This window comes from Leptodactylus fuscus, chromosome 1 (assembly GCF_031893055.1).
Source record: "Leptodactylus fuscus isolate aLepFus1 chromosome 1, aLepFus1.hap2, whole genome shotgun sequence".
NCBI lineage: Eukaryota > Metazoa > Chordata > Amphibia > Anura > Leptodactylidae > Leptodactylus > Leptodactylus fuscus.
The window spans coordinates 332,117,800-332,261,978 of NC_134265.1; the positions used below are offsets into that span (position 1 = coordinate 332,117,800).

Below are 144,179 nucleotides of genomic sequence, written 5' to 3' on the forward strand. Positions count from 1 at the left end.
CCGCCATAGGTATTCATGTAAGCAGCCGAACACCAAGGGGTTAAGCGCATCGAATATTCAATGTTAAAAAAAACGGACACTTGTTGTCTGTTTTTTCAAACGGACAGAAAAGTCCTGCATGTAGGATTTTTTTGTCCGCTTGAAAAAATGGACTTGGGTGTAAACGGACACTAAAGGACAACAGATACAATCCCACTGAAATGAATGGAAATTGTAACGGACACAGCTAGTGTCCGTTGCCAAAATCTTGAACGGACAGTAGCTACAGACACTGCTGTCGGATACCAATGGTAGTGTGAACGCCCCCTTACTGTCAGTGAATGAGAACACTGTTGGTTTACATTCAGAGACAGTAACCCTGCACAGAGCTAGTCCTGCTCTCAACTGAGTTGCAGTTACAATTGTATCCAGTCTAGACAATGCTCTGTGAGCTAAACACATCAGCAGCTGCAGAGATCTGATACTTTGCTGCAGTGTATCAGTCTGGAGTCCACAGAGCATTACCAGAGATTTACAGAGGATTATGCCCAGATGGTGCCAGTACTGTATATTTATGCCACATGGTGCAATATCTGTGTAGTCGTATTGGATACTGACAAGAAAGCCTGAGACTGTGTTGTCAAGTCTAGGGAGAGAAAAAGTAAATTAAGACAGTGGCATTAGCCGCCATGGGAAATCTGCAGCAGAAATCTTCCAGTCAGGTCCGGTCTTCTGTTTGCAGGTAACCTTTTTGCATGTGACGCCCTGTTTGTGAACTGGCTGCCTCTAAGGCTAGTCACTTGACACAAACGGGATATCACTGACAGACATCAACTGGGGGGAACTGTAAATGGGATATCTGACCTGTCACAGCTGAAATCGGAAAACTTGGGGACATAAGTAATTCTGGCCCCATTAGCAGCACTGGTAATTCTTAAAAAACAAGTCGGAGAAGCCCTTTAAAAATATTACATTTATTTTGAGAGATTCTTGTATTATTTTGTATTTTTTTTTTATTTTTTTAGAATGACTCAAAAGCAGAGTATTTTTCAGTACAGCAATTGCATTTGTGAAGAACTTTCTGTTTTGACAGGTAGCTCAGAGGGTCACAGCCGTAACACATTTTCCACAGGATATTATGATGAGGCAAGTTCTATGAAAATAATGTGCAGCTCTTTTGTGTATTTAGGACATTTACAAATTTTTACTTATGAACTCGTATTGCCATTTATTATGTTAATTTAGCACCTGCTATCACTAATGGTTGATCCCATTATATAATAAATAGTCATTCTGATATATAAGCACTGTTGTCACATTTTTATTTTTTAGTATGTATTCTCTGCTATTTATGTACTTTTTCCATTTATTTTCACCATAGAATTTAAGCTTATGCATATTTTTAGGAGATTTTTAGAATCATTTTATTAGATTAGATATTTTTATCTAGTGTGAGGAGGGGGCAGTGGGCAGAGGAACAACACAACACAGAGTTCTAAGAAAAGATACTCTAGAATTATTTCTTAGGGAATACAAGTATTCAGTAAAACAGACATATCAGGACTAGAGATCGGCAGACCTCACAAGAGTACGTGAGGTTTCGCCCTTCGGTCCAGTTATTGTATTATTTATTTAGCTTAGGGCTTGTTCACATCTGCGCCCAGGGTCTCCGCTTACAGGTTTCCGTTTCCTGCCTGAAACTGGGCAGGAAACAGAGACCTGCAGGCATTTTTCAGGCATTTTCAGGCATTTCATTTGAATGAGTTTGAAAAGTGCATAAAACGCTCACGGGCGCTCACGGCCGGACATTGTCTGACAGGTTTCCGTCTTCTGTCGGCAGAAACCTGATATGGAGACCCGAATGCTGGTGTGAACCCAGCGTCACTTGTATAGCGCCATCATATTCCGACGCGCTTATACAGACATATCAATCACTGTCCCATATAGGGCTCATAATCTACATTTCCTATCAGTATGTCTTTGGAGTGTGGGAGGAAACCAGAGTACTGGAGAGAACATACAAACTCCTTGCAGATGTTGTCCTTGGTTGCATTCGACCCTAGGATTCCAGCATTGCAAGGCTGCCATGCTAACCACTGAGCCAGAACTGTATGTTCTATCTTTTCAGACTTTAGAGTAAAATAAGTGGAGGCCCAGCTATCTTACCTCTACTTCACCTCTCCTGGGCAACCTTGTGATATCCCTCAAGGCCCTGCAGTCCCTCTTCCAGCCTCCGAGTAATGTCCCTGGCATCACAGCATCCTAATGTCAGTGAGGCCCTCATGACCCTGTGGAGTGTGACCTCAACCAGAGGCTGGAACACGACTGGTGGACCCTGCTGGTTTGCCGTGAGGATGTTTTGAAGAAGTGAGGCAAAGTGAGTATAAGTGTTTGTTATTTTTACTCACCTCTTTTGAGCCGCCACTTATTGTACTCTGGGGTCCGAATGTCAAAACTTTTGGGTTCAAATCTGTACATTCATTCCAAGTCAGGACAGGTGAGAGGCCTCTAACTTTACAGGAGTATCTTTAACCTGACAGCTAGGGTGTTACTGTAGAATTTATAGCATATTACACAATAAAGACACATTGTGTCTGAAAACATTACATGACATGGATTTAGTAAAATATTTGGAAATGCATAGCAGCTTGTCCATAATGATGTATGTGTATTGTTCCTAGTCTGCCAATACTGAGTTACCTGTGAAGCTTCAAGTCATTTCACCATCTCTGCCACTAAGCTCTATGAGCGAGACTAACAGTGATCAAGATGACGTCCAGCCGTTCATGAATACTCCCTCAAATATAGATGAAGAGGACGGAGACATTGAGAGGCCAAAGAAGAAACTCTTAGTATTAGATACAGATGCAAAACATCTGTCATTTCCTTCACATGAGATGAAAAGATTGTCATCTGAGCAGCCAGAGATGAATTCTCCAGAATATGAGGTTAAGAGACCTGGTATAAGTGATGGCGTAAAGTTGTGGAACATCTGGTCCATGACTGAGGAGGAGCAGCTTAGGGTACTGGATGACATCAGGCAGGCTCAGGCCATTGTGCTGACCATGCTGTTTCACAATGGATCATCACAGCTTTGTCCACCCAAGGTCAGTGTTCCTCCATATTCCTGATGATCGGATACATCGAGGTGATTGGGTATATTCCAAGCAAAGGCTCCTGCTGCAGCTAGTTGTCTTAAAACCTGGCACAGGACAATAAATAGGAGGAGGGGGCATGGCTGAGCTTCTGGGACGCATAGTTTTCTTTATATATTTTTATATTTTTCACATTTAATTGTAAAATAGGATCGAGGAAGAGAAGAAGGGCTGATATATTTTTTATTTACTTTTTGTTTTTATTTTTCAGGTTTTTTTTTTAACTGGCCAGACAGGAACTTGCAAATTTGCCTCTCTCTTCGGACCCCTGTGAGCCAGCTAACATGCTGGGTCTGCTGCTCTGGCTATTGCCATATTGACTTTTCACCAAACGATAGGGGGCAACTTGTTGATCAGTGTGGGACAGACCACACTGTCAGAACTGTGTTCAGCTATCTCTGAGAGTCTCCTTGAAATGAACAGAATGGGACACAGAGCACAGCCTGTCTCTCCAAAAACACTGGGGTGCAAAACACCCCTGTCCTTCTGATTAGTTGGTCCCAGTGGTCAAGTGCTCACCAATCAACATGTTACCCCATATCCTTTGGATAACAGTTAAGGGGGCGTTCACACTACCGTCGGTGTCCGACAGGTAGTGTCCGCTCCTAGTGTCTGTTCAAAATCTGGCACGGACATTAGGAGCGGACACTAGCTGTGTCCGTGACACCTGTCATTTATTTAAATGGGCATCGGGCGTGTTCTTTTGCACTCCGTGCCCTTCCTTCACTGTCCGCATGTAAAGATGTCCGAGTTTTCAAGCGGACAGAAAAACCCGACATGTCGGGTTTTTTTGTCCGCTTGAGAAGTCGGACATCTTCACTTGCGGACAGGGAAGGAAGGGCACGGAGTGCAAAAGAACGCACCCGATGCCCATTTAAATAAATGACAGGTGTCACGGACACAGCTAGTGTCCGCTCCTAATGTCCGTGCCAGATTTTGAGCGGACACTAGGAGCAGACACTACCTCTCGGACACCGACGGTAGTGTAAACGCCCCTAATTTATATCACTGAAATACCCTTTCAATGGAAGGAATCCTCTGAACTGTTTTTACATAAATATTGTCTCACAGGATGAAAATACATTAATGAATGGCATTCTTGTATTAATTATAAAGAACATCAATCTTGTGTCTACGAATACTGAAATATATCATGCCGACAATACTTACATTCATATGACGATGACAGACAATGCCTTGTGGGCAAAAGATCACAGAAAACATAACTATTTAAGGTGGGTGTACATGTTATTAATAACTGATTGATTACATTCTTTACCTTTGAATATTATTTTACAGGTTACATATAGATAACTTTATACATACAATACACTACTTATCATGAGTTACGTCCTGCATTTGACTTCAGCAGCAGAATAATGAGTGCAGCTCTGGAGTATCTGTGTACATACATTACATTACTTATCCTGTACTGATCCTGAGTTACATCCTGTATTATACTCCAGAGCTGCGCTCACTATTCTGCTGGTACAGTCACTGTGTACATACATTACATTACTTATCCTGTACTGATCCTGAGTTACATCCTGTATTATACTCCAGAGCTGCACTCACTATTCTGCTGGTGCAGTCACTGTGTACATACATTACATTACTTATCCTGTACTGATCCTGAGTTACATCCTGTATTATACTCCAGAGCTGCGCTCACTATTCTGCTGGTACAGTCACTGTGTACATACATTACATTACTTATCCTGTACTGATCCTGAGTTACATCCTGTATTATACTCCAGAGCTGCGCTCACTATTCTGCTGGTACAGTCACTGTGTACATACATTACATTACTTATCCTGTACTGATCCTTAATTACATCCTGTATTATACTCCAGAGCTGTGCTCACTATTCTGCTGGTACAGTCACAGTGTACATACATTACATTACTTATCCTGTACTGATCCTTAATTACATCCTGTATTATATACTACCCTTATATGAATGATATATATTCTGATATATTGTTACAGAAGTGTGCTACTCCACATCTTACAAAGCAGAATTCCGGTTATTTGCTTCAATGCAAAGGATTTTCTCCGAACTATTTATGGGAGATTTATGAACTACAGAAATGGTAAGCTAACAATAGCAGGCGCAGCTAGCAATTGCATCCCGGCCCTGAAGCTCATGGGGTCCAATGGTATGTTCACACATGTTGAATTTGACACAAATTTTGTTCTGTGTTCTTGGATGTGGCACATCTCACACATCTGCATCTATTGCATGTAAACAGGGTGACCCCAATCTTGTTGACATGCAATAGGTAGCGCATCATGGAAATAATCCGCCATAATTGGCCTGATACTTTTAGGCATAAACCCTTCTGAATAACAGTGTGTCTGATCCCCCTGCAGACCCGCACAATGCCACTTCATGTCTGCTGTGAACCATGAAATAAAATACATGATGGATTTTGAATATGCAAATCTGATGCATGAAAATACCCTATAGTGAAATAACAGTAATTCCCAGTAACTAGTAGTCTGCATGCTGATGGTTTCCATGGCTCAGGTGTACTGTGGTATAATAATAATAATAATAATTTTTTTTTATTTATATAGCGCCAACATATTCCGCAGCGCTGTACAATTTGTAGGGTTCAAATACAGACAGAAAGATATATTACAAAGAAAATCATTTCACACAATGGGACTGAGGGTCCTGCTCGCAAGTGCTTACAATCTATGAGGTAGAGGGGGTGACACAAGAGGTAGCAGGGTTCAGGGCTGTTGCATTGAGTCATGACAGGTTAAGCTTTTCTTCATTTAGCGAGTATTTCTCAATATATGGTTTACCATACATTGTTTTTATTTTATTTTTTTTAAAATCTGTGATATTTTTGCAATTTCTTTTTTATTTTTAGCGGCACAAAGTGTTATCCTAGATCCAAGAATAGCAGCGTGGCTTTTAGATCCGGCTGACAGTAGTTCTTCCTTTGAAGATTTAGTGAAAAAACACTGCAAGACTTTGGCCGTGGGTGCTATAGGTTACGCTCCAGATACCCGGGTTTGTATAAGAAGTATTTCTGCTATTATAAGACATACCAGGGCAGATGTGCACGTATATGAGCTGACATATACGGATACTATAGGGTAAAGGACGGCTCCACCTTTCAGATATTTCCTTTGTAGTTATTAACAGAAGTCCGCTCTTGCTTCTTGCTAACCCTTTGGACACGTGGTTACTACTGTGCATACAAGCACCATTCAACTCTATGGATAATGGCTTGGGATCAGTCAGGCATGAAACAGATTCACCTTCTCGTGTCAGATCCAGACACCTCATGGGAGTTTTATATCTCATCATCAATAGATTCTTTTCAGTCAGAAAGAGTTTAAAGAGAGTGAAAAGATGTGTCTGAATAAGGGTAAAAAGTTTTTGAAGCTCAAGTTTGTCTTTAAATGCTCTTTTACAGATTGCATGCACTAAAAGGTTTAGGTAGGCGTGGAAAAAATGCTGTAAAGTAAGAATGCATTCAGAAATAGAAGGGTTAATCGTTTATTTTTGTAGATTAACAAAATGCAGTGAGTGAAGAAAAGAGAAATGTAAATCCCATCAATATTTTGGGTGACCTTTGCCTTCCATCAGTTCTTATTGGTACTTGCAGACAGTTTTTGGCAGGGAGGTTGTTCCCGCCATCTTGGAGAACTAAGCACAGACCTTCTGTGGATGTAGGCTTGCTCCAATCCGTCTATCTCTTCACGTCATCCCAGACAGACTGGATGATGCTGAGATCAGGGCTATATCTGTGGCGGCCATATCATCACCTCCAGGACTCCTCCTCCAAGGGGTAAAGGTCACACCAAATATTGATGGGATTTACATTTCCCTTTTCTTTATTAACTTCATTTTAATTGACAAAAATAAAGTATTAACAATTTTATGTGAAAATATGAGCTGTTAAAGGTGTGTCTGTCGACGAGCTTGGCGACTGTTTCCAATAACAACCTGTGCAATTGTGAATACAGCTCTGGGCCATATAGGGATCACACATTAGGTAATGCAATGTATTTACCTTCTTAATCCAATACTATTAATAAAATACAACCGTGTGCAAAAGTTTTAGGCAAGTGTGAAAGAAGGGACAACTAGTTCTTACATCAGATTACTCTACAGTGGTAGGAGGAAAGATAACACTTCCAATAATGGGAATCGACAAAGCAAGCTCTATGGCAACATTAAAGACATTTTCCAGTAGATTTTCCATCCATTGCATTTCTTTTTTTTTTTTTTTACATTGCGAGCCCCATATAGGGCTCACAATGTACATTTTTCCCTATCCGTATGTCTTTGGAGTATGGGAGGAAATCCACGCAAACACAGGAAGAACATATAAACTCCTTGCAGATGTTCAAGGCGGGATTCAAATCCAGGACTCCAGCACTGCAAGGCTGCAGTGCTAACCACTGAGCCACCACCTTGACCCCCATTGCATTTCTGTCTCCATTTGGGGCTGGCCAAAAGCTACTGTCCAAATGGCATGGTGTGAGCAAACCCTAACACACTGTCCTTGTGATGTCATTTCAAAGCAGCCAGATTTTTTGAAAAAAACCCTGTGCACCAGCAAGAAATGCTGAAAGATTTTCACTGCTGTTTTTTGTCTCTGAATCTGCGACAAGATAGGTCAGGGCCTTTTTTTTCCTGTGTTGCTGATGATATATTAGTGTGCAGAAAAGTTCTGAGTTTTCCGCTGCAATTCCGAAACATAAATTACATACCAAAAGCACTGTATGAATATTTAAGGCGCCAGGGTCAGACATGACATGTGTCATTACACCAGCCTTCTTAAATGGGGAGTTCAGAGAATCTGACTCTCCACAGCTCCAGTGCTTCTCTGTAAGTTATGGCTGAAAACGCAGACAAAGACATGCAGATCACAGTTTCATTGGGCACGTTACTAGAGATAAGTTTTGGGTAGGGGGAAGTTATCATAGTATGCCAGTCAGGTGCACTGTGAATATTTCCCAGGCAAAGATTCAGTAGTTTCAGATTGCTTTATTATGAAGAAATTTCACATCTAAACTACTAGATTGTCCGTCCAACGATTTTAGTCTTACAAGTCTGTGTTGTATGTTATAGCTCCAGACCACAAGCAAGAAATTGTCTGTTTTATACCATCTGATGATGAGCCTACAGCAAAAGGTCCAGGTAAGTCCAGGTTCTATAGTGTATATTGTATATTATAGGACACACCATTTTTTCATGTTGCAACAGGTAAAATACATACATAGTGCAACTAATAAATTAATCCTATCCTACTAATATTATAAATGTGAAAGTTTGTGTGTTTGGATGTTTGTTACTTTTTCATGCAAAAACGGATGAACGGATTTGGATGAAATTTGGCACATAGATAGTTTGAAACCTCGATTAACACATAGGCTACTTTTTATCCCGGTAAATGACATGGCTTCACAACTGTTATAAATTTATGTTCACATACTATATTACACTGCTCTTGGCAACAGTTAATTGGTTTGCTGATAAAACCAGGTCTGTTATCTCTCTTTGTGAACACACAGTCCATTCTGTACACACATTTGCATATTATCTGATCTGCTCCAGGTAGTGCTGACACACTGGATGGGAAAATGCCTTTAATCCAAATTGCCAGTTTGTCAATATTAAACATGCTGGGAAAAAGAAAATCTAATTTGTTGCAAAATTCGAAAACAACGATAGCTATGAAGGTAGCCGGAAGTTAACACAGATCTCCTCAAGTGGAGCTGAGGGGAATCATCGACGCCAACGACACACTCATTATATGGCGTCCCAGCGAGCTGCTGAGATGCCGGAACAATCACAGGCACAGCATGAGGAACAATTTCAGCAGCAGGCCAACTTGACAGCTGCCGGAACAATCACAAGCATGGTGCGTCGAAAAAGTTCAGCGGCAGGCCATCTTGAGAACTGCTGAAATGTTGGAGCATGCGGATCATCAACACCAACAATATGCTCATTATATGGCATCCCAGTGAGCTGCTGGAATGCCAAAACAATCACAGGCACGGTGCGAGGAGCAAGTTTAGCAGTAGGACAGCTTGAGAGCTGCTGAAATGCTGGAGCAGGCGAACCATCGATGGCATTAATTTGCTGAATATAGGCGGATCATCGACGCCAACAACATGCAGACGAAGTCACGGGCAGAGGCTAGTAGTGTTCATATATGTATCACTAGCTGGTACCCGCGACTTCTGTGTACTACTGTGTATAAGGTATGGAATATGAAATGTAACTTTGTATCTTGTTTTTGCTGTAATTCAGAGAATACGTGAGACTTTTGTGTTGAAGTTAATCTGTATTTGAGCTGCTATATATATGGTGTTGTGAGAAACTTTACATAGTGACTTTGGGACAGAAGTATTTGAAGTTAACCCTTTCCCGCCTATGGCATTTTTTTGATTTTCGTTTTTAGTTATTGACTCCCCTCCTTCTAAACCCCATAATTTTTTTTATTTCTCCACTCCCAGAGCCATATGAGGTCTTAATTTTTCCTGGGACAAATTTTTCTTCATGATGCCACCATTATTTATTCTATATAATGTACTGGGAAGCAGGGAAAAAATTCAGAATGGGGTGGATTTGAAGAAAAAATGCATTTCTGCGACTTTCTTACGGGCTTTGGTTTTACGTCGTTCACTGTGCAACCAAAATGACATGTCCCCTGTATTCTGTTTTGTTACGATTCCGGAGATACCAAATTTATATGGTTTTATTTACATTTTGACCCCTTAAAAAAAATCCAAAACTGTGTTAAAAATTTTTTTTTTGAAAAGTCGCCATATTCTGACAGCCGTAACTTTTTTATACGTGCGTGTACGGGGATGTATAGGGCGTCTTTTTTTGCGGGACCGGGTGTACTTTGTAGTTCTACCATTTTCGGGAAATGTTATTGCTTTGATCACTTTTTATTCAAATTTTTATCAGAATCAAAACAGTGAAAAAACGGCGGTTTGGCACTTTTGACCATTTTTTCCGCTACGGCGTTTACCAAACAGGAAAAATATTTGTATAGCTTTGTAGAGCGGGCGATTTCGGACGCGGGGATACCTAACATGTATGTGTGTCACAGTTTTTAACTACTTTTATATGTGTTCTAGGGAAAGGGGGGGTGATTTGAATTTTTAATCCTTTTTATTTATTTTTTTATTTTTTTTTTACTTTTTTTAAACTTTTTTTTTTTGCATTTATTAGATCGCCTAGGGGTATTGACATGGGTGGGGGGTGTCGCGGATTGTCAGAGCGGTGGGGGTCGGCAAACATGGCTGCTCCGGAGCGTTAAAGAGAGCCTCCTGGAGTATCGGTAAGGTGAGGGGCAAAGTGGTAAAGTATATGTATATGTGATTGTGTGGGGTTAGGGGCGAGGCTGTAGAGGGCAATATGAATTTTGTGGCTTGCTATGGTCCAAAGTGTGTGAGATTGTAGAGATGGTGGTGTGAGTTTGGGTTTTGTGGGGTCCTGGCACAAACGTATGTGTGCTATTGTGACGAAAAGTAGCCTATTGCGCAATCGGGTGTATTAACTATGTTTGTGGAAAATTTCAGCCAAATCGGTCGAGCGGGTTTTGCGTGATTGACTAACAAACATCCAAACATCCAAACACACAAACCCACAAACTCACAAACTTTCACATTTATAATATTAATAGGATGATAGGGGTGTAACTAGCAAAGATTAAGACCCATAAACTTTTGACTTGCACCCCCCTCCCCCTTTGGTGTCCCCCACATGGCATTATGCCCCATTTACACACAGTATAATGTCCCATAGTGGTCCTTTCACTAAGTCTAATTTCCCAGAGTTGCCGCTCCATACAGTATAATGTCCCATAGTGGTCCCCCCACACAGTATAATGTCCCATATTGGCCCCTGCACACAGTATTATGTCCCATATTGGCCCCTCCACACAGTATAATGTCCCATATTGGCACTTTAACACAGTATAATGCCCATAGTGGCCATTTCACCCAGTATAATGTCCCATCCCATAGTACCCCTATGCTGATTGTTGCAAATATTGCAAAAATGTTGGGGATTCATCACCCACAAACTATTATTATACAGAGTATAATGATTTGAGGCCCAACAAAAATTAAAAAAACATTGTTACTCACCTCTTCTGGGCTCCGTTGCTGGTCTTTGGGCCTCTTCAATGACGTCACAGACCACTGATGCCTGTAATTGGAAGTGGGGTAGTGGAGATGGCCTTCAGCAAGATCAGGGACTGGTAAGTAAATTGGGGCTGTTACCTGCTCAAGTAACTCCAGGCAATGGCTCATTTGAAAAAAAAAAAAGGAAAAACACAGTAGTAGCCAACTGGGCCCCTAAAGTTATGTTCCCTGTAGTACCGCCATTGCATTTCTATTTCCCTCATGCGACAGGCACTATGGAAGCCTGACACACCCCACTGATTTTTTTTATCGGGTGGTGCTGTGGTGCCCATCATTTTGATGTGATGGAACATGCTCCATGCTTACCGGTCTCTTCTTGCAATTAGATGCGAACGAATCTATGACGGGGCCTCTGACATTCATATGAACATAAGCTAACATGTTTAGGTTTTTTTTTTTTCTTAGATCTTGATCACACAGTGCTGTACTTACCAACTGTGTTTATAGACATTTTCATTTGTGGTAATCCATCCAGAATATTTCTGTATACATTGCTCATATGACATTGATTCATTGGATACCGCACCTGGAGCTTTTCAGAAATTCTGTGAAAAACACAACATGCTATATAAACAGTAATAAAATCACATGAAAACTATAAAAGGTGTGAACATGAATGTTATAAAGTCCTACATGTCTAGCTGCTATGGTATTTGTAAAACAAACAAGAAACCCCGGCTTTACAAGACCCAAGAAATCATTGACTAGAGGTTTTAGAAAAGGTTTTTGTTTTTTACGTTTACTTGTACAGCACTGCGGAATATGTTGGCGCTAGATAAACAAAATGTATTATTTATTATTATTATTTACTTTTGCATTTCTTTTTCTTATTGTATAAAAATCCAGCAGGCCCTATGCATGCGACAGTTCATTTTTTTCATGAACCCAATGTCAAGGCTTGTTGGTCTATTTTTGCCTTATCTCATGACAGTGAAAAAAGTCCATGTGATGGTTGTTCTAAAGTCCATGGAAGTCTCTGGGTGTATTCACATGTCTATATATGTATCTGTCAAAATGGTAACAGCATTTCCAGCAGGTAGCAGGGCCTATTTATTTACCGGTCCCTGTTCCTGGCCACGGCTGCATCCACTTTCCCTTCAGCCCTCCATTGGACTCTGTGCGTCTCATATCACGTTGCTGATGTCGATCAGTGTCAAGACATTGCTGTCAGCAACGTAGTATGCGATGCATGGGGCCACCAGTGGGCTGAGGTGGAAACGAAAACGGCCATGGCCAGGAGCGGGGGATCAGTAAATAGGGTCATGGGTTAGGGACCCCATGAGATTCATCTCGCGAGAATCGCCTGGCGGTCTTGTTTGGAATCGAAACTGCTACTATACTCTGGGGTCTCTTTAAACAGAATGGATTATTCCCCTTTCTGTATTGGGATTAAATGCACATTTTGCCTAACTGAGCATGCAAGTGTATTGGGGACTTTGGAGAAGAAACTGAAGGAACAGTTGACTCCATGCATGTTGTGATCCCATACCAGGAGCCTTCAGGTGAGGGAAATATTCTTCAGAAGCAATGCCTTTAAATTAGGATACCATTATGCTACAGGATGGCGAAAGATAACAAACTCTGTGTATCTCCATGACATCGAGGGCGTATGGCAGCATAGTAAAAAAAAGAAATAAACAGGTATACCTATTTTATACATATGTGTATAGATGTCATTTTTCATATCATGACATTAAAAAGAATAGTTATTATATGAAGAATTGTCTCATAAAATTACATTTCAGATGATTTACCTTGGACACATTTGAACCCAAATCAAGTGATTATGATGATGATTATTGTTTTCCAGGCTGAAGGATTGTGGGATTTGTTTTACAACATTGAGCTTCCACTTATTACTATTCTGGCAGGTAACACTGGATTGTTTTTATTTCATGTATTTGCTTATTTTATATTGAGATTTTAAACATGACAGAATAAGTATCAAAACATACACAGGGAACATACATTGTACAGTATAAGGGTATGTTCACACAGAGGAAGAGGTCGCGGAAAGCTTTACCGCTGTGTGAACATTCCGCGGGGCTCGCTGCGACTGAATGCTTATGTAGCATCCGCGTTCCATCGCGGCACCCCACTTCTATGTAGGCCAGAATGAATGGGCCTACACTGGAGCGTGTCTCGCACCACAGATGCCACGGCTGAGTCAGCCACAGAATCCACGGCAAGAAGGGACATCTAGCTTCTTTTTTCCGCTACTAGCTAGCGGAAAAAAGAAGCAAACGGCTCCCATTGAAGTCAAAGGGAGCCATTTTTGGCAGTGGATTTTGAGGCGGATTCCGCTGCCAAAAACTCTGTGTGAACATACCCTAAGGATCTTACTATTAGGAAAAGGGCTTATCTAGAGGTTTTAAATTGATGCGCTATTCTTAAAAAAGGCCATCAAGTTTATATCACTGGGGGACTGCAGGGACCCATGCTGACCAGCCGTGTGGAAGGGGCCAGAACGCTCGTTCACTTACAGTCCTATGAAAAAGTTTGGGCACCCCTATTAATCTTAATCATTTTTAGTTCTAAATATTTTGGTGTTTGCAACAGCCATTTCAGTTTGATATATCTAATAACTGATGGACACAGTAATATTTCAGGATTGAAATGAGGTTTATTGTACTAACAGAAAATGTGCAATATGCATTAAACCAAAATTTGACCGGTGCAAGAGTATGGGCACCTCAACAGAAAAGTGACATTAATATTTAGTAGATCTTCCTTTTGCAAAGATAACAGCCTCTAGTCGCTTCCTGCAGCTTTTAATCAGTTCCTGGATCCTGGATGAAGGTATTTTGGACCATTCCTCTTTACAAAACAGTTCAAGTTCAGTTAAGTTTGATGGTGGCCGAGCATGGACAGCCCGCTTCAAATCATCCCACAGATGTTCAATGATATCCAGGTCTGGGGACTGGGATGGCCATTCCAGAACATTGTAATTGTCGATTTGGAGCGTTGTTTTGGATTATTGTCTTGCTGACATATCCATCTCCGGCGTAACTTCAACTTCGTCACTGATTCTTGAACATTATTCTCAAGAATCTGCTGATACTGAGTGGAATCCATGTGACCCTCAACTTTAACAAGATTCCCGGTGCCGGCATTGGCCACACAGCCCCAAAGCATGATGGAACCTCCACCAAATCTTACAGTGGGTAGCAAGTGTTTTTCGTGTAATGCTGTTTTTTTTGGACGCCATGCATAACGCCTTTTTTGTATGACCAAACAACTCAATCTTTGTTTCATCAGTCCACAGGACCTTCTTTCAAAATGAAGCTGGCTTGTCCAAATGTGCATTTGCATACCTCAGGTGACTCTGTTTGTGGCGTGCTTGCAGAAACGGCTTCTTTCTCATCACTCTCCCATACAGCTTCTATTTGTGCAAAGTGCGCTGTATAGTTGACCGATGCACAGTGACACCATCTGCAGCAAGATGATGCTGCAGCTCTTTGGAGGTGGTCTGTGGATTGTCCTTGACTGTTCTCTCCATTCTTCTTCTCTGCCTTTCTGATATTTTTCTTGGCCTGCCACTTCTGGGCTTAACAAGAACTGTCCCTGTGGTCTTCCATTTCCTTACTATGTTCCTCACAGTGGAAACTGACAGGTTAAATCTCTGAGACAACTTTTTGTATCCTTCCCCTGAACAACTATGTTGAACAATCTTTGTTTTCAGATCATTTGAGAGTTGTTTTGAGTAGCCCATGATGCCACTCTTCAGAGGAGATTCAAATAGGAGAACAACTTGCAATTGGCCACCTTAAATACCTTTTCTCATGATTGGATACACCTGGCTATGAAGTTCAAAGCTCACTGAGGTTACAAAAACAATTTTGTGCTTCAGTAAGTCAGTAAAAAGTAGTTAGGAGTATTCAAATCAATAAAATGATAAGGGTGCCCATACTTTTGCACCGGTCAAATTTTGGTTTAATGCATGTTGCACATTTTCTGTTAGTACAATAAACCTCATTTCACTCCTGAAATATTACTGTGTCCATCAGTTACTAGATATATCAAACTGAAATGGCTGTTGCAAACACCAAAATATTTAGAACTAAAAATGATTAAGATTAATAGGGGTGCCCAAACTTTTTCATAGGACTGTAAATGGCACATTACTGCATCATTGGGGACAGCTTATGGTAAGTTCGCACATTTTTTTTTGCCAGCAGATGTTTGAGATGGAATCTGCCTTAAAGGGGTATTCCCATGTACATAATTATTTTTAAATTTGTAGATAATTAAAAGTTAAACATTTTTTGCAAATATAAGTAATTAAATATTTTGCAGAGTTTTAAAGATATTCTCTAGTATCTTGTGGTCACAGTCTTTTAGTCTTGATCAGTTGCCATTGGATACGACCATGAATGCAGGACCTTTCTAAGGTCCCAAAATCAGCCATGATTTCCTTATTGTGGCCGGGATATCTTCTGCTACATGTAGTGTCCCTGCCTGATAACACAGCTACAATAAGAAAATCATAGCTGGGTTCCTGACGAGTGCCAGACCATAGAAAGTTTCTGTATTTGTGGTCGTATCCATTTGCAACCGATCAAGACAACAGACTGTCACCACTAAGATGGTTAGAGGAAATCTTTAAAACTCTGCAGAATTTTTAATTACTTATATTGGCAAAACTGTTTAACTTTTAATTCTCTACAAATATAGATATGATTATGTACATGGGAATACCCCTTTAAGAAACACCTCTCAATTCACCCATTCACTTCAATGGGAATGTGTCATGCAACAGATACAAAGGAAGCCTGACACCCCCTTCTGACTCATAGGGCGGTGCTGTGGTGTCCATCATTTTGACGGGAGGAAACATGCTGCATGCTGTGCTTTTCTTGTTGTCAAATATAACCAAATTGTGGAAGGAGAGGGTAGACCACCAAGTCGCGACCAATTTTTGTGGTTTTCCCCAGTATTGTTCTTAATCTAATTGCTGCTGATGGCAGATCTGCCACAATCATTAGAAGGGGTAGACTTTAGAGATGAGCGAACACTAAAATGTTCGAGGTTCGAAATTCGATTCGAACAGCCGCTCAATGTTCGTGTGTTCGAACGGGTTTCGAACCCCATTATAGTCTATGGGGAACAGATACTCGTTAAGGGGGAAACCCAAATCCGTGTCTGGAGGGTCACCAAGTCCACTATGACACCCCAGGAAATGATGCCAACACCTCTGGAATGACACTGGGACAGCAGGGGAAGCATGTCTGGGGGCATCTAACACACCAAAGACCCTCTATTACCCCAACATCACAGCCTAACAACTACACACTTTACACACTCAATACCACCTCTCTGACAGTAGGAAAACACCTTGAAACATGTGTATTTGGCACTTGCAGTGAGGAGAGCTTGTCACCAGCAGTGAATTTGGCCCTTGTAGTAAGTTGAGGTTGGCACCAACATTTGTTTTGAAAATCAGGGTGGATTGAGCCTCTAACCAGCAGAGTTTGGGCAAATTCATGGTGGAGGGAGCCTCTAAAAACCCCAGTTTGGACCAATTCATGGTGGAGGGAGCCTCTAACCAGCCCAGTTTGGGCAAATTCATGGTGGAGGGAGCCTCTAAAAAACCCAGTTTGGACCAATTCATGGTGGAGGGAGCCTCTAACCAGCCCAGTTTGGGCAAATTCATGGTGGAGGGAGCCTCTAACCAGCCCAGTTTGGACCAATTAATGGTGGAGGGAGCCTCTAACCAGCCCAGTTTGGACCAATTAATGGTGGAGGGAGCCTCTAACCACCCCAGTTTGGACCAATTCATGGTGGAGGGAGCCTCTAAACAGCCCAGTTTGGGCAAATTCATGGTGGAGGGAGCCTCTAAAAAACCCAGTTTGGACCAATTCATGGTGGAGGGAGCCTCTAACCAGCCCAGTTTGGACCAATTAATGGTGGAGGGAGCCTCTAAACAGCCAAGTTTGGACCAATTCATGGTGGAGGGAGCCTCTAAAAACCCCAGTTTGGACCAATTCATGGTGGAGGGAGCCTCTAACCAGCCCAGTTTGGGCAAATTCATGGTGGAGGGAGCCTCTAAACAGCCCAGTTTGGGCAAATTCATGGTGGAGGGAGCCTCTAACCAGCCCAGTTTGGACCAATTAATGGTGGAGGGAGCCTCTAACCAGCCCAGTTTGGACCAATTAATGGTGGAGGGAGCCTCTAACCACCCCAGTTTGGACCAATTCATGGTGGAGGGAGCCTCTAACCAGCCCAGTTTGGACCAATTCATGGTGGAGGGAGCCTCTAAAAAACCCAGTTTGGACCAATTCATGGTGGAGGGAGCCTCTAAACAGCCCAGTTTGGGCAAATTCATGGTGGAGGGAGCCTCTAAACAGCCCAGTTTGGGCAAATTCATGGTGGAGGGAGCCTCTAACCAGCCCAGTTTGGACCAATTAATGGTGGAGGGAGCCTCTAACCAGCCCAGTTTGGACCAATTAATGGTGGAGGGAGCCTCTAACCACCCCAGTTTGGACCAATTCATGGTGGAGGGAGCCTCTAAACAGCCAAGTTTGGACCAATTCATGGTGGAGGGAGCCTCTAAAAACCCCAGTTTGGACCAATTCATGGTGGAGGGAGCCTCTAACCAGCCCAGTTTGGGCAAATTCATGGTGGAGGGAGCCTCTAAACAGCCCAGTTTGGGCAAATTCATGGTGGAGGGAGCCTCTAAAAAACCCAGTTTGGACCAATTCATGGTGGAGGGAGCCTCTAAACAGCCAAGTTTGGACCAATTCATGGTGGAGGGAGCCTCTAAACAGCCAAGTTTGGACCAATTCATGGTGAAGGGAGCCTCTAAAAACCCGTTTGGACCAATTCATGGTGGAGGGAGCCTCTAACCAGCCCAGTTTGGGCAAATTCATGGTGGAGGGAGCCTCTAAACAGCCCAGTTTGGGCAAATTCATGGTGGAGGGAGCCTCTAACCAGCCCAGTTTGGACCAATTAATGGTGGAGGGAGCCTCTAACCAGCCCAGTTTGGACCAATTAATGGTGGAGGGAGCCTCTAACCAGCCCAGTTTGGACCAATTAATGGTGGAGGGAGCCTCTAACCACCCCAGTTTGGACCAATTCATGGTGGAGGGAGCCTCTAACCAGCCCAGTTTGGGCAAATTCATGGTGGAGGGAGCCTCTAACCAGCCCAGTTTGGACCAATTAATGGTGGAGGGAGCCTCTAACCAGCCCAGTTTGGACCAATTAATGGTGGAGGGAGCCTCTAACCACCCCAGTTTGGACCAATTCATGGTGGAGGGAGCCTCTAAACAGCCAAGTTTGGACCAATTCATGGTGGAGGGAGCCTCTAAAAACCCCAGTTTGGACCAATTCATGGTGGAGGGAGCCTCTAACCAGCCCAGTTTGGGCAAATTCATGGTGGAGGGAGCCTCTAAACAGCCCAGTTTGGGCAAATTCATGGTGGAGGGAGCCTCTAACCAGCCCAGTTTGGACCAATTAATGGTGGAGGGAGCCTCTAACCAGCCCAGTTTGGACCAATTAATGGTGGAGGGAGCCTCTAACCACCCCAGTTTGGACCAATTCATGGTGGAGGGAGCCTCTAACCAGCCCAGTTTGGACCAATTCATGGTGGAGGGAGCCTCTAAAAAACCCAGTTTGGACCAATTCATGGTGGAGGGAGCCTCTAAACAGCCCAGTTTGGGCAAATTCATGGTGGAGGGAGCCTCTAAACAGCCCAGTTTGGGCAAATTCATGGTGGAGGGAGCCTCTAACCAGCCCAGTTTGGACCAATTAATGGTGGAGGGAGCCTCTAACCAGCCCAGTTTGGACCAATTCATGGTGGAGGGAGCCTCTAACCACCCCAGTTTGGACCAATTCATGGTGGAGGGAGCCTCTAAACAGCCAAGTTTGGACCAATTCATGGTGGAGGGAGCCTCTAAAAACCCCAGTTTGGACCAATTCATGGTGGAGGGAGCCTCTAACCAGCCCAGTTTGGGCAAATTCATGGTGGAGGGAGCCTCTAACCAGCCCAGTTTGGGCAAATTCATGGTGGAGGGAGCCTCTAAACAGCCCAGTTTGGGCAAATTCATGGTGGAGGGAGCCTCTAACCAGCCCAGTTTGGACCAATTAATGGTGGAGGGAGCCTCTAACCAGCCCAGTTTGGACCAATTAATGGTGGAGGGAGCCTCTAACCAGCCCAGTTTGGACCAATTAATGGTGGAGGGAGCCTCTAACCACCCCAGTTTGGACCAATTCATGGTGGAGGGAGCCTCTAACCAGCCCAGTTTGGGCAAATTCATGGTGGAGGGAGCCTCTAACCAGCCCAGTTTGGACCAATTAATGGTGGAGGGAGCCTCTAACCAGCCCAGTTTGGACCAATTAATGGTGGAGGGAGCCTCTAACCACCCCAGTTTGGACCAATTCATGGTGGAGGGAGCCTCTAAACAGCCAAGTTTGGACCAATTCATGGTGGAGGGAGCCTCTAAAAACTCCAGTTTGGACCAATTCATGGTGGAGGGAGCCTCTAACCAGCCCAGTTTGGGCAAATTCATGGTGGAGGGAGCCTCTAAACAGCCCAGTTTGGGCAAATTCATGGTGGAGGGAGCCTCTAACCAGCCCAGTTTGGACCAATTAATGGTGGAGGGAGCCTCTAACCAGCCCAGTTTGGACCAATTAATGGTGGAGGGAGCCTCTAACCACCCCAGTTTGGACCAATTCATGGTGGAGGGAGCCTCTAACCAGCCCAGTTTGGACCAATTCATGGTGGAGGGAGCCTCTAAAAAACCCAGTTTGGACCAATTCATGGTGGAGGGAGCCTCTAAACAGCCCAGTTTGGGCAAATTCATGGTGGAGGGAGCCTCTAAACAGCCCAGTTTGGGCAAATTCATGGTGGAGGGAGCCTCTAACCAGCCCAGTTTGGACCAATTAATGGTGGAGGGAGCCTCTAACCAGCCCAGTTTGGACCAATTAATGGTGGAGGGAGCCTCTAACCACCCCAGTTTGGACCAATTCATGGTGGAGGGAGCCTCTAAACTGCCAAGTTTGGACCAATTCATGGTGGAGGGAGCCTCTAAAAACCCCAGTTTGGACCAATTCATGGTGGAGGGAGCCTCTAACCAGCCCAGTTTGGGCAAATTCATGGTGGAGGGAGCCTCTAAACAGCCCAGTTTGGGCAAATTCATGGTGGAGGGAGCCTCTAAAAAACCCAGTTTGGACCAATTCATGGTGGAGGGAGCCTCTAAACAGCCAAGTTTGGACCAATTCATGGTGGAGGGAGCCTCTAAACAGCCAAGTTTGGACCAATTCATGGTGAAGGGAGCCTCTAAAAACCCGTTTGGACCAATTCATGGTGGAGGGAGCCTCTAACCAGCCCAGTTTGGACCAATTAATGGTGGAGGGAGCCTCTAACCACCCCGGTTTGGACCAATTCATGGTGGAGGGAGCCTCTAACCAGCCCAGTTTGGACCAATTCATGGTGGAGGGAGCCTCTAACCAGCCCAGTTTGGGCAAATTCATGGTGGAGGGAGCCTCTAAACAGCCCAGTTTGGGCAAATTCATGGTGGAGGGAGCCTCTAACCAGCCCAGTTTGGACCAATTAATGGTGGAGGGAGCCTCTAAAAAACCCAGTTTGGACCAATTCATGGTGGAGGGAGCCTCTAAACAGCCCAGTTTGGGCAAATTCATGGTGGAGGGAGCCTCTAAACAGCCCAGTTTGGACCAATTCATGGTGGAGGGAGCCTCTAAACAGCCCAGTTTGGGCAAATTCATGGTGGAAGGAGCCTCTAACCAGCAGAGTTGTGGGAAAGCAGGGTGGAGGGAGCCTCTAACCAGCAGAGTTGGTGGAAATCAGGGTGGAGGGAGCCTCTAACCAGCAGAGTTGGGGGAAATCATGTTGGAGGGAGCCTAGTATTAGCAGAATTGTGCAACGCTTATGGTGGATGAGTATGAGGATGCGGAGGAATTGGAGAGGTTGAGTACAGACATGGAGTTTCATGTTGGGGTGCTTTACACAGGTGGGCACAAAAATGACGGCTCTACCCAGTGGTGGTTCATTTTTATCAAAGTGAGCCGGTCGGCACTCTCAGCTGACAGACGGGTGCGCTTGTCAGTGATGATGCCACCGGCTGCACTGAACACCCTCTCAGATAGGACGCTGGCGGCAGGACAGGACAGCACCTCCAAGGCATATAGGGCAAGTTCAAGCCACAGGTCCAACTTCGACACCCAATACGTGTAGGGCGCAGAGGGGTCGGAGAGGACAGGGCTGTGGTCGGAAAGGTATTCCCGCAACATGCGCCTATACTTCTCACGCCTGGTGACACTAGGACCCTCCGTGGCGGCACTTTGGCGAGGGGGTGCCATCAAGGTGTCCCAGACCTTAGACAGTGTGCCCCTCGTTTGTGTGGACCGGTGAGAACTTGGTTGCCTACTGGAGGAACTGCCCTCCCTGCCGCCAACGTCACATGCTGGAAACATCTCCATCATATTCTGCACCAATTGCCTGTGGCAAGCATTGATGCGATTGGCCCTCCCCTCTACCGGAATAAAAGACGAGATGTTGTTTTTATACCGGGGGTCAAGGATAGCAAAGATCCAGTACTGGTTGTCCTCCATGATTTTGACAATACGCTTGTCGGTTGTAAAGCACCCCAACATGAACTCAGCCATGTCTGCCACAGTGTTAGTTGGCATGACTCCTCTGGCCCCACCGGAAAGTTCAATCTCCATTTCCTCCTCATCCTCCATGTCTACCCATCCGCGCTGCAACAATGGGACGATTCGAAGTTGCCCGGAAGCCTCCTGTATCACCATCACATCATCGGACAACTCTTCTTCCTCCTCCTCCTCCTCCTCCTCCTCCATTAAACGCAGTGAAGCGGACAGATGTGTGGACCTACTCTCCAGCTGTGACGGATCGGATGCTATCCCTAACTCCTCTGTGTGATCTGAGTTATCCCTGATGTCAATCAGGGATTCTCTCAGAACACACAAGAGCGGGATTGTAAGGCTCACCATCGCATCCTCAGAGCTCACCCTCCTTGTGGACTCCTCAAAGACCCGTAGGATGTCACAAAGGTCTCTCATCCATGGCCACTCATGGATGTGAAACTGAGGCAGCTGACTTTGTGGCACCCTAGTGTTTTGTAGCTGGTATTCCATCAAAGGTCTCTGCTGCTCAACCACTCTATTCAACATCTGAAACGTTGAGTTCCAGCGTGTGGGGACGTCGCACAAAAGCCGGTGTTGTGGCACATGCAGGCGTTGCTGGAGAGATTTTAAGCTAGCAGCGGCTACTGTCGACTTGCGAAAGTGGGCGCACATGCGCCGCACTTTCACCAGTAGCTCTGGAACATTGGGGTAGCTCTTTAGGAAACGTTGCACCACTAGGTTGAAGACGTGGGCCAGGCATGGAACATGTTGGAGTCCGGCAAGCTCCAGAGCTGCTACCAGGTTCCGGCCGTTATCACAAACGACCATGCCTGGGCCCAGGTGCAGCGGCTCAAACCATATTGCCGTCTCATCGAGGAGGGCATCCCTCACCTCGGAGGCAGTGTGCTGTCTGTCCCCCAAGCTGATCAGCTTCAGCACAGCCTGCTGACGTCTACCAACGCCAGTGCTGCAACGTTTCCAACTCGTAGCTGGGGTCAATCTAACAGCGGAGGAGGAGGCGGTGGCGGAGGAGGAGGCGGTGGCGGAGGAGGAGGCGGTAGAGGAGGAGGAGGAGGGGGGTGTTCTTCTCGTGTCCCTGCCAGGAATGTTAGGCGGGGAGACGAGGTACACCGGGCCAGTTTGGGAAGCAGTCCCAGCCTCAACTACATTCACCCAGTGTGCCGTCAGTGAAATGTAGCGTCCCTGTCCGCATGCACTTGTCCACGCGTCGGTGGTCAAGTGGACCTTTGTGCAAAGCGCGGAACTAAGGGCCCGCCTGATGTTGAGTGACACGTGCTGGTGCAAGGCGGGGACGGCACACCGGGAGAAGTAGTGACGGCTAGGGACGGCATAGCGAGGTGCCGCAGTTGCCATCAGGTCCAGGAAGGCGGGAGTTTCAACAAGCCGGAACGCCAACATCTCCTGGGCCAGCAGTTTAGCGATGTTGGCGTTCAAGGCTTGCGCGTGTGGGTGGTTAGCAGTGTATTTCTGCCGCCGCTCCAATGTCTGAGAGATGGTGGGTTGTTGTAAAGAAACGCCTGATGGTGCCTTTGATGGTGCAGGAGAAGGAGATAAGACAGGACCAGGGGAGGATGAGGTAGAAGTCAACAAAGTGGCGGAGGCAGATGAAGTGGTGTCCTGGCTCGTCCTCTGGAGTGCATCGCCAGCACAGTCAGCAGTGGCAGTGGCAGAGGCAGAGGCAGTGGCAGAGGCAGTGGCAGTGGCGTGAACGGCAGGCGGCCTTTTTCCTGCCGTTGCTGCCTGCCACTGATTCCAGTGCTTGGATTCCAAATGACGGCGCATTGAAGTGGTGGACAGGTTGCTCTTCTCAGAGCCCCTAATCAATTTCGAGAGGCAAATTGTGCAGACAACACTATATCTGTCCTCGGCGCATTCCTTGAAAAAACTCCACACCTTCGAGAAACGTGCCCTCGAGGTGGGAGTTTTTCGGGGCTGGGTACGAACTGGAACATCTTGGGAGATTCCGGGTGTGGCCTGGCTTCGCCTAAGCTGCTGACCTCTGCCTCTGCCTCTAGCTACCCTTTTTGGTGCTGCACCTGCCTCAACATCCACACTACTTTTCCCGCTTGACATCCCCCCTGTCCAGGTCGGGTCAGTGTCCTCATCATCCACCACTTCCTCTTCCAACTCCTGTCTCATCTCCTCCTCCCGCACAATGCGCCGGTCAACTGGATGCCCTGACGGCAACTGCGTCACATCATCGTCGATGAGGGTGGGTTGCTGGTCATCCACCACCAAATCGAACGGAGATGGAGGAGACTCTAGTGTTTGAGCATCTGGACACAGATGCTCCTCTGTTAGGTTCGTGGAATCGTGACGTGGAGAGGCAGGTTGAGGGACAATGAAAGGAGCGGAGAACAGCTCTGGGGAGCAGGGACAGTTTGGGTTATTGTTCTGTAAAGCTTCGGAATTTTGGGAGGAAGGAAGACAAGACTGTTGGGTAATAGGAGGAGAGGAGGCAGAGTCTGACTGGCTGCTGGACAATGTGCTGTAAGCGTTCTCTGACAGCCATTGCAAGACCTGTTCCTGGTTCTCGGGCCTACTAAGGTTTGTACCCTGCAGTTTAGTTAATGTGGCAAGCAACCCTGGCACTGTGGAGTGGCGCAATGCTTGCTGCCCCACAGGAGTAGGCACGGGACGCCCTGTGGCTTCACTTCTACCTTGCTCCCCAGAACCATTCCCCCTTCCTAGTTAGAAATTGGCACTGTATACCAGTAGTAAAAATTGTGGGTGCACGTAACCCCAATATATTCTTTGAATTCCCAGTCAGACACTGGCACTATATGGCAGTAGCAAGAAATGAGGGTATTTGTATTCCCAATATACTCTTTGAATTCCCAGTCAGACAATGGCACTGTATACCAGTAGTAAAAATTGTGGGTGCACGTAACCCCAATATATTCTTTGAATTACCAGTCAGACACTGGCACTATATGGCAGTAGCAAGAAATGAGGGTATTTATAACCCCAATATATTCTTTGAATTCCCAGTCAGACAATGGCACTGTATACCAGTAGTAAAAATTGTGGGTGCACGTAACCCCAATATATTCTTTGAATTACCAGTCAGAAACTGGCACTATATGGCAGTAGCAAGAAATGAGGGTATTTGTATTCCCAATATACTCTTTGAATTCCCAGTCAGACAATGGCACTGTATACCAGTAGTAAAAATTGTGGGTGCACGTAACCCCAATATATTCTTTGAATTACCAGTCAGAAACTGGCACTATATGGCAGTAGCAAGAAATGAGGGTATTTATAACCCCAATATATTCTTTGAATTCCCAGTCAGACAATGGCACTGTATACCAGTAGTAAAAATTGTGGGTGCACGTAACCCCAATATATTCTTTGAATTACCAGTCAGAAACTGGCACTATATGGCAGTAGCAAGAAATGAGGGTATTTGTATTCCCAATATACTCTTTGAATTCCCAGTCAGACAATGGCACTGTATACCAGTAGTAAAAATTTTGGGTGCACGTAACCCCAATATATTCTTTGAATTACCAGTCAGAAACTGGCACTATATGGCAGTAGCAAGAAATGAGGGTATTTGTATTCCCAATATACTCTTTGAATTCCCAGTCAGACAATGGCACTGTATACCAGTAGTAAAAATTGTGGGTGCACGTAACCCCAATATATTCTTTGAATTACCAGTCAGAAACTGGCACTATATGGCAGTAGCAAGAAATGAGGGTATTTGTATTCCCAATATACTCTTTGAATTCCCAGTCAGACAATGGCACTGTATACCAGTAGTAAAAATTGTGGGTGCACGTAACCCCAATATATTCTTTGAATTCCCAGTCAGACACTGGCACTATATGGCAGTAGCAAGAAATGAGGGTATTTATAACCCCAATATATTCTTTGAATTCCCAGTCAGACAATGGCACTGTATACCAGTAGTAAAAATTGTGGGTGCACGTAACCCCAATATATTCTTTGAATTCCCAGTCAGAAACTGGCACTATATGGCAGTAGCAAGAAATGAGGGTATTTGTATTCCCAATATACTCTTTGAATTCCCAGTCAGACAATGGCACTGTATACCAGTAGTAAAAATTGTGGGTGCACGTAACCCCAATATATTCTTTGAATTACCAGTCAGAAACTGGCACTATATGGCAGTAGCAAGAAATGAGGGTATTTATAACCCCAATATATTCTTTGAATTCCCAGTCAGACAATGGCACTGTATACCAGTAGTAAAAATTGTGGGTGCACGTAACCCCAATATATTCTTTGAATTCCCAGTCAGAAACTGGCACTATATGGCAGTAGCAAGAAATGAGGGTATTTGTATTCCCAATATACTCTTTGAATTCCCAGTCAGACAATGGCACTGTATACCAGTAGTAAAAATTGTGGGTGCACGTAACCCCAATATATTCTTTGAATTCCCAGTCAGAAACTGGCACTATATGGCAGTAGCAAGAAATGAGGGTATTTGTATTCCCAATATACTCTTTGAATTCCCAGTCAGACAATGGCACTGTATACCAGTAGTAAAAATTGTGGGTGCACGTAACCCCAATATATTCTTTGAATTCCCAGTCAGACACTGGCACTATATGGCAGTAGCAAGAAATGAGGGTATTTGTATTCCCAATATATTCTTTGAATTCCCAGTCAGACAATGGCACTGTATACCAGTAGTAAAAATTGTGGGTGCACGTAACCCCAATATATTCTTTGAATTACCAGTCAGACACTGGCACTATATGGCAGTAGCAAGAAATGAGGGTATTTGTATTCCCAATATATTCTTTGAATTCCCAGTCAGACAATGGCACTGTATACCAGTAGTAAAAATTGTGGGTGCACGTAACCCCAATATATTCTTTGAATTCCCAGTCAGACACTGGCACTATATGGTAGTAGCAAGAAATGAGGGTATTTGTATTCCCAATATATTCTTTGAATTCCCAGTCAGACAATGGCACTGTATACCAGTAGTAAAAATTGTGGGTGCACGTAACCCCAATATATTCTTTGAATTACCAGTCAGAAACTGGCACTATATGGCAGTAGCAAGAAATGAGGGTATTTATAACCCCAATATATTCTTTGAATTCCCAGTCAGACAATGGCACTGTATACCAGTAGTAAAAATTGTGGGTGCACGTAACCCCAATATATTCTTTGAATTACCAGTCAGAAACTGGCACTATATGGCAGTAGCAAGAAATGAGGGTATTTATAACCCCAATATATTCTTTGAATTCCCAGTCAGACAATGGCACTGTATACCAGTAGTAAAAATTGTGGGTGCACGTAACCCCAATATATTCTTTGAATTCCCAGTCAGACACTGGCACTATATGGCAGTAGCAAGAAATGAGGGTATTTGTATTCCCAATATATTCTTTGAATTCCCAGTCAGACAATGGCACTGTATACCAGTAGTAAAAATTGTGGGTGCACGTAACCCCAATATATTCTTTGAATTACCAGTCAGAAACTGGCACTATATGGCAGTAGCAAGAAATGAGGGTATTTGTATTCCCAATATATTCTTTGAATTCCCAGTCAGACAATGGCACTGTATACCAGTAGTAAAAATTGTGGGTGTATATAGCCCCAATTCTATTGCTAGGGGACTTGCAGGGTATTTCTGGGGTGAAGGTGGGGGGGCACACCGTTGGAACGGGTATCGGGGTATATATCGGGTATACGGGAATACACTGACAGTGTATTCCATTCAGGATCCTGGGAAAGCTGGGTTGCGGCGATTGAGCCCGTCAGTGCCACGTTACACTGACAAGCTTCTCCCTGGAGTTTAGCTCTTACAAGAGCTGTTGGTTGTCTTCTCCTTCCTATCCTAGCCTGTCCCTGCCTACCCAGAATCTAAGCCCTAGCTAGCTGGATGGAAACCTCCGTCCTCGGTGAATTGCAAGCTCAGAATGACGCGAACCTGGGCGGCGCTGTTATTTTAAATTAGAGGTCACATGTTTTCGGCAGCCAATGGGTTTTGCCTACTTTTTTCAACGTCACCGGTGTCGTAGTTCCTGTCCCACCTACCCTGCGCTGTTATTGGAGCAAAAAAGGCGCCAGGGAAGGTGGGAGGGGAATCGAGTAATGGCGCACTTTACCACGCGGTGTTCGATTCGATTCGAACATGCCGAACAGCCTAATATCCGATCGAACATGAGTTCGATAGAACACTGTTCGCTCATCTCTAGTAGACTTCTTAAAAATTTTAGCATCCAGACCTGTCCATGAACCAAAATGGAAATCTATGCCTGCTGGTATGCTGCCATAAATGATAATTCCCTCTGGCTCATGTGACCCACACCTCTGGAAAAGTTGCAATTTCTGGTGCACCAACTATGTGGTAGAAATTGGGACTTTTTTAATACCGGGCATAAAAACCTCAGTACATGGGGATCTGTTGATTTTAGTGGACACTTCAGAACTGAATATGGTTACATGTATCAGCATAGTCTGAAGCAAACTTTCTGAGCAGAAACATTTATTAGACGTACAGCAGAAATCCACAGATTCTTCAAACAACAGATATCAACAAACATATCGTGCTTTCTTTGGTTCCACAATGCTTACACCAAGCAGCCACATTACATTGTCTGTAGTGCATAACATTACACTGAACACACCCTGCATGCACTGCTTGTGGATTCAATACCAAACAACAATATACCAAGATGGTGGACGGGGACAAGTGAGGTTTCATAAAGTGAACAGTTTATTTTAGGTTTTTCAGCACTCAATGTTCTGTAGTGTGTAAAATATTGCTGTTGTATTTATTTGTGTTTTTTAGTCATGGAAAACTGTTCCATAGAAATAAACCAGGAAGAGCTAAAGCGGACATCCGTATTGTTAGGGGTAAGATAATATGGGATAGCTTATGGGGCATTGCAGTCGGAGAAAGCTGAAAGAATTAGTATCCTTTTGGGGCAATGGGGGCTGTACTGGATTATTGCCCGGGGCGAACCCTAGGAGCAAACTAAGACCACTCATTTGGTGGTGTATAATATTACTATATGGCAGCATTATGTAGATTATTTAGGGAGTATTATCTCAATTAAGTTTTATATTTTGTGGCATTATATTGTGGTATTATCTTGGCTCTATATGGCAATATTATATGGGCTGGAAATACAAGAATAATCTCTAAGACCAGGACCCCAGTACGTTACAGTACTTGAAAAGTGGATGGAATTCATGCGAATCCCATGCCCAATTTGCGGAAAATATTGCAGTGCGGACACGCCGTTGCGGTTTTGAAAATCGCAGCATGTCAATTATATCTATGGAAACGCCGGCAGCTTTCCCATAGATATAATTGTAACAGAAAGTCCGCGGGGGAAAACTCTGTGAACTTTCTGTTCAAAGTGCTGCAGGAAGAACCACAAAGCGTTCCCGCTGCAGTTGTTCCCGCAGCGCTTTAGTGCGACGGTTCCAGCCCGTGGGGCCTTAGCCTTATTAAGGGAAGACGCGTCTTTTTCGGCAGTGTTTTTTTTTTTTAGCTGCGTTCCACAACGTGGGGCCTTTGCCTAATAGTCAATGGGAGGCCATACTTTGTATGCTTTCCAAGGCCTCATACTTTAAAAATCTGTATTGGGGGAAGTGATGGTTATTGTATTTATCTGATGGTGAGATGCTATACTTCTAGGTATAGTAATGACTGTGTATCCTTTTATATGTGCAGAAACACCTTAAAGAACTGGAAAAAGAAGCACATCACGCTGCTGGACAAAAGTTCAGGTTAACTAGTAGTAATGAACTAAGGGAGGTAAGTGTGTTTAACTTTACATACAGAGGGGCTGGTACAAAACAAGGTACAAAGATGTCAAAGCAGGAAAACTGTCTAATAGTCACCTGCTGATAACTAATACGGTATGTGCTGCTGTGGTTAAAGGGGTTGGCCACTTTCAGACCAATATTGATAAACAAATGTACAATAACAAGATATACAATTGTCCAATATACTTTCTGCATCAATTCCTCACGGTTTTCTAGATCTCTGCTTGCTGTCATTCATTCTGTTACTTCTAGAGGATAAAACTCTATGCATGAGAAAAAAGATATATCCAGCACAACGATAGATCCAGATAAAACTTAGCTTTTAATGAATAGGAACATTTTGTCCCATAAAAAACCCAACACAGACATCGAACAAAAAAACAAATTAAGCGTTATTCAAAAAAATTCATGTAGACATACCGGACTAACAATGACGATGCGACATACTGAACCGCTTATGCGTTTCAGAGCCTGAGCTCCTTACTCATCGCTATTTTTTTGAATAACGCTTAATTTGTTTTTTTGTTCGATGCCTGTGTTGGGTTTTTTATGGGACAAAATGTTCCTATTCATTAAAAGCTAAGTTTTATCTGGATCTATCGTTGTGCTGGATATATCTTTTTTCTCATGCATTATGTCTTTTGCCTAAACCCAGTAGGCTATATCCGCGCATAACCAGTTTCACGTATATACATTTTTACCGGAGCATCGAGCCATGAATCATTGTGACAGGATAAAACTCCGTCCATGGTCAGCACGGTGGCTCAGTGGTTAGCACTGCAGCCTTGCAGCGCTGGAGTCCTAGGTTCAAATCCTGCCAAGGGCAACATCTGCAAGGAGTTTGTATGTTCTCCCCGTGTTTGTGTGGGTTTCCTCCGGGTACTCCGGTTTCCTCCCACACACCAAAGACATACTGATAGGGAATGTAGATTGTGAGCCCTATATGGGACAGTGACTGACAATATCTGTAAAGCGCTGCGGAATATGATGGCACTATACAAGTAAGCATAATAAATAAATAATGGTCATGTGATTTATGGTCCATGGTCATGTGATGAGTACACAGGTACTGCTCGTTATAGTCACAGCCCAGTAATCAGACATCTGCCTGGTAATCAGCTGTGCACCTGTGTGCTCATCACATGACCATGGACCGTAAATCACATGACCATGGTCAGAGTCTTATCCTCTAGAAGTAACAGAATGAATGACAGCAAGTCGAAATCTAGAAAACCGTGAGGAATTGATACAGAAAGTATATTGGAAAATTGTATATCTTTTTTATTGTACATTTGTTTGTCAATATTGGTCTGAAAGTGGCCAACCCCTTTAAAGATTTCTTTCTTCTATTGTAGATACTTTTTGAGAAGTTCCATCTTCACCTGAAGTGTAAAAGTAAGCTTCCGCAGACAAACTTGGGACACGTCTTATCTACAGCCGAGCCTGCGGTAATGTCAGTTTATGCGGTGCAGTTTTCTATAGCCATTTACACATGTACAGTATGCAGCATATATAATAATAATATGTATAACCATAGGCCTGTATTCAGGCTGGACCGCCATTTCTTCCACTATTACATTCTCTTGGGTATTAGAATGAACAACGCTGCTCTAATGTTTGTGAAGTCGTCCATATGTCCTTTTAGGGTATATGGACATCACGTTAAATAAGTTTCCCTAACTGCACAACCCCTTTAAGTTGCTCCTCATATAAACCATGTCTCCTTCTTAACCTAGTCAGAAACAATGGCCTAAAACTAGGTGGGATATTGTGCAACTAAATTGCACCTATTTATAGGCCATTTTCAATGCAGGTTCAATCCTATAGACATGTATCATTGGTAAATACAGTTGTCATCACTATTACTAGTACTGCTGATAGTATTGATGATTTTTATATGTGCATGATGTAGATGACTAAGAATTATTAGTTTTATTACAGTTTTTCATCTATATGTGTATTTAGATAGTATTTACTGTAGATTTAGTCATTTAATAGTAAATCTTTATATGTTCAATTTTTATCTTAGTTAAATCAACTGAAAGATCTCCATCCATTGCCAGGAATTGTTTTACAATTTAGACAAGTAAGATTTATATACTAGTTATATTAATTTATTTATTTATTTACTTTTGAGAAATTATTTCCCAAATATAAACTTTACGTTAAAGACATGTTCACATGGCTGAACTTGAGATTGATTCTGCTTCCAAGACCAGCTCCAAATTCCTCCTAAAATCTGCCTCCTATGGGAGCCTTCACACGGAGTTTACGTTCCGCTTATTCAGATGCATACACACGTGACCGCTGTAAAACACAATCCCATAGACTTCAAACTCAATGGGAGGCTTTTAAACCCATTGATTGCAATGTGTAGCGCGCATAAGAGCGGCACCCATTGAAGTCTATGGGATTGTGTTTTACAGCGGTCACGGGTGTACGTGTCTGAATGAGCAGAGCGTAAACTCTGTTTGAAGGCTCCCTATTTTTTGTAATAGGAGGCAGACATGGGGGCAGTGTTACACTTCATCTACAAATGGATTCTGCCTGATAACTCCTATTGGAGCGAATGGGAGGCAGAATAATTCTGCCTGGCAGGTGCAGAATTTGACGTGGAATTTGGTCAAGCAGAAAAAATCAGCTGCAAATTCCTGAACTTGAATTTTTTCATCTAGGAAAAACTGAGCTGTGTGAACATACGCATATGTGCCTCATAGCCACAAGCATATTGAAATGTAGCTGTAAGGCTTTATGAACGTGGCGGTATTATTGCTGCATGTTATCCACAGCCCATAGTACATGACCTATAGAGGTGCATGTGACGTTACCCTAGAGCATTGTCCTATAGATACATATGGAAGAACTTTCTCAATCTATAAGAATCTGTCAGAAAGATAAATGAATAAATTAATTAAATAAATCAATCCCTCTTAATAGATTTGCCCTATCTCTTGGCAGCCTTTTTGTGTGTGTTTCTGTGGTGTCATTTATAGTAAAAGTAATACTACTATAGTAATAGTAGTCAGTCCATGGGAGAACGCATCCTCAGTTAACACTGACCTCTTTTATTGTCACTTTAAATAGTGACCAGGAAACCACAGAAATGCCAAATTTCTAAGTTAATTAGTTTCTATGTTAATTTTGGTGCAGATCTATGGGGGGAATTTATTATATATATTCAAAGTAAAGCCAATATTATATTACGTTGAGTATACATAGTAAATTCCCCCCACCCCTACAATGAAGCTGACATTTTGTGCGCAAAATGGACATTGAATCAGCTACATTTTGCCACATATAAGACTTTCTGCTTCTTTGCAATTTTGTATCTATTAGTGGCATATTGTATGTTGTGTGAAATCCACATAGAAACTCTATAACTACTCCACTACATCAGGCTGCTATTTATGCAGTAATGTAGCTGCACATTTATACCATATTCATGTGCGATTCTTTCACGGGACATCCCTTTTATGTCTTCTCACAATGAAACTCTTCTATTCTGTGTTGTATAATGTTCTATATACAGGGCTTAGTACAGATGATGATTGTTCTGTCACATTATTGTACTATTCATATCCTTACAGATACAGAAAATAAAGTCAACATTTGTTGATGGGCTCCTGACCTACGTTAATAAGGTAGTAATGATGGTGTTCTTTGCAAAAAGAAATCTGCTTTCTCAGCTTTTCCCCTGAAAATGTCAAATAAATATGGTTTTATTATTAAAGGGGTTTTCCAGCCCCAAATTTTTCATACTGATGATCTAGCCACTGGAATATGGGGATCCAACATAAAGACCCTACACAGATCAGCTTTCTGGGCACTGGAAACTGTTAGTGGATCAGAGTGTGTGCAGACTGCTACCATTCAAGTAATAGGAGTAGTGCAGCAGCCCCGTCCACTGTACGGTATAGCGCTGATTCCAGGGAATAGTAGCAGCGGCTGATCTTTGTGGAGTACAGGTATCTTGTGGATAGGTCAGCAGTATTAAAAATTGATTTAGGCACAGAAAACCCCTTTAAGGCCAGGGACCCACGTGGTGCAAACACCATGGTTTGGCCATGGAGGAAACACCACTGAAAGAAACGCAGCATTACAGTCCTTGTCAAAGTGGATGGGATTCTAGCGGCACCTACGGATGCGCTGGCAGTTTACCTCTAGGTATAATGGAAGCAGGAAGTCTGCAAAGGAAATCTCTGCAGACTTTCTGCGAAAAGCACTACGGGAAAAACTGTGATGCGTAGCTGTTGCGGTTTTTCCTGCAGCACGTTCTTGCTGTGGCCCGCTACATGGGGCCTTAGCCTTAAGGCCAGGGTCCCGTGTTGCGAAAACGCTGCGTTTTACGTTACCTGCGGAAAAAAATCTTGTGTTTTTATATATCACAACAGGTCAATTCTACTTATGGAAATGTTGGTGTTTTCCGAACCAGTATAATATCTATAAGAATAACGTAGTTCAATACGCAAGTGAGCTCTATGGAGCAAAAAGGTGTTGCTGCTTACCTCTTGAGCAATGAGGGCATGGTCATTGATCCAAAGATCTTATTTGCCAAAAAAGGATGTCTCTACATCAGAGACACTGATTCACAAAGGGAAAACACTGTCTGACCTTATCCCATCTATCTGCGGCTCTGGGTTCTACTAACAGACTCCATTTAACTGGATACAAGTATTTACTAAAACATGAGCAGACATGAGTCTGCTTTAGTTATGTATTGTCTTATATTCTAGGGCTGTGTGTCTCCCACCTGGAATCAGACAGGCACTGTAAGTGGCAGACTTTCTGCAAGACATCCTGTAAGTTTGTGTTATGTTCATTCATATTGCCAAATAGCAAAGTGACATTAAACTGAATTACTGCAGTAATGTGACCAGCAGCATCAGTGCTAGAGCAGTAACCAAGTAGGGTCATATATCAGATCGTCTCGACAAATGGCAGCCCACATACTAGACTTTTTATTTTTATGGGACACTTAAGGTAAGTTCACACAGAGATTTTTGGTCAGGATTTTGTGGCTGTATCTGCCTCAAAATCCTGACCAAAAAGACGGCTATCATTGAAATCAATGGGAGCCACTCAGGTCTTTGTTCCGGGAGCCGTTTCTTCCGGCTCCCGGAAAAAAGAAGCGAGATGCTCATTCTTCAGGCGGAGTCGCTTTGCGGTTCGGCTTGAAGACACTCCCTCCTCCGGACTAGGCCCATTCATTGGGCCTAATCCGGAGCGAAGTGAGGGGCTGGATGCCGATGCAGTGCACCGGCTTTCAGTTGCGGCTACCCGGTTTTTGGTCTGGAACCTGAGACGGCCTCTGGTTCCGGACCAAAAAACTCCATCTGAACTTACCCTAAGGACAAAGGTTTTTGCACTCATTGATTCATAGGCGTTATCCACTTTCTAATATTGATGGCCTATGCTCAGGCAATTTGGGACAGTACAACTCCTGGTATTGTTTATACATGTGGAGCCCACTACTCACACTCCACACAATTTGTAGTGACCGGTTTAGATACTACAGCGCTGCCCCATTGAAGTCTAGGGGACAACACTGTAGTACTTAAAGCTGCTGCTACACTTAGTACATTGAGTAGCGTTGCTCCTGACATGTCCCTAAGCAGCTGATCCATGAGGTTCCTGCGCTTCAGACCCCTGTATATTTAATATTGATGGCCTATCCTAAGAATTAGAAAGTGGATAACGAGTATGAGTCCATAAGTGCAAAAACCTTTTGTCCTATGTCATATGTGTCCGATAGAAGTGGAAAGTTCAGCATTCAAAACAGAAGCAGATGCTCAGAGCACTTCTGGCCTTCTCCATTGGATCTGCAGCCAGAATCGGCATTCTGTGGACCAGGGAGCTGCAGTACTCCCATATGACCCAACCAATGTTCTTCCCTCTTTGGTTTTTAGACACATTCATCTACTTCTCACACCTTAAACCTTTAAGGAATCATCCAAATGTAACCATTGAACAGAACAGTCATTCAGTATCCTGTATATCAGTTGTACTAAAGCAAATGTTTTCTTTCTTGTATTCTATTATATGATTATCATAGTAACCATATGTGCTAGATAAATCCCATGGGAGATATACTGTGTATAATTTACATCTTTGTGTTGTAGAACATCCAAGGAGTTTCCAAGTTTTCAGTTCAGTTTGAGAAGCAACAACATGCCCAAGGTGAAAATACAGAGCCTGAGTATTTATTTGTATAGTAGAAAGATATTGTGTGTATAGGATAGACCATAAAAAGCAAGTGATCGGCATTCAAAGAGTAAAAGGAGTTTTCCGGCAAAATAAATTGATGACCTATCCTAAAGACAGGTTACTAATATCAGATATATTATCTATCTATCTATCTATCTATCTATCTATCTATCTATCTATCTATCTATCTATCCACACCCAGCACCTCTACCGATCAGCAGTACCTGATCTGGCCATTACACTGCTCCATTCTCTGAGTATGAGCTCAAGAGAACAGCTGATCAGTGGGGGTACCAGTACACAGAAAAAAAAAACACATAAAAAAACTTTGTGTTCGCAAGTGTCAGGGCACAGGTAGCAATATGCAAGAAAACGTAGCAAAATGATTTATGACTGGGGTCCCCCGAGTAACATTGAGAAGGTAAGGCCCTAGGAGGGATAATGGTCATTGTACATAGCCACATTGGGCCCGCCAGAGTTGGTGCCATTCTTTGTTGTGACTTTCCTCTATTGCTCATAGAAGGGAATCCCAAATGAGGATCTTCTTACCCCTGTAGTGTCCATATGCCCTAATAAGATTTATGGCAAAGTAGTTATTCAAATGGGACAATCTGCATACCTCCCAACTTTTGAAGAACCGAAAAAGGGAGAAAATGTGCGGCGCGCGTAGCGAGCCGTGGCAAATTTAGCCCCACCCACTTTTGTGTTGACCCCGCCCATTCTCATTAATTTTTCATGTGCCTGCACACAGTATAATCCTCCTACAGTCATCCGTAAATTATATGCCCCCCCTCTATCTCTCCCCCGTGTCATATACACCCTTCATCTGCCCCCAGTTTTATGTCCCCCCTCCATCTCTGCCCCCAGTTTCATGTCCCCTCCATCTCTGCCCCCAGATTTATGTCCCCCATCTCTGCCCCCAGATTCATGTCCTCTCCATCTCTTCCCCCAGATTCATGTCCCCCTCCATCTCTGCACCCAGATTCATGTCCCCCCATCTCTGCCCCCAGATTCTTGTCCCCCATCTCTGCCCCCAGTTTCATGTCCCTCCATCTCTGCCCCCAGTTTCATGTCCCTCCATCTCTGCCCCCAGATTCATGTCCCCCATCTCTGCCCCCAGATTCATGTCCCCCATCTCTGCCCCCAGATTCATGTGCCTCCATCTCTGCCCCCAGATTCATGTCCCTTCATCTCTGCCCCCAGATTCATGTCCCCCCATCTCTGTCCCCAGATTCATGTCCCTCCATCTCTGCCCCCAGATTCATGTCCCCCCATCTCTGTCCCCAGATTCATGTCCCTCCATCTCTGTCCCCCAGATTCATGTCCCCTCCATCTCTGCCCCCAGATTCTTGTCCCCCATCTCTGCCCCCAGATTCATGTCCCCCATCTCCAGCTCTGCCCCCAGATTCATGTCCCCCATCTCTGCCCCCAGATTCATGTCCCCCATCTCTGCCCCCAGATTCATGTCCCTCCATCTCTGCCCCCAGTTTCATGTCCCTCCATCTCTTCCCCCAGATTCATGTCCCCCTCCATCTCTGCACCCAGATTCATGTCCCCCCATCTCTGCCCCCAGATTCTTGTCCCCCATCTCTGCCCCCAGTTTCATGTCCCTCCATCTCTGCCCCCAGTTTCATGTCCCTCCATCTCTGCCCCCAGATTCATGTCCCCCATCTCTGCCCCCAGATTCATGTCCCCCATCTCTTCCCCCAGATTCATGTCCCTCCATCTCTGCCCCCAGATTCATGTCCCTCCATCTCTGCCCCCAGATTCATGTCCCTCCATCTCTGTCCCCCAGATTCATGTCCCCTCCATCTCTGCCCCCAGATTCTTGTCCCCCATCTCTGCCCCCAGATTCATGTCCCCCATCTCCAGCTCTGCCCCCAGATTCATGTCCCTCCATCTCTGCCCCCAGTTTCATGTCCCCCATCTCTGTCCCCAGATTCATGTCCCTCCATCTCTGTCCCCCAGATTCATGTCCCCTTCATCTCTGCCCCCAGATTCATGTTTCCACATCTCTGCCCCCAGTGTCATGCCGCGCCGCTCTCTGCGCGCCTCTCTCTCTCTCTCACTGGCATACAGTTGTAGACGCGATGTGACGTCATCACATCGCGTCTACACAGCTGTGTTCAGCTCCTTCCTTTAACCGCGAATGTGTTCAACTCAGATCTGCGTCCTCTGGACATACATATCGGGACATACCTCCCTCCAACTGGGACCGCGGAACACGTCAATCGGAATCGGAAATCGGGACGGTTGGGAGGTATGAATCCGTGTGATGGTGAGAAATATGAAAAGACCACTGAATAAGAAAACGTTATTGTATCTATAACACTTGCTGTTACCGCTCATGTGCTGATGGGCTTTATATCTGTTTTGATTATTTAGATCAATAATATAACATTTTTATTTCTATATGAAAGGGAAAAGCAAAGAAACCATAACCATTAATCCAAGGTCTATGTTTGTGTCTACTAAGGGTCAGTCATTCCTTGCAGCAGGTAAGTTACACTGTATACTGTAGAATTCTGACTGTACATTCGCACTGTGTTAAAGGGGTTTTCTGGGATTGTAATATAGGTGACCTAAGCTGCCTATTAGTGGGAGTTCGATACCTAGGAACCTCCATGCTGACTTTGTTAAAGAGGATGCAATATTTGGGTGAGCGCTCCCAGAATACCCCTTTAAATCTAATACAGTTTTACAGTCCTATATTTAGGACTCTAAACTTTATTCACATTCTAGAAAGTATGTAACATAGCTGTGTTAGATCTTAGTGCCCACTAGAGGGCACCTTCTGCCTGTACATCTTATACTGCTTCTCCACTCATCATTTGCACCCTGCTGAGTGTAATAACTATGCTGTGACTTATTCTCCTGTCATATTGGATAGCAGTAGGGACACTTATGTAAATATTTCCCGGCATTTTGCTAGATTAAATTTCATTGCAGTCACAGTAATTGTAGGAACCCTTACTAACAAGGACACGGCCTGTACTTGTAGTTGAAGTCTACATCTTCTATAATATATGCTAATGTATGCTAGGTTCGGTCATCTCCTCCTGTCCTTCTCTCCTCTGTACACAGTGAGGGGAATTTATTACTCCCTCCCTGGTGTAGATGGGAATAGAGATGGCACAACTTTGGCACACAGACATTTTTTGGTACCACTTTTGCCCCTTTTTACAGACATGACATAGAGCATAGTGAGCCTGGATAGAGACACCTTGGTTCTACAAGTTTACTATACCTCACACCAGAAAGCTGGCATGATTTATACCTGAAATCTATGCCAGTTTCTGTTCTGTCCCCAAGCGGACCTCCAGGACGGAAACCCGAACGATACTGTGAATCTAGTCTTAAATCCCCCTCCCCAGTAACATCTTACTTTGTTCCAATTCTCATTTATAATCACTATTATATACCTGAGTCTCTGCTGATTGTAATTGGAAACACTCAACAAGTTTGCTGTCATACACCTATATAACAGCTTCTCCTATCCTACTATTATACTATGGGACAGTCATTTTTTTCCACATCAGTGTGGTACTATGGTATCTATGACTAACCAGAAGAGTGGTATAACATCTGCTAATGCTGAGAAGGAGCAATCAATGATGAACAACTTTTCTCTGTCGGACCATTGGACTGGCTGATCCAAAGTTCATGCAGGAGGAACAATCCTTGTATGGACTACAGGCAGGACATTCCTGTACACAAAGGGTAATATCCTGGCCATAATCTTATATCCTTCTGTCTTCTTCTAGACTGATCGGCAGCACTATTATCAAGAAAACGTGTTACTATGACTGCGTGTTCCCAATAATTGGCCCAATAGTCTCAGTGTAACAGGATCTTAAGGGTAAATTCACACTGAGTTTTTTTGTAGGTGTATTTCTAAGGCAGAATTCACCTTAAAAAACACCTCCCATTCATTTCAGTGGGAGTCTGGCAGGATTTTTTTCCTCTAGCTGATTTTTTTCAGCTAGAGGAAAAATGGAGCATCATGAACCATGTTCAGGCAGATTCCACCTTAGAAAGATCATTGAAATGATTGGGAGGCAGAAAAAAAGCAAGCACTGCTAGAGGAAAGACATCTGCCTGACTCCCATTGTAATGAATAGGAGAGTTTGGTGGTTTTTCTAAAGTTGATTTTGAGGCAGATTCTGACTCAAATTCTACCTCCCAGTCTCATATACAAGACTTCTCCTGAGTTGCACCACTCCTCTGGAATGCTTTACCTCAAACAATTACATTAACTCCCAATTTCTACAGCTTCAAGCACAAACTAAAGACACATCTTTTCAATTCCTAATATAAACTCTTCCGGACCGTAACTGGAATCCCTAAAAGAAACCCTCCTCTGTTCCCGCTCCCACATTACCCCACATGATATGATGCCATTTCAGACTAACCTTATATGTCCAGGCACCATCTGTACAGTAAAGGACACGACTGGTGACGGCTCATAAAGTTTTATGTTTGTGTAATGACAGTAACCTCTATTACAGGATTGTCTGACCACTGTATAAGAAATGCTGCCCCTACTACCTCTTGTGTCACCCCCTCTACCTCATAGATTGTAAGCTCTTGCGAACAGGGCCCTCAGTCCCATTGTGTGAAATGACTATTTCTTTGTAATGTCTGTTTTTGTCTTCACTTGAATCCAGCAATTTGTACAATACTGCAGAATATGTTGGCGCTATATAAATAAAATGTATTATTATTATTACCTGCAAAGAACTCTGTGTGAACTTACTCTGAGCCTGGGGTCCCACTTAGTGTTAATGCCGTGATTTGGTCACGGCAGAAAAACCGCAGCAAAAACTGCAGCATTTTATATTGCCTGCAAAGTGGATGGGATTCTGGCTAATCCCATCCACACATTGCAGAAAAATATCTGCAGCAGATATGCTGCGCTTTCAAAAACCGTTTTTGTATATCACAGTATGTCAATTTAACTTACGAATCAAAACTCTGCGGACTCTCTGTACAAAGCGCTGCAGAAAAGACCGTGATAGACTTAGCCTCAAGTTGGATAGATCCTAAAAGCATGAGCATTAACAGGGTATAATACCTGCACATTGTCCTAATGGTGCCTGTTCTATAAAAGTGCTTACATTGCATTAGTTGATCTCCATAGGCTCAGCTCTAATGACGTCTCATGTTTTTACACTTTTTCCTGATTTTATGCTAAAGTTTTTTTTTCCTTGTTTCAGATTTCTCACAAATAGAGCTGCGCTTACTCGCTCACTTTTCTGCTGATCCAGCCCTATTGCAATTATTTCATGAAACAGAAGAAAGAAGCGATGTATTCACAAACCTGGCGTCCCAGTGGTGAGGAGAATTCATTCTCTTAAAGAGGACCTTTCATGGTTTGGGGCACAGGCAGTTCTATATACTGCTGGAAAGCTGACAGTGCACTGAATTCAGTGCACTGTCGGCTTTCCCAATCTGTACCCCGGGTAAAGAGCTATCAGTCCCGGGACCGTAGCTCTTTCCAGTCAGAAAAGCGTTCCTGACAGTCAGTCAGGTACGTCCTTCTTCAAAGCAGCACCTATCGCGCTGTGAAGTGTGAGCGGGGAGGAACGCCCCCTCCCTCTGCTCACACTGCACGTCCATAGACGAGTATTATCAGGAGGGAGGGGGCCTTCCTCCCCGCTCACATTGTACAGCGCTATAGGTGCTGCTGTGGAGAAGGACGTTCCTGACTGACTGTCAGGAACGACCTTCTGACTGTAAAGCACTATGGTACCGGGATCGATAGCTCTTTACCTGGGGCACAGATCGGGAAAGCCAACAGTGTGCTGAATTCAGCGCACTGTCAGCTGTCCAGCAGTATATAGAACTGCCTGTGCCCAAATCGGTGAAAGGTCCTCTTTAATTAGAAAAGCCAATCACAACGCCATAAAATCACTAATAACAGCAGCACATTCTATAAGGAATTATACACGTTACAGTGACTATGCAGTTAATATACTTCGTGTTTTACTTCTTTGCCATTTTCAAGACATCTGCCTGCTAATAGCAAGTAGAAACCAAGTTCATATGGCAGGCGGGTGCCTTGAATGCCAATTTTATGGTGTTGGAAATCGTGTCCAATCTAGGAAATCCTCTGTGAGCTAAACAGTCCGCAAGCTGATATGAAAAGAGATTTGTGCTAATGATACATTTGGATCAACGTGCCTTATACTCAGGGACGTAACCCCCTGTGACCACGACTGGAGGGTTGGGGGCCTGCTTTGCCATCTGAAGATATTGGGACCCCCACAGATCAGCATCTGTATGCCAGGGTTGCTACTCATTCACTGTATTCTTAGTAAGGACAGTTGTGGGTACTATAGCTGTATCCCTTTTTAGTCTCTGGGAGAACGCTAGAGCACTCATACCTAGTTATAGTATTTGCTTACATAGTATTGTGCCACCTGGTGTTCACAGTGCATAAAGACGTGCATGTACTCCTAATGAGCTAAGAGCTGGTGGACACACATGCTCAGTCACCCTCCACACAGCCATAGCGATCCTCTGGTCACTGCAGGGCACCTCCTCTAGAATGGAAGTACAACAGCCACCATCTGACCTCCCTATCCAAGAGGAGGATGAATTGAGAGATGGTCACTCTTCTGCTTGAGTGGGAGTCAGAGCCATAAACAATAGAGCCATGACTCCCATATAGTAGAAGTGAATAGAAAGAGCTGCACACAATTGTATTTGGGGACCCCTATTCAGGAAATCTCCATTTACATGTGAGTGTACATATACCCTTTAAGCTACATGTACACTTCATATTACCCATTCATATGTGAGCGCTGCTTTTACCATATGTGACTGCTATATACTGTCACTGAGCATAAACCTGGCAACGCTAGATGCAGAACTGCTGAGGTAAGGAGAAAACATCTAAAATATCAGGTACAATTATCACTGTCTATGGCTGTGGAGCACTGGTAAGATTTTAGTTGCTAGGGGACTAATAACCCAAAGCTAGCGACCAGCAGGACAGATGCATGTGAGAGCGCTTGTCAGGCAGGTGAGGGGTAATGGCGCGCAGCGGCTTTGTAGATCACACTTCTCTTCCTCTATACTGTACATGCATGTGCGTATTCTGATATAGATAGATAAATTCTCATACAACTGGCCTGTACAATAGATTCGCCGGCCACATGGTGATATCTGTAAGCTACAGTAAAATTTAAATGACTGTCATCAAAGAATATATTCTGCTAAAATATTTCTCGCTTCTGTAAGAAGAATTTGTCTTTATTGTACACCTGAATAAAAGGACTAGTGAAAGTATTCTTTGTGAGATAGCTCCACACTGATGTATTTTGTAGATAATATCAGTGATATACGTACATAGGACAAACAATAGCTGGCAATACAAATTACAAGTATGGTGGCCACATACACTGGTTTTAGTAATCCCCCCCCCCCCAGATGTTTGCTTTTGGGTAAGGATCGGTTGTTTGTATTTCACCATGCCTGATCTTTTTGTTATCATGGAGATAAACTGCCACCAGAAGTGTCTAAGGGCTAGTTCACACATGATAACGCATGTGCATATTCCATAGCGGCCGCCGCGAGGGGATGGCGGTGCAGTGCAGTGCTTTCCGCTCCGGATTAGGCACAAATGAATGGGCCTAGTCCGGAGGGTGCTGTTGCGAGGCGGACACTGTGGCTGATTCAGCCGCGCAATCCGTCTGAAGAAAGGGCAGCACACTTCTTTTTTCCATGAGTGAGAACATGTCGCTCACGGAGAAAAGTAAACTAGCGGTCTACATAGACCTCTATTGTGAGGGAGCGGATTATGACATGGATTCCGTGCCAAAATTCACCCCCTCTTGCCCCGGGTGAATGGGGTCTAATTGTCCAAGGTGCAGGTGTAAGGAGGGGGTCATAAGAGATAGCTGCCAGCCAAACAAGTGTTTGGTATGTAATACATATGGGCGGCCTGGTATTTTTATTTAGGAATTTACCATCTGAAACATAAATTGCTGAGTATGTTAGGAGGGTTATATGAAACTGGAAAGAAACAGGATTTACAGGTTGTTATTTTTCTACAAATAGCACTACCTTTGTCCCATGGGCTGTGTCTGAAATTACAGCAGATATTTGAATTGGGATGAACTGCAATACCAAAAACAGCCAATGGATAAGAGTGGTGCTATTTCTGCCAAAAAAGTCTGTGTAATGGCTCATACACGAAGCAAAAAATATGTGATTTTAGGGAACATTAGTAAAATAGCTGGAGGCGAGGCATTCATATGGAAGTAGATAGATAGATATGAGATAATAGATAGATATGGCATAGATAGATAGATGGATGGATAGATAGATATGACATAGATAGATAGATAGATAGATAGATAGATAGATAGATAGATATGAGATGATAGATAGATAGATAGATAGATAGATAGATATGAGATAGATAGATAGATAGATAGATAGATAGATAGATATGAGATAGATAGAAGGATAGATAGATAGATAGATAGATAGATAGATATGAGATGATAGATAGATAGATATGAGATGATAGATAGATAGATAGATATCAGATGATAGATAGATAGATAGATAGATAGATAGATAGATAGATAGACTCTCTTTATACTTTGCAAGCACTAGCAGATAGAATAGTGGTGTGTTATTCTCTTTGGTATACAGCTATACTACAATGTGCCTTGTCCATGGTCCTGACGGATATACAGCTATGTCTCTTGTAAGATACATTACTAGTCTATTCACTGGTGTTAGAGTTCCTAGTTCCTAAAACTAGACCAGACATGGGACTTTAATCTATCGGACATCTATAGGGTATATTGTAGTCATTCATGTCAGGTAAGATGTTGGCATATATAGCCTTACCGGGGCAGTCTGGGAATTTGTGTTTATTTTAGACTTTTTCCCATCAGTTTCTAATATTTTTTTCCCCAGCCAATAACCCCTTTAATATATCTTTATAGCAGTCAGATTTATTATTTTCATACAGAGCTCCAAATCTCCTACCTAAGCATACAAATATAAGGCTGTTTGCCTGCAGCCACCACTAGGAGCGCTCTTGAGCTTACCATATACTGCTGTAAATCGATCTTGGTGATCTTATTCTGGTTAGAACAGAGGAGTCACCTTAAAGGTCTCGTTTTCAGGCAGCTATCACTGTTACTAGATGAATCGGATTGTAACTAAGGATGAAGTATCATCTTAAGTTTTTCCTTTGATTTTTTTTCTTCCAATGATCTAGAAAAGACCTAAGGAGTAACTTAATGCCAGCTACACAGGAGCAAAAAATCCTCCCAAATAAACAGATGGTAAAGAGACGCCTCATGCCGTGTCCATCCATTATACAATATGTGAGGAAATAGCCTAGAGACCCCTGTGCTTTATTTGGCCCATAGCATAACATGTCGTATAGTTTTACAGCAGTTTTTCGGATGGGGGAAGGTGTGTGAGCTGTATGTGTCTCCTGCACCTAAACAGTTCGGTACAGATCAAAGAATTCAGCAGAACGTAATGTTTTTAGCTCGATGCCGAGGCAGCCTGATATGTCAAGCAGGAAATTGTTGATAACGGCACAAGTAATAAATCAGAGAAAACAGACAGAGAAATGTCAAACTGTGAAATATAATGAAGTTATCTACAGCCGTGTTTGATTCCTAGAGCGTGCTGAATTGTAGCTTTTCTGATCAGATTATAAGACGACAAGGGGAAACTTAGAATTAATTCACAAACTAAGGGTGGGAAAAAAGGTTCATAGCTAGTATCAAGGGTAACTTTTGAGACCACCCAGTTTTATTAAAGGAACGACTACAAACTCAAGAGGAGTCTGTCACCAGACCCCAGCATATCACCCCAGCCCTGCAGGTAGATAGGTTACTGTCACCAGAACCCAGCATATCACCCCAGCCCTGCAGATAGATAGGTTAGGGTCACCAGAACCAGCATATCAACCCTGCCCTGCAGATAGGTTAGGGTCACCAGAACCAGCATATCAACACAACCAGCAGATAGATAGGTTAGGGTCACCAGAACCAGCATATCACCCCAGCACTGCATATAGATAGGTTAGGGTCACCAAAACCAGCATATCAACCCAGCACTGCATATAGATAGGTTAGGGTCACCAGACCCCAGCATATCACCCAGGCCTGCAGATAGATAGGTTAGGGTCACCATTACCCAGCATATCAAGCTGGCCCTGCAGCTAGATAGGTTAGTGTCACCAGAACCAGCATATCAACCCAGCCATGCAGATAGATAGGTTAGGATCAACAGACCCCAGCATATCACCCCAGCCCTGCAGATAGATAGGTTAGAGTCACCAGAACTGAACATATAAACCCAGTCCTGCAGATAGATAGGTTAGTATCACCAGAATCCACTATATCAACCAGCCTTGCAGATAGATAGGTTAGTGTCACCAGAACACATCTATATGCAGGGTTGGTTTGTTACGCTGGGTTCTGGTGTCCCTAACCTAACAACCTTGAAGATAGATAGGTTAGGGTCACCTGAATCAGTGTTTTCCCCTTGTGAATGAAGGTAGCAGTTCACCAAGAGGAAACAAAGTGGTAACAGCCTCTCTTTAAGGTGCCAATAAGAACGTGTAGTCTGGAGAGGACTCATTGACCTCTATGAGAAGGAGTTGTGGGCATTCTGTGTGATCTGTGCAGAGAGGGAAAAGGTCAGCTTTGACCCTCACCTGTTGTGGATGGTGCACACTTATCTATATATTATCTATATATAGGTGTTACCTGTCATTGTAATCCTGTCCATGATGATAATGAGAAGACTCTTTGAGAAGTGATCTCTACAGAACAGGAACAGTCATCCTATAATGAAGCTTAGCTGTAAAAACAGAACTTTAGGATTTTTTTTTTTTAAATTGAGAAAGCCCATTAGAAGGTACAGTACTGTGCAAAAGTTTTAGGCAGGTGTGGAAAAAATTCTGCAAAGTAAGAATGCTTCCAGAAACTCAAGTATTAATTGTTTATTTTTGCCAATTATCAAAATGAAGTGAATGAAGAAAAGAGAAATGTAAATCCCATCAATATTTGGTGTGACCTTTACCCTTTGGAGGAGGATTCCTGGAGGTGATGATACCGCCTCCACAGATATAGCCCTGATCTCAACATCATCCAGTCTGTCTAGGATGACGTGAAGAGACAGAAGGATTGGAGCAAACCTACATCCACAGAAGATCTGTGCTTAGTTCTCCAACATGGCGGGAACAACCTCCCTGCCGAGTTCTGCCAAAAACTGTCTGCAAGTACCGAGATGTAGTGATGGAGGGCAAAGGGCAAATCTCACCCCAAATATTGATGGGATTTACATTTCTCTTTTTGTCATTCACTTCATTTTGTTAACTGACAAAATAAACTATTAACCCTTCTATTTCTGAAAGCATTCTTACTGCGTAGCATGTTTTTACACATCTGCCTAGAACATTTGCACAGTACTGTACATGATGCAAATTGAAGTGACTTATTATTATTATTTGTGAGTTATCCACTCCCTTCTGGTCCTCAGCTGTGTCATGTGACCAGCAAGAAGACTCTGCAACTGACAGCGTCTTATGCATGGACAGGACGTCACTTTTTCCATTAATTCATATAAGAGCCTTAATTTAAATGTTATAGGAACGAATCGGGGTTAAGAGGAGTCTTAAATGTACTGTATTCGCATGTGCTTATGTGAATGCCTTGCCATTATTCTGTTATTCCCAAAAGTATGGAATGCGGCTACCTCTGTTATATACTGTACTAGCTTTTACCCGCGACTTCGTCTGCGGTGATTTGAGAATTGGGCGGACACAGACGTGTGAAACTGTAAAAGTGCTTTAAAAGGTTTGGTGGGCTAGCAAATGTGATGTGTTATATTGTGTATGTCGTGATACAGACAATGTGATGTGTTGTATTGTGTATGTCGTGATACAGACAATGTGATGTGTTGTATTGTGTCAGACAATGTGATGTGTTGTATTGTGTCAGACAATGTGATGTGTTGTATTGTATATGTCGTGATACAGACAATGAGATTTGTGATATCGTGGAAAGCTATATGTAAAATGTGAGTGAGTAGAGTGAGGGCTACTCCTGAGGTGACAGATACAGACAATGTGATGTGTTATATAGTGGAAAGCTATATGTAAATGTGAGTGAGTAGAGTGAGGGCTACTCCTGAGGTGACAGTAAGGAGTGTGCAGGCAGGTTGAGGCAGGAAATGCCAGGCAGTGTGTGTGAGTCTATAGCTGGGGCTAGGAGTCCTGCTTTTGTGAGTCTCCTGCTAGGAAGCCATGTTGTTTAGTGGCACCAAAAGTAGCCTGCGACTCAATCCTAAGGGAAAACTATGTTTGTGGAAAATTGCACGCAAATCCGTCCAGGCGTTTTAGCGTGATTGAGGAACAAACATCCAAACTCACAAACATCCAAACACACAAACTTTCACACTTATAATATTAGTAGGATGTTGCGGGTCTGGACTCTGTATACTGCTGTATACTGAACTCTACGACCTTCATTTTATTCTCGACCTCCCTTTTAGAGGGCCTCACCGTGACTTGTTCTCAGGATGCTATCAATGATACTGGCTGTCCTGGATTGTAAGACTATAATTTCGCCTCCATTACAGCTGAAGGATCATCTAATGTTTTTCCTTTCATTTCCTTTTTCTTTTTTCCCAATCCAATCATTTTAAAAAGATCTGTCTGAAAAGATAGAGCAACATAATATCAGATGCACAGGACCAAATAATCCCCCCCAAAAACATAGCATTTTTCCAGGGAAGAGTTGTTGTAGTGTAATGTCCATCCATTTATGAAGATATAAGCTTACAAACAAGGACATCACATGCAGATACTATTCCCTGCAGGGTTGAACATTGTATTCTTCTGTACATTGTTAGGTAAGGAATATGCAAAAAAAAAAAAAAAACAAGGCCTTCTTGGCGAACAAGAGGAATTTGCTCCTAGCGCCATCTTTTGGAATGTAGCTCCCTATAGATCAGGGGTGGGCAATTCATTTTTCCCATGGGGTCGCATGAGAAATTGAAACTGTTCTAGAGGTCTATGCGTCCTGTGGCAGATTTAACTCCACCCACTTCTATGTAGTACTGTATAATCCTCCTACATGGAGGAAAGAACATCACACTTGGAGTGCTGGAAAATTTCCTATATTTTTATTCAAGCAGTGATGATAGAAGTAGTACTCTACTTCTATCATCACTGCTTGATTAAAAATATAGGAAATTTTCCAGCACTACGAGTGTGATGTTCTTTCTTCCAAGTATATTAAGGGTTGGGACCCTACATCTACACAACAAGAATCTCCGACTGCATCACTCTATACCATAATCCTCCTACAGTCACCCGTACATTATATGCCCCCACATTATAACGTTTCCCTCCAAATGTCCAACAGTATTAAGTCACTCTCCTGGTGCCCCACTTTAAACTAGCAGAAACTAGAGGGGACAATAAACTAGGGCAGCTGGAGGGGGACATTAAACAGTTGGGGTAGTTGGATGGGAACATTAAACTGCAGGCAAATTGAGGCAGACATGTCCCCCTCCAGCTACCCCACGGTTTAATATGCTCCTCCAGCTGCCCCAGTTTAATGTCCCCCTCCATCTGCCCCCAGTTTAATGTCACCCTCCATTTACCTCCTAGATTAATGTCCCCCCCCCTCCATCTGACTTCAGTTTAACTGCCCCCTACATCTGCCCCCGATTCCCTCCTCTTACACATACTGTCTCTACTCTCCTTATCTTCCTTCAGTCTCCATTCCCGGCAGCTTGCTCTCTCTGTGTAACAGCAACCACACTGTCCTGTGTGGCTCCACCCATTAACAAGTCTTAGCCTATCCTAGTGACCTAAAGGACCTATGAAGATGTCATCACAGGTCCTTTAGCAGACTTCCCATTCAGCATCTACTTGTATCCCACAAGCTATGCGGGCCAGACAGAACCAGTCAGAGGGCCGGATGTAGCCTGCGGGCCATACATTGCCCTGGTCTGCTATAGATTAATACATAGTCTTCAAAGAAACCTCAGGGCATAATCTGGGAATAATAGTCAAGGCAGTATAACTCCTCCAAAAGGAAGGAGTTTCCATCTGCATATGTCTTGAGGTTTTATTCAATGTGGAGTATGTTATGTTGCTAACAGCATTCCTACACATAACCAATCACATAGGCTGTAGAAATTAGAGGAGGAGTACCACTGATGAGTAACCATGGTTGTCAGCCATTTATGAAGGAGTCAGAGCAGGAGTTGAAGTCGGTGGTGTGGCCTACCAATATCGCAGTCCTGCCCTGTACTATTGATTGAATTTCTCAATGAATTTCCTGAACTGCTCAGAGGATGGTTTTTGGGCACTTGGAAACTCCTCATTGCTTCATAGGTTTGACCATGTTAAAACAAAACTATGGAGGAAGCTTGTACAATGTATTATACCTAGAGGTGGGCAGTGCATGACACAGGGATTTTAAGGCCACCATATAGAGAACCCCTGTGTCACGCTCTGCCCCGAAGGCCTATACTAGACATAACACAATGCATTACAGTCATCCATTTCATGTAATGGCTAGAGTATTAATTATATGTCACTTTTTATGCAAATTCTAATACCAGCCATGTCTATAACATCATTTAGTGTATCCTAACTTTGACCTTTTTGCCTCCATTATACATGAATGTTTATTTTTGTTTACACAGGAAAGAAAAAGAATATGGAAATATAACACCGACTGATCGAGAGCAAGCAAAGCGAGTGGTGTACTCTGTGATCTATGGAATAGGTAAAAGGATTATTGCAAAAACGTGTAAAAAACCTGAAACATAAAAACATAAAATCACATCACATTTGTGTACTGCCCACAGTCGCCCCCACACAGGTGCTCCTCCCCTGGTTCTATTTACATATGTATGATTTCCATTAACAATATGTATAGCGGTTGGGGAACAAGGCTTTCCCTGACCACTATCATAGTGGTCTGGGGCCCCAGCCATTTCCAGCTGGCCGCAGGCCCCATACTCCCCCGGTCACACCCCCTGCAACCACAATCGTTATGCCTTTGATCACAGCTTAAAAACCCCGCTAGCCAGTTCACAGTGACCTCAATATACAGGGTTGTGACAGCAGCAACCTCCATTGCAACACTGCGCCCACAGGGAGAGAGCGACCCAGAAGTCCAGCAACACTGATGCGTGTTTTTTTTCTTTAAAATGTTGTTGCATAGTAATTCCCAATTTTCTTCTGTTTTGCCATGGTACCAGCACTCCTCTCATTTGGCCCTGGCAGGATACAGCATAAGGGAACCTCCTACTGGTTCTCAGTCCTCTGACTGATGCCATACGGTAAGATGACCTTTTTGAGACCTGCTCACATGGTGCAGAGCTGCATGGTATCCGCCATTGCTGTGGTGCTGTTCCTGTGAGGAGGGGGCTTCAGATCCTGGAAACTTATCTTGGAAGCAGGGGTGTTGCTCTGCTGTGGTGATGGTATTTGCAGTGCAGTTCCACACCCAGTATACAGAGGTGGCCATAAACTGGCTAGTGGGCTTATACAAGGGATCAATATGTATACTAAAACTCTTAGGATATGTGATCCATGATTTTTTCTCTAAAATGTTTATTCCATATATATCTTATACAGCTATCAATTTACATTTATTTGTACTTGTGTTGCAGGAAAGGAACGTCTTGCTGAATGTCTGGGTACAACGCCAGCTGAAGCTAATACATTTATGGAGCGCTTTCTTCACAAGTACAGGGTGTCTGATTATACCCAGAAAGTTATACAGGAGTGTCACAGTAAAGGTACTTCCCATTCTTTCTTGGCATTTTCAATGTTGATGGCTTGTTGTATATGTTACAGAGGAACCTTTAGGCTGAGGCCCCACGTTCTGGAGATGCTGCATTTTTATTTTTAGCCAAAGCCAAGAATGGCTACAGGAGGAATGAGAAATATATAGGAGCTTCTTATACTTCTACATTCTCCTCAATCCACAACTGGCTTTGGTTAAAAAAAAATCACAGCAAAATCTGCAACAAAAAAAAGCTGTGTTTCCGCAACGTGGGGCCTACCAAACGACTTTTACCCATACACCCCCTATAACTATCCCTTTGTTTAGGATATTAGGCAGATATTTCACATCTCCTTTGTAAAGCATGTGTAAGTAATAAGTAAAACGTGTTAGTAAGAAACTGGGACATTTACATCATGTCCCAGGAACAGCCAGTTGTCTGGGATTATCCATTTTTGGGCAGGATTTGCATACCTCCCCATCCCCTTTTGGGCCAGGATAAGACAAATTTGCAGGGATTGTTACTAAAATTTCAGAACTGTTGGCAACTGTGACTACTAAATCCCATTAGAAGGCGTTCACTGGAATGTGCAAGCCTGTCTTCCCTGATGTAATTAGGAAGACAGAATCTCAGTGATATGGCCCAATAAAGGCTGCTCCCTTTAACATCATACTCGACCTTCCAAGAGGCCTTTGTTTTGCAATGATGCTGGGATTTTACCAGGTATAGTCTCTCAACCGAGGACGGCCGTTTTGATGTTATTGCATCTCGTCAGCCCGGTGTAGAGAAGACTAACCTGGTAGAGGTGAGAGGCTTAGACAGGGTTAAGGGAATATCGTCACTCCTTAGGGAGAGACCACCATGTAGGTGTGTGGAGGGAGCAGCCTTTATTGGGCCATATCACTGAGATTCTGTCTTCCTAATTACATCAGGGAAGACAGGCTTGCACATTCCAGTGAGCGCCCTCTATTGGTTTGCAACACTGAGGCACCTGACTTCCTTATTACATAATGGAAGACAGATTTGCATATTCTTCCTATGGTCCCTTGCAAAGTGGAGTGCTAAAGAATTAATAAGTCTCCACACACCTATATGGTGGTCTCTCCCTAAGGAGTGACGATATCCCCTTACTCCATCCCATTACATTGAAAAGCCTGTGCCCTCAGACAGTATGGCCATGTATGTGTCAAGGCTCTCAGGTAAGCTTGAGCAATTATATAATTCTTATTAGATTTACAGCACTTGAAAAGAATGACAGGCAGCTTTGTAAAATAGAATAATTGGTTGTCATTCTAGTAAATCCCTGTAAAATATTAAATGAGTTCTAATCCAAATAAATTCACAGTCAGGGTAATCTCCAATTAAAACAAGTATAAATCCTGTACCTTAAAAGATCTATTGTATTACTTGTGGCTACATACATGCGTCATAGAGAGAACTAAGAAGCAGAACCACACTGAGGGAAAGTATACAGACTATATATATATATATATATATATATATATATATATATATATATATATATATATATTTGTTACCATGTAGTCTGATTATTGTGCTATGACTTTAACGTGCTTTGCCCTGTGTGTCTATCATATAAACCATGGATTATAAATCACATGACCATGGACTGTAGGTCACATGACCATGGACTGATTTCTATTCACTGGAAGTAAGCAGAATGATAAACAACAATCAGAGATCTAGAAAACTGAGAGGAATTGATGCAGAAAGTATATTGGAAAATTGTACAACTTTTCATTATACAAAACAATAATATTTGTCTCTCGATATTGAACTGAAAGTGAACAACCCCTTTAAGTTTTATATTTGACTACCATTTGGACTACAATTTGTTTATAAATATATAAACAACAAAACTATAGCCTCCTATAACTCCTGCTGGGCAGAGCAGTAAGTAACACAAGTTTTCCCCAGCTGTATGAGTGCTATACAAGCAACCACTCCGATCAATATGCAAGAAACAAGTTCTCATCCAAATACCAAAAACAGCCAGCAGCGGCAGCAGGCCTCAGTCACACTGTCATAGACATGTTCTTCCCCTGAAGTGTACAGCCTACACAGCTTTATAGCCTAGGATTGAGCTGGTATACATGAGAAACCTGTACTGTATAGACAGGGCATAACATGCCAGGCAGTACCAACCTGTCTGTCATTCCTCTCAAATCCATACCGGGAAATGGAGCTCACCAAATATCCTCAGCACAACTAAGCTTTGCTAAGCATACTTGTGTCTCACTCAGCTTTCCCTGGATGGGATCTAATATCTATATGAGAGGAATCTTAGGGAAATGTACTGATCTTCCACTACTTTCCTTGTCACGCACAATATAAATAATATTCAATGTAAATTCATAGGAATAACTTGGAGCTTTGTGTGCAACATACATTGACTATGGAATAAATGTCCTACCTATCGAGGGCCTGACCACTGAAAATTTTATCACTTAGGCCATGCTGACAACTGTGCCAAAGTCTCCTGAAAATCGGTGAAAGAGAAAATCCTACTTGGAGGATTTTTTACTCCGTCAGGTTTAGTTTTAAAACAGACCCCATTAGAGTCAATGCGGTCAGTTGGACTCCGTGTGTTCTCCGAGTATCTTCTCGTTGTTCTGGTTCTCTGATGGATTAGAACAAGGTAGAGGCAAGGCTAATGTGAACCTAGCGTTATATGTATCTTTGTAGGATATATGCAACTGTAGTTGATCCATGAACCCGTAAGGATATACTGAATTATCACAGACATAACTAAACAAAAATGGTGATGTGAGTTGGACAGTTCCTTTAAGACATAAGTAGTTTGAGATTGCTTCCTGAGAGCCCATACATGCTTTAGTGTTCTTCTAGCAGCAATGCTGTTTCACAGGAGGTATGGTATAAGCACCGTATACCTTTCGCCATAGGATGTCCTGGTTATTATCTTTTCATTGCCCGGAACCACTATGGATTTGTATCAGATTTCCTTGGTGTAATTGAATCCTATGCTATGTAATGGCAGTAATGTAATACAATCTATAAATTGTGCTGTAGCTATGTAGCTTACATGTGGAGTCCTTGGTACATGACACCGTCAGTATGAGGCTATCATAATAAAACCTAATTTCTAATGAAAACAAATCAGAAAGCAAACGAGTTTATTGGAAAATAGAAGCCTACGCCGTGAAAGCACACAGTTATTTCCAGGAAAAGCTTGGCGGCGTACGGAATGGGTTTCTGTGAAAGCCACAGGGGTAAGTAAAACAGGGAGTAAATGAAAAGCGGGAGGCAATAACAGGAACTCCGCAGATATTTGTTTATTTTAATAACCCAGAGGTTATGTTAGTATGTTCTTAGATGGCCGGTGTATAAAATATTCATTTACTACTAAGTAATAAAGTGATCAACACATAAAAAATACTACAGCTCAGTTATTAAAAGTGATATGATGATCGGGAAGCTTTGAGATTGTTAATTCACCATTTTCCCCAAATTGGCTATGCAGTCCTACCTTACAAAAGTAACTGGGACTAAGGTTGAGCAATTGGGATCGGGAAAGATCGGAACCCAATCGGCGATCAAGCAAATTTCACGATCGCAATTGGCTGGAAAATGATCGGAAATCGAATTCTAAAAACGATCTTGAAATCTCAAGATCGGCTCAACCCCAACTGGCACTTAAGCGTTATGTACCCGCCCATGCTGTTTTTCACAGACCTACCGTATATACTCGAGTATAAGCCAACCCGAATATAAGCCGAGGCCCCTAATTTTACCACAAAAAAACTGGGAAAACTTATTGACTCGAGTATAAGCCTAGGGGGGAAAATGCAGCAGTTACTGGAAAATTTCAAAAATTAAAATGGTCGGAGTTTTTTGGTGCAGTAGTTGCTGGGTGCTGGGAAAGGGGGAGGGGTGTTTTGGTTGTCTGTCTACCCTCTCCCTTGAGGACTGAGTTTTTTTCCCCCACTTGGAATTCAGCCTGGCTGAATATAGGGTATCTGCAATCAGGGCCGGCTCCAGGTTTTTATGGGCCCTTGGGCGATAGAGCCTCAGTGGGCCCCCTTGTGGAAGAGTTGGGAGTTGGGACACTGCACGTCGCAGATGAAGTGAGTGACACCACGCAGGAGTGTGGCGTCACCAACGCCATACCTCCCAACTTTTGAAGTTTCATGCCGTTCTCCCCCCTTCATCTGCCCACAGTTTTGTGTCCCCCCGTCTCTGCCCCAGTGTCATGCCGTTCCCCCCCTTCATCTGCCCCAGTGTCATGTCATTCTCCCCTCCCTTCCTCTGCCCCAGTGTCATGCCATCCCCCCCCTCATCTGCCCCAGTGTCATGCCATTCCCCCCCTTCATCTGCCCCAGTGTCATGTCGTTCTCCCCCCCCTCATCTGCCCCAGTGTCATACCGTCCCCCCCTTCATTGCCCCAGTGTCATGCCGTCCCCCCCCTCCCCTTCATTTGCCCCCCAGTTTCATGGGCCCCCTTCATTATGTTCCACCTTAATGTTTAACACAGAAAACAAACACTTACACTCACCTTCCATTGCTCCCCCGCTGCTCCTCTCTCTGCTTTCACGCCATTCACATAGTTGTAGGCGCGATGTGACGTCATCACGTCGCGCCTACACACGTCGCAGCGTTAAGGCAGGAGCTGAGCTGTCACAGCTCCTGCTTTAATCGCCTATGTATGCGTCCGACAGACACCGATGAGCTGCAGTCAGGACAGGCAAGTGCTGGGGCAGGCAAGCGCCGGGGGGCACCCAGAGGTTCTGTGGGCCCCGGCACATGCCCGACTACACCGTGCACTGACGCCGGCCCTGTCTGCAATGCAAATGGCCCTTATTTACATGGCCATGTGACGTCACACACAATGTCACATGGGCATTATAGAACCCGTGATTTTCTATGGGTCTGTCTATGGGTTTTCACAGACAAATATTTTTTTTGACGGATGTAAAGAAAAGGACATGTGAATACACGAAGAATTCAAGTGTGACTAAACCCTAAGAGTAACATTAAAGTATACCTCCAATTATACAACCATTTTTCATAGATAGCACAGGTGAATATAAGAAACTTTATTATATATCATATCAAAAAATCTGTTTTCTTCTCCACTTATTAAGCTGCTCTTCTCCTCCTAATCTTCACTCAGGTTGTTTATTTATATAGACTCTGTCTCTGTATTGAAATCACACATAGAAGTCTATGGAGAGGGTAGGGAGGTAGGAAAGGCTGTTAATTGATTTATCACCTCATTTTGCGCAGTAGTAGTATTTTATCTTGAAACATGGCGGTATTAAAAGATATCCCAGACCCATGGGGTAGCAGGGTTTAACAGCTCCAGTTATTTGGGTGTCTTCTTCATGAGCTCCCCCACCTCTGCACCTTTCATCATAGACTAATAGGTAAAAAGTAACTCAGTCTGATAAGTGGAGAAGGAAACAGATTTCTATAAAAAGATATATTATAAAGTTTCTTTATGAAAAATTGTTCATAATTAGAAGTACACTTTAACCCATTCAAAACATCCGCCATAATTGAACGCCTGATGTAGGATCTGAGCACTGATCATAGGCATTAAGTCCCCCTGCCATTTTGGGATCACCGACACCCAGAGCAAGATCCGGAGCCAGCGCCCCATTGCCATGACAGTCTATTGAAGGCTCCCAGACTTGTCTGCCTTTCATTTGTATGGCAGGCTGATTTATGTTTTGTTAACTTTTTACATATTCCACAAGGGGACCTGAACCTCAGAGCTCAGATTCCTAGTGCAATGTACTGTAATACATAGGTTTGTAGAACACCGCACATAGGTTCACTATGAGAACTGTTCATAGGCAGTCAGGAGGCCATTGCCCATACTCCTGGCTCCCATGGCAATCCCTCGAATCTCGTGATCTTATCCACGCATCTGCATTTCACATATATATACCATCCATATTTTTAATTCTATGGTATGCGTAGGGGACCAAAACACATTATATATGGTTCCGTATGGGATAAATAACATCATTTTTGGATAGTTTGAAGTTTTGATACCTGTCGATAACTAATATATTTGCTCTTCTTAGTGTTACACTTTAGCACTCTGAACCAATCAGATGTCTCCTCACTTCTGCTCCACCCCCCACCCCCCTTTCACAGACAGAGAGAGAGAAGCTGCAGCTGCACTTCCTCCTCCCTGCCCATTATTTTCAGTCTATTCAGAATTACTTTACATTGGGGATTACGGAGATTTGTAGAGAAATTGCAACTACATCTGATCCATGATTCTAAAGTGTGAAGAACCCAGAACTAGCCTATATACATCAGCTGATAATAGCATCCCTATCTATAAGCGTGACTAATAGTAGAGACTGACTTTGCTTTTCTGTTTTGTAGGGTTTGTGGTTTCGCTTATGGGACGCAGACGGCCTCTCCCTCATATCAATTCAAAGAGCTATGGCCTGAGGGCCCAGGCAGAAAGGCAGGCTGTCAATTTTGTCATCCAAGGTAAATAACAGGGCTCACTTACTACAGACAAGAGGCAAGGACTGACACTAGCAACAAGATGTTTTCAAAATGGTATATATTGGTTTATTAGGAAGTTATGGGTTTGCAGAACTTTATATATTACGTGTAATCTGAAACTAAAAAAACTTCTGTACGGACTTTATTTTCTTTGAGTAGATGATCAAACCGCACCTCTGAAATATCACATGATGATGTGCAGTTTATTAACTTTAAAGTATGCACAAAGCTAATGAAATCAAGAAATGCTGGCCTTATACTATCACTGACCATACAACTAATCCTAATGAACTCCCCATATACATGCACACTCAGTTCAGCAGGTGTTTCCATTGCAGAAAGAGGGGAGAAAGCCTCTGCCAGACACCTCTAGTGGTGACTTATCTCTCTTGAGTACAAAGGATTGGGCATATTAAAGTTCATCTTGCCCAATAAACCCTATTATAGGCTACGTGACGCATCTGGCTCCTTTAGGCTCCATTCCCACGGAGTAACGCGCTGCGCATTCAGACACGTATACACGTGACAGAGTGTGAGCGCTCAAAACAGGTCCCATTCACTTCAATGTGTGCTGACTTATGGGCACTACACATTGAAATCAATGGGAGGCTTTTTAACCCATTAATTTCAATGTTTAGCGCGCGTGAGCTGGCACCCATTGAAGTGAATGGGATCTGTTTTGAGCACTCAAACTCTGCCTCAGCTACGAATAAGGAAATAATTTCCGAAAAGCGTCAGCTGCTCTTCTGTCCATCGAAGGAGTGTCACCTAGATGTCACCTAGATCATGCGATTTTAATGGAATTATGTCAATAAAATGAAAAATTTTTAAGGAAGTGGCTGGTTGCTGGATTTACTTCTCAAGGATTGTGTATACGTGTCTGAATGCGCGGCGTGTTACTCCGTTGGAACGGAGCCTTAGAATCCACCATGACAGGGATCCAGGATTTCTGTTATTCTTGTTCTGCTTCTATAAGGGAGTACAACAATGGAAATAACCAACACAGAGTAGATGTGAACAAAGCCTTAGATGGTTCACTGATCCTGTGGAGAGTCTTATGGTTTACTTGAGTCTTATGGCTGATGATATGGTCATTTTTAGACTAGGGGAACGGACCCTGACCTTTCTTGCACTACAAACCAGTTTCCCACAGTCCCGGAGGGGGGTTACTCATGGGAAAATTGACTTGTTTGGAATTACCATTTGTATTAGCAAAGTGCAGGGGCAGGATGACTGGGGAAATGGTCTCAGTCTAAGTTGTGAGTATAATGACCTGAGTGTGTAGGGAGTGGCCTCACTTCAATGGATCACCAGAGATACTTGAGTGCCATTGATGTGAATGGGAGCGCTGACCGTCCCCAGTCCCACCCAGTCAGGGTTAATGTGGAACGCAAGAAAGGCCCTGTTTACTTTATATGCTTTTGTAATAGCATTGCCTACTGCCTGCTTGTATTGACTGTCCTGGGCCCCAGTGCAAAACCTTGTGGCGCTTAGAATAGAGGTATATTTTATGTGGCAAAGAAACCTTTGGGCCTCCTTAAGCTCCAGAGCCTAGTAGTGATTGCTACCCCTGCACCCCTATAACTACACCCCCACCTAAAGGCAAGGTTTTATGTGTAATTGTATTGTAAACGAGGCTTTGTCACTAGCTCTTTCCAAATGGTAAGCCTCTGAATGCAAACAACAACGTTTCCATTCACTGACAGCAAGCAGGTATGATGTAAACGATGACGAATTGAAAAACAAAGTAGCTTATATGATAGTTATATAACTATTCAGTATACAATAAGTACGTAGGAAGTGGTAGCCTGGAGGCAGCGGATTATGTGGTGTAATGACATAAATGCATTTCTTTGTATAATAATGCCACATTCGGTTTCTGTGTTCTCTTCTGATTCGTGTTCAATGCGACTTTATGTTCCAGGTTCTGCTGCTGACTTGTGCAAACTGGCGATGATTAAAATTTCTGCGGCAGTCACATCATCTTCCCACTTAACCGCGAGGTTAGTAGACAGTAATATAAATGCAAATCAGGTTCTTGTATTTTACCTACTGTTTTATTATTTCCGGTTAGCTATTGAAATCCGTACATGTAACTAGTGCGAGTCATTTACACAGCAGAGAGATCAGATTTAGGAGAACATGACTAGTTTAGGAGTGATAAATACAAAGAACGCGCCATCATTTATTTATATGGAGGCAGAAATACGTTCCCTACATCCGAAATTCTAGTGTTTAATGTTCATTTATTGCAAATATAAAAAATACCAGTAAGTTTACATCATATGTCATCAAGTCTGCTCAGCTAGTTCTCTGTTTATATCTGATACTATGAAAGTTGAGTGACCTCTAATATAAGTAGCCACTTAAAGGGATTTTATCACAAATACTTGTACCCTATCCACAGGAAGGTTACAAGTGTCTTATTGCTGGGGGTCCCAATGGAGCACCCCCTTTAATTATACAATAAGGGCTCAACCACCACTCCATTCACTCCTATAGTACTGATGGCAAGTTATACTTGGCTACCTTCGTCAGTCCTATAGAACTGAATAGAGCAGTGTTCACACATGGGCCCCATTGCTCCATTCTGAAAGGAAACTACGATTGGTGTGAGCCCTTAATGATCAGACACTGTCCCCTATCCCATGAATGCTATGAATGCTGTTTATGAAACAAACCCGGACGGATGATAGGTTCACACTTGCGTTGGGTTTCCATTCTTCAGATCCGCTTTGGGACAAAAAATGGAAACCCAATCCACATAAAAAGCGGTTACCAGCGGACCCCATAGACTATACTGGATTTCCACCTGATAAGGACTTTTCTCTCTTCATTTTTCAAGCGGAATTAGTGAGGGGATCCCTGAACAGTCATCGACTGCAGATGTGAACCTAGCCTGAGCTTATTTTGGCATAAACGACTGCAGATATTTTTTTTATTTTTGTGCTGTATTAAAAGCCATAACTTTTGTAAGTTTCTGTCAGCCTAAAAGTATGAGGGCTTGTTTATTCCAGGATGAGTTGTATTTTTCAAAGGTGCCATTTTGGGGTTACATACAGCTTCACTTTTTGAGGATGTAATGGTAAAAAACCCCATAAATTCTACCATTGTTTTTTGTATGCGGCATTAGTAATGTGCCTTTATTATGTACCCTTATTCTATGGGTTAGGACAATTTAGATAATACCAGATATGCATAAGTAATATTAGGTAGTCCTAATAAAAATATAGCCATGGCAAGACTGAGGGACTGTTATGTCCCCAGCTGTTCTTTCAGGCCATCGGCCCCCTTGTTGTGTCCACAGGATATAACATGGGGTTTGCCAATAGAAAAGGGTTAACACAGAGGTAACTTTTGCACTTTGGGGGGTGGGAGCAAATGCCCTTCTTCTACATAAGAAGACACCTGTATTATAAATGTCATATAGCAGGTTATAGATTCTGCATTTGGACCCAGAAGCTTAAAATTATGCCTCTATGTAGGTAGATTCAGGCAACTATAAACTGTATCTGAGGAAGAAGGTAGAAGACTTGAATGACCCTTGAAGTGAAGTATGAGTGCCTCCCATGTATTACATGACCTCAGTACACATGCTTTTCAGGATGAGTGGTGGTTTTATCATAGATACTTGAAGACTGTAGCTATACGGGAATCCTTTCATCCCTGATTTCTACCGCTATCTCCAGGAGTGTTCTACTTTATAGATTAAATGAAAGAATTTACATGGAGTTTTTTTATGTTTTGCAATTTTTAACCCCTTCTCCCTGCAACTATCGTTTGGTTTTGTATTTTAGTTTTTTACTCCCCATCTTTCAAAAGCCATAACTTTTTTATTTGTCCATTCACAAAGCCAAACAAGGGCTTATTCTTTTTGTGCAATTTTACGTTTGTGTCCATTTAATATTCTATACAGTGTACCAGGAGGCTGTAAAAGAATTCAAAATCAGGTGGAATCACAAAAAACTGCACCATTTTCTTATGGGTTTTGTTTTACAATGTTTACTGTGATGCCAAAATGGCACATTACCTATATTCTATATGATCACAGTGATACTAAAAGTATATATATTTACCAGCTCTCCCCTACATTTTTGAGAGGTGTCTGCTCCTGGACTCCTGAAAGAGCAGACAAACCTCCCACGCCCGTGTTTTAATGTTACTTGGGGACTTTATGTGCTGATCACACCTCACCATAGCATTTTGTGGCCATGACCCCCATAGGGTCAGTACTTTTCTATATATGGCATGCATGGAGTTGGGACTGTTTCTGAGTGAGAGGGATACAGTTATAAAGCAGATTATCCTGTACTTACTGTGAGCAGTGTATAGCAGCTAGTCTCCACCCTCCAGCTCAGGAAGAACTGCAGACTACAGAAGGAGCCTGAACAGGGGACAACTGCTTTCCATGAAAAGTCAAATGCAACTGCAAGCATGCTTTAAGTTTACAGGTTTATTTGCTTTAAACATATTTTCCTAATACTCTATTAAGGTAAGGCAATACACGCTGCTCATGATGTGGTCCCTATGCAGCCACCAACCCCATGGTCGCACCTGCTGCTGCTGTGCTTTTCTATTAGATTGTTAATAATTAGAGATGAGCGAATACCGTTCTATCGAGTAGGTGTTCAATCGAATATTACGGTATTTGACATATTCAATTTCGATCGAATACCACATGGTAAACGCAATAAAAATTTGTATGCCCTCTCACCTTCCCTGGCGCTATTTTTGCACCAATAACTGTGACAGGAAGCAGGAAAACGTAGGCATCCAAAAAAATAGGAAAAAGTCATTGGCTGGCTAAATCGGGTGACCTCGGATTTATAAGAATAGTGTCAGCCATGTTCGTGTCATTTGCAGCTTGGTGTTAGATAGGGAGAGACAATGCTGTGGGCTAGAAAGGGATTAGCTTCTGCTAGGCAGGCAGGGTACACTGCTTGATAAGTGTATATACACCACTAGTATATACACTCATCCTGCAGCGAATTTCAACTAAAAGTCCTTTTTAGGATTCCAATTCTCTACCACTGGTATACACTACATATATGTCCCATAGGGGTGAGAAGCTAGCAGTTGTCCTTGCATCCGCTAGATACAGTAGTAGATAAACGCCATTTCTATCTACCCTCCGTGTATACTTCAAACAAACTGATGTATACAAGTGTTTTTGTTCATTCACATTGTACCTGTGCCATTAGGTGAGAAGAAAGCTGTATACTGTCATCCGGTATATACGCTCAATATATCTACCCTCTGTGTATAGTTCAATCAAAAACACTTGTATACATCAGTTTGTGAACTCACTCATTCTAACTGTCCCACTGGAGACTGAGGGAGCTGACTTTGAGGACTTTGAGAAACCCTTGAGTTTTGTAGATTGTTCCAGTGTGTGGTGACATCGCACAACAGACGGTGTTCAGGCAGAAGTAGGCATTGCTGGAGGGTTTTTAGGCTAGCAGCGGCAAATGTAGACTTACGCAAATGGGCGCACAAGCGATGCTCTTTTACCAGTAGCTCAGGCACATTGGGGTAGGTTTTTAAAAACCTTTGCACCACCAACTTGAAAACTTGAGCCAGCCATGGAAAATGTTTTGAGTCCGGTAAGCTCCAGAGCCGCTACCAGGTTCCGGCCATTATCACGCACGACCATGTCTGGGCCCAGGTGCATCGTTGAAAACCACATTGCCGTCTCCTCTAGGATGGCATCACTCACCTCGGGGGCAGTGTGTTTTCTATTCAGCACGACCTGCTGACGTCTCCCCACGCCAGTGCTGCAGTGTTTCCAGCTTGCAGCTGGGGGTCGATGTTACGGCAGAGGAGGAGGCTTTCTGAGAACCCATGCCAGGAATCTTGGGCGGGGAGAGGAGATAGGCCGCCCCAGTTTGCGACCCGGTCGCAGCCTCCACTACATTCACCCAGCCTGTTGTTAAAGAGATGCAGCATCCCTGTCCTCGTGCGCTTGTCCAGGCGTCGGTGGTCAAGTGGACCTTAGAGCAATTTGTGGAACTCAGGGCCTGCCTGATGTTATGGGACACGTGCTGGTGCAAGGTGTGGACGGCACACCAAGAGAAGTAGTGATGGCTAGGGGCAGCATAGCGAGGTGCCGCAGCTGCCATCAGGCTTGAGTCTCCACAAGCAGAAACATCAACATCTCCAGGGCCAGCAGTTTTGAGATGAGGTCGTTGAAGGCTTGTGCATGTGGGTGGGATGCGCTTTACTTATGCCTGCGATCAAACACCTGGGAGATGGTGATTTGCTGGGAAGAGGCACATGATGGTGCAGGCAAAAGGAGCAGAGGCAGGAAAGGGGGAGGATGAGGGTGAAGTCCCCAAAGTATCAGAGGCAGATGTGGAGGTGTCCAGGTTGGTGGTCTGGACTGCAGTGCCAGCTCTGGAAACAGTGGAAGAGTCAGTGTTGGCAACGCCGGCCGATGATTGTCCTGCGTTTGCTCTCTCCCACTGAGCCCAGTGCTTGCCTTCCAAATGAAGGAGCATGGCTGAGGTGGTCAGATTGCTTTTCTCAGAGCCCCTATTCAGTTTTGAGTAGCACAGTGTGCAAATTGCACTCAGTTTGTCCTCCGCACATACTTTGAAAAATCTACACACCATCGAGGGATGTGGCCTCGATGGGTGACTTTTGGGCAAGTGGCTAGAACAGTGAACATCTTGGGACTTGCTGGCTCTGGCCTTGCTTCTGTGAAGCAGCTGTCCTCTTCCTCTGGACATTCCTCTGCCTCTAGCCACCTGTTTTGGTGCTGCACTTGCCTCCACATCTACACTGCTTTCCACACTACACATCACCCCTGTCCAGGTTGAGTCAGTGGCCTCGTCGTCTACCACCTCCTCTTCCAATTACTCACTTTCCTCTTACTGCAAACTGCACATAACCACAGCTTGCCCTGATGGCAACTGTGTCTCATCATCACTGAGGCCAAGAAACACTTGTTGCGGGTCCACAACCACAAAATCGGCAGGAGATTGCGGATGCTCCAGTGCATCAGGACAGAGAAATTTGTCTATTAGCTCCTTGGATTAGTGAAGTGGTTGAGCAGAGTTGAAGAGTGGAAAAGGACCCAAAAACAGCTCCTAGGAGGGGGCAAGGGTGGGATGACTCTGCTGCGAAGATTGGGCATGTTGGGAGGAAGGAGGGGCAGACTCTTGGGTATGAACACGACTGCAGGTAGTGGCTGAATGGCTAGTGGAAAAGCAGCTGGAAGCATTATCTGCTAGCCCTTGTAACACCTGTTCCTGGTGCTCGGGCCTGGTCTGCATTGTACCCTGCACCCTGCTTAACGCAGCTATCAAGTCAGGGATTGTGATGAGCGCATGCTAATGTTTCTTTAGGTTTAAATTTGTGTTTCTGTCCATACTAATTTAGAGGAAAGAAGGTTTCCAGGTATTTTTCCACTTTCCTTATTGACTTTGGAGTATCTAGTTGATAGGCTGTGATAGTGGGGTAATCCTGGGACTTGGGCATGTTACATGCTCCCAGGCATGCTTCCACTGCTGTCCCAGTTGCATTCCAGAGGTGTTGGCATCATTTCCTGGGGTTTTATTGTGGACTTGGTGACTTTCCTTAGTCGAATTTCGGTTTCCCCTGAAACAAGCCTTTTTTCCCCATAGACTATAATGGGATTCGATATCCGGTCGAATAGTCGAATATTGAGTGGCTACTCGAAACGAATAACGAATATTTCACTACTTGCTCATCTCTATTACTAATGTATTGTTATTCACTTCTTCACTGAGTGAAGGAAAACCTAGCTACACCAAACAATCTTATCAGACTTCTTATCAGACTTCTTATATTCTTACCAGACTTATCAGACTTCTTATCAATTTCTCCCAGACTTATTGCACAGATTCATGATGAATTGTTGTTTGAAGTTAAGGACTGTCAGCTACAAGAATTTGCAGGTAAGAACAAAAGTGTACCGGCATGTACAATGATAGAAATATGTTACCTTCCAATACTCACAAAAATATGTGAGTACAATACAGTAGACATAGGATAGTTCTGAAGCTCATAGTATCATAACTCAGATGACCATGGACGATGATTTTGTCCATGTCGGTTGTTTCGGTTGGGTTGTAACAGTTTCAGCTTCTACCTGCAGTTTCATGCAGATTGAAAATGTCCGAACTGGAACTGCTATTATTATACTATGGGGTGTCTTCAGACTCCAGAGAATAATTAAAGGGGACCCATGATTTACCTTGCGTGGCCTCTTCCAGGCTACTGAATAACATCACGTACTGCTAAGGATTGCCATTGAGTCTCAGCGATCACTTATGTCACAAGCCCAGGAGAGGTGAGTAACATTGTTTTTTATGTTTGCTCACCCCCCTGGTCCTCTGCTAATCATATTCTTGGGTCTGAAGAGACCTTAGAGTATTATAATAGTCAGTTTATATATTATAATGGTCAGTTTGTTTGGTCAGAATGAATACTGACAGCTAAATATTTTGAGTCAAATCTCAGGAGGCTCGCCCAACACATTTCCTGAACACAAAACCTTTGGGCTTCATCACCCATGAAACTACATAATACTGTGGGATTTCCTAAGACCCCAGAGTATAATAAGTGGAGGCCTAGGAGAGGTGACGGAAAATAACAAACACTTATACACCTTGCCTCACCTCTCCTGAGCGTCCACCGGTCTCTCAGTGTCCTCTTTAGGCCTCTTCCGTCCTCCAGCTGATGTCATGCGCCCCAGTGAAATCACCGAGGCCCAATCACAGGCCTTAGGGGTGACCCCAAGGTATATGACATTAGTCAGAGCCCAGAAGAGTGATGAGGCAAGTTGAGAATTAATGTTTGATATTTTTCCTCACCTACCTCACCCCAGAGTATAATAGTACTTACGGTTCTACCCAAACAAGTTAGGACTGAAACGCGCAAATATTTGTTGAAACATGAGGGTCACCCATTTTTAGCTCTTACCATTTATATGCACTGATGTCACATGCTGTGCCCATGAAAAACTAAGGAGGATCATTCCTTTAATGGGTGGGTCCAGTCACTGCGCCTCCAGCTGACTACTAAATGGCAACAAAGAACATGGCATGCCATTTTGTCTCCTGTCAGCGTTGCCATGTTCTGTGGCTGCATGGTCCGTTATTGACCACTATATAATTCATAAGGCCACTGGGAAACATCCTAACAAAGTCAGCAGGCGATGAAGTGGCACAGGACTTTCCTAGTACCTTGGGTGGGCCCCCAGTCACTCATAGGAAACCTGTTACATTAATATTTATTGCACAGTACATTTAATAAACTCCTATTTCCATATATTTCTAGAACTTGTAAAAAGCATAATGGAGTCCTTACAACATGCTGATGGTGTTCAATTAAAGGTAAAAGTCCTACTGCAATGAAGAGCCCTAAAGATGACATTTTTAAATACAGAACCTAAGGCTGCAAAGGATGAAAAAGTAATATAAAACATCTACATAATTAATAAAAGCTAAGGTCTCCCACGCCCTGCAGTTCTCTGCAGATTACATTCAGAATGTTATGGGAAAACCTGCCCCATAATCAGAGGCATAGATTTAACAAACTTTAACTTTACATCTATGGTGTTACTGGCCATGATTCAACAATCTTTAACTTGACAGTTAAATTATTCTGCTTTGTCTGCCTAGCAACAGTGAGGTAGTAATGGAGGAGGAGCTGAGCTTAGGGGGAGGAGTTGTTATACAGGGAGCCATGATGGAGCATGGAATAAAGTGTTCTGATCTACAAGAGTAACCATCTCATAGTGGACTTATTCCAGAAGACCTGCATCCTCACTACAACACTACAGTATCCATGTCTAGTGCCTGTATCCATGTCTAGTACCAGTTCCCATGTCTAGTGCCTGTACCCATGTCTACTCCCTGCATCCATGTTTAGTATCAGTACCCATTTCTAGTGCCTGTATCCATGTCTACTCCCTGTATCCATGTTTAGTACCAGTACCCATGTCTAGTTCCTTTTACCCATGTCTAGTGCCTGTACCCATGTCTACTCCCTGCATCCATGTTTAGTATCAGTACCCATTTCTAGTGCCTGTACCCATGTCTACTCCCTGTATCCATGTTGAGTACCAGTACCCATGTCTAGTGCCTGTACCCATGTCTAGTACCTGTACCCATGTCTAGTCCCTGTATCCATGTCTAGTGCCTGTACCCATGTATAGTGCCTGTACCCATGTCTAGTACCTGTACCCATGTCTAGTGCCTGTACCCATGTCTAATATCAGTCGCCATAGGAAGCTGATTATGTAAGAGGCAGAGAAGGAGCAGAGAGGTATGATGACAGAAGAGGTTGAGCAGAAGAATAGGTGACAGGACTCTGAGGAATCTGTGGTCACATAGAAGTTTTCAATAGTATCTTCAGGCAGCGCCCCATGATAGAAAAAAAACATGTGATCATGTGACTTAATGAAGAAGGTGAAGGCAGGATAAGGAAAGACACTATGAGTAGATAACTAATACTACTGAGGGGGGTCTTTCAGACAATATAATAAGTAATAAAAAAATAACAGAGAGTTCGCTTTAAGTGTTTATTTTAAAGTGTACTACATCATGGTATGTGAGGCAATAAATGTCAGCTTAACGTTTGTAGTAGGGTCAGACTTTACTAGTATTTTTTGGAAGTTGAAGTGGTTCCCACCCAAGCACCACAGCTGCTTCACACAGCTGATCAGCAGGGCCGCAGGAAAAAACCACGGAGGCAACATATCACGTTTTTTCCTGCAACGTTTTTCACAGAAAGTCCTAAGAGGTTTTCTCTGCGGACTTTCTGCTTCCATTACACCTAAGGGGAAGCTGCTGCCATTTCTGTAGGTAGTGTTGGAAATCACAACGTTTTCACTGCATGCATTTTTCTACAATGTGCGAATTCTATCCAATTTTAAGTAATCGTGATATGTACATGTGTGGTTCTAAATCAGACATTCATGTCTTCCTGTCTTCCTAGGTCCCTCTGAAAGTATTGCTAACCTCTGGAAAATCCTGGGGATGCATGACTGAGCTCCAAGTGAAGTAGAACAAGGGCGGTTATCTGGTAACCTTACACTTACCCGGCCTGCGCCGACTCTATTGTGAATCACTAAGCAACTGCTCGGCTGGATCTTTCATCAGCATCTAATAGTTGGCATGCAAATTTGTCTTACATCATTCTGTCTGTAGCCACGGGCAACAGTAGCGGGACAAAAGCCGGTTCATGCCAGTTTATTGTATTGCTTTTAGTTATGGTACTCAGCCGGGAGCTGCAGGTTTTATTTCTAAATTGCAGTGGTTATTGAACAAAAGCTAAATTTAAGTGTGGCCTGCATAACATCCATCTACATCGCTGTCTCCAAGGGAATATATTACCGCCATCCTTCCCTGGTGTGATTACAGATACGTTACTGCGCACTAATAAGCCACCAATAAAGGTGTCTGTTAGATGTTTGCATTAAATATCCATTTAACTTACAACTGTGAATTTCTTCAATAATTTTGTTGCTATGCAGAATCACCTCTGAACCCCCTGATATGCATTAAAATCACCCGTCGTACCTATTGTAGGAAATGTGATAGTGGAGTACTGCTTGCAAACCACAAAGGTTGTCCCGCTCATGCTGCCAGTCTCCTATAGCATTGGCCTCAGCGGTCAGATTCTGTACTTTCACCATGCTGAGGCTAGTGTTTGGTTGCAGTAGTCATGTGAATGAGGCAGTGGCTTGCAAAAGTATTCATACCCCTTGAAGTGTAAGCAGGGGGAGGTGAGAGCAGGAAATGCAGCCTTCCCTGCTCTCACCTCCCCCTGCTTACACCGATCACACAGTGCTCAGTGAACATCACAGACACTTCCTCCGGGGGCATATAATAAGCATATCAATAAAAGCGGGCTAATTCAAAAACGAATGGGAGAATTACTGAATAAAAGGTATGTCTGGAATAACCTTTCTAAAGGCTATGCAAATATATGCTTAGTTAAAAATCACTGTAGCCACTGATAGAAGCCATTGATAACCAACACAAAGTATCAGATAATTGTGAAGTGGAAAAAAAAATGATACATGGTTTTCAAAATTTTAATCAAATTAAAATCAGAAAAGTGTGATGTGCAAAAGTAAAATCTACTGGAGTCTGTCTCTACCAACTTTGTGCATCTAGAGACCACTGTACTCTGATAATCTTCAATAAAATCCAGTGCACACAATTACCTTCAGAAGTAACTTAATTAGTTAATAGAGTCCAGCTGTGTGTAATTTAGTCTCATTGGTGACATCCCAGACGTCATGTGACCCATGGCGGCGTCATTATATGTCACGATGCCAGCCTGGCTCATGTGACACCTGTTGCAACATTGAAGAGGGACAATAGCAGCATGGAGTGCGCCGGAGACCAGGAGAGGTAAGGAACAGTGGTTTTTGTTTGTCACCTTTCCCCCTCCCCTTGTGGTGAGCTGGATCACAGAGTGAAGGCAAAAGGGCCAACAAGTGCTAAGCATCTCTGGGAACTCCTTCAAGACTGATGGACGACCATTTCCGGTGACTACCTCTTGAAGCTCATCAAGAGAATGCCAAGAGTGTGCAAAGCAGGAATCAAAGCAAAAGGTGGCTACTTTGAAGAACCGAGAATATAAGACAGATTGTCAGTTGTGTCACACTTTTTTAAGTACCGTATTTTTCGGACTATAAGACGCACCCAGGTTTTAGAGGAGAAAAATAGGGAAAAAAAAATTTCTGGCAAAAAATGGTAAAATATTTAATATATGGGAGTTGTAGTTTTGGAACAGCTGCAAGGCCACATTGACAGGTGACCCTGCAGCTGTACGGGGATGTATAGGGCATTTTTTTTGTGGGGCCAGGTGTACTTTTTAGATATACCATTTTGGGAAATGTTTATTGCTTAGATCACCTTTTATTTAATTCAGAGGCAAAACAGAGAGAAAAACCCGGCAGTTTAGCACTTTTGATTTTGACGTTCACTGTACATAAAAATATTAGTAGCCAGGGCATTTTCAGACACAGGGATACCTAATCAGTAACAGTAATGTTATACTTTTATATGTATTCTAGGGAAAGGAGGTGAACTTTTATTTATTTTATTTTTTATTATATTTTTTTTAAGTGTTTTTTTTTTTTTATATATCCCCCGCCTAGGGGGCTTGAACCTGCAATCATTTGATTGCAAGTCCCATAGACGGCAATACAAGTGTATTGCCGTCTATGGGAGATTCTATACATTACTATCGCGGAGGGTCATAGACCAGCCGCGATAGTAATATATATCTATGACAAGCCTCGGAGCCTTCATTAGGCTCCCGGCTGTCATCAGAACAGGTCGGCTCCTGCGGCCTCGCCGTGCAGGAGCCGGCCTGCATCACTAAAGGTATGGGGCCGGTGGGGGGGGGCTAACTGACTGCCGGGACCTGCGGAGGAGAAGCGGATTTGCAGCATGGCCGCGCTACTGCCACCGCTGGTTTTCTTCAGCGGCAGTAGCGCGGCAATCTGCAGGCCCCGGCAGCTAAGACAGTCCCCGGCATCTGCTGTAATAGACCGGCGGATGCCGGGGAGTGTCTTAGCTGCCGGGGCCTGCAGTATTGTCACACTCCTGCCGCTGAAGAAAACCAGCGGTGGCAGTAGCGCAGCAATCTGCAGGCCCCGGCTGCTAAGACACTCCCCGGCATCCGCCGGTCTATTACAGCAGATGCCGGGGAGTGTCTTAGCTGCCGGGGCCTGCAAATTGCCGCGCTACTGCCGCTGAAGAAAACCAGCGGTGGCAGTAGCGCGGCCATGCTGCAAACCCACTCCTCCACCCACATTCAGACTATAAGATGCACCCTCATTTTCCTCCGAAATTTGTGCGTCTTATAGTCCGAAAAATACGGTATATAATTCCACATGTGTTAATTCCTAGTTTTGATGCCTTCAGTGTGAATCTACAATCTTCATAGTCATGAAAATACAGAAAACTCTTTGAATGAGAAGGTGTGTCCAAACTTTTGGTCTGTACTGAATATATGTTAAAATCTGGGAATAGCATTAGCAGATCTTTTCTTGTGGTTGTAATTTTTTTTTTCTCAAACCGTGATCCAATTCATCTATATTGTTATAGTTTTCATTGATAACATACTGGCTATCTGCAGTCACTACTAGGGGCTGATGAGGAGTTTCTGCAAACTTTTCTACTTTCATTTTGAGCCCAAAGTTATAGATTTTTTTTCCATACTGCTAAAACGAATAAATAAAACCCATAAGACAACTTTAGATTTGATGATTTATTGAAACATTATTTACATCAGCAGAACACGTCATTTGTAACGTTTGATGGATATAGAAAATAAAACAATGAAAATTATGCAGCAAAAAAAAAAGAAAAACTTTGCAGCTAGTTGTATATTCACAGTAACATCGGCCATCAGGGTCACACATTACCCCTACGCAGCCAGAGATGATGAAAGGGTTAAGTGCCTGGGGATCAATTCTTCTCACCTGATAAAGGCAATCTATGGGTTATCAATTAACAAAATCAGATACAATTTATACATAGATTATGACCGAGAACATAAAGCAGGGGGCATATAGGCAAGAATCCCAATGACGGTTCACAGGGGAGCGCTGCGGCAGTAATGCTATAAAATGGAGCAGGCACTATGAATTCTTTTGGCATTGGTTGTAAACTGTTCACATTTTCTAGGTGTGGGCTGAATTATCATTCAGGACATGCCACGATATCTTCACTGAGGCATGACACTATTACTGGTTTACTAGAAATATTCAGAGACCTTGGGCTCATCTGAATACCACCATAAAAATGGCTGCCCCTGCAGAGCACAGTTGATAAGTGCTCTGTATACAGCGAGGCCTGCTGGAGTTATGGAAAAGAAACTTTCAGGCTAGGACTATGCAGTGACTGGCTTTGACTGTGTCACCCTGTGACTCCTTCACTAATGTAAGTAAAAGGAGTCTCATTGCGACCCCTCCGAGTCGCAATGTGACTCAATTCACTTACATTAGTGAAGGAATCCCAAGGTAACATGGTGATCTTTGGTCGTGGTCAAAATAGTCAAGTAGCCCTGGCGTAATAGCACAAGTCACATTTACTGTAAGGTTTTTGCTACTAGCTGCTTTTACAATGAATACATATTGTACAGATGTAGCTGACGCCAACAGAACAGTCTGCATGCTACTTTAGATAAGTATTACGCCACAGAGCACTAAACTTTTTGCATAGTGCACCATTGTAGCAGTAAATGTATTAGAACGGCATGCTACTGTAATAGCACAACAATGTGGCGCTATACTCACAAGTAGTAGTGCGACAACTGTGTTGTAGGCGTATGTAGAAGCTGATGTACTATTGTGACAGACAAAAACAGTTCGGTGACTGATTTCCCAAAGACATAATACTGCCGTCCTATGTTATGATGTTAAAAAGAGCGCCCCCTGACTTTAATAGATACTGGGTATGTTGCAAAAAAAACTTAACTAGAGCTGACCATATGCAAAATTTCGGTAAGTGAGACAGCTGCCTGTTCACACTGTACCCGTTTCCCCTTAAGGATTCTTAGATGGGTTTTCCCACCATATTAAGTGAATGTATATTGCTGAATGGTGGGGGGCCAAATACTATTCAGAATGCAGGGGCCCCTTCATAGCAATGTTCTAGGTCACCTGCTGTAGGGAACCTTAACACCTCCATGCACTTCAATGGAGACGTGTTGCAGTTCCTTTGCTCTCGATCTTGGCAGGGATCCCACCAGTCATAATGTTATGCCACATCCAATATACAAGGGAAGGATGTAAAGATCGCATAGAAATTATGCTACAATATGATATTTCGTTTTTTAGGTGGTCATCTATCATGTACATAGCTCAATCATGGAATTGGGCTATGCTTAGCAGCATTAAAGGGTACGTCTAGTCATAAAACCAGTCATCTACCTCAAATATTGAGAATCTTTGGAAATACAGCGAAACATTTCCAAATGAACACCTCCCTGAGATGACCATCTACTTATATAGCCCAAATTTCATACGACATCATATATCTTATATTATCTCACTTTTGGTCATGCCAGCGGTTTCACTCTACTGTGCTTTAGTTGTCTTGCTCTTATTTCCAGTTATGTCGTGCTCTTTTCTCCATTCAGATCCTAATAATTACAATTCTACTGGCTGCCCTTGGAAACAGACAACAATATATCCACACTTTGTTGTCAGGTGTGATATCACTGCCCCCTGAGCCCATTTGTTGTAAATAGGCCCCCACTTCTGTATTCCCCACATTGTTTCTGATCTAAATACATTATAAAAGGCCTCTTTATTTGAAGGGGGGGGGGCATTTATTTCCCCCAGGCACCAGGTCATGAATACACCTGCATGGTAGGCACCCGCTATACCAACTACCTACTAAAACTAACCCCTCCTGAAATGCACAGCACTTTTGTAATAGGAAACCAGGATAATCCTAAATTCAGCCAAAGTAGGGACGAAACAAGAAACCTAAAACCAATACAAAAAATCCTCAAGGCTACTCTATTATATATAGAGATTAATACTGCCAAATGTTGCTGAAATGCCCATAGTGGAGTGTTCCTTTATGGAATATTTCTTGAATGTTTTAATACAAATGAATAGAATATTTCTTATCATATAAAGCTATAAAAATGAAAGGGACTGTATCTATGGACATCATAGAGTCCCCTCCTCTATGAGCGACAGCAGAGGGTCACTGCAAAGAGTGTCTCCCTCAATGAATGACTAGGCCCGGCCATGTATTACATGGTCATCCATTCAATAATTGTGCGCCATGTAATACTATAGTACACCAGTAGTGGCCACTGTAGGGGATGTGTGGCAGCAGATTGCCAGGGCTACCTGGATGGGACAACCCCTTAAATGGACAGTCCCTGCTGGATTATTGCTTGCCTATTTTTGATATGTTGGTGACAGTGAGGTATAATTCTCAAAAATTGGAATCTTAAAAATTGGAATAATATCTGGGCCAGATGGTTACTACTAGCCAAGCGATGCATAACGCAGTACATGCAGGTATTAGTGCAGCAGTTGCTTACTTATGACCGGGTCACCCTTGTGGTCATATACCCTATAGGAGTGCAGGCCTGGCCTATTAACTTAGGTATTCGCTAAGGAATAAATAATCAGAAAGCGACCACTCATACCATCGCCCTGACTGCAGCACATTCATGACAACCTCCCATGAATAGGGTCCTTATTGCTCTGTACACAAGCACATTCATGGGCTTCCAAAAAAGACTGCACTGAGCACCAAAGGCTAAAAAAAAACAATTGGAGTTATACTGATCCACGGCCATTTTTAGTCCATCCTACGCAGGTACAGTGAAGACAAGCAGCCAAAAAAAACACAACATGCAAACATGAACCTATATAGAAAAGTACACATATTCCCAGTGCAAGTTCCCGGCTGCAAAATATATCCCTATCAAGCATTACTCAGGATTTGTTCAGAAATAGAATTTGCTATTCTTTCTTCCCCCATACCTATTTAGCAAAAATATTCTGTAAAAATATATAGGTAGCTTCCATCCTGTATATTGCCATAGACTAAATTATGTGGTAATCCCTTTTTAATTTTTTTTTTTTTTTTTTACAAGGGTCCCCCAATGATAAAATGCTCACAAGTGATCACAGCAATAAAATTGTAATCTGTGGGGAAATCTGACAGCGTGTTCAATTCCTCTGCAGCGCCTCCGCAGGGAAAATGAGGAATTACAGAGTTGACATTGAAATCGATAGACTATGTGTGTAATGCATGGATATGTCGAGTCCTCCAAAATGAAATATATTCTTTATAGCCTCTGCTCTGGGGAATAGATGGGGGTCCCCAGTTGAAGACCCTGCTCTTTTAATTCCCTAGGGTAGTGGTAACATACAGTTGAGTGAAAGGACATAGATCAGATTATTTTTGGTCGATCATGCCAATTTCAGAAAGGTCTTTTGGTGGCAAATGTCAGGGAATGAAAGACCCGAGTCCTGGATTATCACATGGGAGAAAAGGTGGCACAAGAGGTGTCCACAAGCCACTTACGGTGACATGTGCTTTACATTTGGCTCTGTATAACTAAATCTCTCCGCTAAGAAGGACCTAAAACAGGTCTGTGCCACATGGAGAGGCAGTCTGTTATATAGCACATAGACCACTAGCTACATGTACACTACCAGCTGTCACCCAGACAGGTGGTTGCTAGTTAACCTAGTAAATCTTAGATAGCACAACCTGCAGAATACAATAATGGCAGGGGCGTAGCTATAGGGGTGCAGAGGTAACAATCAATTCCAGGCCCTGGAGCCTCAGGGGCCCTAAAGGCCTCTCTATGTCATAAGTAGTATTATAGCTCGCACATGGTAGGTGGGGTCCCTGTTACATATTGGAGCCTCTTCATAAAGGTGATCCACACATTGAATTGTTAAAAATATGTAATGTTGTCACATCATGTCTACTCTTCTCCCGCAGTGAAGTTGCTACTTTTAGGCTTGGGTTTACATTTCATTGGACTAAGGCAAACTTATGAATTAAAGGAGCCAAGATGGGGGACCAAGCAGACCACACGGGAATTGATACGGTACATAAACTATTCTTTTTTCATTGGAATTCCCAGAAAATCCCGCAGCCTGTAGACCCTATATTACTTTGCCTTGCTCACAGGCATAGCTGTGCGTTTCTTCTATACCATCTATTTCCTCACATAAAGGGGATGCACTGTACGTTGCATGTATCTCCACGTAACATGCAGATGATTTAAAATTGTTATCTCTGCATTACGATGCCTGACCCTTAAATATGCCCGTCTGAAGTAGGCATGGAGCCCTACAAAATAATGAGCAATATATGGGACGTGCTTCTTCCTGTGCACATCCTGTTAACGAGGAATATTTCACGCCTCTCAATTACAAATGTATCCTGAAATTTAGAGATCATTTCCATCTGCCGTATTTGATAATGGCAGTACATATATTTTGTACATGTTACTACCAGCAGCTACCTGCTGCAGATAGGCAGCACCAAAGACACGTGATACAGTATATGCAATACAGGCTTGCCCAGAATTAGATATAGTGTCTTTATTTATGCAGAAATAGCACCACTTTTGTCCATAGGCTTTGCTTGATATTGCAGGGAATTCGTATTCAAGTGAATATGGATCAGTTGCAGTACCAGACAAAGCCTATGTACTAGTGGTGCTATAATCCTAGTCAATCTTTTAACTGGTACCTCCAATGGCCAGTCTAAACGCATTGTGTGCTTCCCCAGTACTCTACCCCTTTAAGGCATACATTCATAAAAATTATTGGATACTTTACATACGGATTGTATTCAGCAATAGACTTACTGAGGTCACATTTCATAATGGCAAAAAACAGGTTAATGCATACAGCTTTATTACCACCAAAATAAAACAAAAATTACCAAAATGCATAGTATGACTCTGGGAGGCAGGGCTACGGTGCCCGTCCACTATGACAGGAGAACTACAGATATATAAAACACATGTAGCATCCATATTGTTTTTTTTCTTTCAGTAAACCATCGCCTTTTAAGACTTCTTGGTTTTAGGAGGCATAAATTCCAAATTTCTTATAATACTTTTATAGCCTTTAAAAAAAAAAATTGGTTACAGAGCTCCAAATCTCCTGTTTAGAGTTAAATAACAGAATTATACCTTCCTGCAGCCACCATTAGATGGAGCTAAAGAGCTAATTGCATACAGTTTATACATTGAGCTCTATATTAAACCTGTATGTAGAAAGCTCCCTCTAGTGGTGGCTTCAGATTAGAATTTTTGGGATTTTCAGGCTTATCAATTGATAACATTTGTATAGTGGCTGTGCTTAGTATTGCAGCTGAGCCCATTTACATGAATGGGACTAGGCTGTGAACAGGTCATGTGCCCTATGAACATGATATGGAAGCAGAGCACAAGGAGTACCACTGTCCCTTCATAACAGCTGGTCCCAGTTGTCACCCCCCATATTCCCCCACAAATCTTTAATTGATCACCTAAGTTAAGGATAGGTCATCACATAAAGCCTAGAAACTCTAAAGCAGAAGATCTGGACTTCAGTATCCAAAAAATATAGCTCTGATCACTATAAATATACATTAAGAGATGAATTAGCACAGAACGCTGGACCTAAAGACACGTGATGTTAAAAAGTTGCAACTCTTAAGCATAAAGGTGGAGTTTTACTTTACACCGGGCACTTTTTTAGTGTTGATTTGGATAATGCTGAATTCTTGCACCATGCACTGCCACATTTTGTAGTGGCTGACAACATGGTGACTTCTTCTCTTCCTTTCTACTTTCATATTTACACAGGTTTTGGTTTAGAAATTAAGAGGTAGAAATGAGTGAAGAGAAATGGTAAGAGGGTAAGACACGGATGAGATGGTACTACAGTCATGTCATAGGTCCTTCTGCTTGTATTGTGCTTTACAGTCCTATAGACAGCAACTTGTGTTGGTTGAGGCTTATGCTGTGTTCTTATATGTACAAGTCATATACCATATAAAACTATTCTCCTACAGGTTACTAAGAAACTGACAACTTCTCTTTATATAGCATACGTTCACACTACTGTAATCATGTCCATTGTCCTCATCTGTCCTAGGAGGAGAGCAATGGACATTCACAGCCATAGAATGGAAGAAAGCTCCGTCATGTTTTGTATATTACAATGAACAGGAACGGACGCTCTATCTTCATCGGTCACTCTATTGCTGTGAATGTCCATTGGTCACAGAGTAATGTGAATGTTCCCTCACTTGGTACAACCCTGATGTTTTTGTTTGTAAAAAGTCCCGGGAGACCAACGCAGTCAGCCATAACTCCTATGACCCCAGGCACACGACTGACGCTAGGTTCACACCTGCGTTTGGGTTTCCGTTCTTCGGGTCCACTTGGGGACCTGATAGTTACCAGCAGAGACCCTCAGAACCCATAGACCTGAAAAATGTGGAGAGAGAAGTCCTGCATTTTTCAAGTGGCTTTGGAGACGGAATCCATTCTGGGACCTGCTCTAAGCCTCAGCTTCCTCACTTGTGTGCATTAGGCCTAAGGCATGCAGAATTCCCCCAAATGCAAACCTGGAACTGCCCCTTTACATTGTTAAGATCTCCTGACATCTATGTAATGTATACAGACCACTTGAATTAAAGCTAGCTGCAATACCAGACACGCCCCAGAGACTAGAGCGGCGCTGTTTCTAGAAAATACGCAGATCAATTCTAAACATGGCTGTCCTCTACGACTTTGTGATAGATTTGCCTGGTCTTGGCCACGTCGGGTTGACAAGTGGGCAGAAACATGTCTGGTAAGATGTCACCTGACCTGCTGTAAGATCCTTCTGCCTGGGATCTCTGCTCATAAACTTACTGGAATATCCTCCTCCTCATCATCGTATGGGATTGTAAATTTTGGCTTTGCATGACCAACATAAGTTCCATACATTTTGGGAGACTTGGTACAAGTTCCAGTCGCCTCATTTCCCTTTTTCTTCTTTTCCTTTAACATTCTAGAAACGTCTATACCTTCAAACGTTTTATTAAAGAGGTTCTCTACCCAAAATCTAATGGATAATGCATCCTAAGATAGGGACTAACTAAAGTGCTTTCACCCTTCTTTCCTGGCCTGGTCAATTTAGCCTGGACAGACTGGTTATTAGGGATACACTGCATAGTAACCGCAGCCAATGGCCGTTTCTAAATATTCTGTCAAGGCAATGTGAGTTGCCATTACCCACCACCCTGACAACATACCATTAGCCCCTATGACTAGGCCAATAGGCAATGTGGTTGTGGCAGTACTTCCCTAGCAAACAGTCTGTTTCACAGATCTTGAGATCAATCCAAAATTACCACTGAACTTAAGTTTCGTGTTCACATTCTCCATCTCTTATGGCTTAGGTGAGGAACCACTTCAAGACGTTTGTACTATTAAAAGTCGGATTTACAAGGCACAAAGATGAAATTCATTATTCATAATGCACAGTAAGGCAACATCATCATGTGACCACCGCCATTTTGCATCTCGCCGCTGTCACATGTCAAATAAAGTTGCGAGTATCAGCGCGCTTTGCATACATTACATGATTGCACCGCATAAGTAAACTACAATACTGAAAAGGAAACCATGTTGCTGTCTGTGGCAGCGCTCAGGGAAGGTACCACTGGGGGTCATGTATCAATGGTGCCCACCATGCATCCTATTCTTTGCACGCGGTGCATCGTTTCCCTAATAAATTGATATAACTAGTAGAAATGATATAACGTCGTAGTATGGTTTTACATTCGCAATACTTTTGGGAATTGTAATCTATACGGAACAGGTCCTTAGCGCCATTAGTCATTGCATTAGGCAGATTGATACATGAACCCCCATAGGTTTTATACTAAGTAAGACTCCCATATAATCCACAGTAGAATCCAAGGCCCTACCAATGGTTCAGTGCATGGAGCCACAGGGGCGGACTATTGCTAATTCTGTATATATGCAGAAGTAGAGTTACATATATTTCTGTTTATAAGATTTAAGATGGCCCAGATATGTCCATGGATCATGGAAGCCTTACTTAGAAATACTGCAATAACCCCAGAGCTCACACTTTGTACAAAATTTAATGGGGAATGAAAGATCTATACTGGAGCCCCTTTAGAGTCTTGCTTGCGTGCCATATAGGAATAGCTTCTGTGCCTGTGTCCCCATGACAATTCTTTCCCAGTATTACCCATACTCAAAAACATTTGGAGGTAGAGGGAACATTTTCGGTGTTGGCCATGTCCCCTTTTTTGTAACACAGACACGAAAATGTGCTGGTCATGCCCATTATTGTGATATGAGCGGCTCATGACACGTATTGTATTACACAGAGTCCAATGGTTACCGGTATGTTCCACTGGGGCCGGAGACTTGCCAGCTCTTCGGGGAGACCAGTAGATTAACCTTCATTTCAGGAATACCATAGATGTTCCAGAAGAGTTGCCAAAAAGGGTGTTATCAGATATCTATCTGATAGGGTGATGCAGGGTCCTATAACTGTATGTGTCTCACTGAACTGCATGACAGTAAAGGTCCCTATACACCTTCAATAGCTGCTGGCCAAATGCTCATCCAGACAACAGCTATTGCTTCCGATCCTGCATACCTATGCCGCTGGGGTTGGCTGAGTGTGCATGCGTTTTCAATGTGGAGAAGGGAATATGCAATATTATAATCCTTCTTTGATCTGGCTTTATCTTTCGGCACACTCTGATGGATATACAGATGTGTCCACTCTTATCTTAGCTCAAATTTGGTTCAGAACCCCAATTTCTCATGAAGCTAATTCAATATTGCAGCAGCCCTTAACAGGCTGCAATTCACAACCCAACCACTAGGTGGCCGCAAGCAGAGACACATAGCATAGGCATCACGTGACAGAGTATCACTAAATTAAGTTGTTTAGAAAAGCTGATCATCTCATGACATATCTTGACATGTCCAGCTAAAAGGAAGGAATAGGCCCCGCATAGACAACTGTAATTGTGTGAGGAAAACAGAACGGACAGCACATGGATAGCATTCGTATGCAGTTCATGTGTTCACAGAGCGATCGATAGAATAGAGGAGACTGAGTAACAAAAACATATTTTTTGACTTGGTCAGATGGCCCCACATGGATCTGTTAAACAAATACAGTTATGTATATGGGGCCTTAGAAATGAATGAGTCCATAAAGATAGGTCACTAATATCAGATCAGTTGGTGTCTAACACCAGCCATCCCCATTATTCTCAGCAGCTGATACATACAGATTGAAGCAGGAAGCGGACAGCTCCGTTCTCTGTGTAGTGGCAGAACTAAGTTACTGCAGCTTAGGTCCCATTCACTACACAATGACCAGAGCGCTTCCTGTTTCAGTCTCTATGGTCAGACGATAGACCACCACGGATTTGTAATAATTAGCCTGGAAAACCCCTTTAAGATTTGTCATGGGGACGCAGAAGGATTCTTTTGTATAACTGTTAAACACACTAAAGGGGCTTTCATGTAGATTCTTTTGGAAGTTCTCCTTTAAGAAGATTTTCCATTGACAGTACAGTGTTTTTTATCCTACTAACAATCTGGACATACTGTAGAATTGCATCTTAACAAAACATATCAATATTGTACAAACAGCCCACATATCCCCGCTAGAAATGAACATAAATATGGGACAGATGTAAGGGCTTATGGTAGACGATATGTTACCAGTAACAACATACACTGGCAGTGATCAAATGGAGCGCTACGAGGAGAGGAAAAAGAACAGAAAGGCACAAACTGATCTCCCCCGGCTTACAATTCCCACCTGCCTATTTATTATACTCGTCTGTGGCTAAAAGCAACAAGAAAATACTTTCCCCAAATTTCTATACACTGTACAAATTCCTTTACATTACAGGACCCTCTGTACATTGTTATATTGTCATCAGGCGAAAATGTACATCATCTGCAATAGCATATACAATAATAGGATATATACAGAGTTAGTAAATATTACTGCACCCGCTGGCACATTTCAGCATGCAAGATTATTCCCTTAATGTAATACAGTGATCTACTGCTGGCCGCACCACTTGAGTATCAAGTAAATGTAAAAACACGAGAGTGGGCGCCTTAGCGCTCACTCAATGCATATTTTGCAGTGTGTGTATACAGTATACATATCTATAGTGTGTCATTATATATAGATTTATTGTGTCAGTACACACTGGACTAGAAGAATATGAACCAGCAGAAGTTGTGTTGCAAAGCTTGTACAATACTGTCGCTTATTCTGTACATGTGTAAGTCATAGAAATTGTATATATACAGGAAAAAAAATAAGAATCCAATATCTAAATTTATAATCTAATGTATTATCAGAGAATGCATGCTATGCTGAGCACTGGACAGGTAGGGTATATGGCAGGGCATCTTGTGGACTAGAAGTCTCAGCATGCCAGACTGTCATAGAATGCTGAAACTGGTAGTCACAGGTTGTAGACCACTGTCATACGGAGTGGTAATGGAGGAGGGTCTGAGCCTATTTAAGAGCACTTCCACCCCGTATAGAAAATCTGCATTGTTGGTGCCCCTAGGGTGACTGTGGGAGCTATTTGAGGGTTCCAAGGGGGCTGTAATAACCCTTTCCAACAGTGGTGGAGCCTTTGTCAAACTGTGGTTCCTTGGGCCTAGGCTGGGCCAATCCGAAAGTTTGTTAGATGACATGGACCAGGATTTGAACCCCACTGAGATGCAGACAATTTTTGGTAAATTTTTTAAATCACCCCTTAGGTCTTATGTACATGACCCATTTGGATATGGGCCATGATGAGTTTTTTTTTTTCGCTAATATGCTCCATCAGATAATGCTGAGCCAAGTTTTCCACCAGTTCTGTGACACCCTGGCTGATATACACACAGTCTAAGAAGCGGATTAGATCCTTTTGTGGTTATGTCTTAAGGGGAAATGCTCTTTAATGGGCCATATTGTATGATGACATGTAGAGATTGGTACACAGAAATGCACTTGAGGTTTAGGTGAGATGTACCAAGTAATAAATATATATCATATATTGGTTTCCCATTTTCTCCTTGTTTTTATGTGCATCAATTTACCACTCCCTCCCTAGAAAAGTTGAATATCCCAAATGAATCACATTTTTTTTCACTACTTGCATGAAGCCAAACTGCAGGACCAGACACAGCCTATGGACAAGAGTGGCACTGTTTCCATAACTATTGATTTAAATACTAGAGTTACTGTCTGTATGCAGCCATGGGGAATGTATAGATCAAACAGGTGTATGGCAATTCTGTACCATGTTCTTTAAGACATGCATTTTTTTCTTGCTCTCGGTGTGACATGCCACATACAGCTGCTACTGCTGGATAATGTAGTATACATGGCAACACGAAGGGTTAGAGTAGCAGCATACCCAATCAGGATGTCCCTATGCCCTGCTAAGGTATAGGGGCATTGGTTGCCATCATGAGGCTCTCAATGTGATTTCATACTTTCAGTGCATGTCTTAAAGCTAGTGAGAGCATTTATGAAAGAAGGGTCAAGAAGGATATGGTACCTGAGAATCCCATAAACAGGCGTAGCTGGGCTGGGGCAAAGATCCAAGTGATTTCCCTAGCTTTGTATCTAAATAACCTAACTAAAGCTAAGAGGCTTGTTCTTACCCACCCCAGCGGAGTCTCATCCCAAGCTCCGCCCCTGAGGAACTCTCAAACAACAACGGATGCCTCCTGGTGGCTGCTGTTCCCTTCCCTGTCTATCTCCATGTATCCTTATTACCTAAAGTAAAAAACAAAATACAACATCTAGAATTCTATCCTCTAGAAATGCATTCTCTAAAAAGTAACTAAAACTAAATCTCTACGTACATATCAAATGCATCTTAAATATAGATTTATTTTTTTTTGCAAATTTTCTTCATTTTTTTTTTTTTAAATTAGACTCTACCCGCTTGACCCTCTATACATACTACATGCAAATCTAGATTTCCCAAACATTTTACAAAAATTTATACATTTCAAGACAGAAGAAGCTGCTGACTTGGATTCAGTGTTTTGGCAGGCACTGTACAGACGCATGCCAAATCTGCTTTGCATTGCTATTTGCATTTACAAGTCAGGATTCTTACAGGGTAGATAAAGCGGGTCACATTTACAGGGGAATCTGCTATGTAGCTCCTATGTACATTAGATGAATAAGGAGTTGATTGGTGTCTATACATTCCTTCCTTTTAGGAAGTCATCGTCGCACGTCTCAAGGGTATGCAAAGAATGTGCAAACGCATCGCCAAGGTAATGATAGCTTCTCTTGTGCTTCAATGACATCTTCTATGAGCCAGAGAATGACAGAGAGGACCGCTGGAACCCTTCCATGCCCACATGGGCACTTGGCCCCCAGTAAGTCCTATAATGACCATATGAGAGATACCGAAGAGTTAATTATCTACAGAATATTTTACAAAGGGGCTCAGTTTGGATGTAACAGGCTGTCTGCTGGCTTAAAGGTGTATGACATCTAGGAAAGGTCACATAATCTGGATGCGCTAAAATCCATTCAGGTTTGGCAGAATTATTGGGCACATCCCCAAAAAAGTGCAACCTCGGTGCCTCGTTGGCAGTGCTGTGTGTGTGTGAACGTGCAGACGCTTCCTTTTCATGCATTGTATGTACCAAGCATCAGTATTCACATTGTCTCGAAAATAGGTTAACTATTGATAGCGCCCTCTATCGGTGTAATGCATTGCATTCAGGTTGATTTCACATCCCCTATACCTAAAAAGGTAATTCACGAATTGACAATTTTAAAAATAGTACAATATTTCCACCAGGTCGCCGTTTCGGTTCCTGTGCTTATATAGACACCTAGGTAAGTTCTACCTAACCGATAGGAGACCGGTCCTTAAACGTGAGGAAGACGATGGCACAGCTTCCGTTTCACAGCATGCTAGGGAGAGCCTGTCGTACATTCGAGAATGAGAAGAAAAATTGATGATATGAACGGGGAGGGGATAAACCAGCAAATAAAAAAAATATCTGCTCTTGCTGCAGGAATGGGTTAATAGAAAATGAACGCAGGAAGGGAGGACGGGCAGAGTTCCTTTATTCTTCACGTAGCTGGAGACAGTAGCGATGGTAGCGAAGCTGAAAGAACATTCTTTCCAGTAATGAATGTGTCATCCCCGGGACGGTGTGATGCTCCACGACACCCACGTGCTTGAACCCTAAGGACTCGTACAACTTGTGAGCCGCTATTTTCACAGCTGTCGTTCCAAGCACAATGGAAGAGTAGTGGTTTAACATGGCAAACTCCAGGACTTTACGGCCCAAGGCTTTGGCGACACCCTTCCCGCGGTAATTGGAATCTACTGACATCCGGCGTAGCTCGACCACATTGTCTTCTTCATTCCCTCTAGCCGCCACTATTCCAACCACTTTTCCTTCTAGGATGGCCACCCAGAAACATGATCCTGTAAAACACAAGCACAAGGGTGAGCAATAGGGAACAGTCTGTCTGTAGAGGGATTGAAATCAGGCCAACTGGAGGTGTTGAAGGGATATTGTCATACTGTAATTTGGTGGCACATGGCTAGGATATGATATCATTATGACAGGGATGGGACCCCCTGGATCCTGAGAATGATGGGGTATCAGCGTTGGTCAATATGCAGTTGATTCACTGTTAAGAGTGACAACAAAGCTGTCTGATGGTGAATAGAACTGCAACTGGCGCCACTGATCTTAAAAAAGTTTTCCAGGACCTGAAGGGAACTGTAACTGGATACTGATGTGCTATCCATAGGATAGGCCATCAATATCAGATCGGTGGTGGTCCAATGCACGAAACCTACACAGAACAACTGATTCCTCTGCCAGAAGCCACATGCCGGCGTCAGGCAACTTCAGCTTCACCGCCATTCACTTGAATAGGAGCCAATCTGATTCCAGCTGTATACCTAATATGTGGCTTCCAGCAGCCGAAAGAGATGATTGATGTGGGGTTTGAGTGTCAGACCCCCATCAATCGGATACTGACAGCCTATCCTGTGAATAGGTCATCAGTATCCATTACCTTTAGGTCCTCACAACTTCTTTAATAACTCTGCACAGCAATGAATAGGAAACATTCCTGGATCAGCATCTCAACCCCTTTATTCTCAGGATTGTATGGGTCCAAGAGGGCGTACCCCCAGCATATAAAGTGATAGCATAACCTAGTGATGACTTGGAAACATCCCTTTAACACAATGATCAAATATTACATACAGCCTTATGCATGGCCATATCATGAAGCTATGGTACAGATCACTAACATGACATCCATAGACTGCTATGGACACATACTACACCTCCACAATGCTATAGTGCAGCACACAGTGTGGAATACCAGTCTTTGGTACCTGCCCATGGGAAAGTCATGTGCCATACAGGATCCATGTACATCCCCTTAGGCCAACATCATATGATAATCTGGTCTTGAGCAGTAGAAACCCCCGAACCCTACAGAGCCACAGGATCCAGTGTAGTGATGTACAGTATATACACTCTCATGCATGCTGTTTGCTCCTTTATATCATAATTAAAGGGATTGTCCAAGACTTCATAAAAATAATGTTTGATAAATTAAAAATAATCTTGCAGGGAAATGCAAATTAATCCTTTATATACTCCGCTATAAAATATATGGATGACTTCTGTCTGAAAATAGATTGGAGGGTTAGATGCGATTACGAGTCATTTACTCGATATTCTTCATCCCGCAGACACACCAGCTGCACCTGGAATGGTGAAGATCCCTAATACAGCGTACATATCCTAACTGTATATAAAACGATATGTTACTATAAGGAAGGGCCGTGCTCATATTCTATCATTAGTATCTTATGCCACAAATACGTTAGAAAAATTACCAAGTAAACATACCCTTTAGGAAGGGAAGGAGTAGTAGGACCATAAAAGCAGCCTAAGGGTATAAGTTCACACAGGGTTTTTGGATCAGAACCTGAGGTGGAGGCCGCCTCAGGTACCGATCCAAAAACCGGGTAGTAGCGACTGAAAGCCGGTGCACTGCAACGGCATCCAGCCAGGCACTCTGCTCCGGATTAGGCCCAATGAATGGGCCTAGTCCGGAGGAGGGCGTTTCTTCAGGCTGAATCGCGAGGCGACTCGGTCTGAAGAATGAGCACCTCGCTGAGCGGCTTCCATTGATTTCAATGGGAGCCATCTTTTTGGTCAGGGTTTTGATGCGAATACGGCCTCAAAACCCTGACCAAAAAAACTCAGTGTGAACTTACCCTAAGACACACTGCATAGGGCCGGACTAGGTTCTGGTTACGTTTAAATCCCTCAAGGCATAGATCTTATATAATAAGTGCCATACCCAGTAACCACCTTTGCAGTTATCTTTAGTAACTCTAGTCCATCTATAATGAAAAAAGCAGCAACTTTGCAAATAGTTTTCATTAAAAATTTCCTACCAGTTTGCATGTACAGCTGCTCTGCAGATATAGACATCTCCATGATAACAGACAACAAATGAACCCCGTGTAGTCTGATCTTGGAATCATGTCCTCCACTACAGGTCCTGTAATTCTCTATAACATAAATGTGTCTGTAGGATCAGACTACAGAGGGTCAGTTTGCTGTTACCATGGAGGTGCATAGTTCTGTATAACAGCTGTATACACAAAACGGTAAGACTTTATGAAGACTATAGCCAAATTTACTTTATCTTTTCATTGTAAATGCATTACAGAAATACAATATGGCTGGACATACCTTTTACGTCTTGTACTTTATACTTTAATTTTGGACAAATTTCATCCTACTACTGTATAGCCAGAGGTATAGCCATGGAAGAGTACTATAGGGGGTACATATGCTGCCGTTGTCACTTGGCGCTAAACCTGAGGGTGTCCAAAGGTCCTTACGCACCATATAATGATGTCAGATAGTTGGGGTTGGCCAAGTCTGGACACTCCATGGTCAAATGACCCTAAGGGGCTGCTCACTAGATCTTAGACTCACATTATCCGAAATGAAATGCAAGCCTATATAATAAGCAATATCTGCTGACCCTAAGAACATCTTCTCGAGGACTTGGGAAAAGTCTAAGATAAGACGGCTCTCTGAAGTATAATAGATATGACTGGAGGTTTACACAAAGGCAGGGGTTGCAAGTGTTAATATCATTATAGATGACTTTTTTCTTACATCATTAGTTCCTGTGCTCAAGATAGAAAGAACTTGCCCGCTAAAAGGCCATGTGCCGTAACTAAGAGCCTGCAGAATATTCAGATTATAATGGAAATCTCTCACCATTTTTCTCCTGACCTGGATATAGACAGAATGATAATATATATATATATATATATATTTACATGATTTGACTGTAGACAACACAATTCTGGCCCAAGAATCTGTGCGGATGATAGCAATCCCTAAATCACTTACACTGACTAAGAACTAAATGATAAAATTGGGGCTACCTGCACCACCACTAGAGGGAGCTCTGAACTCAACAAGACAGAAGTATACAGTAAGCATCCAGGTTCCCCCTAGTGGTGGCTGATTGGAGCCAAATGTCATAATTTAACCATATAAATACATAATAAAGGTCCGATATCTGGGACCCCCACCAATCCTGGTATAGCTTCACTGAAACAGTCAGACAATGGGGCAAATGGGACACAGTGCATGTACGGCCTTTTCTTGCACCAAAGGTGTGCTTCAAGCCCCAATCTGCGTTTCGACTGCCATATTTTTGTGTGCAGGGATCGGTATGGGCCGAGGCGTCTACACCTTGGTCTTACAGATTTATTATAGCTCATGCCAGTTTTCTGGCGGGAATTACATTGGAAAACTATAGCAGTTCTAACTGGAATAGGTCCCCATTGTGGCGCAGGGAGGTCCGACTGATTTATGGCTGCGGCCTCTTCATAAATCTCTAGGCCAATTGGTCAACGTTACCCCAGCATGTGCAACTTGTTCAGCTGACCATGAATTTTATGTCTCCCAATTACTGATGGATTGCTAGAGAGATTTCCTAGTGGGTCTCTATTCTGAACTACTTTAGAACAAGGGGTCCCTACTGTCTTTTGGGGGCCCCTCTGTTTTCTATGCCTGCAAACCGGGCACCAGATCCAGCTCTCAGCAGCCCAGACAAACAGCAACGACCAGCAAAGCATCTGCCGCCAGAAGTCTTTTCCGTGCCTCTTACTGCCATAGTAACCAGATGCAATCACATAATTATTTAAATTTTTATGAAATTGAGATTGATTGGTTGCTATGGGCAACAGTGTTCCATTTCCCATTTGCTACTTTTTGTAAGGCTAACATTCCAAATCCTGCAGATAATTATATGAAGTGTCTCAGATCCTTCCCTCATTGGAGACGTACGGTTTTACGGCAGGTTATCTCCCCCGTTCAGGTACTCAACGGGAGTTAAAGACTTAATAAACAGATTTTGGATGTTTGTATTGGTTTTTCTGTCATTAGAAAGCTTAATCTACTTTACTTTGTAATCACTTTTGCAGCTTCGAGCCCTGGGGAGTTAATCCTCACAAAGTTACTTTCCCCCGAGGAAATTAAAATCGGGCATCGCAATCATTTACTATTTAAGTGAGCGGACTGAAATAGTTTCCTGGTTCAGACACTGTGCTCTAGAATCAGGAGAATGGCGACATTCATTATATTGTCCTAGTGTGAGAAACTGAGGCAGCTGCCATCTTTGCTAGCCAATAGAATGGGCAAAATGGCAACTAAAACAAATTCTACTTGCCCGATACGTAATGATATATGAATTATTGCATTAGTGGCTCATAATGGTTTGATCCAACTCCTGCCCCCATTGTTGGAGGATACAAGTCTTCCTATCTGGGTGACTACCATTTCAGCACATGTAGCTCACTGTGCACAAGTGGTCACAGGTAGTTCTAAGCTGCTGCACAAGGGACTTCCTCTCCAGGATACACAGACTTGTTTGTCTGACTCAGATACCAGGGGCCGACCAGAATTTCATGTCTATTGGATGCTCTGCAGTGATCAAAGGATCAATATGCAGAGTCCTGGCTGTGGGGAATGTGACTGAGCACGTGTGTCCATCAGAACTCAGCTCATTACCTTTTTGGAGGTAATACCACATCAGAATAGCCTTAAGAAAGGCCCTACCTTTATAATTCTGCTCCGCATTTGGGATGGAAATCACGCACATGCTCAGTCACCTCTACCTTGGGACTTTGGGCAGGACCGACTGCGCATGTCTGTTCGGCCATTTTACTGTGGCCGCTTACAGGAACAGTACGCTCATGTATGTGACCATAGTAAAATGGCCGAACAGACATGCGCAGTCGGCTCTGCTCAAAGCCCAAAGGCAGAGCCAACTGAGCATGTGCGTGATTTCCATCCCGAACATAAGCTCGGCCTGGTGATGACAACATGGAGGATGCGGCGGAGAGGCACAGCTGTACAAGATGGAGGTGTCGCTGGAGAGTCTTCAGGCAGCACAGGGGACGCCTCCAGTGCTGTCTGGAGACTTATTTGCATACTGGGAAAAACCAGAATATCAATGGAACAGTGGCGCGGAGCAGAATCATAAAGGTAGGGGACGAATAGCCTTTCTTAAGGTTATTCCGACGTGGTATTACCTCAAAAAGGGATTCTAATGATTTGAAACCCTTTAACTTTAATAGACCCATTACAGTGGCTGCCGAGGGTGTGTACGGTCGGACCACTGTGTAATGTAAAATCACCGTAAAACCTTCCATTTTACTGAACTTGTGTGTAATAAATTCAGATTTTTACTGTTCCTTGTAAATAAACCCTTACGTGTAAACCAGTCACACTCTAGTCTATCACAAACAAGCCGAAAATAGAAGGTGAACGCAGGCAGCACACAATGCGCCACTATTTAAAGCTGCTACAATCTATGATAAAACCTCCCGCTGCTTTAATAAAATACCTGCAGCTAATCTGGAGAACATGAGGCTGGTGATGCACTCTGCGTACCCTCCCGCTGGCAGGAGAAATCTGCTTCAGAGCAGAAAGCAGCTTCCATTTCATGCCTAATGGCTAGTTTTCTTATTTATAAGATTAAATCGACCACTGCTGAAATACATATCAGGAGATTTCACAAAATACACCCCAGAAATGACTCAGTCCCAGCATTCGGCTTTGTGAATTATATTTAATGAGGGACCCGGTCTGAAAAGCCGCTGTCAGCCTGAGCATTAGGGTGTTTTATTTATCCATATCTGTTCAGCCATTCCAAAGATATAAGCCCTTTTAGGGTTGATGTAAATTAGGGTCTATTAGCCAAGTGGGGGTCCTATGACATACAGGACACAGAGATCCCAACTCCAGAGAAAACATGGTGTTGCCTCCCACTTGGCTAATAGACCCTAATTTGTATCAACACGAACAGGGCTTATATCTTTGGAATAGCTGAATAGACAAAACACCCATGGTGACAGTGCCGATCACATGATGTATGTCTAGGGGCTTTTGACTCTCCTTAACATCAATCAAGGGATAATCTACACATTATCCTCTCCCTTTAGCTGTGCTGAAATACACTGTGCTGCTGTACACAAGCACAGTTTGTCCTTATACGAAGGGTCACTTGAACGCAAACCTAGAAATAATTCTCATTCTTCAAAATTCTGTACATTTCCACTGCTAGAGCCGGAGCAGACTGGTTATATATTGTACAGGTAGCGTATACAATGTGAGGATATTGTGAACTCATTCACCCCTTGTATTCTCAGGTCTTGTGAACTGCACTTATTAACCCCTTTCATGCCATAGTTATTCTGTATACTTTTAATACCGAGAAGGACAAACAAGGAGGGCATTGTAAAAAAATATATATAGTAGGCCATAGGGTTTAATTACTGGAAAATTTTCAAGTCCTCTGGAGAGGAGGTGGCGGACATGATGAAATTAAATGCCTGAAGTTATGTTCACACTGAGTAGTTAGCCGGCCTCCCAACTCTCCCATTAATTTCAGTGGAAGTCGGGAGCAGGTTCATTCACAAGGCGGCTTCAGGTGGACTTTCGTTCCCATCTTCCTAATCACTGGGGGATCTAGCGACTGGGCCCCCAAAAATCTGACACTTATTCTCTGTCCTGTGGATAGGGGTTAAGTGTCCATAACAGGACAACCCCTTTAAACGTAAAGGAGCTTTATAGGTTTAGAACAGTGCCACACCTATCTACAGCTTGTGCGTGGTATTGCATCTCATCCATTACATAAATGGAGCTGAGCTGCTATACCAGACACAACTCATGTCGCAGTTTCTAGAGAAAAGTAGATATGTTTTTCTAATTCTGGGAAAAATTTGAGGGAGATGGAAAGTGACAACAGCATAAATACAGAAATCAGAATACAGAATCTGCACAGTGCGGGTCTAGATACCCATCGATTTTCAGCCAGCGGTACAATACGCTTCCTCCATTAGGGCTGAAGACGTAATTGTCATTTTAGTACATTCCGCCATGTAATGCGCAGTGAATAAAGAACAATACACCGAGCACTTTGCAGCGTAAAATCCTGCTCCATAATAAAAATGGCCCAGAATAGAGGAACTTGCGTCCCATTACCTGGCGCCTTTCATAGTCTTCTCCATAATAGAGGTTATACGACATTAATCAGACACTAATAGCGGTGCATATCTAAAGATTAATGGAAGCCGCCGATGGGTGTACTCAACTGAACATATGTACAACCTATATATTTTATATAGTGTTCAGAGAACGGGGCGTCCCCTATTGCATGAGAGAATAAATCACAAACCAGTTCATGCCAAAGCTTGCCTCTTAAAGAGGACATTTCTTGTTCTCTGACACAGGCGGTATTATATACAACTAGAGAGCTGAGAGAGTAGTATCTTTCCCAGTGCCAGATATGGGTACCATTAGTTTTGGCACCGACATCGCTCCACAGTCAGAAGGGTGGGCCTTGCAGCTCACAGGCATCGCTATGGAAAAATATCATCAGATAGGCGTTCCTTACTGCCTAGCAATGATGGTTGGCCATAGGGCATAGGAAGAGCCATAGAGGTACAAGGAGGTAAAGGTTCAGATCCTTGCGCCTCAGACATCATATACAAAGTCATAGGACAAAACATACTTTATTAATAAATGATGTGGTCTCTTGGTGTAGCTATTTTGGGTGCACACATAGCAAGTTAACCCAGGCCCTGGTGCCTGAAAGGGCCAAACACCACATAAGACACTATCAATGACACATGGTAGATGGGGGCCTTGTTACAGATTTTACATTGGGGCCCAGGAGTTTCCAGCTCCATGCCTTCCTCAGGGTGACAGATATATTGATGGATCTCCACTTGTATATAGGATTTCTGTACTTCTGTAACAGTGTAGCGACTGCAGGGGAGGTTACGTCTCCCATGTCCGCTCTTTGGTTAGCCATTAACAGGCACAATGATTAGAAATGACTAATCTACTGCGCCTCAATGCTTAGTGAATCAGTGGATGAGATTTCCGGCGCAGTTTCGTGCTCGGTTAATTCCTTGATTTTACATTTAGATTCAAGATCAAAGGTGATCGGACTCGGCCTGGAGGGATCAGTGAAAATATCCCTCTCCCCTGACTTCTAAGGATCGGTTCAGGTCATTATTTATTCTGTTTGGTGTTATAGTTCTGCAGTATTCCCCAATGTAGACCTCATGCACATGATAGAGTATGCAGGCCAAGGCTCTTCTGATGGAGGGTCTGATGCTTCGTTCTTTTCCAATGATTATAGAGCAGTTCTTATCCTGCGCCATGACATTGCAATGGAATAGGACCCTCCCATTGAAGTCTATGGAGGAGGGAAGCCACTCACAGAACGTCGGACTGTCATGAGAATGCAATTGGTTCCCCTTGGCAAGTACACTTAGCTGTGTACATGTAGCCATACACTCCAGATTAAACCCTGATATAGCCAAGGACAACATCTCGGCGGAGTTCGTATGTTCCCCCATGTTTTTGTGGGGTTCCTTCGGGTACTCCGATTTCCTACCACACTCCAAAGATATACTGATAGGGAATTTAGATTTTGAGCCCTACTTCGGAAGGTCATTGATGACAATATCAATAAAGCGCAGTGGAATATGTTGGCACTAATATAAGAGGGAAACGCTAGTAAGTAGGGCTAGGTACTGTATTGGAAACAATCCCATAGAATTGTATACAGACATAGACCCTATATAGAAGCCACATAGAGGAGACATGGCTTTGAATGCATGTGATCTTCTCTATCAAAGTCTATGGGATTATGGTGACAGCTGCACTGGGAATTCTCTTAGGACTTTGAAAGGGAGCTACATATATGGCCACCTCTACACCTCTGCTGTATGATGGGTGGGTTATAGAGGTCCCAGGGCTGCTGCCCCATCAGCCCTCCCTATAATCTGGGCCTTACCTCCGCTGACAAAAATCTTACATCCTTGGCCAACTTTAGTCTAACATAGACTTTTGCAGGTACCCTTACAGTATTACTAGTCCCAGTTGTACCCCCCAGTTCACTGCTGATTTGGGGACAGGTTGAGGGCCCCAATGGTGCAGGGTCTTGAGACTTTGTAATGAAGGCAGGGCTCCATAGCTTATAATAGGTTGTCCACTGACATCCATCAGTGCAAATGGATGTCATGGAGGGGTCCTCCTTATCAGGCCTCCCTCTACTAGTCTAGTGTGGAGAGATAGATTACGGAGTGGTCCTTAACCGTACCATAGAGCATGACCATACATTGCATGGTCTTCTACAGCTGAACCCCTGGCATAACACAATCTCTTTGGACAAATCCTGTAACTCTAAGCGCTACCTTTGATCACCAATATATAGACCAACCCAAGCACCAGAAATACATTACGTGATCTTCCCTAAGGAAGACAGAAGATACAGGAGGGGGCAAATCTGCTTTCATAGTCAAGAATTACGTTTTCACCCAAGATGACATTTTCAACTAAATATGTCAGGAATAAGATTTGTGACAATGACGGAAATTAAAGATGAGATCCAAACACATGTGGGAGTCATAAAATGACACAGACGTGTGAGGTTATTAAAATCCTGACACTTCAAGAATATTCCTCCATCTTCAGCTTGCATGTATTAAAATAAACTCATTAAAAGCTAGCACTCAGTATTAAAGTGGCACTCCGATGATATCACATTTACACCCGATTTCACCAGCTCACTGCAAGAACAGATGTAAGTCTTCAGGGCATTGCTTTGGTGAAGATGTGTGCGGTGAATGATCAGTGATCTGAGCTATTGATTCAGTATATGCTTCATATATACACTCTGATCTATGGGTCGTGTCAGTGGATACTGCTCCTAGATGACCCCATGTAGGACCGGTAATGATCACCTCTAAGTATGGATCACAGAATGACCTCTAGAAATCAGCTGTAATTCGCAAAATAATCCAGTAACAAGTGTTCAATTTCCCTGCAGCACCCCCACAGGTAAAATAAGGTATTACAAAGTGTCCATAGGTTGTCTTTAGAATGCAGGACACAACAGATCTTCCAAAAAGGCTCCTCTAGATGAAGATACTGAGCAGAGGATCAACCCCTACCCCTCTTTTTATTACCTAACAGGGTGTTTGGTAATGGGTTTTAGAGAGTATATTCCCTTGTAATGCCAGAATAAAGCACAGTATTACTAGGCCATAATAGATCCATCTCTCTGCAAGCATGCTACAATATATGACATAACTTTTTATTTACAGGGATTTGGCATCGTACGAAGTCCCGCGGGTCTTATCTATGGCCATTCTCTGCATTCTGTCTTGTCCTAAGCCATGCAATGCCATGCTCTCACTGCCAGGATGTGTAGCTGCCGCTGCTACTACTATAGGCAGATGATAGTAGTGATTCTGAATTATTGATATAGGAAGACTGGTTTTCTCATTCATCATACTTCAGCATGGCAGGCGGTTGTCACCCAAGTAACCCATTCAGCAGCGCAAAAAGACGGTGAACTAAGGAAAATGATTAAAGTATTTCTTCTGGGATTATTTCTCCTCTGTCACTTTCCATACAAAATTACTTTAGATGGCTTTATTTTCAGCTGCCTGTTTCTTTATAGGTGTCTAGCCCCTGTCTTACAACCAAAAATGACTTATGTAAAATCTGTGTTCTCCTTTGTCACTGTAGTGCTCCAAAGCCACTTTGCAAATCATCTGAAATATTCTACGGTTTTGTGTATACAGCTTCTATCATACCTCCCAAGTGTACCGCATTTGGTGGGACACTCCTGCTTTCCTACCCCTGTCCCACGGTCGTCGCGCAACTCCCTACATGTCCCGCTATGTCCCTTTAATGTTTTATTGAACAATCATTCCTCCGATCACCGCCTGCTCTTATAACAGATAAAAGGCTGCGGTGGTCGGAGGAACGCTTCACTATGGTGCAAGGACTGGGGGCAGATGAAAGGGGATATGAAACTGAGGGAGAAATGGAGGGGGGGGGGGGGTTGGAGATGAAACTGGGGGCAGAGATGGAGGGGGGACATGAAATGAGGCAGATGAAGGGGGGCACTTAAACTGGCAGACATTAAACTGGGGACAAGGAAGGGGAGCATTAAACCGTGAGAGTAGTTGGAGGGTGATCGGTCTGCCTCTAGTTGCCCCCAGTGTAATATCCCCCTCCAGCTACTGTACCCCTACGGTTTAATGTCTGCTTCTAGCTGCCCGAGTTTAATGTCCCCCTCTAGTTGCCCCCCCTCCCCGTTTAATGTCCTACTTCATCTGCCATTAATTTATTGTCCCCCTCCAACTAGCCCCATTGCTAATGTCCCCCTCCAGCTGATCCAGTTTCATGTTTAAACTGGGGCACCAGGAGAGAGACTTAATACTGTGGGGCAGTTGGAAGGGAACATTATAATATGGGGGCATATAATGTACGGGTGACTGTAGGAGGATCATACTGTGTCCGGGGACATGAAAAATGAATGAGAGTGGGCGGAGTCAACATAAAAGTGGGCAGAACTAAAATTGCTGCGGCACGCATAGCGCGCCACACATTTTGTCCCTCTTTTTGTTGTTCAAAAGTTGGGAGGTATGCTTCTATGTGTCTCCATGGTTACAGACTACAAACAAAGCCTGTGTAGTCTGATTCTCCAGGCATCTCTTATTCTTTCATCTGCCTCACTTTTGTACTGTATGTAGGTTATCAAGAGGAAGCACAAGAAGTGACACATGACTTCAGGATCAGACTACACGTGGTTTGTCTGTGTAGTCTGATGTAGCAAGACCAATTTTTCATGGCCCGGCAGGGTGAGGTGGGGGTGGGGCAGGGGACGTGTCTTTAGTCATATGGAGGTGGGGTTATAGGCGGGATCCACTGTGTGGACAGGAAAGCTCTTCCGCCGGGATGCTCTGCGGGGCAGGCGGGCGTGACACGAGCATCTGAGCGGACATGGCGAATCGCTAGACATTGAGGCTGGATACTTCGCGCTAGGCCTCATTGCTGTGGTAACGTGTAAACTATTGGATAGCGCGGCGTCTTGTAGCTGCTATGGACGCCGTGCTACCTGATAGTTTACAGGTAATCATAACAACGTGGCCTAGCGCAAGGTTTCCTGCTAAGATTGAGGCCAGCCCACGGCCCCGCAGACTGACTGGTTGGGGATCCCTGCTCTAGTAGACCTGGCCCATCGTGGACATTCAGTCTACAAGGGCTACCACGTAATACCCCATTTCCCTATAAGTGGAACCAGAGTTGGTAAGTGCGGTCAGATGACAAATGCAAATTCTAATGTTTTTTTCTTATGGAGACTCAAGGTGCTGTAAGGATTGTAGAGTAGGGGAGTGAAGGCGGCCATACAGGTGCTCATCCCCGACAAATGTTAGTGGTTTGGACGGAGAGCCATAAGTATATTTTTAGCATGTGGGAGAAAATACAGTCTCCATGCAGATGTTGCCCCTGGTCAAATTCAAACCCCGGTCCCCCAAACTGTAAGCCAACAGTGCTAACCACAGAGCGAGTCATACCAGAAGCGATCAGCCGATCAGTGTGCCGGCTTCTACATAGGACAAAACTTTTACAAGCCAAAAAGAACATATATGTTGTCCACATGCAGGTGCAGCATCCATTTGTACACGTACTACAACAAGGCCAGCAATAAACGCATGCACTTTGTAGATCGCTCCCATGATAGCCTATTATTAGCAACAGGTCTTAGCAAAAACACATAGCTAGAGGGCTAACGCGTACAAACACACATTCATGAAGCACGTCTGCCTCTCTGCCAGGACATTAAATCACAAGCTGGAACCAAAGTCAATAGATTTCTGTGAGTTAGAATAGACCAATCATTATACGAGAATCAGCAAATCTAATTTATTCCCCGGCAATCATACATACTGTCAATTTACAGTGAAGTGTTCTGCTAAATGTATTTCTGGCCGGGCAGCTTCAGAAATGAGCAGCCAGAGGAAAATCAGATGCAAAAGCAAAACAGAGATATTCATTAGGATACTGGTGTATGGTGACAGAGGAGGACTGGTCATCAGGTCACTGCAGTGTGAATAGAGGCTGAGATCTGAATCGGTCCACTGATGAGATTAAACGTTTCTATTTGTCCAATTATCAACATTAATTACCCTGATTTATTTCCCCTGCCAGATAATAAGGCTACATTCAGACCACTGAGGTGGCAAAATGGCTGGGACGTCCATTTTTTATGGATACTCCCATTCTTGGCATGATCTGACGATCATGTGAATAACCCCCATTCTGTAAGACACTGACCTGGAGCTCCCAGAAATCCGTGGCCAAGGAGAGTCCCCGACGTCCCTGCAACCTCTGACCTAGATTGGTTACGGTTGGGTGCCAATCCAGGAACGTGGGCAGAAACAGAATGGGAACTTTCCCTAACAGATTCCCTGACTGAACCTGCCTAACCTCAGAGTAACATCCTTACAAGGACACCTAGCAGTGGGCTGAGATGTAAAAAAAGAAACAAACCGAGTGTTACTAGTAGTGGCAGATAACGGAGAACAATAGCTGTTAAGAGTAGAGATGAGCGAACACTAAAATGTCCAAGGTTCGAAATCCGATTCGAACAGCCGCACACTGTTCGGCTGTTCGAACGGATTTCGAACCCTATTATAGTCTATGGGGGGAAATGCTCGTTTCAGGGGTACGCAAAATTCGATAAAATTATACTTACCAAGTCCACGAGTGACGGTCGGGCTGGATTCTCCTTGAAGTCTTCTCCCGGCGCAGCGCCCCCACGGCATCTTCCGGCTGGAATTCACTCTGCCTAGGCATCGGGCATTCATTCTGCCAATCAATGCTGGTTCTGCATCGAACCTTAAACTTCGAACAGCTAGTAGTGTTTGATCGAGTACGAGTATTTCGAACACCTACTCGATCAAACACTACTCGCTCATCTCTAGTTAAGAGTAGTCAGGCTAGATCAGGCTAGTGATGGAGATAGGTAAGCAATAGAATACAAACATAAACAAGGAAACTAAACAGGCAAGGACCAGGAAGGGTAAGGGAAAGCAAAGCTAAAGGACTGTAGCAAGTGTACAGATAAAGTTATAGAGAACCTGGAAGCAAACAGAAACTGAATACTATAGCAGGCACATGAAAATGGGGGGAGGGGACTTAAATAGGAACAGAGATACAACCCCACTCATCACAGATAGGAATGACTGGCCAGACAGCCTGCCACTCAAACAGACACCAAGGAGACAACTTAACCCCTTAAAGTACTAAATACAGCCAGATGAGTCTCCTCCGGGGCATGCGCCGCATAGCAGGAAGGCTGTGGCGTCCCCGAATCCTGACCCATTCACTCTCTGCTCTCAAGTTTCATATGACACCAGGATAAAAGACATTGAAATTATTGCTGCCATGTGATGTCATACGCCCATTATTCACTGTGTTGTGTAATGTAGCCTTACACTGGGCCATGCATGGTCAGTAAAGGGAGAATTGTACCAATTTAGGAATAGGATTATAAAGACTCTCCACTTTCATATGACACCAGGATCACAATTCTACCTGTATTATTTCCAGAGATATCACCAATTGGAAACACCATCAGGAGTGGGATATTTCTATGCAACTGCTCCCAATCGCATCTGTGCTTTCAAGCAGTGAAATAATACAGGTAGAATTGTGATACTGGTGTCATATGAAAGCTGAAAATCTCATCTTTTACCTGGTCATATCTTTTGAAATTATATAGGCAGAACTCTGATCCTGGTGTCAAATAAAAGCTGAACAATCTCATCCTTCAACTGGTGATATTTCTGGAAAAACTATGGGCAGAACTTTCATCCTGGTGTCATATGAAACCTGAGAATATCATCTTTCATACGCCTTCCCCCAGTTTCAGCCAGTCCACCCATACCAGCAGTGTAGATTTCAACTAATAATAAATAGGGGGGAAAAAGTGAATTTCAACACAGGATTTCACAGAAAGGAGACAAATTTAGTTAATAAAATATATCACAACATGTATCAGTGTCACAAATGGTGCCTGAAAATTAAAAGTTGTTGGAAAGTTTAGTTATGATTTAAAGGGTTATTCCCATCTTATAATGTGGTGGCATATTGCTCAAGATATCCAGGGTCCAAACATTACAGCCTGAGATAGTTCACAGAGACAGAGGACATATGGCAGCCATTCCCATGGGACAGGCGATGATGTTCACAGTCTCTGCGCTACATCTAGCCTGAGGTGGATACGGAGATAGAATGTGGAAGGAAATTTCCACTTATGATGCGGAGACAGACACGAAAGGTTATGAAGAAATCCAGATATACATTCCTGGAGCAGTTATGGTTTCTAGCCACTGCTAAGACAGATACACTTTCATCTGTCACTCCATCTGACCTGTGCATTTATAACAGAAGTGACATGTAGCATTCATATCATATAGAGGGTATATGGGAAGTCGTATACATAGGGGGCATCATATAAAGGACAAGTCAGACCCAGCAAAATCTATAGATCATAACTGACAATTGTGAGGTCCCCTGTACACTCAGGCAGGCTGGACATAGCAGTAAACAGTCCACACCTGCACAGGTGACCATGCCTCTACAGGGAGAAGCAGCAATGATGACAAGCAACCCCATAGAGACGATAGGAAGACGTTAGTGTTGTTGGGTCTTTGTTTAGTCTTCCTGAGGTCAACACAGGAAAGGGAACCTTCAGGACTATTGTGGCAATGGGTGGGTGGGACCTGGTACAAATTGTAGATTAGCACTTAGGAGATTCAGGATACACCTCTGAGCTCAATGCTCCCTCCTATGGTATAAGAGGTGTACAATCCCTTTAACAACAAAGGTCAGTTTCAGCAATGTTTTATTTATTAACGGACAAACTAAGATTTTAATGTTTACCAAGTTCCGAGAAATGGTTTTAGAAAACCGTATATGTTACGGAAACTTTTATACAAAACCGTCTCAGGTGGATGAAAGAAGATGACAGTTTATTTAGAAGTGAGTTTACAGCAGAGGCCTCAAAATGGGGATTCTTAGGGCAAATGTATGGTAACCAGTCATCGTAACGCCTTCTTACCATTAACATCACTCTTATAGGAGAATTAACATAGTGATATATGACTTATAGTGAACACTACAGAACATTACGTGGCCTAAACATCCGGCCTGTCTCCTTCCAGACTGAAGCCCTAGATGCATGTGCTGTCCAGAGACATAGCAAGGGGCCACATGGTGGCTCAGTGGTTAGCACCGCAGCCTTGCAGCGCTGGAGTCCTGGTGTTCAAATCCCACCAAGGGCAAAAAACCATCTGCAAGGAGTTTGTATGTTCTCCCCATGTTTGCATGGATTTCCATCCCATATTCCAAAGACATACTGATAGGGAAAACATGTACATTGTGAGCTCTATGTAGGGGCTCACAATCTACATTAAAAAAAAAAAAGACATAGCAAGGGAGGCAGATGAAAGATATAGTCATAGGATAGCAGTAAGGTGAAGGCTACAGTCATAGGATAGACAAAAGCTGAAGTCTAGTCGATGTTTGAACCTCTGTAGATTTGTTTAATTAAAGCCTAAAGATTGATTTTGGGCCAAACCAGAAATGAAATTATTATACTTGGGGTCTCTTCATAACCCAGAGTATAACAAGTGGAGGCCCAGGAGAGGTGTAACAAATAGTTATACTCACCTTCCCTCACCTCTTCTGGCCATTCACGTGTCTTCCATTGCTCCCTCTAGATCCTCTTCTGGCCTCCTGGGTGATGTCATGTGTTCAGAGGTCAACACTGAGCCATGGGATTGGGATTCTGATGTCACACTGATGTCATGATGCTACACAAGTGACATGACGTCTGTGTGTCCCATTTGACTACTGGTGCTGAAGCCCAATCACAGGCCTCAACCCTAAGGAACATGTAAGTAGGCCAGAAGAGGACCCAGAGGGCGTGTCGGAGGCCACAAGGATGCACAGAAGAAGTGAGAGAAGGAGAGTATAAATTTGTTATTTTTCCTCATCTCTCCTGACCTCCTGCTATTATAATTCACTTCTGCTTCACATGTGACGAACCCCCAAAATTTCATGTGTCGAGTCGAACCCGAAACTTTTGGAAAGATCATGGTTCACTCATTTCTAGTCATAGGTTAGACAACATCTGTCATAGGATAGCAGCAAACTGAAGGCTATACTCATAGGACATTAGGAATCCCTGATGTTCATTAACTGTTGTTGGCCCCGCCCCTCAACTGATTGACAGCATTCTCCCTATTAAAATGTTCCCCCTGTATTGTGCAATGAGTTGTTGAGAGGGCAGGTAATCTGGAAATTACTAAACACACAATGTTTGGCCCACACAGCACCTGATAGTGGGAAACTGTCACATAACACCCAGTAAGTGACCCAGCATTGGAATCCAGGTCTGTGACACTATTTTGTGCTGTCCTCACATAGGGTGGCATAAATCTGGTGACACTTTCTCATTGAAGTACAACTAAACATGTGACTTTAGATTAAGAACTAATAATAACAATGTAAATATAGACGTGAACAAGACCCAGATCAGACAACTCTGGATTCACATGTTCTATGTCAACTTATAAGCCTGACTGCAGCCTGGTCAATGCTGTGTGTGTAGTATGACATTTAATAATAGATGGATGAATGGATGAATGGATGGATGGATGGATGGATGGATGGATGGATGGATGGATGGATAGATAGATAGATAGATAGATAGATAGATAGATAGATAGATAGATAGATAGGAGATAGATAGATAGATAGATAGATAGATGATAGATAGATAGATAGATAGATAGATAGATAGATAGATAGATAGATAGGAGATAGATAGATAGATAGAGATAGATGATAGATAGAGCTAGATAGATAGATAGATAGATAGATAGATAGATAGAAAGATAGATAGATAACAGATAGATAGATACATAGATAGATAGATAGATAGATAGATAGATAGATAGATAGATAGATAGATAGGAGTTAGATGATAAATAGATAGATAGATAACAGATAGATAGATAGATAGATAGATAGATAGATAGATAGATAACAGATAGATAGATAGATAGATAGATAGATAGATAGATAGATAGGAGACAGAAAGAACACTCGGACTTTATACTAAATGTTACATGGACCCTAATAAGCTCATAACTTACAGTCCTATGTAAATCCAAAGATCTATCTATCTATCTATCTATCTAATATCTATCTATCTAATATCTATCTATCTTTATGTGTTAAACACATTCATTTCTTAAAACTTTCCAGAATAAGTTAGCACATGCAAATTTGTGATCTCATGTGTCCCTTAAAGCAGTTACTGACCCTTTAAGAAGCCTCCTAGCTATTTCATTGACCACATCCTGGACATATATCAATGTTCACCCCCCCTTCCCCCCCGTTATGGTAAATATTCATATATAAATGGACGTATACCTACCTTTTCGGCTCATTCACCTTCCAGGATACGTGACCGCTGGCAGCTTGGTCTTGCAGTCAGATATACACAAAAAACAACCATAAAATCAGGGTCGGTTTTCCTAGCCTAGACAGAACAGCATGCATGGAGAGTCCTGGGCTTAGTTAAAGAAGGAATGAAAAGATGTCTGTGCCATTTCTCAGTGTTGACTCGAAGTAAGACTTATATGTCTGGTTTGGGGGTGATAAGGGGCTCAGCGTAGCGTGTTCCTTTACGGTAGGGGGGGAGGGGTTATACTCACCTGGCTGTTTCATGTAAAAGTGTTCAATATCAGACATGTCCGTGCGTAGAGCACACTCGAGATGGTGGAGGATAATTTTTCTACTGTAGTAGTATCTCATGCCCAATAGAATGATGGGCATACAGGACGCCAGCACCAAGGAGTTGGTCACAACAAAGCATATTACTATGGAGATAAGGAAGAAAAATAAACGATACCTGTCAGAAAAGAGAATTTAGTGTTGATTTCGGAATAGAAAATCCCAAATAACAAAAATCAGAGAGTACAGGTTACATAAGACAAAACCATTGCAATGACAAAGAGGACAAATAAATATACATATAACAGTACATAGATGTAGCAGAGCCAAGACTGTCACTTAGTATCATCTCTTCAAACAGCTGATCTGTGGGGGTCCTGGGTGTAGGATTCAACTGATCAGGTATGGATAACCTAACTCATCAATATTACAATTCTGGAGAAACCCTTTAAGGGATTCTACCATTAAAATAGAATTTTTTCTCATTGACGCGTAGGAATAGCCTTATGAAGAGCTATTCTTCTCCTACCTTTAGATGTCTTCTCCGCGCCGCCGTTCAGTATAAATCCCGGTTTTTATCGGTATGCAAAAGAGTTCTCTCGCAGCACTAGGGGCGTCCCCAATGCTGTGAGAGAACTCTCCAACGCTGCCTCCATCTTCTTCAGGAACGGCCTCTTCACGCGTCTTCTTCCGGCGCAGGCGGTCAGACTTCTAGGCTTCGGGCCTAGGGCATAGCTTAAGTAAGTAAGCGGCCATTTTCTTGTGGCCTGAGAGCATGCGCAGTCAGCTTTGCCCTAGGCCCGAAGCCTAGAAGTTTGACCATACACAGCTGAAGAAGACGCGTGAAGAGGCCGTTCCTGAAGAAGATGTTTGCGCGCTGGGGACCGCCCTCAGTGCTGCGAGAGAACTCATTTGCATACCGACAAAAAACGGGATTTCTACCGAAAGCGGCGCGGAGAAGACATCTAAACGTAGGAGAAGAATAGCCTTTCTTAAGGCTATTCATACGTGTCAACGGAAAAAAAATTGATTTTATTGGTAGAATCCCTTTAATGACAAATTCAGCTCTGCTACATTATTAAATCCCAATGTAGGTCTCTGTTTTCTATGCTGATATAGCTTTCTATAATCTAATGTTAAAGGGATTATCCAGTTTCTAAGAATGATGGCCTATCCTTAGGATAAGCCAACAATATTAAATCTGCGGGGGTCCAACACCCGGGACCTCGCAGATCAGATGTCAGGATAGTAAGCATGAAAGCATGGTGTATTAGACTTCCCAGTCATTCCCATTAAGCCCTACATCAAGCTATTTTTTGACTCTCCTATAAACATGCATACTTGGTTCAGTAGAGGGTGCGTGTGTGGGCAATGAGGAGAGAGGAATAAGCTGCTCACCACCTCTTATAAGCTCCTTACCCCAACATAATATGTCAGGAGAGACTCAGGAGACTGCCATATACAGAAGATAGGTGGCCGGTCCATATAAAACTGGTGAATTTGGCCACCGTTTCTCTTATATGAATGGGGCCTACTTGATACTCAAAATAACGTCGGCCCTTCGTATCTGGGATGAAGGAACGCAACCAAAGAATGACCAACTGCTTGCAGATACAGTCACAGTCCTATGGCACTGATCATCTTCTGTCCATGGCAAGGTCAATGGAACTTTTTGGTGTTCATAGTGGTTATCACACACCTATCTCCATGTAATGGAGATGTTCTTAGCCTGGATGGAGGCCAAATTGTAAGTCTGATACATGACTTACAATATTAAAAATCATTATGTATTCCAACATGGCGAAGATGACGCCATCCAGTGCCACATCTGTCCATGGACTCAGGGCCGAGCTTCAGTACCAGATACACTCCATGGACAAGCATGTCACTGGAAGATATAACCAAGGAATCATGTACAACATCTCTCACGTTGTAAAGGAATCCTCGGTGTTTGTTACACAGCAAATCGGAAGAGATGACAAATGAGGAAACTCAACCAGTTTATCCAGGTTTATGTAAACTTCAATATGTCTTCAAGATCTGACAGGTCAACCTGCATTCCTCGAGAGTTCAAAGTCAAACATGGCCTCCTGTCACTTCTGCTTGTTGTAGCAGATGATGTGACATGACATTATATAACACTTCCTTCTATGCTGCAAAATGTTACTGATCGTGGTGCAAAAGAAGACAAGGAAGAAGGGCTAAGGCTCTAGACGAGACAAGTGTCCTACTAGCATTATATTCTAATCTCTAAAGGCTTAAGGGGGGGTTATTGGAAAACTGGATTAAAGTGCCAAAGTTTGAGGACCCCCAACAAACATTTGCTTTTATTAAAGATAGCCATCAATATTTAGGTTGTGGGAAACCCCTTTAATAGGGAGACTACTTTAAAGGGCTGCTATGGTCGGACACAGTGGTTATTTTATAGGCCACAGCTATGGAGTCTTCCGATAGAGATTCTCTATACGCTGCATGGAGGAAGAAGTTTTCCACCTACAGCTCAGTGTCACATAGGTGAACCTCTTAAGATCCCCAAATGTGTACAACTCTTAAAGATGACCTTTCAATGTCTCCACCAACATGTGCCTCCTTCCATAAGGGCCGCTCCACTGATTCCAGCACAGTTGGAATTTTTTCCTCTAGACCCTGCCATTCCTGAGTAATAGTTTTTGGTAGTTTCAGCACCCAATAGGCTAATAGGCTTCCTACTATCAGGTGGGGGTCCTACAGTGTCTACTCCAACCTACGTCCACAGCAGTGTATTGGCTCCATATTACAGATATGTACAACATGCATCTATAATACAACCGTGAGTACAGAAAAAAGACTACTAATCTGCAGAGATCAAATAATGCAAATCTGCCAAAAAATCTAAGCAACTCCACCAACTCTGCTGTGTGCCGGTAAAGGAGGAGCATATACAGGATTATTGTCAGGGCATTGGTAGGGGGGTGCAATATGGTCAAACGTGAAAAGTCAGCCACTTCAGTTAATATCGTTCAATACACAAAGACATAATGTGGAGCTTCAGATAGCAAATACAGGGTCTATTCATTTCAGTGTTGGTTGTGTCCCTGGTCAAAGGAGAGATGGAAAATCTATATCTCATCTATAATATTAACAGATAGATTGTGTAAGTTACAGATGTAGCAGAGCTGGATCAGTATTTCCCTTCTGCACCATCCTATGCTAAACCGTTTTGAAAGATCACGACACATGGTACCCGGTGACAAACTCAGCTCTACTATATATGTATTCTATTGATGGAATAACACGTGCTATATCTGCGCAGGTGCAAAAGAGACCATTATTCTACATCTGCATTGTATTAGAGCACTAGGGTGGGGAGAAGGGGCCAGGCTCTGGTAGGCTTGGTGTTTCATTGGCCTAGATTCCTTTCTGTATCTAGGTAACTGTTTCACAAGAGGGGCTTGTACTGTAGACAAGACCCTTCTCACTGCTCGCACCATTCGCCTGCACTGGCCACAGACTGACCCATCCTTATCCTGACACCTCTGCAGGTCTCACTGCAACGCCGCACCGCAAGGTGCAGCTTCACACTGCAGATCAAGCTAATGCAATTTCCTTTTTGCCCATGGGCCATGGAAGTCTCGGTGCTGGCAGGGATGACCGATCTGCAGCATGGCACGCCGTACCAAGATATATGCATGCAATGAAGTCACTGACAGCCAGAAACTTCCAGGGCACACCCCCTGCTGCTGGCACCACCTATCTATCTGCAATTCTTCTGGAATCTTGCATGTCACCTATCATTACATATAAGTGCCCATTACATATGACATATCAAGGCTGCCACCAACTATCACATAGGATATCCAGCATCACTGCAAAGTGTCACTTCTGCGCAGTGTTGCATGCAACCAACACGTCACTGGTCAGATGTAACAGAACTGAATGCATTAGAATAAACTTCTAGGGCTGGAAATCATGACCAATGCAAAAGTTACCCTATATTCAGCCTAAAGACTGGGGGCCTGAACACTTTGCATTATTACAAAGCACAAATCTGCTCCAGGTCCCACATTAATGCACCCGCAGGTGTAGTGGTACTTAGTGTTTCCACTTCTCCAGTGAACCATGGCTGGAATATTCTAATTATTAGGGAAACTTTCCATATCACCCTATGGGATGCCTCATCCATTGCAGCAGTAAGTGAGTAAGTGTGGATGAGTCCAAACTGGATAGAACTGGTTTCTCTCCGCTCCCTCTCTAAGGGATATTGATATCACTCTTTGTACAGTATATGGGTCATATTGAACCTGTACATAGAACCGTCATGTCTATTCGGCTGTCATGTCACCAGTATCTGACACACACCCCCTTTGATGCTGCAAAGGTCTGAGCAAAAGTTACAGATTGAGGCCTCGGATGAATGGGCATCATCTATATAGTGGTAGTGGGGCGTCCGGTGGCAGTGGGCAGCACTTAACCCTTTATACCAAGACCTGTAGTCAGTGATCCCTAAACGCAGCCATGCAACAATGTATCAGTTCTAAACAAATGTATCAGTTCTAAGCAAAAGAATAAATACAATGTTTCAACTTCTTTGCAGCATCTGCAATGTCACATATCCTATGACAGGACCAGGAGGCCTGCACTGCAGTTATCAAGGGGGCTAATAAGTAATGCAGTAGTAATAATGACCACCCACCCCCCTCTACTTACATGTCAGCAGGGCATAGATGCACTGGAGCAGTGGCTGGTATTTTAACCCTCTAAAAGCTGAACTGGGAATCCTTTCTTTAATCCCTTCATAAAATATTCTCCTTGCAGTCTCCTGATCTGAGGGTTGAAATTCACGAATATAAAGCTGCTTCTCCTTCATGCCCTCTTCTGCAGCACCCCCAGAGCTGGTGGTAGTGGTGGTAGGGGGCACCAATGGAGAAGTGCTGGCTGCACTGGGCAGTGGGGGCCACATCTGAGATGCAGAGACGATCAGAGGGTCTTTCTGGGGTCCTGCTATGGAGCTGTGATCATCTGCCAGGATTCCTGTCTCACAAACCATTTTTGGAGGAATAAAATGCATGCAAATGGCCAGAGTAGAGGGGTGCAGAGAGAGTGAGGGGTGCAGGATGAAGGAGATGCTCTGAGGATGCTGTGCACTCTGCAGCTGGGAAGCAGGAAAGAATGTGCTCTGCATTTTACACAAGTATTTATATTGCTGCAAAGCCGGTACACTCTGCAGCAGGGGCGCCTCCCGGGTCCTAACGCCGGCCCATACACCCCATGTGATGAGAGCTGGGTGGGGTGATGGAATAATCTCCCTCCCCATCCTCCCTAGTCTATATGTGGTCATTGCCCGGTGTGTCAGCAGATTGGCATGTCCCCTAGTACCCATGTACCACTATGTAACACCAAGCCTGTACAGTACAATCCACTTATAATACTGCATTGAACTACAAACACCAGCACAGCTGTATGTGAGTCCAGGCTACCTTGCAGCCCTAGGCTCCACAGCTGGTGCTATATGTATCTTGCAAGAAAAGTTTATTCTGTATAGATCATATAGCTTATATAGTCACCTGGGTAACAATGCACAAGGGAACTACAAGTATCAGCACCCCTGTATATGACTCCTGGCTACGCTCCTGAGATGCTGCCATGTGTATTGTGTAAGGAAAAGTCTCTTCTTTATAAGTCACATAGCTTTGATTTGCCCATAATATCTGTGCTGGCTAACAACACTGCAAGGGAACTACAAGTACCAGCACAACTAGCTCCATAGATTGTAATGTTTGTCCATGCCTAGCACAAGAGTGGCACTAATGCTGGCAGCTAGGTATATACCACCATTACTTGCACCATCTCATGGCTGTCGTGCCCACCAGTATTACATTTGGCACATTTAACTATTTCTGTTCTGCCCCTGTGACTTGGCATTTCTTAAAGTGTTACATAAGATGGCGCACGTCGTGCATTTTTTTTTTCTCAAAATGATATAGAAACTCAGAATTCTCAATGTGAGTGTTTTTTTTGTTTGTGTGTATTGTGGTGAATTTCACTTAGCAAATATCCCCCCTTAGTAATCCCTATGGATTTCCAGCCCAGCCATGTGGGCATTTTCATGTTTTGGGGAGGGTATCTGCCAATGATCCCTTTCCTTCCTCCTGCTGGAATCAGCACAAATACAGTAGTTCGTGCCAGTCCATAGATCCAACACTAAAGACTTTACTATGGGACATATAGAAAGAGCTGAGTGTGCGTGTTACGCTGTTTCCGTAGCTCCTATAGAGTATAATGGAGCGTGCGCTGAAAGTGGGTAAACAAGAGGCCCCGGCTGGGGAGATCAGTGGGGTCCGGCAGTCAGACCGGCCATATATCACTTATCCAAGTCTTCATGCCCCCTGTTCCTTTTCACTGCATGACCTTTGTGTGGATGGGCAGTATGGTAGGGGATGTGTAGGGGACGTATTGCCTGAAAGAGAGGGGTCAAATTAGATTTTAGGCTCTGTGACCTGTCATGTGTACATACCTGATGTCATTGTAGTGTAATGTAAGCCTATGGTTCTGTGCCCATATCCCTGCAGCGGACCCTCGCATTGTCATAGTCAGATCTTACATGCATATTGTCAGTGTGCCACCTGTGTGTTACTACCAGGAAGGTGAACTTGTCATTACTCTGAACCCAAATCTGTAAATCTTGGAATGTCGCCTTATCTTGATGAAAAGCTGTAATTTACTTATCTAAACATGGTCACTGGCATCAGACGCAAAGCATAAAAGTAACTATTCCTGCTTTAGAAGTGAACGCCATGGCATCCTGAGGTCCTGGTCTCTAGGCTCTTCTATTTTACATCATATCCTGATACAAAGCTCCAAATCAGCATCCAAATTATAAAATTCTACAGCCACCACTAGAGGGAGCTTAGGAGGCTACTGCATACTGCAGCCACCACTAGAGGGAGCTTAGGAGGCTACTGCATACTGCAGCCACAACTAGAGGGAGCTTAGGAGCCTACTACATACTGCAGCCACCACTGCAGGGAGCTTAGGAGCCTCCTGCATACTGCAGCCACTACTAGTGCAAGTTTAGGAGCTCGCCACATACTGCAGCCACCCCTAGAGGGAGCTTAGGAGACTACTACATACTGCAGCCACCACTATAGGGAGCTTAGGAGCCTCCTGCATACTGCAGCCACTACTAGTGCAAGTTTAGGAGCTCGCCACATACTGCAGCCACCATTAGAGGGAGCTTAGGAGGCTACTGCATACTGTAGCCACTGCTAGAACCCCTTGCATACTGCAGTCACCCATAGAGGGAGCTTAGGAGCCTACTGCATACTGCAGCCACTGCTAGTGCAAGCTTAGGAGCTCACCACATACTGCAGCCACCCCTAGAGGGAGCTTAGGAGCCTCCTGCATACTGCAGCCGCCACTAGAGGGAGCTTAGGTGCTTATTGCATACTGCAGCCACCACTAGAGCTTCCTGCATACTGCAGTCACTACTAGTGCAAGCTTAGGAGCCTACTTCAGTCACCACTAGAGGGAGCTTAGGAGCCTACTGCATACTGCAGCCACCACTAGAGGGAGCTTCAGAGCTGTCGCCATTAAAGGGAGTTTATGAGCCTATACTGCAGCTTCGGAGCTGCCTGCAGCCTCCACTAGAGGGAGCTTAGGAGCCTGCTGCATACTTCAGCCACCACTGGAGGGAGTTTAGAGTTTAGGAGCCTCCTTCATATCTACAGCCACCACTAGAGGGAGCTTAGGAGCCTACTGCATACTGAAGCCACCAATAGAGGGGGATTCGCAGCTGCCTGCAGTCACCACTATGTTATCATTGTTATCAACATTATCATTGAGTAAGTTTATAAGCTCCCTCTAGTGGTCTCAGCAGAATTTTATCATTTACAGCTGTACAGGGGAGAAAAATGGCACCTGAGTTCACATAAAATATAAGAAAGATGTACAGTCATTTCTATGGATGCTATGTGGGAGTGTTGACACATTGGGCATATACAAATTTGGGGGGTAGAGGAGCACATATGAGCATTTAACAACATGTTCACACATCAGATCTTTTCATACTTCCAAGATATCAGGTGGGAAGTCTGCAAAATGCCTTAGGCTTAGAGTCATGGTCCCCGTGTTGTGTGGCTCCAAATGTTGCAAAACTACAACTCCCAGCATGCTCCCCTCTGTATGCAGGTGTTGGGGAATGCAGATGTAGTTTGGAGGTCACTGCCATAGGGTCAATTTAACCTCTAAAACTTGAAAGAAGGTCATGTCTGTAAAAGATAAGTGACCTGAATTTACCCTTAAAGGGGTTGTACAGGATTACACAAGTATTGCTCCTTTTTTTCAAACACAGCACCACACACAGCTTGTGTCCGATATTGCAGCTCAGCCCCATGTAATTTAACAGAAGAACTGAGACAGAACCAGACAAGCCCTGTTGGCAGTTGTGGTTCCTGGAAGAAGGCTCATAGCTGTGAGTAAGGGGTTGAGCATGCTTACCTCGAAATGCATAAGCTGATTTGTTTGGTTTTTCCTTATTTCATGGATCCTTGTGATTTGGATGTTTTATTGCTATTTTACAACATGAATTAAAGTTACATTTTATTTTTTGATGCTGAAATTTTATATACTTTTTCATCCATGTGTTTCCTGCCATCAGTCCAGGACTGTATTTCTGTGCATCTTTCTTCGTATTTTTTGGATATCTTTTTTGGTTTGAGCGGTGAATTTTCTGCTGTTGATGCTGGATCTACACGAGTAATCAAAGTTTTGCAAATATGAAGCTGAGCCAGAAAATGTTGATAAGTCTGAAAATTTAAGGTAAACTTCCTTACTAAATTGAAGACTTCTGGTTGCTGCCAGTGAACAGAAACATGTATTGGCTGTAAATCACATAATGGCCACACCTCCAACCCCACATATGTCCACTTTGGCTCCACCCACTCTCAGCCGTGTCCCTTTCTGACCTTGCCTATAATCACCCTTTAGTGGTTCTGACCACTAAATAGTATAATTCCCCCTCAATGTGTCCCCACAGTATAATGTCCCCTTAATATGGCCTCTAAAGTATAATTTCCCCTTAATGTGGTTCCCTCAAGATTCCCTTCTGCATGTATAATGCCCACTACCTGTAGCCTTAACATTATAAGTCACCCCTTTATACAGACCCCACAGTATAATTTTCCTCTTAATAATGCCATACAGTTTGATGCCTCCCTTTGTGTACCCCACATCATAATGCCCCCTTAATATGGCCCCTATAGTATAATGCCCCCTTAATATGGTCCCTATAGTTTAATGTCCTCCTTAATATGGTCCCCGCATTATAATGCCACCTTAATGTATAACATTTCCCTTAATGTAGCCCCAACAGTATAATGTTCTCCTGAATATGACCCCCACAGTATAATACCCTGCTTAATGTGGGCCACACTATTTTAAAGGGGTTGTCCCATCACAAGGATCCTATCTATACTCCTAGTTTATGTGGATTTAAGACTTTTCCTAAATGCATTGCTTTATCAAAACTGCTTTGTTTGGCCGCTATCTTAATTTATTCACCTCATTGTTTACACTCTGTTTCTATGGCCCTTTGGATTATCTGCTCATTTGTCAAGTGATGTAGCTGCCTGCTCTCAGGGGGGGACGGAGGGGCTGGGAGCAGCTCTGAGCTGTTTGTGTCTTTTAAGTAGTGGAGCTTCTCAGATGGGGAGGTGAGAGCTCGGGGATTTCTGAGCTCTTATCAGTTGGTTTAATTGAATTCGACTGATAAGGGCTGAGATAGGGAGTCCGTTACCTCTGTATGTAATGCAAACTGACTCAAATCCAGCTCTGCTATATCAGCTTCACACTGTGGTAATTCATTTACAACCAATCCCATGCAAGTGAAACCCCGCCCGCCAACGTGCTGAGAAAAGCAGGAAGTGAAGAGAGCACAACAGCCTGCAGGTTAGTGAACAAGTGTCATGGGAATACCCCTTTAATGCCTTCCTTAATGTGGCCCAAACTATAATGCACAAAGCAAAAAAACTAATCCTCACATCACTCTGTTCCCCATCTGTCATCTCCCATATCTTCTGCCAGTACCTGGGGTGCACTTGGTGCGATGTAGTGACATCACCACATCACCTCTTTCTGCATCCCAGCTGTAGGGACTGAATGATGAAACTAGCAGTGGACAGCTCCCTGCTTCACCAGATTTCTCATCTCTGTCAGGACAGCAGGGCAGCACCCACAATCCTGGACTGTCCCACTGAATCTAAGATGTTTGAGAATTGGAAATCCTGCAACAAACCCTGCAGCTGTGTGAGCTGGAAATGATAAAAAAAAAAATCCCCTCTTGTAGTCCATCACTGGCCCGTTTGCTCTTCTTCTCACCCCTATTTGCTGATTCATATATTATATGCTCATGTCATAAGCCCGGTGTCACTTTTGCTCCTGCACACCTTGACTACGTATCAGTATACAGTGTTTTATGTATTTGATATGCCGCGCTCAGCGTTCTGCTTGTAGCATGTAATCCATTATAGTATTGTATTTTTGTTCTGCCCAGAATATCCACCTAGTAATAGTGTGCGCTGCCTGACAGCTGCTTCTCTCACAGACCACACTCTGTCAGATGGGATCTATTTTTATGCCTTGCCTAGCAGTGAGACAGCCATTTATTTGCATTAGGTGTTGCTGCCGAGGACTGGAGCTGTTATCAGAGGCTGTCAGGGGCACAGATGTCTCTACTTCAGCATCGCTACACAATGCATGACTACAGGGCAGGGAGCGGAGTATGGAGATGTGTGATACTGCAGCGCAGGGCGGCGGAAATAATAAGACATAGATGGGTGCCGCCTCTCATTCATGAAAACCGTACTAGACACTGCCAGGTTATATAGATGTAACCGCTATACAGTAAAGGGTATGGAGACTTTTGCAATCTTTTACTATGCACATAGTCCAGATGAACAATCTCCTACCTCCTTATGTATACAACTCCCATGCAGAACTATGTGTCTCCAAGGTTACAGACTACAAATAAGCCTTGTAGTCAGGTGCAGGCATGTGTCACTCAACTTTCTCTGCCATCACTTGATGATAGCATACCGACAGTAAAAACAAAGCAGGCAAGTTAGTATGACATGGTGGCAGGATCTGACTACACACGGTTGGTTTGTAGTCTGTTGTCATGAAAAGGAATAACTCTGCATAGAAGCATAAAAGGGAAGGAGATATTTAATCAGGATCATTTGCAAAGGGGCACCATATTATATTATACTAGCAGTTACCCGCGACTTCGTCTGCGGGTTGGCGGTGGCGTTGAACCGCTTATATGTGTTGTCCCCCCATCTCTGCCCTCAGTTCCTTGTCCCCCCATCTCTTCCCCCTAGTTTCGTGTCCCCCCATCTCTGCCCCCAGTTTTTTGTCCCCCCATCTCTGTCCCCAGTTTCTTGTTCCCCAATAAGTTTATTACAAGGGGCCCGGAAGGACAGGGGGCCCAACAGGACAGGGGGCTTATCACCATAACAGCAGCTTTATTCTGTCTATTAGATTACAGGTAAATGCCTAAGACAATGATCTTCATCTTCAACGATAACTGGTGGCTTGTGAGAGACATAAGGGGGTAAGATATTAGAAAACAAGGGGCCCATAACCGTCTTTGCACAGGGGCCCTCACCTGTGTATATTGAATATAATATACAAGCCTATGCTTGTGTTCTTCCCTGAGGTTGTTACACACAAAGTTTCACTGTTAATCTTGGACATCTTAGAACGTGACTATAATTTCTAGAACCGCAGAAGTATCAAAAGAGACAGATGGGAGGAGACGAGGTAAAATGAGAAAACTCGAGGATTAGATGAGAATTGGAAAATCATTATCAATTCTTTCTAGACCTGGATCGTGAGGGCGTTGAGACACTCTGAGAAATGCATTAAATGGGTTTCTGATATTATGGCTACAGAACGGTTGCTATGGTCCAAATCCGAAGTGCGAGCTAAGTAGATTATTCTATTCTGGGATCTCTTCAGGACCGGAGTGTAATACCCTTAGGCCAGGGAAGGTGTATATAAAAAAAAAATCAAAAAAATATCAAGCTTTCCTCGGGTTCACTCTCCACATCCTCTAGTGTTCCAGTCTTCCCGGCTGTCTGCCGTGTCTTCCAGCCCGCAGGTCACCTCTAAGGCCTGTGATTGGACCTCAGTGGTCAGGTGGGGCATTGACGTTACACTTTGACACTATAGAATATGTGATGGTTCTGTAGTGTCAACGTAAGATGATGTGTGCACGTGACTGCTGAGGCCCAATGGTAGGCAACATGGGAATCAATAATGTCTATGCACCCCACTTTTTTGAAAAACTTGCAAGGAACTCCTGTTATGAACTGGTTTACCCATCTCTAGTTAGGACCATAGATTTAGGATGGGTAGACCTTGCAGCACTACCCCTGACCTGATAGTTGTGGGTGGCCTATAGGCTGAGTTAGAGTTGTTAGTATTGCCATTAACCTCATATAATAAGAACCCTTTAAATGTCTTCATGTGTATGGTCAGCAAAGAGAAATTGACTTGTATTATTTAAAGGGGTTCTCTGCTTTGAAACTCATCAGGACTATACATCAATATCAGAAGATACTCGAGTCTCTGCTTTGCACATTCCCTGTGTTTGAACACGAATCCTTCGTCAATAAGATGATCACAAGGTTGTTTTCTGCTGGAAGCCCCAGTGACATCTATAATATGCAAGGAAACCTGGGAGTCAGTGTTAAAGGGATTGTCAAGGAATGTGATAAATCATAGCAAAGCCCGGGGAAGGTGTAACATAAAAAAAAAAATTGTACTTGTCCCTGGGGCTCCTGTGTTCTCCACCATTGTCTGGTCGGGTGTGCACGGTGCCTTTGCTGCACCACATATACAGATCAGTCAGTGGCCTCAGTGGACATCACCAGGTCCTTTCCAGCCACCACTAAGGCCACTAATTGACCTAACTGGTTACATGTGGCCAGGGCACGGACAGCAGCGGTGGACACAGGTGCACCAGGGACAGGTGAGTATGTTGTTTTTTTTAATGTTACACCTTCCCTAGGCTCTACTGTGATTTGTCCAATTCCTGGACAACCCCACAGGGTCCATTCAAATAAGTGGGTTGTCTATGTCATACAGGACAGGGTCAGTCCACCTCTTTGTAACCGCTCTCCATTCTGGCCAAGAGATAAGAACCCTGAACGCAGAAACCGACCCCCAATATTGTACATGAAAATTAGTTTCCTAAGGGCTCGTTCACATCTGCGCCGGCACTCCGTACTTCAGGTTTCCGTTTCCTGCATAAAACAGAGGCAGGAGACGGAAACCTGCAGGAGTCTTTCTCACCCATTCATTTGAATGGGTGAGAAAGCTGTCCGGCCGTGAGCGGCGGTGAGCGTTTTATGCTCTCTGCCGCGAAACCGGGTTTTATAATCCGGACACAGAGTCGGACATACAGTACTCTGTGTCCGGATTTAAAAAAACGGTTTCGCAGCGGAGAGCCTAAAACGCTCACTGCCGCTCACGGCCGGACCCGGTCTGTGGTTTCCGTCTTCTGGCATGCAGAAGACGGAAACCATAGAACGGAGACCCTGAATGCAGGTGTGAACCTAGTGTAAGCTGGGTAATGGCTTCAAGCTTCTCTTAAAGACAGTTTTTTCTGTACTGTCTTGTATTGTCCTGCCCTATATCTAGATGAATAGCTGACTATGTTATACAGGAGACTATTATAGAGAGCACGTCCATAACCAAATGCCCGAGTAGGGCAGTTTGTACTGATAAGACGACCCCTTTAAGACTTTTTTCAGCCTCTTCCATAAAGTACAGACGTGATTATAACGCTCGGCTCCTGGCCTGATATAATAGAGACATTACTGCCCTCCCCACATATTAACTCCCGATATGGTCCAATTGATTATCCATGCCTGTATATCCATCATCCCATGCCTGTCACTGAGTGTAACCACAGCCCTAATGGCCCATCATACCCCTATCATAAGCAATGGCTGCTGGTATGTAGACGTCTTTATTTTTCGCCATTCCTTATATTCCATCTTTGCTCTGTGCTAATGGATTCGATGACATCATCAGACCTATGACCCAGTGCAAAGTCTACAACATTGTCCCCCAACTCCTATGTCTCCTGACATAATAGAGGGGTGAAAAGGACCTTGGTGTATCCGCCGCTTCATAGCACTGACATATTCTGTAGCGTTGTATATTAGGTCTGTCCATAGAACATCACTATTGCTTTTCAGTCCTTGACAAACTGCTCACTGTCATGGCTGATTTCGGTCTCTTGGATTTTCCTCCTAGAAGCTGCTTATTCAGGGCTGCGTCTCCGGAAATCCGTCCTTGCAGTTTTCTGTTTTGCTGACACCTCCTCCGGCATTAAGTTTAGCGATCGGTGAATTGCGCTTATCTGCTTATCCCCCGCACCCCCATTCTTCGCTTTCATCATCTCCGATCTCTCACTTTACAAAATACGTATTGATTTTTCTTTTTTTTTTCTTCTCAAAGTCATCCCGTTCCCAGTGAGCAGCTTCTAGGAAAAAGCAGCAATTTGTCTTGCGATGTGGAAGCATTGGCCTTGCCCCAACCCTTCGCTGAAGATTCCCTTGAGCTCGCCCTCCCCAGCCTCATCACCAAATACAAATGAATGGGGACATTGTCCTCCCCCTGCACCGCCCCATACACAACCATGCACAGCTAGCAGGTGAATGGTGGGATTGTGCTGGACGCTGACAGCCCCTGAAAACTGCACAGACCGTCACATGGAGTCAGGGGTTCATTGAAGCCTCCATGGGGGCAGATACCAGGGGCCGACCCACCCCACCTCCTATTCCTTGTCAGATGAAACACACACTCTAGTGATGTCTGCAAAGGTCACCATATACCATAGGGGTTCAATTCTGGGCAGAACACAGTAATACACTATAGTAACATATTACTAGAATACTAGCCCTATGGTGACATGAATGTAAACTCAAGCGACCGATCCCTGGACTAAATAATCTGGAACCATATACTGTGCGGTGCAAAAGTTTTAGGCATGTATGGAAAAATGCTACATTTCACTTTTCTTCCATCGCTTCATTTTGTTAATTGCCAAAAATAAAGTATTCCAGAGAAGAACATCAGGGAATTGTACAGGGGTCTGTGGTGTGAAAAGTGTCCATAGCCCCCGAGTCAGGCTTAAAGAGAACATTCCACCAGCTCCAGTTCTTTACATCCTTTATTAGCTGCTGCTCCACTGACTCTGGTACAGTTAGAATTTTTTTTCTCTAGACCCCGCCATTCCTGAGAATTGGTGTTACTTTCTGTGTCTGATATCATGATTAGGCTCGGTACTGTCAAGTGGTTGGTCTCTGGCCAGAGCAGACAAAGGAGCAATTTCCTGAGCTCTTCTCATTGCACAGCGTCAGAGCTCAGAATCCCACCCCCTTGCCCACCTGGCAATACAGGGCCTAATTAACACAGAGCACTGGAACTCACTTATTGCGCAGGAATAGCGGGGGGGCTAGAGAAAAAAATCCAACTATGCCAGTGCAGGGGCGCCTATTAAAGGATGCAAAGAACTGGGGTTAATGGAGCTGGTAAAGATAAGTGTTTAATAGCTATGGCGATCCGTAAGGGTCCATGGACAAGTGATGCTGTGCGGCTGGAGATCAGGGTCCCATCACTTACATAATTTCTGTATACTGTTTTTAGGGCTGGTGTAGTGAAATTTCTGCAAAAATATTGGTTTTTGGGGTAGTTTCACAAAATTTCTACAAATCCCCAGCCCCCTAATTTTGCATAGGTGTGTAAGAAGTGCGTTTATATAGGTGTGACTGTATATGTAGCTGGTATTACTATGTGTATATAATGTAGTGATTACATATATGTATGTCCTTGTGTGTCTATGTATTATTTAAAGGGGTATTCCCACGTCGCATACTCACCAGTCTTCACTGCTGTAAAATCTTCTTTCTTCCTGGTTTCTTGCGTCATTTGATGGGCAGGGTTTCACATGCAACCTGCCATTTAGCTCCACCCCCAAATTAGCATGTAGCTCCACCCACCGCATAGCGTGATCCTATGAGGCGGCTTAAGGGCCTGTGATGTCATCAAAGGTCCTCAAATAACACTATATGCACAATATTGGACTATGAAGTACAGGCAGGAGCAACTCCATTCTGTGTTACATACAGAGACTGCCTGTCTCTGCCATAATGAACACAATTGTATTAGCTAGCCTGATAACTGGGAGAACAGAAGACGAGTTCAGAAATGAAAGCAGCTCCTCTCCTCTATCTGAGAGCAGGGAGGTCACATGGTGTAGACACAGGAATAGCTAGATACATAGGCTCGCTCCCTGCACTTAGCCCCTCCTCCCTCCCCCCCGAGAGCAGCAGATACATCACTTGACTTTTGAGCAGATAAGTCAGGGCTGTGGCCACAATGAATTGAGTAAAGTAAGATAGTGGACAAACAAAGCAGTTTTGCTGAAGCAATGTATTTAGGAAAAGTCTTACATCCACATTAACAAGCAGTATAGATAGGATCCTAGTGATGGGACAGCCCCTTTAATGTTAGTATTAATGCTTTGGGGCACTATATGGCGGTATTATTTATTGCTATAGGCTCAGAATTTCTTAGTTGAGCCCTTGCCCACCCAGCTTTTTGGATACAAGTGAACAAAATGTTATTACCCTGATATAACAGGACGGGGGAAGGACTTATATTTATACATAAATTTGGGATTATGAGTGGAAACGTTATGTAAGGACATACACAGATGTATCCCAGGACAGACCAATAAAGCCACAGACTTCTAAATCTTATACTGGTGTCTACAGATATAGTAACTGGTGGGAGACTATGAAAGAGTCTATGAAAGAGTCTTCTGTTGACAAGGATGCTGAGCTGACAGCGAGCCGGGCTCCGGTGCATAACAGGGGTCTCATCTCTCATTGGAATGTAGAATTTGACAATTCCATCCACTCAGCATTGTGAGGAGTCATCTTCTCTTTGGAGTCTAACCACTTCTAAATTCCTTCTAACGCTCCAAGGAGTGGATTGAGTTGCGACAAATTGAGATGAGACAGGACCAATTTTGTCAAACAAAATCTCAAGCGTGTCCAGTTTCTGCAGTATTATCTGTAAGAAAGAAGAAAGAAAAATACAGTTGTAGCAGAGCTGAGTTTGCTAACACTGCATTATTTGCTATAATTGGTTTGCTATGGAGGAAAATCCACTTGACTTTTTTTACCACTGAGGAAACAGCTCGGCTCTACGGTATATTAGCAAACTCGGCTCTGCCACATATGTAAATAGAAACTCCTCCAACTGAGCTACAATTACCAATGAGCATGACATCACATGACCTGTGAGCCCAAAACGCTCACTGCTCCTACTTCAAATAGCTGATCTGCCGTGGTCCTGGGTGTTGCACCATCCTAAACTGATAACCCTAACCAAATCATTCTAAGGGGAGTTGTCACAGGATTTTGTCCCCTTGGCCATGCTTCTCTTGTTCATCTAGGTCCGTCTTATAGACAGGTCCCAAAATTTGTACACGGTGGGGCAGATTTACAGTTGCAGTTAAAACTCAACCCAGGTGTAAAATGGACCAAAATGTGGCACTTCTAACTTCAGACCAAAATTTTCGGAATGCAGGACAAGTGGGCATTTCTATGCTGGGAATCACTGGGAATGGGGGTGCAATGTGTAATAAATGTACCCCATAGTACCCCAGATTTATCACAGTCTAAATATTAGTAAATGTGGGCCAATATTTTATGCAAGGTCTGAATAGAGGTCTGTGGCTCCCACAACTTTTGGGTGCCCAGTTTGGCCCCCTGCTCCTTTTCTTTAATGGGCTGTTATCTGCTGGATTACTATGGCAGGTAATGGCTGCTATTTACTTACCAATCCCCACTCCTGCCCATGGCCACCACCCCCCTCAGGCTCCAGGACGTGCCATGTATTGCGCTGAACAACACATCAGTGATATGATGGAGGGTGGAAGGCTGATGCAACCACGGGAAGGAGCGGGGCTCTACGCCGTGACCTGCTGTAGTAATTATTATACCATGTGGGTGTCGGTAATGGGGTCTTTACACTATGCTGGTGCCAGTAATGGAGGCTTTATACTGTGTGCTGTCAATAAAGGGGGCTTTATACCTTTGATACCATGTGGGGGCTAAGAAAGGGGTACTATACTGTGTGGGTGCTGGTAAAGGGGCAATGTACTGCGTGGGTGCTGGTAAAGGGGCAATATACTGTGTGGGTGCTGGTAAAGGGGGCGTTATACTGTATGGGTGTTGGTAAAGGGGCCATTATATCATGTGGGAGCCAGTAAAGGGAGCGTTGTATAATATGGGGGCTGGTGGGTGGGTCCCAGTCAAAAGTTTGCTAGTTACGCCCCTGTGACTTGTATATATGAGTATCTATTCCCCCCCCTCGATATAGCCCATGATTTTACTTGCCTTGGCAGCAGCTGCCTGGCACCAGTTGCTACAGCTATAATGACCGTCTTTCAATATCCCCATTTTCCTCCATGGCAGTTTTATCCTGAGCCTTACTATTTAAGACGTAATTGGAAGAAGGTATTTCCTCGGCCCTGGTGCATAACCTTACACTGACCTACATTAAACTTCCAGTAATTCAACATGTCCCCGTCCAAGACTCGAGCATGCCCAAATCCCTGTGTAATACTACATTATCTTCCTCCTTATAGAGCTTAGTATCATCTGCAAATATTGGAAATATACAATGGCTACAGAGATTACTCCTCCGTAGACTGGATTCTAATATTACATCTCATGAAACCACTCAAGCAATGACAGGCTGCAAAAAGTCACAAGGACAATTTAGATGATCACGACACAGAGGAAAATGTCAGACAGTGTAATTTTATTAATCACCGTATCACTCCTCACCTCCCCCATGCTATTTAAAGGGATGACCGGTGTATCACTTAAAGGCACTGTCCATTTTCTGCTGCTAAGTAATGCCAGTATACCTATACCCATTTTTCCTGGCAGAAAGGATTTATCTGATATGGATGACTACCTATAATATAATATAATATGAGCTGAAGCTTCTGCCCTGCAGAGAGTTATTGCTTTGGACAATATTAGTTCTTAATAAGTAGTATTTTCATTGCCATGTTCCTGTGACAGTGTTGTAAAGAGTCTGGAAATGAGAGGGAGATGCAGCTGCAGGTTTTCTCCTTGAGACTGTATGCTGTGAGAGGGGAGAGGGAGCAGCAATGGGGAGATATTTCATTGGTTCAAAGCACAAATAACATTTCTGACATAGCTACAGGAACAGCCTGCCCTCTCAATAAACAAGGAGAGAGAACAGCGCACTGTCGGCTTTCCAGCAGTACATAGAACTGCCTGTGCCCCGGACCATGAAAGGTCCTCTTTAAGTAATAAAGGTATCCAGCATTAACCCTTACAGTACCCCCCAATTAGGAATATTACTATTAACACCTTCATTACCCTGGACCACTAGGGTTACTGGAAATAACCCATTCAATGTCCTAGGCCATCTACACCACCAAATATATTAACACCTTCACAGCCACAGAGCACCAATAATACAGGCAGTTTACCTGAACAGGGAGTCCTCGCTAGTCTGAATGTGGCCATGGCCCATGACACTCCCCTTTACTATAATGGGAGAGCTGGAATACCCAAGTGTTTTACTTTGGCTGACTATGGGACTCCCATTGAAGTGAACGGGAGCGTCATCCACCAGTCATGACCTGCCTGGCCACTGAGGCCACAAATGCTCACCTCCAGAAGGCTCCCATTCCCCACAATAGTGATCAACTGTGTTGGCGGAACATACAGATTTTAATAGGCTAGGCCTTGTTGCTCCTATTTGCCTTGATACTATGTTATTTGTTTCTTGAGGTTATGTGCCACCCAGCTTACAGGGAACAGTGCCCAAGTCCCTAAGTGACCTGCTCACGTATTAACAGAGGGTAAGACGGAGCATTGTCAGTGATACAACTGAAAGCTATGCACAGGTCACAGTCAGAGGGTGTGAAGAGAAGTTATATAAAGGGCAGAAGGCCAAAGGACCTACCCTTGTGATAGTAACTAGTCATAACGCTGGTCATATTACACTCTTCAAGAAAAAAGTTCTCAACCAAGCCACTTTAAATGAAGGTTATCAATGCCGGACTGGACCAGCAGAGAACCAGAGGATCCTCCAGGGTCCCAGCTCTAACACAAAGATAGTCCAGCAGAGGCCACCCTTATATGAAGGGTACAATAGTCCTAGAGGTTGTTGGAGGGGGGGGGGCAGAATCATTTTATCTGGTGAGCCCAAGGAACCTTAGTCTGACAATATATGTTATATTATTCATACACAGTAATCATAACTAAGGGATAGTCTATCTCCGTCTATGGACACTCTCACCCTCCTCCATTTTGTCCCCCTGCCAATGAAAACAAGGATACCAGGACCTGGTGGAGAGGCCACAAACACAAGTTATATATAACCTACAAAAATAGCTGTCAATAAATAACCACTATAAACGCTGTTCTAAACAGAAGATATTACCAAACAGAACAGGAGTCATGAATGATATTCCTAAGATATTTACAGGCCTGCTGTTATTTACCCCAAGTCATACTCCAACCAATCCAGGGGTGCCATTTTAGGTGACCTAATTCCAACCTGAGCACCCTGACTGCAGGAATTCCAAACAAGGCTGGGTAACCAAACCAGTCTCCAAGTGCTGATATGACAAATTGGGTAGAGGTTAACCATTATCGCTGTGTTCACATGGAGGAATTTGCCGCGGATTTGGGCGCAGATTTCGCCCTGAATCCGGAGCATATTTCTCCCTGAAAGAAGTGTCCTGCTTGATCTTGCCCCAGATTCCACGGCTGATTCAGCCACGGGTTCCTCAGCTCAAGACTCCCTCCTGATTAGGCCCATTTATCCAGGTCTAATCAGGAGTGGCATGCACTACATCAGCATCCCGTCATGACTAGAACACGGCAAAAATCCAAAAATGAGCAGGGCGCTACCTTTTTCAGGGTAGCATCTGCCACTGTCGCCCATTGAAAACATTGGAGGTAGATCGTAACTGGAATTTGGAGCTGATTTTGAGGCAGAATCCACCTCAAAATCAGGTCCAAATTCCTCCATGTGAACGTGGCCTACATCAAGGGGTGGACCAAGGCAGCAGTCACATCTGGGCCCTGGTACAGAGAATGTCCAAAGGACCATCCACTACATATGAGACCACCAGTGCTATAAATGGCACATGGTGGACTTTGCATGGTGCCCAGATGCTACTAGTTACACCCTGCATATGGAAAATGCAATGTGACCTTGGGATACCGGATAGGAGTAGAGTTGTGCCCATGAGGACGCTGCTTTACCCTTTCATCTACTTTTTACACTTTACCTAACTGCATTAGTCTTCACTTACAGATGCCCCCGGAGCAATGACAACCAAAGACTGTTGTGATCAATTCTCGCTGACAGTGTAGCAGTGTGCGGGGTGTGATATCCGCTGACTGGACATCAGCTTCAATAAAGGACACTTCTGCAGAGAGTCTATTACCGGCGCAGTGTTGCGGTAAACACCAGCCCTATGGTGCCTGGGAATTGCATTTATGATATTGACAGGTTGGAATCTGCAGCAATTGTACTGCTTTATCCCGGATCCATCTCCCACCCACTCACTGTGTCTCCAGTGCCACTGCAGTATCCATACAGGCCCTGAGAAGAAAGCTGAGCTCTCCTATAAGGTCCAGTCTGTCTAGTGCACCATCCTGACCTCAAGGAGATGGATTGGCCTCCCAAGGCACTATTGACTTCAGTGGGAAAATAGTCATCAACCCGATAAACCCAGGGTGTGAACAAACCTGTCTGCTGACCTCTCCACAGCAAAGCTAGACTGCAGTATTCTTCATCTATCCATTGTCTTGCCCTTGCATGGGTTAATAATCCTACAATTACGTTCCAATCATTGGAAAGCCTCACATTATTTTTTGCAATGGGGGATGGGCACCTTCGGAAATAAACCGGAGGAGAATCTTTGGTCATGCATATTATATGAATCAATGTCTAAAATCACAGGCATACTATACTAGGGGGCAACCTGAACATAGTGGAGGAAGATTCAGATGTGGGTAGAAATAATTTGGGAAAAGTTGTCCAAAATCCTCCCTCTGTAATGCAGAAAATAATATTCCGAAGGATTCTTAAAATGTTACTGTACAATGGCAACTCCATATCTGAAGATCCTCTACATCCTACTTTGTAATGAGCAGGGATTTCAAGAGACACACGTCATCTGATCGTCGCTGTCATCCTGAGCATTTTCATGTTTTGTTCATCTAAATCCGCTTAGCCATTCCAAAGATATAAGCCCTAGATTAAGATATAATAGTCAAGTGGGCGGTAACACTGTGGTTTCTCTGGGGGTGGGATCTCTGTGTCTTATATGTCTTGCAATGTTACTGCCCACTTGGCTAGTAGACCCTAATTTGCATCAACAGTAAAAGGGCTTATATCTTTGGAATGGCTGACCAATGGCTTGATTCAATACGATTCAATAGAACTGAGGTGCAGTACCGGATGCAACCCTTCGACAGGAGTGGCACTGTATTTGGATGAAAGCATCAAAAGCTCAATGTCACCCCTCCTGAGTAGTGCAGCTTGTGTGAGTTGCCAAGAGAAGTAGGAGAAGGCCAGTGACTGCCATACTAAGCACTTTCTGCATTACAGAAGGTTGGGGGGGGGGGTGCAGATATTCAGGACTTTCATCTATTAGCACAGCAGAGAGTAAATGGGTGTGAGTTGTAGTACTACAAAAACAACCCACCCCAATAGAAAGATAGGTTAGATTCACCCGAGTCACACATTGTTTTACGCTTGTGCATCAGGTCCTCCCATGCTGAGATAGCACCATTTATGTCAATATGCAAATGAGCTCTTTGGAGCAACAAGGCCATTATTATTTACCTATTTACAACTATGTTGCAATGGCACCAATATCTTGGCAACGATTCACAAGGGGAAAACACCTTTTGAATTAGGTGACCCTAAACTATCTGCAGGGTTGGGTTGTTATGCTGGTTCTGGTGACCCTAACCTATCTATCTGCAGAAACATACAAAAAAAGGGGAAAAAATCACAGCCCACTTACTTGTATAAGATGATGATCAGAATATATCTTAATACGTGCAGTAATGAAAAACAATCACGGATGTCCAGGAAGAAGGAGCTCCATCGGTTTTGGATCATGGTAAGTAGTTAACAAGAGGGAATCTGGCACCAACGTGATGTTTTCTTAAAACTTAGCTTTTATTGTTCCATGATTAACAACCATACATCAAAAGTGTTCTTTTAGATGCAATTTCATGTGTAGAACATATCAGCAACATATCTATCTGCAGGGTTGGGTGATATTCTGGTTCTGGTGACACTAACCTATGTATCTAACTGTGGGGTTGGGTTGATATACTGGGTTCTGGTGTCCCTAACCTATCTATCTGTGGGATTGGATTGATATACTTGGTTCTGCTGTCCGTAACCTATCTAACTGTAGGGATGAGTTAAAATGCTGAGTTCTTGTGACCCTAACCTATCTATCTGTAGGGCTGGGGTGATATGTTGGTTCTGGTGACACTAACCTATCTATCTGCAGGGCTGGGTTGATATGCTGGAAGTGGTGACCCTAACCTATCTATCTGCAGGGCTGGGGTTATACGCTGGTTCTGGTGACACTAACCTATCTATCTGCAGGGCTGGGCTGATATGCTGGTTCTGGTGACACTAACCTATCTATCTGCAGGGCTATGGTGATATGCTGGTTCTGGTGACCCTAACCTATCTATCTACAGGACTGGGGTGATATGCTGGTTCTGGTGACACTAACCTATCTATCTGCAGGGCTGGGTTGATATGCTGGTTCTGGTGACACTAACCTATCTATCTACAGGGCTGTGGTGATATGCTGGTTCTGGTGACACTAACCTATCTATCTACAGGGCTGGGGTGATATGCTGGTTCTGGTGACACTAACCTATCTGTCTGCAGGGCTGTGGTGATATGCTGGTTCTGGTGACACTAACCTATCTATCTGCAGGGCTGGGCTGATATGCTGGTTCTGGTGACACTAACCTATCTATCTGCAGGGCTATGGTGATATGCTGGTTCTGGTGACCATAACCTATCTATCTGCAGGGCTGGGGTGATATGCTGGTTCTGGTGACCCTAACCTATCTATCTACAGGGCTGGGGTGATATGCTGGTTCTGGTGACACTAACCTATCTATCTGCAGGGCTGGGCTGATATGCTGGTTCTGGTGACACTAACCTATCTATCTGCAGGGCTATGGTGATATGCTGGTTCTGGTGACACTAACCTATCTATCTGTGGGGTGAGTTAATATTCTGGGTTCTGGTGACAGATTCCCTTTAAGTAATTGCACATAATGTAATTCATTAATATTCTAGTCTATATCCTTTGCTCTGTATGAAATCCTTCATATCAGAGCTGCCGTCATTTGTCAGCTGTTTCCTCTCTATATCTGAGCCTGCTTGTCCATATCTTGGCTCCTCTATATATACAGCGGGTGATGGACTATCCTCGAGGCTCCTGAGCAGCTGATAACCTGCCTATGTAATGCTGGCGGGGTTACTGACTAGAACTACATCAAAGCTAATGTGCTGTCTACATGCTATATACTGGTATTGACTGCATCTGTATTCACAGTGTATATTGCATATGTATTGACGTACTTCAGGATGACATAGTATAATATCTGAAGGCTGAAAGAGCAGAAGAAGCAGAAACAATCAGCTGGGGGGAAGATTTATTAGGAATCAATGCCGGCCTTCACAAAAGCTCAGTAGGGAGGCAGTATATAGATCCATCAGCACTATTGTCTGCTCTTCTACGGTATTTATTGGCCAATGGATAAAGCAACTAGGAATATTACAATCATCTCATTTACAGCGAGTCTTCCTATAGGGGAAGGTCAGAGGTATCTAATCCATCAGGTGCTATGTCTTCATACTCCGAGTCAATGTGGACCATTAGATGGGAGACGTTGGAAGGCCGGAGTGCTGTGTAATGGCTTCCATCCAAATCTCAGGGTCACTGACTGGTGAAGGGATTAGAGAATTGTTCTATAGGGTGGGTCAGCTCATATCCAGAGGTCAGAGGCATTGTATCCGTCACCTGCTATGGTTCCACACTCCCTGAGTCAACGTGGCCGTATGTACTGGACCATTAAAGAGATGATGGATCGCCGCCTAATGGCTTCCATCCAAATCTCAGGTTCACTGACTGGTGAAGGGATTAGAGAATTGTTCTATAGGGTGGGTCAGCTCATATTGTATCCGTCACCTGCTATGGTTCCACACTCCCTGAGTCAACGTGGCCTTATGTACTCGACCATTAAAGAGATGATGGATCGAGTGGTGAAGGGATTACAGAATTTTTCTTAAGCTTTTCATGTCATTGACTTTAATGTTTAGTTTGGGAATTCCTGGTGAAGGAATTCCCTTGTCCATGTATAACATCTCTATGTATGACAGCTGATCGCAGCAGCGGCGGCGCAACAACGGGCAGAACTGCTGAGTCTTAGGTAAAAGTCACCTCTTACCCTATATTCACAAGGTTACATTAAAATCCATTCATGGATTCGGGGACATATTAGCTGTCAGAGAGTATCACTAGAGCCCGTCAAGGTCCAGAGCCTTAATAGACAGTAGTCGTGAACCGAAACCCAATAGCGCAGTCATATAAATCATTCTCATTGTCCCGGAGAGGATCTACATTAAAATAAGACTAGAAGAGCGGAACGTGATATTAATAGTAAGTGATCAATGATGCTGAGAATAGATAAGTGGAGGCTAGGCCGAAGATCAGCATGACTTTTTTTTTCCATGGTCGCATAGATTTGAATGGCCCAGTCGAATAGAGAAAATAAGAGAACAGCATTCGGACAGCTCCAGCATTGTCAGTGTACTAGGTGCATTGTATAGCACACCGACCCTTTATATTATACACTAGCCTCTGCCCGCGACTTTATCTGTGGGTTGTTAGCATTGATAATCCGCCTATATTCAACAAATTGCTGCCATCAGTTTTTTGCCTGCTCCGGAGTTTTGGCAGCTCTTAAGGTGTCCCGCTGCTGAACTTGTTCCTCACGCCGTGCCTGTGATTGTTCCAGCATCTCAGCAGCTCGCTGGGACACCATATAATGAGCATGTTGTTGGTGTTGATAATCCGCCTGCTGCGGCGTTTCAGCAGCTGTTAAACTGGTTTGTCGCAGAACTCTTTCCTGTGCCCGTGATTGTTCCGGAATCTCACTGGGACGCCATAGTGTGATGTTGGTGTTGATGATCCCCGTCAGCTCTGCTTGAGGAGAACTCTGTTGACTTCTGTCTACGTTCATAGCTGTCATTTTAGAATTTTGCAACAAATTAGATTTTCTTTTCCCCCGGCATGTTTAAAAGTAGCAAACTGCCAATTTGGATTAAAGGTGTTTTCCCATCCAGTGTGTCAGCACTGCCTGGAGTAGATCAGATAATATGCAAATGCATGTACAAAATGGACTGAGGGTTTGCGTGTGTTTACACAGAGAGATAAGAGCCCTGGCTTTCTCAGAAGCTGAGATAAGAGCAGTGTAATATAGTAGGTGAACATAAATTCATAACAGTCGTGAAGCCATATCATTTACCGGAATAAAAGTAGCCTATGTTTTAATCGAGGTTACAATCTATCTATGCCCCAAATTTCAATCAAATCCATTCAGCCGTTTGACTCACAAACATCCAAACACACAAACTTTAATATTTATAATATTAGAAGGATAGGATAGGATAGGATGGCCCCATACACAGACACTGGTGTATTATCACAAGTGTATGGGGCCGTGAGCCAGGGGCAAAATTCAGGACAGGTCCTATTCTGATCCGTTTTGCGGCCTGGGCTCACTGTAGAAAGTGAATAGGTTTGTGCAGGCCACACCGATGGTCTTGTTCATATATGGCTGCTGGTGTAGGACTACAGCTCTCAGCATGAGCTATGAAAGGCATAATATAAATTAAGGCCTTGTCAATCTTAGGCAGGACTATAAGTCTCAGGATGAATTGTGGAAGGATATGACATTATAAACCCAAGGCAATGGTGAACTGCTGCTGCAGAATTATAATTCTCAGCATGAACTTTGGAGGACATATGATATTATAATCAGACAGAAAGCCCCCCCCCCCGGGAGGAGGGAGCGGAGGGGGTGGGGCGGAGCGAAGGGGGCGGGGCGAAGGGGACGGGGGTGGAGCGGCGTTAGCAGGCAGAGAGCAGGCAGGGAGACGACCTGCTGTCTGCCTGAGCATGAGGGGAGGCCGCTGGAGCAGCGCTGCTCCAGCGGCCTCCCCAATCCACCGCTCGGTGACGGTGATGCTTAGGTAAGCAAAAATGCCGCCCTTCCCGGGGCCCTGGCATGGCGTCGCCTGAAGCGGTCGCATCAGGTCGCCTCATGGGAGGTGCGGCGCTGATTATAATGCACCTTACTGCTACCCTATAACTAAAGCCTTCAGCCTGCCATATTGGACATGCATCTAATACATCAACTACACTCACCAGCCACTTTATTAGGTACACCATGCTAGTAACGGGTTGGACCCCCTTTTGCCTTCAGAACTGCCTCAATTCTTCGTGGCATAGATACAACAAGGTGCTGGAAGCATTCCTCAGAGATTTTGGTCCATATTGACATGATGGCATCACACAGTTGCCGCAGATTTGTCGGCTGCACATCCATGATTCGAATCTCCCGTTCCACCACATCCCAAAGATGCTCTATTGGATTGAGATCTGGTGACTGTGGAGGCCATTGGAGTACAGTGAACTCATTGTCATGTTCAAGAAACCAGTCTGAGATGATTCCAGCTTTATGACATGGCGCATTATCCTGCTGAAAGTAGCCATCAGATGTTGGGTACATTGTGGTCATAAAGGGATGGACATGGTCAGCAACAATACTCAGGTAGGCTTTGGCGTTGCAACGATGCTCAATTGGTACCAAGGGGCCCAAAGAGTGCCAAGAAAATATTCCCCACACCATGACACCACCACCACCAGCCTGAACCGTTGATACAAGGCAGGATGGATCCATGCTTTCATGTTGTTGACGCCAAATTCTGACCCTACCATCCGAATGTCGCAGCAGAAATCGAGACTCATCAGACCAGGCAACGTTTTTCCAATCTTCAATTGTCCAATTTCGATGAGCTTGTGCAAATTGTAGCCTCAGTTTCCTGTTCTTAGCTGAAAGGAGTGGCACCCGGTGTGGTCTTCTGCTGCTGTAGCCCATCTGCCTCAAAGTTCGACGTACTGTGCGTTCAGAGATGCTCTTCTGGCTACCTTGGTTGTAACGGGTGGCTATTTGAGTCACTGTTGCCTTTCTATCAGCTCGAACCAGTCTGGCCATTCTCCTCTGACCTCTGGCATCAACAACGCATTTCCGCCCACAGAACTGCCGCTCACTGGATGTTTTTTCTTTTTCGGACCATTCTCTGTAAACCCTAGAGATGGTTGTGCGTGAAAATCCCAGTAGATCAGCAGTTTCTGAAATACTCAGACCAGCCCTTCTGGCACCAACAACCATGCCACGTTCAAAGGCACTCAAATCACCTTTCTTCCCCATACTGATGCTCGGTTTGAACTGCAGGAGATTGTCTTGACCATGTCTACATGCCTAAATGCACTGAGTTGCCGCCATGTGATTGGCTGATTAGAAATTAAGTGTTAACGAGCAGTTGGACAAGTGTACCTAATAAAGTGGCCGGTGAGTGTATATACCGTATATAGATTTTATCATGCCATAAAAGCCAATAGGAAGAACAGAAGGGGCGGCTGACTCCACAAAGTCAATGGAAACATATAGAAAAATAGATTTGTTATTACTACCTCACCCAGTGACATCACAGACTCTGAGCTAATGATGTCATCATGATAAACTCTACTGTTCCCTCTGTACAGGGTAGCGCTAGTCTATGTAATGGAAGCCCCCGCTTTATGATGGGTCACACAAGGCCATTCTGTTATATTTTACTAGAAAGCCTTCAATGTGTGAACAGAACATTTACAGCTGCTCAGAACTTGGTAAACATTGACATAGGAAAGTTTTATAGTTACTAAAGCAAACAAAGCTGAAAATGACCTTTGTTCTTTAACACTTGTTAAATACAATTCCAGGAGGAACAGTACAATGTAGATCTATGACAAAAAAGTTTCTTGCAGCGTATACAGTATGTATTTACTAAAAACAGACAAGGCAAGAGAGGTAACAGGTTCTCTTTCAGTGTCAGTCTACACTGTAGTCCTTGCATTCTATTTATGCATCTGGAAGACACATTCAGACAGTTCCCACACAGGGAGGATAATGTATACATGTTAAAGTTGACCAAAAAGAAAAATAATCAGACTGGAAATATCTACAGTCCTAAGAAAAACAAAGTACACCCTCTTTGAATTCTATAGTTTTATGTATAAGGGCAGAAAATCATTGGAGGATTTTTCTCTCCACTGGTTTTAAAATAAAAATGGCAGAAACCTGACGGACACCCATCAGACCTCATTATAGTCTATGGGTTCTGGGGGTGTTTTAGCGGTCTCCATTGTTTGGGTTCCCTGAGTAAGTAGCAGCAGGTGCATCTAATCAAATACCATGGATTCGTCAACAAGTGGGAACATCTCTATAACAGCAGAAGTTTTGGCAGTTTGTTGGTCTGGAGCATTCAGGTATGTGTAAACGCGGTACCAAGGAGGAAAGATATCAGCAATGATCTCAAAGTAAGTAATTGTTGTTTATCAATCTGGGATGTGTTATAAGTAATAGAACGGTCCAATCTCTTGTGTTATTGTTCATCTGAAGCTGCATTTAGCTAATTTTAAGACCTTCTAAAGACCAGATTGTCCTATGTCCTGATGTGTACATGAAACTATAGAATTCAATATATGGTATATACTCGAGTTTAAGCCGAATTTTTCAGCACAGTTTTTGTGCTGAAAAAGCCCCCCTCGGCTTATACTCGAGTCAAGCAAAAAAAAACTTTTTATTTTTTATTTTTTGGGAGGGGGGGGGGGGGGTCTATGACCAGCCGCAATAGTAAAGAATCTCCCATAAAATAGTGAAAAAAAAGAAGCTTAAAAAAAAATATAATAAAAAGATAAAGTAAATAAAAGTTGTAAATCCCTCCTTTCCCTAGATTACATATAAAAGTGGAAAATGACTGTGACACACAAACACATTAGGTATCCCTGTGTCTGACAGTGCCCGGTCTACTGAGTATAGGGGATCTGCAGTGCTCCTCTTCCGTCAGGAAGGGGTTAATAGGAGCACTGCAGATACCCTATATATATAAGTGGGGGAAAAGACCCAGTCCTCAAGCTCAGGGAAGGGGCAGACAGACAACCAAAACACCCCCTCCCCTTCCCCAGCAACTACTGCACCCAAAAACTCCGACCATTTTAATTTTTTAAATTTTCCAGTATCTGCTGCATTTCCCCCCCCTCGGCTTATACTCGAGTCAATAAGTTTTCCCAGTTTTATGTGGTAAAATTAGGGGCCTCGGCTTATACTCGAGTATATACGGTACATCTTATTTTTTTAATTTAATATAAACCTAATTGCCCATTTCCCTACATATGTAGCCAGCGTAGCGAGAGGTTTTAGGATAAGTGGGTCACTGGTTTTCAGGGAGAGGAGATTGATTTTCTGTATGAAAGCTCCTCAATATTCTTTGAAAGCTCGCCAGTGTAATAGCGCACGTACTAAATACCGCCGCTCACACCAGGAGGAGTCACTTTTCCCTGGGGCCATTATTTCACTCAATTTAACACACAACCTTATTTGTATAACGCCTGTAATGGATTAATATTTTACTCACCCCCAACACCTTCAATAATGTACAATTCTGTGATATGTTGTCTTCAGTGGTCCCATCTGGAAATGATACGGTTAACTTATTGCTTTAGGGTGCTTTCACATGGAGGTTTTGATCAGGTATTTTGATGCAAGTGGATCATAAAAGCAGAGAATATATAAAAAGCAGATGGTGCGTCGCCATTTTTTTTTTCAAATCCACTTCTATATTGGCTTCAAAAACTGCATCAAAAAAGCAGATCAAAAAGTCCCTGCATGTGAATATACCCTTAGATTTCAGAGAACTTTCATGTACATTAGTCAATAGCTATTTCTTTTGACTCCTGAGTTGGCCCTGCTGTGGTTGCTGCCCTGTGCAGTACCCTCTGCTTGTGCCCCTATCCTCAAAACTGTGTGCTGCCACACACAGTGTGCTACCATACAATGGAAAAATAATATGTGAAAAGCATTTGTAAATACTGAAATAAAGTGTGCAAATAATACCACTATGCAGTGCACAAAGAATACCAACATACATGTACAAATAATACCACCATACATGTACAAATAATACCACCATACAATGAGCAAATAATGCCAGCATACAGTACATAAATAATGCCACCATACAGTGCATAAATAATACCACCATACAGTACATAGATAATGGCACCATACAGTGCACAAATAATACCACCATACAGTGAGCAAATAATGCCACCTTACAGTACATAAATAATGCCACCATACAGTGCACGAGTAATACCACCATACAGTGAGCAAATAATGGCACCATACAGTACATAAATAATACCACCATACATGCGCAAATTATGCCACAATACAGTACACAAATAATACCACCATGTAGTGCACAAAGAATACCGCCATACATGTACAAATAATACCACCATACAGTGACCAAATAATGCCACAATACAGTACACAAATAATACCATCATACAGTGCACAAATAAAACCACTGTACATGTACAAATAATACTCTCATACATGTACAGATAATACCATCATACATGCGCAAATAATTCCACAATACAGTATACAAATAATACCACCATACAGTGCAAATAATGCCAACATACAATACACAAATAATACCACCATACAATGTCCAAATAATATTGTCATCAAGTACACAAATAATACCACCATAAAGTGGGCAAACAATGCCACAATACAGCATACAAATAATACCACCATACAGTGAACAAATACTACCATAAAATTTTCAAATAATGCCAACATACAGTGCACAAATAATACCACCACACAATATGCAAATACTACCACCATAAAGTGCATAAATAATACCATCATGCAGTGCGCAAATAATACTAACCTATTGCACAAATAATACCAACATACAGTGTCTAAATAACAGCCCCAAAGTGTTATACATGTAGAAATTGATCATACCAATATTTCATTAACATCTGCCATCTGGGTATAGTTGGTAGCCCCTGATACACATAAGACCTTCACCCAATCCTGCCGAAACTTGCAGGTTAAGCCAACGCTAATATGTATGGCCACCTTATGACTTCAAGCATATGGCAAACTAATATGCATGGTCATGACGAAGGCTGCATAGCCGAAAGGCGCGTCAGGTACTGGGGAGTGAGTGCCTGTCCTGACTTGTATACCACCTATTGGCAACATGGGTAAGCCACAGTGCTATTAAACCTGTATATAGTGGTATAGGATACATGTGAACCTATGTTGTTATAGTCACCAATGTGTGTGTATCAATGCTATTACTTTAATGGATAGGAGACATATATTGGACCACATGGTAATTTTAAACTTCTAGCACTTTCTTTAAGCTGTTGTGGTATTGTGTATAACCTAGTGGCCACTCATGATATATACCTCAGCGGCTATTGATACTATTGCTATGTGTATATAATGTCCACACAAAGTGTATAAAGGACTCCAGCGCTGAGGTCCTTTCTGGCATTAGCTTAATCCATGTGCACTCCATTGTATGTAAATACTTAAAGGGACCACATACCATCTGTTGCACTTCACTTTACCCAGCCAGTTTGTATTTGTAGATTCCCCTTCTAATGTCCATTTTTTATATATGTGTATGATGTAATAAATAAAATTATGACAAGTTTATTGACCTAGACTGGATGTGTGGTATGTTTCTTTTATACTAAGTGTCATACTCACTATTGCTTTTCTTGTGGATATTTATGTGTATGGTGAGGACACAGATTTCTTTAGGGCTTGGTATAGTTTAAAGGAACCCATGCATTTACGCATATACCTTAGGTTGCTTATTTTTGGTTGGTTGTCTATCTTTGACTTATGCATGGTCAATGTATGACAAAACATCAGATATGCGCCTTTCACATTGAGGCAAAATACTTCTATTATTTAAAGATTAGAGATGAGCGAACAGTGTTCTATCGAACACATGTTCGATCGGATATCAGGGTGTTCGCCATGTTCGAATCGAATCGAACACCGCGTGGTAAAGTGCGCCAAAATTCGATTCCCCTCCCACCTTCCCTGGCGCCTTTTTTGCACCAATAACAGCGCAGGGGAGGTGGGACAGGAACTACGACACTGGGGGCATTGAAAAAAATTGGAAAAAGTCATTGGCTGCCGAAATCAGGTGACCTCCATTTTAGACGAATAGTGGATTTCAAATCTGGGTCATATGAGAATGTGAACTTTGTGACTATGAGACAGGGATAGCTGTACAGGCAGGGATAGCTAGGGATAACCTTTATTTAGGGGGGAATGTTATTAAAAATAACTTTTTGGGGCTCTATCGGGTGTGTAATTGTGATTTTTGTGAGATAAACTTTTTCCCATAGGGATGCATTGGCCAGCGCTGATTGGCCGAATTCCGTACTCTGGCCAATCAGCGCTGGCCAATGCATTCTATTAGCTTGATGAAGCAGAGTGTGCACAAGGGTTCAAGCGCACCCTCGGCTCTGATGTAGCAGAGCTGAGGCTGCACAAGGGTTCAAGCGCACCCTCGGCTCTGATGTAGGAGAGCCGAGGGTGCACTTGAACCCTTGTGCACCCTCGGCTCTGCTACATCAGAGCCGAGGGTGCGCTTGAACCCTTGTGCACACTCTGCTTCATCAAGCTAATAGAATGCATTGGCCAGCGCTGATTGGCCAATGCATTCTATTAGCCCGATGAAGTAGAGCTGAATGTGTGTGCTAAGCACACACATTCAGCTCTACTTCATCAGGCTAATAGAATGCATTGGCCAGCGCTGATTGGCCAGAGTACGGAATTCGGCCAATCAGCGCTGGCTCTGCTGGAGGAGGCGGAGTCTAAGATCGCTCCACACCAGTCTCCATTCAGGTCCGACCTTAGACTCCGCCTCCTCCAGCAGAGCCAGCGCTGATTGGCCGAATTCCGTACTCTGGCCAATCAGCACTGGCTAATGCATTGTATTGGCGTGATGAAGCAGTGCTGAATGTGTGTGCTAAACTGACTCAGCACTGCTAAGTCTCTGCATTCGCATAGGAATGCATTGGCCAGCCTTCGGCCAATCAGCGCTGGCTCTGCCGGAGGAGGCGGAGTCTAAGGTCGGACCTGAATGGAGACTGGTGTGGAGCGATCTTAGACTCCGCCTCCTCCAGCAGAGCCAGCGCTGATTGGTCGAGTTCCGTACTCTGGCCAATCAGCACTGGCCAATGCATTTCTATGGGGAAAAGTTAGCTTGCGAAAATCGCAAACTGACAGGAATTTCCATGAAATAAAGTGACTTTTATGCCCCCAGACATGCTTCCCCTGCTGTCCCAGTGTCATTCCAGGGTGTTGGCATCATTTCCTGGGGTGTCATAGTGGACTTGGTGACCCTCCAGACACGGATTTGGGTTTCCTCCTTAACGAGTTTATGTTCCCCATAGACTATAATGGGGTTCGAAACCCATTCGAACACTCGAACATTGAGCGGCTGTTCGAATCGAATTTCGAACCTCGAACATTTTAGTGTTCGCTCATCTCTATTAAAGATTAGTCATTGCACATTCATGTACAAGGCCGGCCCTGAGGTTAATGCAACATTATAGACGGAGGGAAATTACATAGATGTAATATGAAGCTCCTTGACCAGAGTATATATTGTATAAAAGGATCCCCTCCTCTTATGTGCCCCATCAGGCCCTGGAGCCTGTGAGCCACTACTACTTTTGCACCACTTATGGATACATCTGTGAGCACATAGTAACCAAATCCCATATGCTCTGTCCATGCGCTGTACTATCAGTACCTATGGAAATCATACAGGGAGGTCCCATACTTAAGACCACCTCTACAAAGTCAGAGCATGGACTCTTGATCTGGAGGACCTGGCTTGTCCATATGCATACCACTGAAGCCAGACTACAATCACTTTCTTTAGAACAGGGAATGTCTTCATAAGACAATTGCTCTAACCCTTTAAGGCCTTTAATCGCCTTGCGATTTGGCCTGAAGACACTCCCTCCTCAGGACTACGCCCATTCATTGGGCCTAATCCAGAGCGGAGTGTGCGCCTGGATGCTGGTGCAGTGCACCGGATTTCAGTCGTGGCTACCCTGTTTTTGGTCCAGAACCTGAGGCGGCCTCCTGGACCAAAAATCTCCATGTGAACTTACCCTAAGACTCATCACTTTTCCTTACACTGGTCACTATTGACTTGAGTAAATGTATGGCAGATTAATGGAGTATGGTAGTGTTCTACCATAGACCTAAAACCTGACACCAGTTTTCTAATATCCCCCTCCCCACTTTCATACGATTAATCTACACTAAACATAAAACTCGACCGCACATTCCTCGGGAATCCATCATCCGGCAGCTGAGTAAACATGAGCCTAATATTCAGCACCTAGCGCTCACAGGGAATAGTGAATGGAGATGGAGGGTGTAATATTCGGCCATTTGTATGCAGCAGAGCAGCGCCCTTCACATTGAGGCAAAATACTTCTATTATTTAAAGATTAGTCATTGCACATTCATGTACAAGGCCGGCCCTGAGGTTAACGCAACATTATAGACGGAGGGAAAAATGTGACTTACTATTCAGGAGAGCTCTGTCTACTGGGTAAATTCTACATCCTAATTCTGTATGAGAAATAACTCAGCCCGAAAAACCTGAGTAACAATTCTCGCCCTACTATATCTCTAAATACTGTAACTTTCTAAGCTTAAGGAGTCCTCCAACCTTGAAAAAGCATCAACAGTATATAATATAAATACCAGATGATGTGTGGTGCTAGATGTATCCATAAGAGAGACACCAGGTAATTCAATGGAAATGGGCGCTTGACTCTGGGATATTACAGATTCATTGTATAACACAAAGTTTTATCAACGTTCCAGTCTACATTGCAATTTTCAAAATCTCTGCTTGTTGTCATTCAATAGAAAACTTTTATTATTTATTTTTAGGAGATAAAAATCTGTCCTGGTCATTTGATGGACACATAGGTGCCCGGCTTATTACAAGACAGAGCTCTGACTCTGTTGTGATCAAAGTCCAGCTTAGTGGAACCCTATGGAAAAGAGAGTCTAGATGAGCAGAAACCTGTGATGATCTAAGTCTGACTCAGTAGAACAATGTGCTGATCTAAGTCCGACTCATTAGAAACCTGTGGTGATCTAAGTCTGGCTCAGTAGAATACTGTGGTGATCTAAGTCTGACTCAGTAGAATACTGTAATGATCTAAGTCCTGCTCAGTAAAACCCTTTGGTAACCTAAGTCCGGCTCAGTAGAACTCTTTGGTCACCCAAGTCTGGCTTGATAAAGTCCTATGGTGATGCAAGTTTAGATAAGTAGAAACATATTACAATGTAAGTCCAGATAAGTAGAACCCTATGGACTTAGGAGAACCCTGAGTCGGACTTACCAGAACCATATGGTGACTAGTTCTGTCTCAATGGAACCCTATAGTGATTTAAGCTGAGCTTAGCAAAACCCCTTAGTGATCTAACTCTAGTGTAGTACAACCTTACAAGGTTCTACTGAGTTGGACTTACATATTATAGGGTTCTACTAAGCTGGACTGAGATCACCATAGTTTGCTACTGAGTGGGACTTACATATTTTAGGGTCCTACTAACCTGGGCTTAATTTTCCATAGAGTCCTGATGAGCTGGACTTCCATTACTTTAGGGTTCTACTGGATTGGATTTTGATCACCGTTGGGTTCTACTGAGCTTGACACATATCAACATTGGATTTCACTAAGCTGAGATTAGATCACCATAGACTACTGTGCCAGATCAAAGTAGGGTTCTACTAAGCCAGACTTGGATCACCAGAGAGTTCTATGGAGCTGAAGCCTCATAGGATTCCACTGAACAAGACTCACTACAACGGTAAGTCCGGTCTAGTAGAACCTATGGTTAGTCCTTTTCAGCAGAACACTGTGATGATGTAGGTCCAGCTTAGTAAAACTGCTGCCATTCTGTCGGCTTTGGATATACTTTTAATAATTCCACTTTTTTCTTGTCTGAACCTGCATGCATCTTTTCATTGTCCAAAAACTGAAGTGTTTATAGATGTGAAATTGTTCTGCCAGTATACAGGACAGACGTTCAGATATGGTCTGATGATCTGATTATTTCTTGCAGTCAGAAGAAACCGGTTCAACTCTGGACAACCTTGGAGCAGTCATAATATCATTCCTAGCTCTGAGGGTTCAGCGTCTAAGGTTCAGCAGGAGGAACACTGGCCAGGTCTACGTAGGACACACTATCCCTCTGAGGACCACAGAGAAGAAGGAAGATCGGTAATAGAGACCATCAGATCTGTCAGAGAACTGGAATCTCTATAATGTGAGTTTCCTAACCCACTGAGCATATTACTTAGCTTTTCTAGAACCCTGAACAACATATATATGTTGGGTATACAGTAATATGGAGGATGCATGAGTAAGTGGCTTTGCAGTAATACTGTAACAGTGAACATATCACCCAGCTTTTCCCACAAACAGTTTTTTTTTTTTTTTTACAGGGTTATGTCATCTTCAGCAATTAATGTAGAAATTTTACAAATAGTCTATGGCATATGTCATACATATTGGTGTCATATTGTTATTCCCAGGATAGATGCAGTGTTTTGGGGCATAACTAACAGGGTAGCAGCAGGTTCCAGCGACAACCGTTACCGCTGCAGATTTTTAATTTCTTTTCTAATAGGCCGTTACCTGCAGGAGTAACTCCAGTAGGTAACGGGCCCTATTTACTTACCGATCCTGGCTCCTGCTCACGGCTAGCCTGCCTTCCACCTTCTGCGGAGGCTGTGAGTAGGAGCTGGTAACAGTAAGTCAAGCCACAGGCCAGTGATCCCCACAAACACTATTATTATACTCGGGGGGTCTTTTCAGACCCCCAAGTCCCCCAAGTATAATAATCGGAGGGCTAGGAGAAGTGAGGGAACACTGTTACTTACCTCTCCTGGGCTCTGGAAGGCTTCGGGCCTAGTTGTCAGGCATCCCAGACGTCATGTGAGCCAGGGCTTGCGTCCTTATGCGTCGCATGCGTCGTTAGCAGGGAGTAAGCCGGAACCAGAGAGAGGTAAGTAACTGTTTTTTTATGTATCCTCCCCGGGTCTCCTATCATTATACTCTGGGGTCTGAAAAGACCCCAGAGTATAATAATTGTGCATGGTGTTCACTATGGGGCATAATACTGTGTGCAAGGGCCACTATGAGGCATAATTCTTAGTGCAGGGGTCACTATGGGGCAGTCAGGGGGGGCACCCATGGCCTGCCATTCTTAGTTACGCCACTGGTTTGGGATACAGCAATTATTTTAAGTTCCCTTAATCTATATGTGTTGAGGAAAGAGGGGACAGCAACTAATGGCTGCAAGAAAGGTCCCAGCCTGATACTGCCATCACATCGCCCCTTTCCCTGTACAGACTCCACTCACTATAGATACACTATAGGTCCACTCACTATAGATACACTATAGGTCCACTCACTATAGATACACTATAGGTCCACTCACTATAGATACACTATAGGTCCACTCACTATAGATACACTATAGGTCCACTCACTATAGATACACTATAGGTCCACTCACTATAGGACCTTTAATGTTATCACCCCTCTTAGACTGGTCTATGGCGATTCCACCAAAAATCTGTTGGTTTCAGTATAAAAATGTCGGAAACCCAACGGACACTTGGTGGACCCCATTATAGTAATCGTTGTTTTAGCAGACTGGTTCTTCGTCGTTCGGGACAAGTGTGAACCTAGCCTATTAATCCCATCC

General features: G+C 43.5%; 2 protein-coding genes across 2 annotated transcripts; one reads left to right on the top strand and one right to left on the bottom strand.

The window, feature by feature from the left end:
* Positions 1-2,906: 2,906 nt before the first annotated feature.
* POLN (DNA polymerase nu) lies at positions 2,907-69,279 on the top strand. Its single transcript, XM_075261126.1, has 23 exons — positions 2,907-3,086; positions 4,206-4,369; positions 5,125-5,228; positions 6,018-6,160; positions 8,234-8,302; positions 13,136-13,196; positions 28,742-28,806; positions 29,633-29,716; positions 31,083-31,175; positions 31,757-31,813; positions 33,315-33,368; positions 34,461-34,526; positions 35,847-35,904; positions 36,350-36,352; positions 38,352-38,429; positions 41,148-41,265; positions 50,644-50,726; positions 51,619-51,747; positions 58,117-58,227; positions 60,170-60,248; positions 66,097-66,164; positions 67,549-67,604; positions 69,211-69,279. The coding sequence occupies exons 1-23, from the start codon at positions 2,907-2,909 to the stop codon at positions 69,277-69,279; spliced, it is 1,992 nt and encodes a 663-aa protein (XP_075117227.1).
* Positions 69,280-84,757: 15,478 nt separating this feature from the next.
* NAT8L (N-acetyltransferase 8 like) lies at positions 84,758-110,147 on the bottom strand. Its single transcript, XM_075266372.1, has 3 exons — positions 109,714-110,147; positions 105,009-105,173; positions 84,758-86,261 (listed from the first exon to the last, which is right to left on the bottom strand). The coding sequence occupies exons 1-3, from the start codon at positions 110,072-110,074 to the stop codon at positions 85,894-85,896; spliced, it is 894 nt and encodes a 297-aa protein (XP_075122473.1). The 5' UTR covers positions 110,075-110,147; the 3' UTR covers positions 84,758-85,893.
* Positions 110,148-144,179: the final 34,032 nt, after the last annotated feature.

Coding starts and splice junctions, on each gene's coding strand:
- POLN (XM_075261126.1), top strand. CDS start 2,907: ATGAATTCTCCAGAATATGAGGTTAAGAGACCTGGTATAAGTGATGGC. Junction 8,303..13,135: donor GCCTACAGCAAAAGGTCCAG/GTAAGTCCAGGT, acceptor ATTGTTTTCCAG/GCTGAAGGATTGTGGGATTT. Junction 50,727..51,618: donor CTCTGTGATCTATGGAATAG/GTAAAAGGATTA, acceptor CTTGTGTTGCAG/GAAAGGAACGTCTTGCTGAA.
- NAT8L (XM_075266372.1), bottom strand. CDS start 110,074: ATGCATTTTATTCCTCCAAAAATGGTTTGTGAGACAGGAATCCTGGCA. Junction 105,174..109,713: donor CATCTATGCCCTGCTGACAT/GTAAGTAGAGGG, acceptor TTATCTCCATAG/TAATATGCTTTGTTGTGACC. Junction 86,262..105,008: donor CTTTTACATGAAACAGCCAG/GTGAGTATAACC, acceptor TGTGTTTTACAG/GATCATGTTTCTGGGTGGCC.